Source organism: Scleropages formosus, chromosome 2 (assembly GCF_900964775.1).
Source record: "Scleropages formosus chromosome 2, fSclFor1.1, whole genome shotgun sequence".
In the NCBI taxonomy this organism is placed as follows: Eukaryota; Metazoa; Chordata; class Actinopteri; order Osteoglossiformes; family Osteoglossidae; genus Scleropages; species Scleropages formosus.
The window spans coordinates 17,208,172-17,334,949 of record NC_041807.1 but is presented as its reverse complement, the minus strand read 5'-3'; the positions used below and the strand labels follow the sequence as shown (position 1 = coordinate 17,334,949).

The 126,778-nt window shown below is 44.2% G+C and overlaps 3 protein-coding genes across 7 annotated transcripts; 2 read left to right on the top strand and 1 right to left on the bottom strand.

Moving 5' to 3' along the window:
- Positions 1–8,320: 8,320 nt before the first annotated feature.
- Positions 8,321–28,311, bottom strand: kdm5a (lysine demethylase 5A). 2 transcript variants are annotated; one of them, XM_018747485.2, is made up of 28 exons: positions 26,780–28,311; positions 25,403–25,480; positions 24,320–24,442; positions 23,950–24,120; positions 23,219–23,425; positions 21,923–22,001; positions 21,112–21,203; positions 20,737–20,895; positions 20,456–20,575; positions 20,204–20,362; positions 19,782–19,963; positions 19,435–19,597; positions 19,221–19,340; positions 18,920–19,114; positions 16,931–17,112; positions 16,541–16,665; positions 16,294–16,444; positions 15,798–15,912; positions 15,326–15,681; positions 15,014–15,152; positions 14,732–14,911; positions 14,083–14,238; positions 13,312–13,863; positions 13,075–13,203; positions 12,672–12,816; positions 12,281–12,501; positions 11,077–11,499; positions 8,321–9,217 (listed from the first exon to the last, which is right to left on the bottom strand). In XM_018747485.2, the coding sequence occupies exons 1-28, from the start codon at positions 26,924–26,926 to the stop codon at positions 8,972–8,974; spliced, it is 5,115 nt and encodes a 1,704-aa protein (XP_018603001.1). In that variant the 5' UTR covers positions 26,927–28,311; the 3' UTR covers positions 8,321–8,971. The 2 variants fall into 2 exon arrangements, with proteins under 2 accessions (XP_018603001.1, XP_018603002.1); XM_018747486.2 differs by lacking the exon at positions 23,219–23,425.
- Positions 28,312–29,186: 875 nt separating this feature from the next.
- trim24 (tripartite motif containing 24) lies at positions 29,187–40,924 on the top strand. Of its 2 annotated transcripts, none has more exons than XM_029259908.1 (18): positions 29,187–30,489; positions 31,666–31,784; positions 32,267–32,414; positions 32,532–32,664; positions 32,897–33,013; positions 33,123–33,237; positions 33,500–33,646; positions 33,796–33,910; positions 34,323–34,705; positions 35,119–35,241; positions 35,567–35,681; positions 36,100–36,160; positions 36,284–36,419; positions 36,540–36,778; positions 38,978–39,110; positions 39,246–39,320; positions 39,413–39,568; positions 39,750–40,924. In XM_029259908.1, exons 1-18 carry the CDS (start codon positions 30,177–30,179, stop codon positions 39,987–39,989), a joined length of 2,868 nt encoding a protein of 955 aa, XP_029115741.1. In that variant the 5' UTR covers positions 29,187–30,176; the 3' UTR covers positions 39,990–40,924. The 2 variants fall into 2 exon arrangements, with proteins under 2 accessions (XP_029115741.1, XP_029115739.1); XM_029259906.1 differs by having other exon boundaries at positions 32,264–32,414.
- Positions 40,925–44,476: 3,552 nt separating this feature from the next.
- Positions 44,477–72,857, top strand: LOC108931535 (fibulin-1-like). 3 transcript variants are annotated; one of them, XM_018747334.2, is made up of 17 exons: positions 44,477–44,658; positions 50,751–50,859; positions 52,975–53,107; positions 53,226–53,376; positions 53,763–53,828; positions 54,079–54,171; positions 54,672–54,809; positions 55,051–55,188; positions 55,737–55,880; positions 55,979–56,104; positions 56,528–56,653; positions 58,034–58,153; positions 58,814–58,945; positions 59,405–59,528; positions 65,209–65,330; positions 65,505–65,645; positions 71,840–72,857. In XM_018747334.2, exons 1-17 carry the CDS (start codon positions 44,601–44,603, stop codon positions 71,977–71,979), a joined length of 2,061 nt encoding a protein of 686 aa, XP_018602850.2. In that variant the 5' UTR covers positions 44,477–44,600; the 3' UTR covers positions 71,980–72,857. The 3 variants fall into 3 exon arrangements, with proteins under 3 accessions (XP_018602850.2, XP_018602849.2, XP_018602851.1); XM_018747333.2 differs by having other exon boundaries at positions 65,206–65,330; XM_018747335.2 differs by lacking the exons at positions 65,209–65,330; positions 65,505–65,645; positions 71,840–72,857 and adding an exon at positions 61,623–62,610.
- The last annotated feature ends 53,921 nt before the right edge of the window (positions 72,858–126,778 follow it).

Here is a 126,778-nt window from a genome sequence, read left to right as displayed (position 1 = left end):
TTTTACATTAACTCATTTAGCTGGCCCTTTTGTGCAAAGCAACTTACGATGTTAGGATACCCATTAATGCAGCTAAGCAATTTAGAGTAAGGACCTTGCTCAAGGGCACCGCCACTTGAAGTTAGAATCAACCCTACAACTTTTGCATCTAAACTCAGGAGCTCTAACCCCTACACTACCAACTGCTCTCAGCAGTTCCCCTGCTTGCACTTCAAGGTATGGTACCTATAAAAGGCAAAGCACTTTGAAACAATGTTTGTTGTGCAGATTTGGTTTGAATCATCTCAACTGCTCTTCGGCTTTCAGTCATCCTTAAGCCTTGCCTTGTCCAGGCACCACTGATATTTCCCCATTGAAATCTGTTATATCTACAATCCGTGAAACAACAAGGTCCGCACGAGGTTCATGGAACAGAGCACGTCAACTTTATTTTTACACTCTACATGCACAAACGCATGCTCCGATGCATCGGCGCTGCAGCATGTCTATAACATACACAACTTCCCTCCCCTTTTAGAACTATTCCCTTAAAATCAGCTGACCCCAATACGTTTCTTTTTTTTTTCTAAAGAAATGATCAAGGAACTCAAAATGCAAACAGAACCTACATAAATTCACTAGCCTCCTTATAAGCATCACCAGCTTCTCGTGGTCACAGGTCCAGTCGCTTGGGTGGTTTAGGAACCCTTGTTGAGCACTGCAGCACAGGAGGTGCCGACTCCCTGAAGACCTTTCTGGGGGGTTAGGGAAGGTTGAAGTCCCAGTGGGTGATGCCAGTTTTCATAGATCAGTTAGTTCTGGCACCAGCTGAGAAATATCTGGGGTATCTGGTGCAGTGAGTTGGGGATCCTCAGCAATAGGATCCTCCAGATCAACACTGTATTCCAGTTGGGTTTGGTTGGCGAAGCTGGTATCCCTTGAGCATATCTAGTCTACATGCTGACGCCACATCTCTTATCCGACTTGGACCACATACGAAACCAGCCCGGTAACATTTACTACAGTTCCAGGGACCCATTTCCTTCCCCTCCTGTAATTTTAAGTCAGCACCGCATCACCTACATGAAAAGATCGAACACCCCTGATTGGCACACGGCCTGATTTGAGATGCGCTTTCTGACGAATGTGGAATGCAGACATCCAGCAAGCAGAAAATGGATCTCCCAAACATAAAGACTGAAGGTGACAACTCGATGGCTGCATGAGGGGCAACTCTGTAACTCAGCAAGGCGCATGTGAGACCAACCTCCTTTAACCCCATACTTAAAGGTTTGTTTGAACCTTTCCGCTAGTCCATTCAATGATGGATGGTAAGGGGCTGATATAATTTGCTGCACTCCATTACGTTTCAGGAAACTCGAATTCGGCAGACACAAACTGGGGTCCGTTATCAGAGACTGACTGTTCAGGAAGACCATAGCGAGCAAATTAAGTTCTGGTTTCTTCCACAAGACAGGCAGCGGTGGTGGAAGGCATTCTGATCACCTCTGGCCACTTAGAAAACTCACCCACCACTACCATATACACGCTACCGTGAATTGGCCCTGCAAAATCCATGTGCACTCTTTGCCAAGGGGTATCCAGGTATTCCCATGGGTGCAAAGGAGCAAGACCCGGAGACAGTCTCCACTGCTGACACTGCTGTCCATACTCGGCCACCACACGTAGCTTCGGGCCAGGGCTTTTAACTTCACCACTCCCAAATGTCCACTATGTAAGATGTTGAACACTGCTTGTCAACAGGCAAGGGGCACTACTACTCTAACACCCCATAGCAGGCATCCATCATTTGTTGGCAGCTCGTGCTGTCTTTGGTAATATGGTTTCAGGGGACTATGCTGATCTAGCGCCAAGGTCCCGCCCTTCATTGTCGCCTGAAACACTTGACTGAGTATGGGGTCTCTCTGAGTGTGGAGCCTTATTTGCTTGACTTATAGGGGTAGAGGGTCAACCATTTCAACATGATACAAGTCAATGTCTTCTACACAGTCATTTAATGTCAATGGAAGATGGGACAACCCATCAGCGTTGCTGCTCTTCTCAGATTTACAGTAGACTATATCATAATGAAAGCCTCGTAGAAACAGTGCCCTTCTTTGGATCCTTGCAACAGCTTTAACTGGTACCACCCGATATGGATGGAACAGGGTGGTTAGTGGTTGATGGTCAGTCACAAATGTAAAGTGTCTACCTTCCAGATACTGTTGAAACTTACGTATTCCCCAAACTACGGCCAAACCTTTCTTGTCCACTATGGCATAATTTTTCTCCAGATCTGTGAGCACCCGGCACGTGAACGTTATGGGTTTCTTGTTACCATTGGGTATGAAGTGGGACAGTACAGTGCCTAAACCATAGGACGAGCTATCTACAGACAGACTGGAAACTGTGGATTGAAATGACATAACACCTGCTCTGAAGCCATCAATTCCTTGGCTTTGTTGGAAGCTTGTTGTTCTTGGTCATCCCACACAAATCGATTGTCTTTTCTCAATAAGTGGCTCAGGGGATATAAAATCTCTGACAGATTAGGCATAAACGATCTGTAGTAAGTGAGCATGCCACAAAAAGCTTATACTTGCTATGCATCTTTGGGAGGCAGAGCATCCAGCAACGCTCTCACCTTTTCTTTTGACTTAGGCAACCCTTCTTTGTCAATCACGTGTCCAAGATAGTGGACCTTGGGTGCTCCAAAAATATACTTATTCCCATTCAGTCTTAGTCCGTACTCCTGTAAGCGTCCCATTACTAGATGCAGGTTGGTCTAGTGTTCTGTTTCAGTCTGCCCCGTGATGGTTATATCGTTGAGGTAGCATTGTGTTTGGGGAATGTCTCTTAATATTTGCTCCATGGCCTGTTTCCATAGGATAGCGGTGGAGGCTACCCCAAAAACCAGATGCTTGTAGCGTTTCAGACCCAGGTGAGTATTCACAATTAACAAGTTCTTAAATTCTTCCTCCACCTCCATCTGTAAGTACGTTGATGCCAGGTCGAGTGTAGTGAACACCGTTCTCTCCGCTAGCTTCGCAAATATTTCTTCCATCTGTGGTAGCGGGTAGACTGGCATCTGTATCACCGGGTTAATTGTCACTGAAAAGTGTCCACACACCCTCACTTTACCATCTCGTTTCAATGGGGTCACAATAGGAGCAGCCCATTTGGAGGACTGGACAATTTCAATTACGTCGTCTGCCTCTAGCTTTAACAATGCCTGTTCAACCATAGGTCTTCTGGCGAATTAGATTGGCTGAGCTTTATGAAACTTGGGAACTGCTCTGCCTTTTAACTAACTTTGCTTTAAGGCCTTTTAATTGTCCCAGTTTCTTGTCAAATATCATTGGGTATTTCTGTACCATCTCTTGCAGCGGACTCTTATTCTTTACGTCATGATACGAGATGTTGCTCCTTTCTGACCGTTCAACTCTAGGATCAATGCCAAAAACTCTCTGGACTGCTTCCCAATCAGCCATCTTACATAACCATTCTCTTCCAACCAGTGGGGGTCCAGTTCCTTTAACTAGCTACAGATCTAGAACAAACAACTTCCTGAGTTCTTCGACCTGCACCTTAGCCTTCTGGACCACCTCCAACTTTTCACCAGAATAGACTGTCAGGGTCATCTTGGCCTTGCAAGCGGGGAGCCCAGGAAACGTCTGGTGAAACTGGGCTTGGTTTATAATGCTCACCCCGAAAGCAATTTCAGTCTTCATCTCCAAGAGTTTGTCCTCGACCTTCACCGTATGCATGAGTGGCTCAGCTGCTTTGTAATTACTCATTAGCTTTTGGATAGATTGGGGTGCTGGGTCCTCTAAATCACTAGCACTGCCATTATCTGAGTCATGCATGGTGTGCACTTGCCCCCTCTGGCTTGATATGGGTTTCTTCTCATGACACATGCTTGCCTTGTGGCCTCTCTGCTGGCAGGCATTACATATCTTATAGAAACAGGTTTGGGGAGCATGATTTGAACCTCCACAACAGTGGTATACCCTGGGTCGGTCCGACTTCCATTTACCCCATTGATCTGTTTCTGCGATCTACTGGGATCCATGTGATGCACCTCGGTGTTGAATGTGCCTGGTGTGTTGCTAACACCAACAGTCTTTGACAGCGCTAAAGCCTGGGCGTGTTTTTGGGCCACCACTGCAATCTCTACAGCCCTTCTTATTGCCAGTTCCTTTTCAGTTAGTAGCTTTCTCTGGATAGCTTCAGACTGGAGCCCACAAATGAACCTGTCTCTTAGTGCTTCATCTAGAAAAGTTTTAAACTCACATTTTTCTGCTAGACGACGTACCTTAGCTTCAAATTCTACTACACCCTCCTGTGGTTCCTGAGTTGCTGAGTAGAATCTAAAGCCTTCTGCAATGGTTAATAGAGCTGGTGATAAATGTTCCTTCAGTGACTTAATAATGGTAGAGTAGCTTTTGGCCGCTGGCTTTTCGGGAGCTAACAGCGTCCGCAGAAGCACATAGGCTTCAGCGCCTATTACTGCTAACAAGGTTTTTATTTTCGTCAATGCTATTTGCCATACAAAATTGGTCAAACCTGTCACAACAATCATCCCACGAAGCGTTCTTTTTATAAGCCTTGATCTGTCCAATAAAGACTGCCATCTTGATGTTCCTCACTGGACTGCTGTCAGTGTGCGTGGATGCTTTATTTGTCCGAACGCGGCTCATCAGAATTCCGTATCAACACAGCTGGACTGCCTCTGCATTTGGAGTCCCTTCCTACAGTGGGCATACCATCCTTGTCGCCAGTTGTTATATCCGCAATCCGTGAAACAACAAGGCCCACATGAGGTTCAGTGGAACAGAGCACGTCAACTTTATTTTTACACTACACGCACAAGCGCATGCACCGACGCATCGGCACTACAGCATGTCTACAACACACACAACAAAATCCATACCCAGTGGGGAAGGAATACACTGTAAAACTCAGGCTATCTGTTCCCAGCTTCAGCAGAAGAAAAGGATCCAGGACACATGGGAAGTAATCATCAGCTTTCAACTGCTAAAGGGATAACATCAACAAAGGTGTACATTCCTCATCACAGTGGTGCTGGGCTACTCGAAACATCACGTTTTCTCAAGGGTCGCTGATCAGAATCAGCCTGCTCAACCTCAGAGAATGACTGTCTCCCACCATTAAGCCCTCCAGGTCTCCGTTATAATAAGAATTGCGATAATTAGGAGCATGTGCGCAAAACGGGGAAGTTCCTGCAGAGCGTGGCATTGTGTTCTTGTCTCTGGCCCAGTGGGAGCATTTGCCTTTAAACCTAAGACAGCTTCCCAAACATTCTTTCTTTTCATTCCTTTGATGATGGAAGCCAAATTTTGGGAAAAAAAAAAACGTGAAAGTAGGCAGTTAAATCATAATTCCTATAACGTCCATAGGATACTGGCTATGAATGACAATATTGATTCAAAATGAGTTATTTTAGAGTATTAATGGTCATTCATGAGACATTAATTAGGAACAATGCCAAGGAGAGCCTTAGTCATATGTTCATATGTTCCATAACACCGTACCTTCAAAATTGCTCTGATTCGCCTTCTTCCATCCACATTTCCGGCCAATACTACAGCAATTTTGTCCGGTACAGGTTTTCAGCAAAACATTTTTATCGCAGTATGTGTGTACATGTTCCCTCAGTAGGCCACCAGCCTCTGAAACCTTGCTGATCATCTCATCATTGCCGAAGGACATTAAGCATCATTTTCTCTCTTGACATGAGCATGAATGCTTCTAAGGTGAGAGCTCCTTAGTTTGTTCTTCACAAACCCGACTGGAAATTTACTAAAAGTATTAAGACAATAATCCAAATGAAACTTAAAGTGTATACGAAAAAAATTTTGACTTATTTGAGAATAACTGTGGCTGTGAACTATGAAATAATAGAGCATTCATTTATTATTTCATATCTTTGTGTTTCCATCTGCAATTTTAAGAACACTGCACACCTGAAGTTGTCATTTTCTGCACTACGGTTCTGACATTCTCCAGAATACAACTTTAAAGCACAAAGGAACTGCATCCCGTGTTTTTCTTGTATTAATTTTTTGAAGATCTGCCATGTCTACTGTTCCCTGGTCGTGTTCTGTCTGAATCGAAAGGCTACGAAGGACATCAACAGCACCATGTGATTACAGAGATGGAATTAGACTTTATTAAAATTAAAATGACAGGATTCCCCCCTAAGAACAAACAAACCAAACCACTGCATAGATATCCACCGGTGTTGGAAAAAATTATTCTCTCTGCGCCATCTTATCACTGGATGGTACAACAAGCACTCAGAATTGCGCTCATAATTTTTCAGTGCACACCTGATGCACATCGCCTGTTTTTAACCCAAAATATATCCCTTATTTTGAAGCATTTTATTGCATGTTCAGTGTTTTTTTTTAATTCAATATTAATTTTTGTTTTTTCTTCATGTCAGTGTTACCCTCCATGTTTAACTTAGCCAGTGTGTAGGAAACCAGACATAAAAATGTGATAAAATTCATTCAACACATCATCAGTGACCATTCAGTTTATTGTACCAATGTAGGAGGGGCTATTCCTCAACCCCCTTTTGAAAATGTAGGTCTGGCTACGCGTGTTTCGGCTTCAAGCAGCTCAAGTACACGTGTGGATCCATCAGCTACGAAGGCACATGCTATGACATGGCTGCGTTAACGTTTCCTTCATTAACTTTGCTCAAGTCAAAATTCAGGTCTCCTGTTTTTTACATCAACTCACAGGTGAAGTTAACGTGTGCACTCATAGTGATGCCAAATTTTAATCTTTTGAACATGCAAAAAATTTCACATTTCACACCAATTCCTTTAGACTACTGAAAATCCTTAATAGGATCTTTCTTGTTCCCAAGAATACACACACACACACACACACACACACACACACACACACACATTGGCTGAAGCTGCTTGTCTCAAGCACGGTCGGGGTAAGCCGGAGCCTAAACTGGCAACAGAAGGCGTAAGTCTGGAGGGGGAGGGGGACACACACAGGACGGGGTCAAGAATATATCATGTGGCAAATACCACATGGTTGGACTCAATGTCCTGCTATTGAACAGGGCTACAGCCCTCTGATGAGAATCCTGGCTTTGTACTCTAGTGCTCTCAATTACACTTTGTGTAAATCTGTGTAATTTTTAATGTACTGAAGTATGCTTTTGTTTTATGTTCATTGGGTTTATTGGAAGCTCTTGTATTTCATTGTCAAAGCTTTTTCACTCAGTTGATTTACTTACAGTTTGGGATGGACCCAAGGTAATCTGTTCCATAGGTCACTCTTAGAAGAGCATGTTCTTCTTCTTACCAAATCCCTATTGTTTGAACTCAGCTAGCATTTTGTTTTTGGGTTTCTGTTGAATAAACACAGCTGTAAATTCTTTCACTGAAGGTTCTAGGATCACTTTTCAATTTAGAATAAGACTCAAAGGTTTACAACAGTAATTTCTCTCCTTAAATATGTATTAAAAAAAACAGGACAGCTCAACTGTTAAAATCAATAGAGCACATTGATATGTGGATTATTGCACAAAACATGCATTAACCAGACCTGGAAAAATCAGGAGAGCCATTCGATTTGTTTCAGTGTTCCTGTTACACCACCAGTACAGCTAAACTGCTCTTTCAGAGCAACAGGAACAGCTGATAGCATAGGGGTTTGAGCTGCTACCTTTGGACCCCCTAGGTTGCAGGTTTGAATGTTGCCTCTGCCTGCAATACCATTGAGCAAGGCACTTACCCTTAATTGCTCCAGTAAATTACCCAGCTGTACAAATAGGTAACTGTAGGTAGACTAACATTGCAAGTTGCTTTGGAGAAAAGCATGAGCTAAATGAATAAATATAAAGATCTAGACACAATCTAGTGCAATTTCCCTTAGGATGAACTTTTTATCTGACACAGAATCGAACGTAATCAGTGTCGCATTTTTGATGCAACATGGTATTAGATGAGCTGACAATATAAGGTGAAATTGAAAGTCGTTTCCCAGCATCTCATACTCCCCTATAACATAGAAATGCTTATTGTCCTACCATATAAGGAATTGGTCAAAGCAAAAAAAAAAAAAAAAAAAAAAAAAAAAAAAAAAAAAAAAAAAAACTTCCTGTCTGCGTAATGTTTCACATGGATTATTCAGTCAAGATGGAATATGTAATGGAATGCCTGCAGTCACTCAAGTTATGTTTTAGTGATTTATATCACTATATATGAGTTTGAGAAGTAGTTTTGTGCTGAGTGCCACCAAATGTGATTTTACAATCAAAAATCATCACTACATTCATTGTTTTGACTAGGAACAGTTTATTAAAGGTGATAAACAAAAAGAGACACATTCAGGTATTTCTCTGCCTAAAACCTATTTACATTATAAATATGTTCACTACATACAACCACTCTCCTAGTCCTACATACTGACTCATGGTGGAGTTGGACTAAGGGGCATGTAAAAAGCATTCCACTGGTTTTCATGGGATGACAGTGGGGCTGGCAGCACGTTCCTTGGAATTCAAAGAGTGGATTAACTCAAGAGTCAAGGGTTTTCTTGGTCCATTCTGTAACAGCGGCTGAGAGCATTCTTGTCCTGAAGTGGAGTTTCAGGCAAGCAGTCCAACAGATAGTGGTGCCACTTCAGCAGCCTTGAGGATTCCACTGCCATCAAGATAGGGATGTCTGTTTGCCTATAGAGGCAAAGGAGAAATGGGGCCAACCACCACACTCAGTCTGAAATGAAAATGTCAACACAGAAACCCACCGTGGGGGAAGACACGTGTTCACCGTCTGGCTATGCTTTCACTGGTCAAAGTCCTCTGCATTCATTGGCTGGTCCACCTCCAAGCTCCACAACCAGAAGATCCAGACTTGTGTTCAAACCCAGAGAGAAGCACTAGGCACGAAGCGGTGTGACTGTTTGGGGCTGGCTTTTACTTCTGGCATCTCTGCCGTTAACTGCTGTCTTGCAGATGAAGCTGGGAAGTAGCTGACAGTCCATGGAGGGTGAGAGGGGGTGGAGCTTGCCCAGATCCCTCAGCTCCTGCTTTTCCAGTTGGGGCTCCACCTCCACCCAGGGCCGCTTTGCGTGAGCAGGCTGAACAAATGTAGTCCTCGTTCTCTGCCATCTCGCAGGACACACCCACACACACCTGGTGGAACCACTCGTCGCATCCCCCGTCGCATTGCACCCAGTCCACCTGCAAGAAATGTGGGAAGTATTCAGATACATTGGTTGATAATTAAAGTCAAAACTTGATAAGTACAACTTTGTTCTCATTCTTTGGCTGCAAGGACAAATGACGCCATCGTGAACATTAAATTATGTAACTGATCAGGTCAGATATATTTGAAAATAAATGTAATCCTCAATTATGGATCCAGTAACAAAGTTAAAATGAAGCCAATTTGTATGCATTATATTCTTTTTGTTATTCAAAAAGAATCTAACATATCCATTGGAGGCATGACAAATGGAAAAGTACAAAAACCGTCAGCATTTGAACTATGTTCACTTTGTCTCTGTCTTCACTGGACAGTAGCATATTGTTCACAGAGATTTCCCTTCTCTAAAACTTGTGGCATCATTTTTATTGTAACTTATTAATATATACTAAACGGCTTGTTTAAATTTCAAATAAAAGCAAACTCAGCAGTAGGAATGTATCTTCAGACCTTTCAAGGTTCTTTGGAGTTAAAATAAGGCACAATATAGCCCAAAAATGGTTTATTGCAGTTCTGCAGAGTTCACCGAGTGTTACCCATCACCAATATGGGCTGTTGCATGTCCCTTCCCTGTCTTTTCATACTCGCTGAAACCCTTAGCTACTTGAACCAAAAATAAAGACATCAGCCAATTTAGAGGTAACATATTTCTTTCTAGAAACTTCTACAGGAAGCTGTACCCCCCCCTCCTCCCACAGATCAAAGGAAAGGAAAAGTATACAAGAGTACAGTATCTAATGGGATAAAACAAGATATAAAGATGAACACCATATTGTGAACGGTAAAGAACAATTTAAAGGAAATCATAACCCTAATATTCTAAAGAGTGAATAATACTGAAATTGCACAAATAAGACTCCAACACAGCCATGCCAATGTTGCACACACTTCACTACCTACTTAAGGAGAAGCAGTTAAGGGTAGCATTATTCCTCTCCCTCAACAGCTACGAAGGTTGGATAGCTGAGACAACAAAGATTTCTCATTAACACAGCAGCTTGTTATGCCAAAATTAATATGTTACCAACAACTCAAAAAGATTTTCCACTTTGTCAATCTGGAAAAAGGGAGGGAAAAAAAAAAAAAAAAAAAAGTTTTCACAAGTGATAATGTTAGTCATTGCCTTACAGTGGACTTCAGCTGAAAAGACATTTCTACAGTCTTTTGCACTGTGTATCTTTACCAAGGGTACCAATAATTCTGGAGGCCACTGTACATCTGTAGATAAACATATGCATGTTTTCTTTGCATATGTATTGTTTTTGTCACAGCATAGCAAGCATGGGCCACAGGTAAATGCAAAACTAACACTTTCTATAAACATGAACTGCAAAATGAAATGCTGATGTGATCTAATACTGGCAGAGAAATTTATATAACTTTACAACATTGTCTTCTGCTGTTTCAGAGATGAATTCCATGTATAAAATGGTGGCAAATATAAATCTTAATTGAAACAATTTCAACACAGCATGCAAGCAGCTGAAAGTCTGAGAAGAGGCCAACACAAGAAGAAAGAACTACCAGCTAGACTATCTGTACCAGTGGCATGGGCTGGGAAGCACCCAGTTTCACGTGGCTGACTCCAAATGACAAAGCTACTAATGCAACTGGCCTTTCTTGCTCTCAAAAACTCACTGCAGATTAGGACTCGAGTGGTTTTTCAGTAAGCTTCTTTCTATGCACATATTCTATTAATTTCAGAAACAGTCAGGATCATCTGCACTTTGCTGTTACTGTGAGTTCACTGATCAATACACAGGAAAATAGATGGTAGAATTAGTATTTAACTTCAGAGGCTGCCCTAAACCTCTCCCACCGGACGAGCTCTGACCTTGTCCTTGCATGGCCGCTGGCAGTTCTTGGCTGCGCACACCGCATTCTCATCATTGGAGTCCTCAGCGCCTGACCAGTCATACTTGGAGGGGATGTCCAGCACTTTCTTCTCCCTCTTCTTCTCCAGCACTTCCTTGGCAGCCTCCGCTTTGACAGCCGCCCTCTCCTTGCGCTTTCTCTCCTTCTCCTCCTTGGCCAATCGCTTGGCCAGCTGCTTCAGCTCTTTTGACTTATCTGGGCTGAGCTTCAGCTTCTTCCTCTTGGGTTTGCCATCAGCCTTTTTCAGCTCCTTGGACTTAGGCCGCGACTCACCCGTTGCTAGCAGCAGATGCTGCTCTGCCTTCTCCAACTTCCGCTTGCGCTTCTTCTCAGGATCCCTAGGTTTCAGCTTCACTGGTTTCTCCATGATTGCCTCCTCAGGCTGGAAGTCCACAGAGAGAAGAAAAAATAAAAACAATGATGCTGTCAGGGCTGCTAACCAACTTGGTGCTCATTACAAGTGACAGACCTATTATACTGCATCTCTCTAAAGCCTTTCAGGTTCTGTCAACAGCCATTACCATGTACAACTTTTGACTTCACTACAGTGTGAGTTGAGATGAATTTCAAGCAGGTCAAGTGCAAGCTATTCAGCTCCAGAGCTGTAAACTGTCTGATTCAGTCCAAACTCATTGAAACTGCTTTTCCAACACACTATTTGAATAGTCTGAGAAAAATGTGTTAATAAGCCAAGTTAATACGGGCGGCATGGTGGCACAGAGAGTAGCACTGCTGTCTCACAGCGCCTGGGTGGTGTGAGAGAATGTGGGTTCGATCCCCGCTCAATCTATGTGGAGTTTGCATGTTCTCCCCATGTCTGCGTGGGTTTCGTCCCGCAATCCAAAGACATGCTGTTCAGGTTCACCCAGAGTGTGTGAGTAACACAGAGAGTGTGTTTCACTGATGTATGGATGAGTGACTCATTGCAAGTAGTGTATCTAGCAGTGTAAGTCACATTGGTGAATATGGTGTGTGGGCTAGTAACACTACATGGTATCCAGTGTAAGTCACTTTGGAGAAAAGCTTCTGCTAAGCGAATAAATGTAAATGTAAGCAATCCAACTAAAGAAGAATAACGAGTTTAAAGGTGCTACATATTGCTGTTGTGGGGAGAGCTCAGCTATAAAGGTCATACACGCGACTGATGTTGTGGACATGCCCACCTCCATGACCTGCAGGAAGCGCTCCTCTGAGGGGGGGTGGGTCGCCTGCAGGATTCTCCAGATGTGCTGGGTTTCATCCAGGGACACTTCCAGCAGGTCGCCCACCATCATTAGCTCCTCCAGCTGGGCCTTGGCCGCAGGGGACAGCTCCAGCACTGGTGGCTCCAGGCTGCGGGGCACGAGGGGTGTCTTTCGCGGCTGCTTCCGGGGAGTGGTTGAGTCTGGTGTTTTTTGGGAGCCAAAAGGATGTAAGATTTAATTTAAAAGGAGGGGGGGGAAGAGAAGAAAGGGGGAAAAAAAAAAAAAAAAAAGAGTGGAACACCAAGTATAACCCATCCTGAGAACATCAAAAGCATCAATAAAAGCGCAAAAAAAAAAAAAACCGCCTTACTTTGAGTGCAGGTCTTTGAAGCAGAAGAATAGGCATGCTCTGCACAAAACGAGGGTGTGGCAGGCCACATGTGACTGACAACTTCTTCTGATTTAACCGGGATTTCTTCATCGCAAAAAAGGTATGGCTTCATGCTACCAGAGTCCTAAAACACACACCGACAAATGGTTTGGTCTCAGTTGCTGCTAAATCATCAAGGCAACAATTCCTCATGATTCACTAAGCATATACTTGCTGCTGTAGAAAAGCTGTGGTATGCACAAAATGGGAAAACCATAAACCAATTAATTAGCTGTTGTACAGACTTAAATGATTTTCTCCATTCAGAATCTTGCTGCAGGTTTTTTGTGATTTTGAATGTTCTCTATACCACAAACCACCAAAAACAAGCAATCTTAAATACCTTCATGTCATAGCCATATGTCTCCCGGATATCCTCATCAGAGTCAGTCTCCTCGTCATCGTACTCCACAGACTGCCGGGGCGAGGTGGACCTGCTAAACCCAGCCTGCTGGAAGGTCTGAATGTGGCCCTGAAGACCAGACACACATGAACTCCGAGAAAAAAATAGTCTATTTCCTAAAAGCACAAAGAGTTCAACTGGAACATGAAGAAGCATGTTTAGGTGGAGAATACCCACCTGTAGGTCAGGGTTGGCAGCTGCCTTCTGCAGCTCAGCATTGATGATCTTCTCCGTTTTCTCACGAGCTGCCTGCTCTACCATGCGCTGGCTCAGCACCGACAGCTTGGCCAGGGCAGACGACAGCTCATCGGTGGCCAGCGCCTGACGTGCGCGATCCTGCCAACTCATGGCCCTCTCTGTGAGGCACTGCAATGCCTCGCCCTCCGGTAACCTCACTGGCAGCTTCTGCAGAGACACCAGCAGCGACAGGATGGTCTCGAGGCGTGGCCGGCGTGAACGCTGGCACAGCGGACAAAGGAACTTGGCTTCCTTGCTTTGCCAGCCAAGGCCCTTCTTTTGGGAGCCCATCTTAGGCAGCGGCACACAGGCGCCATGAAACCAGTCTTTGCACAACTCGCACTGAAGCATAAAACCACTGGCCGTCTTGCGACACAGGCAGAACTTGACCTCCTCGATTCGATCTGCCATAGCCATCTTGGCCAAGTTGGCTGCTCGCAATGAGTGGATGGCCTCAATCTCTTTTTGCTCCTTGATCTTGAAGGCTGCCACCTAAAAAAGAACAGATGTAAAAACATCACCCAACAAATGGCATTCACACATGGCACTGAGACCTAAGCTAGTAGGTTAGGAATGGATGGGCACCATCGCACGGAGTAAGACTCATAGCAACCACTCGTGTGGTTTCCAAGACATTCCATGGCAGAGATGCTTTCCAACTGTGACTAGTCAGCTTAGCTTTCTTGGTGTTTAGCGATGTTCTGTTCTCACCACTGCTGCTGGGTCACGAGCCTCCTCCAGGCTCTCTTCCAGGTCACTCAGCCCTTCCAGCTCCAGACCACGGTCTTTTTCCAACAACTCCTTCACTCGCTTTCGCTTGCTCTTGCTGTTGCCATATACGCCAATGTCCACGCGGGGACTCAGAACCTAAGGGAAAAGGATAAGTCATTAAATTTAACTACTACTATTCATTGCTTTAGCAAAATGCATTCAACCACGGCCCATTGTGGGCAGCACGGTGGCACAGCGAGTAGCGCTGCTGTCTCACAGCGCCTGGATGGTGCGAGAGAACGTGGGTTCGACCCCCGCTCAGCCTGTGTGGAGTTTGCATGTTCTCCCTGTATCTGCGTGGGTTTACTCCGGGTGCTCCGGTTTCCTCCCACAGTCCAAAGACATGCTGTACAGGTTCCCCCATGGTGTGTAAGTCACACAGAGAGAGTGTTTCACTGATGTATGGATGAGTGACCCATTGTAAGTAGCGTCTCTAGCAGTATAAGTCACCTTGGGGAATAAGGTGTGTGGGCTAGTAACGCTACGTAGTATTCATTGTAAGCGGCTTTGGAGAAAAGCGTCTGCTAAGTGAATAAATGTGAATGTAAAATATTCCCCAGAAAGCTTCAAGGTCACAGTCACCGCTCACCTGTAGCAAGGTATAGGTGGAGTTCTTTTTGAGGAAGGTGCGAGCTGTCCTCTCCCGCCAGGCACGAGCAGAAGCCACTTGGGACTCAACCTGGGGCAGGGGGTCCAGACGCACAGGGATAGATCGCCCTCGGGCCAGCAGACTCTCAAGCTGCTCCAAGTAGGCGTAGGTACTGCCATTCTGAGGGAAGAGGCACAGTGAGAGAGAGCAAATGCTACTTTGTACTGCACAAAGAGGTGACGCATTGTGCATGTGTGCAAGAAAGGCTACTTCTTGGGTTACCTGGATGGCCTCCACCTTGGCTGTCCACTCCTTGGCTTTCTGCAAGGCATCCCTTAGTGCCAGTACATTGGGCAGGTATGCAGGGATGTTCCTTGCCTCCATCACAATGCTCTCCAAGGTGGTCATGCTGTGCCGGGGTCTGCAGAAACAAATAGCCCGAAACAGAAAAACAAACAATGACAGTAAATAACAGGTTAAGGTTCACAGTGCAACTTTTAAAAAAGTAAGAATCATGTGAGTAACAAGTTCAGCGGTGTGAATGCATATGGCTCAGGCCAGTCTGAGCACCTGACACATGTACCTATGCCTTACCTGGCCTGAAGGCAGGTACGGGCCTTGTCCTCCCAACGCTCAGACACCGTGAGGACCTCCTGCAGCTCAGCCATGGCCTTCTCCACAGCATGGTGGGGAGCCAGGCCTACGCCTGAGTCAATCAGCCTCTTCATGAGCTCCAGAGTGACGCGTTGCGGCTCACCCAGTGCCACCCGTACCTCGTCCAACCAGCGTGCCTGCTGCAGCTCTTGCTTGAGACGCGGTAGCTCGGGCAACTCCACGTCCAGGCCTGCGCCCAGGTCCAGCAGTGCCTGCAGCTTAGATGAGTCGGGGGTGACATCCGCCAAAGCTGCCTGAGCCCGCTCATGGAAGTCCTCCACATTTTCTAGTAGCTCCTAGAGCCAGGGAGTGAAGATGAGCGTAAGGAAAGGTGTTCAGAAATGCAACTTTGGACCCACTATCACAGCTTCGACTCCCAAGCCTGCCAAAGTCCACAGCTGACCCCACTCACTTTGGCTTGCTGTGCCTGGCTGATAATGCAAGGCAGGCGGAAGAGTTGATCCACAAAGGCCTTCAGCTCCTCCAGTGTGAGCTTGCTGCGGGCCCGGCTGCTCTCTGGGCGCTGCCTGTTTCAAAGACAGAACAAAAACTAGTGAGACCAGCACAGACTTTCTTCATTTGTATAGAAATGACACAGAGAAAGAAAAGCAGCCAGTAGGTGAACTTCTACATAGACTGAGTAGAACTGCCCGGAACAAACAGGAGTTCTTGCTAATAGATCAGTGTGTACATTCCAGTGCAAAGTATATGAGTATGTGTTTGTATGATATCTTGTGTCGATGTATATCACAAATTGAACACAAATGCATGTGTATGTATATATGAGTACAGCTAATAGTGAACCCCTCATCCACACCATATCACATTCTACTAACAAACCAACTGTGTCCCAGCTAAGTTTGTAAGCTAGGGACCAACTGTGTGTGCGCGCGCGAGAAAGCACATGCCTGTGCTTCTGCTTGTGGCTGAGCAGCAGCTGAGCCACAGAGGAGCATGTTTCTGCCTCCTTCACCATCTCCCTGAGGTGGCGGAACAGGTTGTTTTCTGGATATTTCCTGTCTTCCGCATCCTCCAGCAGCACCTTCAGTTCTATCAGGTCTGACACAGGTGCACGAGACATGACAGTGAAACACAATACCAGGAAACAAGACTTTTTCTCATCAATCTCCTACACTATGGCCACCAAATTTGTACCTTTCTTGTTCTTATGATCTGCAGACAATGCCTCAGTGACCCTCTTGGCCCAGGTGTCATAGGACTGTGCCCTCAACTTGACCCCATGCAACATGGCAGGGAACTCATCCATAGCATATCTGTACCTGTAAACCAAAGCACAATTGTACACAAGATCAGCCAGAGTGGATTTCTACCTGCTCCAGACAGCTGTACAGATGACAGAAATGGCCCAACAAGCCCAGTTCCAGGGAAGCTGAACACCTGTAGTGTCTCCCTTGTCATAATAAATGTTAATTTGGTTGAAATTATGCATAAATGAGACAATTACAAAATTTGACAGTTTGAAAGCTATGAAATGATGGGTGGGGGTGTGCTAAACACCAACCCCTATACTATACCCACACTGACCTGAGGCACTTGTTGGTCACAGGGCAGTCGCACAGCTCAGACACATGGTGCAGGCAGACAAGCCGCTCGGGGTTGCACGGGCATGTGAGCGCTGACAAGAAGCACGTGGTCTTACACTGGTGGCATTGTCGTTCATCATCTGGCACCAGCTCAAATACCTCCTGCTCCAAGGACAGAATGCCCTGCCGGGAGGGTGGAAACACACATCACTCACATTTGGAATATTGTTGCTCAGCAGGTAACCTAGTGGTTAGAGCCACTGCAATCAAAAGGTCCTGGGTTCAAATCCCAAACCTGCTGTAGTTCTGCTGATTAAGTTACTCACTCTCTAAGGCTCACTGAAGTTCACCGAAATTCACCAAGAACTGCACACTTGGATAGTTCATTGTAAACAGTTTTGTTTACAAATAAAACATTGTTAAGTCTGGGGAAAGTATCAGCTAAATGAACAGAACAAATAAAAATAAAATATAGTTGCTCAGCAAGTAATTTTATTTAAAGCAATTCAAATCAAGTATATCACTCATAAGTAGTATCGTCTCTAAGGATGAAAATGAGGAACCATAAAGTTATAAGCACCATCATCTATCTGTTGCTTTTGGAATGAAGGTTTCAGCAAAACCTTTGTGTGGTTTTCGTAAATGCAATATACAGTGCCCTCCAGTAATATTGGCACCCTTGGTAACTATGAGCAAAGAAGGCTGTGAAAAATTGTCTATTATTTAACGTTTTGATCTTTTGTTCCAAAATTCACAAAAATACTCTGTTCTCATGGATATCAAACAATTGCAAACACAGGTTTTTCCAGCAAAAAAAAAAAATCTTTGTTAAATATTCGTGCACCACAGTTATTGGCACCCTTTTAGTCAATACTTTGTGCTACCTCACTTTGCCAAGATAACAACTCTGAGTCTTCTCCTATAATGCCTGATGAGGTTGGAGAAAACATGGCAAGGGATCTGAGACCATTCCTCCATACTGAATCTCTCTAAATCCTTCAAATTTCAAGGTCAATGCTGGTGGACTCTCCTCTTCAGTTCACCCCACAGGTTTTCTATGGGGTTCAGGTCAAGGGACTGGTATGGCCATGGCAGGACCTTGATTTTGTGGTCAGTAAACCATTTTTGTGTTGATTTTGATGTATTTTTGGATCATTGTACTGCTGGAAGATTCAACCACGGCCCATTGTCAGGCAAACTGAAGTTGCTTGAGTTTGTTTTTGGATGAGAGTAGAGGCCTTTTTCTTAAACAACTTGTGGTGATGTAGCTGACGGACTGTACTTTTAGAGACTTTCTGACTGCAAGATGCAACTAACTTCTGCAATTCTCCACCTGTGATCCTTGGAGATTTTTTGGCTACTCGAACCATCCTCTTCACAGTGCGTGGAGACAATATAGGCACACGTCCTTTTCCAGGTTGATTCATAACATTTCCAGTTGACTCGAACTTCTTAATTATTGCCCTGATGGTGGAAAGGGGCATTCTCAATGCTTTTGCCATTTTCTTATAGCCACTTCCCATTTTCTGAAGCTCAACAACCTTTTTCCACACATCACAACCATATTCCTTGGTCTTACCCATTGTGATGACTGACTAAGGGAATTTGGCCTATATGTTACTTCATATTTATACCCCTGTAAAACAGGAAGTCATGGTTGAACAATTTCCTGTTCCTAGTCACCCAGGTGTACTAAAAAATGTAAAATATTTATGGGAGTATACTTCAAATATATTTTTCTTATATGAATTCACAGGGATGCCAATAATTGTGGCACACATATTTAACAATTTTTTTTTGTTGGATGAACCTCTGGTGTGTTTGCAATAGTTTGATATCCATGAGAGCAGAGTATTTTTGTGAATTTTTTTGAACAAAAGAGCAAAATGTTAAACAATAAAGAATTTTTCACAGCCTTCTTTGCTTGTATTTACTAAGGATGCCAATATTAGTGGAGGGCACTATATATAATCCAGTGTCCAGTCCTCACCATCTGCTGGACTGCCTGGCGCAGCCGGCTTTCCTCTTCCACCATCTCGCCCATCTCCCGAAACACGGCAGCCGCCAGCTCCACATCCAGACTCTCAGGATCTGCTGCCATCTTGCACAGTAGCTCCTCGTGGGAAAAGACGCAGTAGCGCTGCAGCCGACGGTAGTGAGCCACACACTGACGACCAATAGGCAACTGGAGCAAGTGGAAGGAGAACAGCACCTCTGAGTGGCGCTAAACAGCAGTGAACATTACACTGGGCATAAATATGAGACACAGACTCAAAAATTGGTGTACATACCCAGTCTGCAGTGCAGAAATTTACAGCCTCAGCAAAGTTATAACCCTGGTTGAAGCCGCTGTGATAGGCCCTTGGAAAGGTCACCACAAACTCCCCTGCACACTGATTGGTCCGGTATACCTGAGGGATAAAAGTCTGGACAGTGAGCAGCAAGTCAGGCCCCAAGCAAGTCAGAATCACAGGAAGCGTGTGAAAAAGCCCAGGGGAGACACACCGGAACACCATGCTCCATCAGCACATTAGGATTCATGATGGTGACCAACTGGTGCAACAAGTCAGGCTGAGAGTCAAAAAGCTCAGGGGCCAGTTTCTTCATGACATCCTCCAGTTTCTCAGCAGCATGAGCTGGAACCCCGTACCATGTTTTTGGTTCGCCCCTGGGGGGATAGCACAGTCGTTAACTGACAGACACACAGAGCATTCAAAAAAGATGACAACAGAAGATATAAAAGATACAGCTCATTCTGACTTACGGGCCTTACTCAAGGTACTAGCAGGAATCTGCCAGAAAAACAAAAACAATAACTTGTTTCAATAGTTTAAAGCTCTGGATGAACTCACCAATGGAGGAAGTTGATGGAGTAGCTCCAGTGATCCTCAATGTGCCAACAGAAAGAGGAGAAGCACATGCCCACGTACAGCCAGGGCACCTTCATGCCCGAGATGTCCACATTGATGTGGGTCAGTACTGACTGCTCCAGCACAGGCATGTTGTTGAGGTTCCAGCCTGAGTTGGCGTACTCCTGAAGGTTTCACAGAACACAGGCCCTGTTAAAGCTGTCTACATGAACTGTCTACATCCTGTAGTGCTACAGAAAATGGTATGAGTCAGTCACAGGAAGGAAATGGGGACCCAATGGAAACAGTCATCCCTAGGAAGCAGAACAACAGTTGTGCATGGAATGGAAAAACCCAATAGGAGAATCAATAAACGTAAAAAAAAAAAAAAAAAAAAAAAAATGGAAATATATATATATAATAACCTCCTCATCTGGTAGAAGCTTCCGTTTCCCGTCTCTCACAGGGAAGCCGCTGCCTACATCTTTAGAGCTAATGTCAGCCCCATACTCCACAATCACGTCCTCCTCAATGCTGCTCACCAGCCTCCAGAACTCCTTCTCCACCAGCTCTGTGGGAACCATCTGCAAAGAGAAACAGCCAGAGCTTAGTGAGCAGAGCACAGGCGTAAAAACTTCAGAAAAACAGCTCTCCTGCAGTATGACAGCTGGACGCACATGGACAGGCATGTTGAAGTAGTCAGATTTGAAATGGTCAGCCATTTCTCCAAAGCTCTGCAGTGTGTACTCCCGCACTGCCTGCTCGAATCCAAATGCCTCCCTCGGCTTACTGCACTCCTATAGTAGAACAGGGAGAGGGTCAAACAACAAATGCCACCAGCTTTTCTCAAAACACCAAACAATTATTCAGGAACAAGACAAAATACTGCTGGCTTTAGGCTTTGGGCCTAGATTAACAGACATCCTTCTCCTTGAACAAGATGCTGTTTTTACTGCACCTCTGCCACACACTTAGGGCAGCGCCAGTCCCCCTTGGGTACATCCTGCAGGGGTGGAACCAGGCAGAAGGTGTGGTAGCTGTCGTCACAACCATCACAGAGCAGGAGGCGGTCTTCTTCATCCCCACGTCCGCAAGCCAAGCAGATGTACAGGTCAATCTAATGAAAGGACAGGGATGAGAATAAAAATGTAGACATGTAGGCTGAAAGGCATACAAATTCAAAAGACTGGTGAAACATACACAGACTGCTATGAATTGTTCAGTTATCCCTCAGAACCAACTTGTAGACATGTTCTGAGTTGTCATTACTTCACAAGCCAAAGCAAATAATAAACCCCATAGTGCAACAACCAAAGCACTACAGGATACTCACAAAGTTGACCTCCAGCGTTTCTTTACGCTGTCGCATCTTGATGGCGAAAGCCTGGGCCTTGAGATGACGCTGCTTCCTGCTGAAACCGTCATCTTTGCGTTTGCGTGGAATAGAGTAAAAGCAGCAAGCAACCATCAGCATTACGTTAAATCCACACAACAGTTTGTCTCAATGTCAGAAGCACACCAACCTCCCAAACAAAATCTTGATCTTTTCTAATGTCCACTGCCTTTATCTGCAACACTAAAATTCACCTGCATACGTATGTGAACATACAATACCGATCAAAGGTCTGGACCCAGCTATTCACAAAGATTTTCCTGTATTTTTTTCATTATCTACATTTTAGAATAGACAAAACTATGAAATAGTATACGGAATAATGCAGTGACCCAAAAACGTGTTAAAACGATAACATTTTAAATTCTTCAAAGTAGCCACACTGGCTGCTTTTCCTTGATGGAGGGTCCAACACATCCCAAATCTCTACTGAGTTTAGGCTGGGTAACTTTTGCCTACTCTAAATTTCATTAAATGAAATATAAATGGTGGGGACTTGGGATATAGGGAGGGGCATAAATTTACAGAGGCATCAACTTCACTATCTACATTTGTCTTACAAATGACCTTTAGGCATTTAAGTATAAACTCAGATTAAAAATACTTCAAAATTTTGAAAAACACAATTACTCACTGAATGAGGTACAACCAAACTTTTGACTGGTACCACACATTTTATACATATGTGTGTGCGCGCGCACAGGCACACGCACGCACACGCACCTGCAAACCTAAGAAAAAAATGCCTTACCAGCTGGCACAATCTCCAGCCCCACCATCTTGGGGCTGCCACCAAAGATTTGCAGGGACTTAAGCTCTTTGTTGTCTCGCTAGAAGAACAAAAAAGCGCAGTTGACACAAACCATGAAAGTACATTTAAGGAGGTTACTAACGAGAAAACCAGACCACCCCCTGGTGTCAGAATAAGGAGAACACAGGTTCAGCCCAATGCCATGTCACAGAGGTGGCACAGAGGCAGCTACGGCTGGATCTCCAGGGTGCCGATAATTATTTACACTTAACAGGAATGTTTAAAACTTAGGAGCTTTTTTGGCAAAACATAAAAAATGAGTAGGATGTAAACACTTTGCCTAGTGTGTCCACTGAACCGTGCAGTTTATTTATTAACTTCTCATGTTTCTAGTTTCACTCTAAAATGTTTCTGAAATGCAATAAAGTAAAACAAAGTGCCATAATACTGAGAATTTTACCGCAGGTAATGTGGTAAGGATTATACCTGAAGAGACTTTGAAGTAAGTCTGATTAAAATTTAAACATCTAATAAGCAAGTAACTAAGTTACCTTGGACAAAAGAGTCAGCAAAGTTAATAGTACTATTAATAATGAACGTCCAATGAGAAAAGAACAAAGAGGTCTGAAGAAGAGGACCATTACATCCCAGGAAAAGATTAAACTTATTACAACAATGTCCTCAACTGGTACATAACTTAAGGTTTTGTCCTCAGTGTGACCCACTTTACATTTACATTTATTCACTTAGCAGACAGTTTTCTCCAAAGTGACTTCCAATGAATTCTATGTAGCATTATCAGCCCACATACCTTATTCACCAAGGTGACTTACACTGCTAGATACACTACTTACAAGGGGTTACTCATCCATACATCAGTGGAACACACACTCTGTCACTCGCACACTATGGGTGAACTTGAACAGCATGTCTGGACTGTGGGAGAAAACCGGAACACCCGAAGGAAACCCATGCAGATACAGGGAGAACATATGAACTCTACAGAGACTGAGCAGGGATCAAACCCATGTCCTCTCACACCACCCAGGCACTGTGAGACAGCAGTGCTACTTGCTGTGCCACCCATGCCAATTTGTCAGTTTCAGCTGAAAAACACACTTTTCTAGGTTCTGTCTTCTACTGCACTGGGTTACTAGCTCCTATTTCTTAAACGGTTCCAGATAAATTATGCCTCACATGAAGTTAAAGCGCTAAAGATGGCTCCCACTCACAGTCACCATTAGACTCATATTCATCTAGTCACTGCCCATTCTGCACCCCCCCCCAATCAATTACCTCCGCAGACTTGAGCCGGCGGGACCGCCTCTCCGGCTGAGGACGATCCTTACTCTGTGTTTTGTCGCACAGACTGTCCTCTCCCTCAGCCTCAGCATCCACCTCTTGGCCCACCTCTTCCTCTTCCTCCTCCCTTCTGCCATCCCTCTCCACAGCCTCATCGACCTCCTCTCCGTCCTCCCCCTCCTCGTACAACTTGTGGATGCCCTGAGACAATACGGTTGGGCCCACTTACCAAAAGTGTATAAATCAACACGACAAAGCAAAGCTAATGCACATGTGTTCAATATATGTGAGATACCATATAACGAAATCTTCCAGGACTACATTCAACAGCCATCTATGTGTCACACCACGTGTAGTAATTGTAGCAATGGCTGTAACCTCTGTTAGAGGAGAGCCATAATGACCATTACCGCTGCAAAGCAACACACGGGGGAGACGGAACAAGTGAGTCCTTGTTTCCCGCAGCACCACTAAAAATTAGGTGACAGGTTTGTTGATGTTACTGAACCAGCCAAGATACGCTTACAAGCACCATGTTAAAATGCTTGTAAAAGTTATTTGTAGCAAAATGAAAATCCTTTCATTATGACTGCTGCAAGGTCAGGCGTGTTTAAGGAAAAACATAACTTAAAACAAAACAGAGCTGCTCTTATGCATCTGAGCTCCCCTGTGAGCAATCGGACATTTGTAAGATGCGAGGTGACCCTTATGAGCGCTGGACTTACCGTGAGTGTGGCCCCCGACTGGAAGAGCTCATAGGGGTACAGGATTCTCTCGAAATGGGAGCGCAGCAGTGATCCAGTCCCTTTCCCCGGGGGGAAACCCATCCGGCTGGCGACCTTGGACCATCGCTTCTCCTTACACACCACATCGAAGCCACCTTCCTCGGACACAATCTGGAAAAGGTTTTTTCCTCCTTCGATTATACAAGCAAGTCTTGTAAGCACCACAAAGAATGTGAGTGAAGGCAATTGCAAGATTAGGACATGTGTGAAGTCTCGGAGGAAGAGACACCATACAGCACAACATCTGAAGTTGGAGTGCTGAGTTCTTAGCACTCTCCATGAGGGATGTTCTTGAAAGAGCTGGTGTCACCTTGCTGAGCAGGTAGAGGTCCAGGATCTTCCTCTCTACGTGCGGAAAGCGCAGCCAGGAACCCTGCAGCTCCCAGAACTTGGCGATTTCATCCAGGAAGTTCAGTTTGACCCGTGTCAATGCCTAGGATGGGAATGAAGACAGAATTTATTCGGAAGCAGTCCCCTCCACCCTTAGGTAGCGCTTTACCAGCATTACCAGAGGTCACTCTAGCCCCTATATCCCATCCCAAATACAACAGCAACCCAATAAGGGGTGTTAACCCAGCTATTGTGCAGAAGAATATTTCACTCCAAACACTGCTCTCCTGTCTACGCTAAAGTGCATTTGAGACTCATTCTACTAACTAAATGCCATAAATTGGGAATAGCTGTTATACTGTAAAAATACTTATGAATAGACAGCGTTTCCTCATCTTAAGAGGAATCAAGTCGTTCGAAGATACATTTTCTGTTCATTTTTTATTGCATTCTTCACTAGTCTATTTTCTAAGATATCTGATTGCAGCAATGTGGGCATCGCCTGCTTTCCTGTGCCCAGCCAGAAAATTTTACTGAAACATTCCCAAATAGGAGTGTGGGGCACACAAAATTCAACCAGTGTTTACAGATTGCATTTGGCCATCCATCATCAGTAACAAAAATATAAACACTGTGCATGTCTGTCGGATGAAAAGATCAACAACTGGCACTAAATAGGAGTGAATGAAGACCTTGCATCTTCAATTCGTTTTCAATGTTTTAACTAATGTAGGTCAAAGCTAATATTCGAATTAAGGGAACATTTTTTTAAAATGTCTTACAGCTATACCTGAGACTTATAGAACCTAACCTGTAAATAAATGGAGGAATGTCTCTACTAAGCTTTCTTTAACTGTGCTTAGGAGGAAGTGACTTTAGAGCTATAAACAAAACCAGATATGAAGACACTTCCAGTCCAAAGTGTGTTTAAGTTCAGGAGCCAGTTTATCTGTACATTCAATAAAATATGGTGGGGCTGTAAATGACACTGAAGACCTTCAATTTAACAGACTGCTGTATTGCCCATGTTAGCATGAGCCTCAGGGCCAAAACTGCAACATACCTCCAGCTCGTTCAGTCTCTGGACACGCGGAGTGAAGCGGAAATTTCGAACATCACAAGCGAAAGGTGGCTGCCAGTCCTGGCCCAGGAGCAAAGATATGTTTATTAAAAGTTAAACAAAATGAATCTTGCCATGTTAAGTGATTTCAATATGGCACAAGTTCAGACAGTCCACAACCTTGAAAAATTGAGACAAGAGCTCTACACAGAAAAGTCTAGGGTCAAAGAACTACACAAAGAAAGCTTGTTTTCTTCTCAACAATAAGCAGTCCATGGTTTATACAATGATTTTCTGATGAGCTAGAACAAAAAACAAAGAGTTGAGTGAAGACTAAGTTTAAAAAAAAAAATTTTTTTAAAAATTTAAAAAAACCTGTCTTTTGAAGGTGAAAGATGACGCTGCAGCCAAAATGTTTCAACCCAAATCCTAAATTGAAAAACAAGTTCCAAAAACAGTGGCAAACAAGTTCAAATCAGTTTTTTTCCCCCCTTAATAACACAATTTCTTTCCGCGACACAAAAAAATTAAAAGGGTGTGTCTAAGGTTGCCCAATCAATTTCCTGAACACAAAATGCTGCTATCTTATTTATTTAGTTGACACTTCTCCAAAGCAATTCACAATGTTAGATTTTGCATACCAAGTCTAAGCTACTTATTTACTCATTTATATAGCTGGATAATTTTTACTAGAGCAGAAGTTCTGCTTTGCTTAAGGGTACTACAGCACAAGGTGGGATTCAAACCCGGGTGCTTCAAGCGCAAGGTGACAAAGCGTGGTTATACAAATTTGGAAATCGAGCCTTTTATTAATAAAATCCTTTCACAATTAAATACCAGTATATGCAGACAATACTTTAACATTCTAATCTTGTGTGCCCCTCTGCCTGCCAAAATCTATGGGCCACTTTTAAACTACATCAATACTTTTAAAAGGAATAAGTCCAAGTACACACACACACACACACACTTTCTGAACCGCTTGTCCCATACGGGGTTGCGGGAAACTGGAGCCTACCCAGCAACTCAGGGCGTAAGGCCGGAAGGGGAGGGGACACACACAGGACGGGACGCCAGTACGTCGCAAGGCACCCCAAGCGGGACTCGAACCCCAGACCCACCGAAGAGCAGGACCTGGTCCAACCCACTGCCCCCCCCCCCAGTACATACAATCAGTTGAAAATCTCAAAGTTAACAATTGATGGACAAACACTAGACAAGCCATTTCCGAGATTAATTTCAGGTAAATGCTAAGAAAAAATCTGGGTCTGATATTTGACTTGAGTAAAGTCGGTGCATGAAAGGGGTCATAAAGGAGTGTAAGGGGTGAAAAGGAAGTTCTCCAGAAACCCTGTGAGCTGGTCCAGGTGGGGTATTTACCTCGGGAGGGCGGATTTTGCAGATGCCCGTTTTCTCGGCGATGGGTCGGATCTTGTTTATAAAGCCCAAAGGGTCAGAAAAATCCTCCCAGCTGGGCTCAAAGACCGGGCACTCCGGCGGGGGCACAAACTCAGCAAAGGCTGACATGATGAAGATGATGATGTGCTAAAATGTGTTTAATCCTCCTTCAAGGCTGTTTTTCATGCAGGAAAAAAAAAGATGTCCTTTGCATCTAACAAGTCATATCCATGACTAGCTAGCAAACAGCATAAACATGATCATTTTTTTGACCCTTATTTCTCCATATTTAGAAAGGGATTCCTATTCTGTTTTTTTTTTTTTTTTTTTGCTGTGAACACAAAACACCAAGCCCTGCTGCGTGTCCTTTGGACAAGGAGTCAAGTTACTCATGTACGGCCGTGGTCAAATAGAAAGTCATGAGTCCAGAAGAGTGAGGTGATTAAGTCGGTTTAACTGACGGAAACTCGGGTCCCACTTGGGTCGAATCCCACCGACGCCGCTGCAGTAACGACACGGAACGGATGAATCAAAAAGCGCTCTCGCGCGCAGGAACGACAACGGGACGCGTGGACAGACATGAAAACGAAAGAAAGTGTTTTGCGCTGTTTTGTTGCTTTTTCTTTTTCCCCTGGCCTGACTAAATAAGCACTCTCTGTCAGTGTTATAATTCTGCCGTTTCACGGAACAGTTTCCCGATGCCCTCTCCCCGGCGTCACTGGCGGCGGCACTCCGCGCGCGCGCAGCATTTACTCCTCTATATACCAGCGAGCACTTTTCTGGTGGTTTCTGCGCATTTCTCGCAGCGCGCGATTCAGAATTCTACTCTAGCACGTCGAGCCGTCCAGCGCTGCTGCTGCTGCTGCTGCTGCTGCTGCTCCACCTCCCAGGGCTGCGGCGGGACTCCGCATGACATCCACCGAGCTCATCCTCCGCCGACAGCAGCTCACCGCGGACACAATTCCCACGCACGAAAAAGACTGCGGACGTCAAAAGGGAAAGCAGAAGAGGAGCGGAAATGTTTCTGCCATCACTGATTACGGGGAATGTGGCCGAGGAGGGATTCCTGCGCTTCTGCTCGCTCCAACAAACGTGGGTTTTTCATTCTGCTCACACGGCCTGCAGTGCAAGAACTTCACAAACAGCACCTTTCTCTCCAAACCGCGGCCTCCTTCCCCCTCCGAGCGAATTATTTCAGCAGACAGTAAAACAAGCAGCGCGACGATGTAATTCTCCTGAGGCGCTGTATTGTTATTTTTCGTGTTTTAAATCCGTCTTCCTTTCTTTTACCGCTGCCGCACAACTTCCCGTTCGACAACAAAAGTATCCGTTCGCTTCCCAAGATCCGTGGCGATGAAGTAGTGCAATGAACGCCAGGGTTTATTAACCAGCTTCTGCGGAAATACTCGCATATCGCTAATAAATTGACATGCTTGAATATATGGCGACTTGCTGACGTACGATTTTAATACACAGTATATTCATCCGAAGGAATGTGTCGTTACGCGGATGGATATGAGCACAGGAGATGCACTAAGGTCACGGTATTAACTTCCGGGATTATGGCTGTACAGTATTTCTTTCCGGTAACATTGTTTGTCCTCAGACAAGATAAAACATATACTTTATCTGTTACTGATTAGTGAAAATTGTGCGAATAATACTAGCACTGCGCAAAACGGTGGGATTTCCCCCTACTTCTGGCCATGATTTGGTTACCTTGCCCTTTGTGATTCCTCGGAAATGGCTGGCAGTTGTGTATATTATTATTACTACTATTATTGTTGATGATAAATTATTATTACGAGAGGCCTAAACTCTGATGGGAAATGAAATCTTTCTCGGCAAACCAGCAATAAAATTACTCTTTGAATAAAGTTGGCCCTGACCTGTAAAACCTTCTCTGGACATTTTTAAAACATAATTTGTGCTATTTATTTAATTTCAAATTTTTATTTTTTTTTTTTACGATAACCCATAATTATGGTAATTTATGAGCAACATAGATCACGAAAATGTCATTTTTTGGATGGTCACGTACCACATTCTATCTAATTCTGTATCAACCTTTATTTTAATTTTTGTCGCTAATAAATTTGCTGAAGTGTAGCCTGCTCTATGCTGCATTACGCGTTTATTTCTCTCTGAACCAATGTAGTCAAATAATTTTTAATATACTAGACATTAACGTGCAGTTTTAAATAGCTAAGTCAACTGGAAGAAGGGAGAATAAATATTTCAATTTTGAATCATAACCATACAAAATCTGAAGTAAAAAAATTTTCATTAATAATCTGAAAGTGATTCAGTACGATTTTTTTCAAGACTACATCACTGCAACACTCGAGAAAATTATTTTGGACTGATAAAATCATTTGCATACAGAAAGAAAAAAAAGAAGTGAAAATGCAGTTAGAATAGAAGTGGTGTAGAGCCACGTCTCCATCCAAGAGTAAAACCGCACACACACACAATAAAAATGACCATGTTTTATTTGTGTGATGTTCCATCTTTGTGTTCAGAAACAATTAAAATGACACATGTTGTGCGTAAACGTTCCCTAGCAGTCAGATCCAGCAGACGGTTTAGTGTTTAGGGCTGTCGGGCTGTAATGTGACGGTTACGAGTTCGAATCCCAATCCTCCTGTACTACCCTGGTCAAGGAAGAACACCCTGCTGTATAAATAGTTTAAACGTATTAAAGTTGCAAAACATCATGAGTCACTTTCTAAAGGACTCAGCTAAATACAGCTCCTTAGGAACAATAATGAGTATCAGAAACAGGGACGGGCTTTCGCAAGCTAGGGGCAGCAGGGATACGACCCGAACCCTTCAGCTCAGTCTCGGTATGAAGCGGAGCCGCGCTCCTGTAGCTCAGTTTGTCCCCAGCCGGCACCGGTACCTCGGCTATCGCGGGGCACTTTGGGGAATATCAGCGTTCGGGGGGCTTCGAGCGAGCGGCCTGGGAATGGCTCGTGCGGGAGCGCAGTCTCTTTTCATTCCAGAGCACTAGCAGCCGAGCGCTCTTCCGACGTGTATTTGTGGCGCGTCGCAGAATTGCGCTTTCCGTCGTCGCTGAGGTGGCGCGTGCGGTGGGTTGTTCGATGCGCCGCCACTCCGCGCTCGCTCTGGGGAACTCACGCGCGAACGCGTTCAGTCCGGATGGTACGAACACAGAGCGAGCGCGCAGAGAGCGCCGCGATCCTGCGGTGATCCCGCTCCGAAGCCCGCGGAACCGAAGGGCACCCGCGGCTCCTACTTCTTCGAAGTCTTGTCCTCCTCCTCCTGAAGCCGCTTTGCGGGCAGCCGCGTCTTCTGCGCTCCCCCTCGATTAATAATAATAATAATAATAATAATAATAATACAGGAGGTGGGAAGAATGGAGGAGAGCGCGGAGAAGGCGGAGTCGGAGGACGCGGTGATCATCGTGGAGAACGAGGCGGAGAGCCTGCCCGTGCAGGAGGAGAGCGCCGCCCAGGAGAACAGCCTCAACCTGCTGGACACCTGCGCCGTCTGCAGCCTGGCCTTCCACAGCCGGGAGCCTCGGCTGCTGCCTTGCCTGCACTCCTTCTGCAGGAAGTGCCTGCCCGCGCCCACCAGGAGCCTCGTGCTGCCGGAGCAGTCGGCCAACCTGCACCCGCACGCGCATCCGCACGCGCACCCGCAGGCGGCGGACGACGCGGCCAACCCACGTGAGTGTCGTGCACTGGCCCCGATGTCCACCGATCCCAGTGGACACGGTGATAAATGCTGCGGGCATCTGTGAAGGACGTCATCTGTTCTTGGGAGGGTCGCTGATGGAGAGCCATGATAGAGGTCACAGGTCAGGGCCTCTGGAAATGGTGGGGGGGGGGGTAGGATGTGGTTGGACCACCGCTCTGGTTTGCGCTATGACAATGTGTCACATGTGAGTCACAGTCAGCATTGAGTGTGATGGTTCATTCATCTTCTTGAGCCGGATGTGGATCTCTGACCAGCTCCTCTTCTCCCCAAAACCCATCATTCCAAGGTCCTCCTGGAGTCTCCCATCTCAGGACACGATGACCGCTGTGGACATCTCATTTTTATTCTCTGCCACCCCAGGTGGCTTCATGGCTTCTTTTTTCCCCCAAAGCCATGATCTTAAGTTTGATTCCCCACCCTGTATGTGTTGATGTTTATGTGTATTTTCCCCTGCAGCTCAGAGCTCTGGGAGGGTTTCGGATGTCTTGCTTTAGTAAAATCTGAGCTTAGCTGACTTTAGGTTCAACTTGTTCTACAGGAATTTTCAGTTGCAGGAGTTAGTCCTAATTGCTAGGTCAGCTGGTTATGTCGCGGTCAAAGCTGCTGCCTTTGGATCTAAAGGTTGCAGGTTTGAATCCCACCTCCAGCTGTAGTACCCTTGAGCAAGGTACTTATCCTAAATTGCTCCAGTAAAATTACCCAGCTGTATAAACTGATAAATTGTTGTAGGTAGATCAACATTGTAAGTTGCTTTGGAGAAAAGTGTCAGATAAACATAATTAGATGTTGCTTTTAGTCAGTCGAGACTCAGTAGGAAGGAAAGGTTTCTAGGTATCAACTGTAGAGCGATTTGACACGTCAGAGGTGTCATTATGCCTTGACACCTTGCTGAAAGCATAGGTGTGTCTTTGAGGTACAGGCATTGTCTTGGCTCTTAAAGCCTAAGAACCAAGCCTTGGTTCTTAAATCTCCTTCTTCTTATTTCTCTCTGGTGAACTGGAATGATGAGACATGCCCTTTGCCCGCCAAACAGGGGTAATTCTTTTCACTATTTATGGAGAATTAACGAAAACTTTGAGAGTCGGTTTCCTCGTGTTTTGAAGCCCTGACAAACACTGTTCTTCCTTCCTTCCATCTGGTTCCAGTCAATGTGATCCGCTGCCCGGTGTGCAGACAGGAGTGCATGGAGGTGGACATCATGGAGAACTTTTTTGTGAAGGACTCGACCGAAGTTCCCACCAGCACAGTGGAGCGCACCAATCAGGTTTTTAATTGATTACTTTGCTTCACAACAGACAAAGTGGTGGTAATGTCTCACACACACACACACACACACACACTTTCTGAACCGCTTATCCCATACGGGGTCGCGGGGAGCTGGAGCCGAACCCGGCAACACAGGGCGTAAGGCTGGAGGGGGAAGGGACACACCCAGGACGGGACGCCAGTCCGTCGCAACGCACCCTAAGCCGGACTCGAACCCCAGACCCACCGGAGAGCAGGACCCGGTCCAACCCACTGCGCCACCGCGCCCCCCTGTGATAATGTCTATCGTTGGAAATCTTAGTCGTTGCGGATGAGATGCGGATGAAAGGGAAACATTGTAGATTGAGATGCTATTAATAATAAGTCGTTATTAGTGTCGCTCAGCCGTGGCGGCGCCGTCCTTAACAGGGCTCAGCAGCTTTTTGCATGCGGTTGCTGTGAGCAGAGTTGGTGCGACTGGGTGGTCTCTCGTTTCAGCAGCTGTGCATGAGCTGCAGTGACAACGCCGAGGCTACGGGGTTCTGCGTGGAATGTGTGGAATTTCTGTGTGTCACCTGCATCGGGGCCCACCAAAGGGTGAAGTTCACGAAGGACCACACCATTCGGCAGAAAGAGGAGGTGTCCCCAGGTACGGAACCTGTTCCCTCTGGGGATGAGAAGGTCGTCCGACCGAGGGGCCCTTTCGGTTGACTCTGGAGGACAGAGTGCGTCACCTGCTGAGACACGCCGTGTGGTTTCCTTACAGAAGCAGTGTGCGTGTCCAACCAGAAGCCGGTGTTCTGCGACATCCACAAGCAGGAGCCCTTGAAGCTGTTCTGCGAAACGTGCGACCGCCTAACCTGCAGAGATTGCCAGCTGTTAAAGCACAAGGACCACAAGTAAAACTGCGATCCACTCGTCCGTCTTAGAAATGACGACCGCCAACCCAGTAGGCTTTTGAAATTAAACACAACCAGGGGAAGAAAATGAGCTTGATCGGAAGTCGCATGCTTATTAATAAAGAATGTGATGCTGCCTGTAATCAGTTTTTTTGCTTTGTTTGTATATTTTTTATGTCTCTACCTGAATTGATGAAATGTCCTTTTAGCGCTTTTGTCCATGTGCTTGCAGTTACCAGTTCCTTGAAGATGCTTACAAGAACCACAGAGAGTACATGGAGAGTATGACTCTGCAGTTGCAGGAGAAGAAGAAGGCCATTGAAGACGTGTCCCATTCCATAAACAATGGGTGCAGTTACAATTTACTTGTCTCCTCCTCAAAAAGTACCTTTTGTACAGTTTCACATGGTTCTGTGTTGCTGTGCACATTATATTTTATATCTTTTTTTATTTTTTAGACTGCTGCAAGTGGATGAAAATCGCAAGTCTGTTCACAATGAAATCAAAAAATCCATTTGTGCTTTGATCCTGGAGATCAACAGAAAGGGAAAAATCTTAGTAAACCAGCTTGAGGTAAGTGTCACTTGGGATACTGTGAATTAATATTGGTTTTTCTCTAGAGAGCGTCATAGAAAGTTAGAAGACGCACTTGCAGGAGGACATTGTGCAGGACCTGGTCCGTCTCACATGTTGAAGATCGTCAATGTCAAATTGATAGCTTGGAGCGCGGACCTTCCCAGAGAACAAGTGTGAGGCCCAACTCTCCCAGTCCAGCTGGGGAAGATATTGCAGGTGTCAACCTTGTGCTGACTTTCGTAATCCTCTCCCCTTGCAGGCCCTAATGAAGGACCACGAGAGCGGTCTGAGGAAGCAGCAGGAGGACATCGGCTTCTTGTCCCGTCACCTGGATCACGTGATCAACTTCACCAAGTGGGCAACGGCCAGCAGCAGTGGTACCGCCCTCCTGTACTGCAAGAGATTGGTGAGGCTTCATTGGCAATGTAGAGCCGTTGAACCCCTTCTTGCGTATAAGACAACACGTTTTTTGTTCCAAATGGAAATTGTAATTGTGCAGAATGTGTGTGTCAAAATTATTTTGCAAAATTATTTATCACCTTTTTTCTGTTTCAGATATTGTTTCAAATCCAGAATCTTCTGCGTGCCAAATGCAATACTTCGTTTGTGCCCCAGAGCACTGTGCGCTTTCAGTGCCGTTCGGGATTCTGGGCCTCAAATGTGGATCTCGGTAAGGACGCCTTTGTCCGCGAAACTGACTGACTGGTATCACTCAGACTACATAGTCTCAGCAAACTTGGAAAAAAAAAACCTCTCAATGCTGCAGTTTCACGAGTCATATGACACGCGTGGAAAAAGGAACTGAAGAGTGACGCGCGTTTGGGCTGAATCACAGGGGCACGTCAAAGTTGGCCTGATAAAGAGAAATGCAGCCGGTGCAGAATTTTTTGAAGATAATACACTTTTAATACACATTTTGCATGCGAGGATTATCTTTCTTGCATTCTTTGTTCAAAATAAGAGCCACTGTCTTCTGCGTTTCGTCAAATGTGCAGTGCAGAGTTGGTTTTGCAACTCTGTTTTTCTAGGTCATCTGTTGCCTGGAGTGGTTTACAGCGAGATGCTCCCTCTTGTACCTGCAGGCTCTCTGGTGGTGGAGAGCGCCCCGGGCCGCCCCTATCAGCTTGGCCAACCGGGCCCGCGACCCGACGGCTCTCCCAATGGCTTCCCCGCCGGGCCTTCCCAACAGGCAGCTCAGCGCCTGGCTCCACACAGCACGCTGGCCCAGCTTCAGATGCAGGTGGAGAAGCTGGCCCAGCAGCCGAACAGGCAGCCAGCACCGCCATCCCACTGGTCCTGGTACCAGAACGTTCGCCTCCAGAGGCCGCCGCCGACCCAGAGGCCCTTGCAGGGAGGCTCCCCATCTCAGAGCCTGTCCGCCATGTCTCAGCAGGGCCGTCGCTTTGTCATCCCTCATCCAAACCCCCAGAGCCCCACTGCTCTGCAGAACCCAAGTTTCCCTCAGGTGGGTGTGTAACGGTCTTTGAGTGACGGGGCTCCTAACCGGCGCAGAAAATGAATGATGGCATCCTGAATTAAAGTGACAGGCCTCAGATTGGGCCTTGCGTGACCTTGCTTGTCATGTCAGTTTTAAATCATGTAAATACTCTACAAGACATTATCAAAATGTAGAATCTCAGATTGTGAAGGTTTACGGTTATGCATGTTGGTCGGATGAGAGAAAAAGTCACCCCCAAGACGCAATGCAACCAAGAGTAAATAAGCTGCTGTTCCGGCGGGGTAAAGATCTTCTGCCTTTTGTGTTTTTGAAAAAAGAACATTGAAGACGCGGATCCTGGGAAACAGAGACGGACCGAAGGAGACCAGCGTACCTGGGCATGTTATTGCACTGTTTGTGTCATTCTCGTATCTCTGTAGACTTTGAGAGGGATGGTGGGCAGCTCCAAGCCTATGGATGTCTTCCAGAACATGTCCCGGTTTTCCCAGAATTCCCCGCTGTCCAGTGTCAGCAGCCACAGCAGCCAGCACTCCCTGCAGCAGGTGAGCGATGTGATTCTCCGGGGAACTTTGCGCCGACGGAACACCGAGTTGTTTGTTGGGGAACTCGCACACGAATGCATTCAGTCCGGGTGGCACGAGCACGCAGAGTGCGCTGTGATTCTGCAGTGATCCCGCTCCGAAGTCCGGCGGAACCGAAGGGCACCCACAGCTCTTGCGGCTCCTGCTTGTCCCGTGCTCCACACGGACGTGTACTTGTTTATAGTGAAGCCTACAAATAAGCAAAGAGAGCTGAAGAATAAGTGGAAATGTATGTGGAAGAATGGTCACGTGTTCAGTCTGAGCTTTGGTATTTGTTGGATTCTAGTTGAACTTGATGGAGTCGGCATACCTGAACAAGCGGAGTGAAGAGAGTGGCTCCTTGTCAATGTTGAGACCCAACTTTTCGCAAAGCCTGCCTGCCTCTCCACCATACAGAAACGGTAAGAATCTGTAATTATCTGCGCAAGTCCATTGTTTAGTAGAAATAACTTATTTTGCAGTTAATTGCAAACCTTTATTACAAATTACATTTATTCGTTTAGCTGACGCTTTTTTCCAAAGCGTCTTAGAATGTTAAGCTACTCATTAATACAGCTGGGAGATTTTTAGCTGAGCAAGTTACCATAAATTGCTCAAGGGGACTACAGCTGTAGGTGGGATTTGAACCCACAATCTTGTGAGTCCAAAGGCAACAGCGCTAATCACTATGCTCCCAGCTGTCCCCATTATCACATAAAAATTATTTTAGAAAGGGTAATAATGGAAAGTATTAAAATATAGTACAGGTGTCTAAAGTTGATAGTGACTTTGTATGAAATGACAGTTTAGTTGATGAGAAGCATGTCTGCTTTTTCTCAGCTCAAGTTCGACAGGTTTCACCCCTCTCTACGACCACTACCTCCACTGAGGCAAAATCAAGGTAAGGATTTCTGCTTTGCCCGCACTCGTGTCTGCGTACCTCCTGAGGCTGGCCTTCGTTTATCGCCCTCTCCTCACACTCCCCCCTGTTCTTCTGTGTTCTCCGTTTTGCGCCGGCGTGAAGCTCTACAGTTTGGAAAGCCCCGGAGCCGCAGGCGAACGGACCCCTGGGGTCAGCAGCCAAGCGGAGACGGAGGTCATCGCCCGGCCCCGTCATTGTCATCAAGGATGAGCCCGAGGACGACGACGACGTTCACTTTGTAAGGAACGAGACGAAGGCTCCAGAAGATCTAGTGCTTCATCAGTTTCACACTGTGTGGTGTTGGTCCCTGGTTATTATTGCATCAATAACAACAATAATAATACACATCACACACCAGGTGCAGTCCAGTGTGAAGCCCAGTCTCCCTGACAGCACTGAGGATCGAGCTCCGGCGGCCTCGCAGGATGCCCCCTCCTCAGCCGAGCCAGCAGCAGGGAAGCCCCCAGAACCAGAGGAGGACCCCAACGAGGACTGGTGTGCCGTGTGCCAGAATGGAGGCGAGCTGCTCTGCTGTGACAAGTGCCCCAAAGTCTTCCATCTCTCTTGCCACATTCCCATGCTGCTCGGTTCCCCCAGGTGAGTGTGGCTCAAACTTGACTGGTGCAGAATATTGGGTTGGATTACTGGGGCTGCTGGTAGTGTAGTGGTTAGAAGTGCCACCAAAGGGTGCAGGTTCGAATCCCACCTTCAGCTGCAGTACCCTTGATCAAAGTACTTAAATTGCTCTAGTGAAATAATCATAAGTAACTTTACATTGTGTCAGATAAATGAATAAATGTCAGTGTACTGTATTAATAACCTGGCCTGGTGATGTTCAGAGTTGGGTTATACCATCTTTCCAGTTCTCACTGTCACTACCTAGTGCTGTGAAAGGAGTGGCACTATTACACCAGGGGATGCGAGTCAAAATGTGTCCACGTTTTGTACCTGTTAGTAGGCAAATTTGGAGTTGAGTTATTTATGAGAGGGTTGTGTGACAATGACAGCTTTCTGGAGATGTAGGACAAAAGATTTTTTCTTTACATTTTTGGTTCTAGTTCATTCCATGTTTTGACAGAATGAGGTCTTGGCTATCAGACTTTATAAAAGAACAAGGTCCTGTTTGAAATAGTTTTTCTTAAATTTCCTTTTTTTTTGCAGTTGAACACTGTCTGCAGTGGACAGAAACTTTTGTCTTTGCCATGTCTTGGTGAAAAGTAGGCATTTGGACCATTGGGATGTTAAAATTCTAGCATGATGTTGAGAATCCACAGCAAGGATTTTGCAACCGAAGGAGTTGTCATTGTACAGAGTTGACAAAATTCACTCGTTTTTCTCACGTCATCCAATGAGCAGCTGTTTTGCTTTACCTTGCTTATGGAAAGGTCTGTTTGTACTAATGAAATGGAAGTGTTTTTAATACATGATGCATTTATTGTTTAAATATAAAATCCAGTGGACTCAATGTCTTATGTTTGTGACATGGGCATTTGAAAATTTTTTTAAATTTATTTTTCTTGTTTTACAAGTGGGTGGCACGGTGGCACAGCAAGTAGCGCCGCTGTCTCACAGTGCCTGGGTGGTGCGAGAGAACATGGGTTCGATCCCCGCTCAGTCTGTGTGGAGTTTGCATGTTCTCCCTGTGTCTGTGTGGGTGTCCTCCAGGTGCTCTGGTTTCCCCCCACAGTCCAAAGACATGCTTCAGGTTCCCCCATAGTATGCGAGTGTCACGGAGTGAGTGTTTCCCTGATGCATGGATGAGTAACCCCTTGTAAGTAGTGTATCTAGTAGTGTAAGTCACCTTGGTGAATAAGGTGTGTGGACTAGTAACACTACATAATATCCGTTGTAAGTTGCTTTGGACAAAAGCGTCTGCTAAGTGAATAAATGTAAATATTGTGAAAAAACTACCCTACAAAGAATGCAGGAAGTGGGTTAAGAAGGGGCCCTTTGGATTTTGCTGATCGTTTTTATTCCTGAGTTTAATATTACATTTTACATTTATTCATTTAGCAGATGCTTTCCTCCAAAGTGACGTACGTCTCATAGAAAACACAATCAGGAGAAAGAGACATGGTAGCAGATGTGACTCTTAAGTACAGTTATTTTCCTTCACCATATGCCCCAACGTTCATCACACAAGTAGCTGCATAAAACTTTAGCAGAATATCGATGATTCCTAAACACCTTTCCAGTAGTGTTTTTTTTTTTTTTTTTGAGATTCTGACGCTTTCAACACTAAAGTTGTGATACGTGTTTGGAAGCCAGCCTTTACGTGGGGTGAGGGGGCATTTCTATGAAAATGGATAACAAGAAAAATTTCCATATCTAGTGGTCTAGTACAGGGCTATTTTTGGTTTTTCTGTTTACGAAATAATGTCCAACAAAATATAAGGAACACGGATGCATGCAAAATAATTTAAAAATCAATGTAAAACAGTTGATGACACACACACGCACACACGTCTACGACCGCTTGTCCCAAGTGGGGTCGCGGCGAACCAGAGCCTAACCCAGCAACACAAGGCAAAGGGCTGGAGGGGTAGGGGACAAACCCCAGACAGGATGCCAGTCCACCGCAAGGCACCCCACGCAGGACTCAAACCCCAGACCCACCACACAGTAAGCCCCGGCCAAACCTTGAGAATGTCTCCTGCACAAGTCTGCAGTGTGTAATGAAAAAGCGGATGAAGCGGCGCAAAAGTATGAGGGCACGTATAATTAATAATAATTTTTTTTAAGTTACAGCAGCAAATCTACTGCAGCGATGACTGTCACTGTTCTCTCTCTCTTCAGCGGAGAATGGTTCTGCTCTTTTTGTCGAGACTTAACCAACCCCGAGATGGAGTACGACTGCGACAAGAACACAGAGTCCAAAGCCTTGAAAGAGGACCCCGATTGCGAAGAGTTCTTACCTGTGGACAAACGGGTATGACGACTGATTTTAAACCCCAAAGGAGTTCTAGTAAAACGAGTCACTCATCAGTCAGAACCTAACTGTTCAGTTTGGTCTTGCTACAAATGCCAAATTTTGAACCGCTGCCTTCTTTTTCCGCTGGTTCAGAAATGCGAAAGACTCTTACTTCGCCTCTACTGCAACGAGCTCAGCGCTGACTTCCAGGAGCCTGTCTCGCCATCGGTGGGTGTGGCTCTTGCGAGATGATACCGGTGTTCCCTTCGTGATGCGACTCCTCCCACGTCGCTCATGTAGTGTTTCATGTCTCCCCGCAGATGGTTCCAGAGTATTACCAAGTCATTAAGACACCGATGGACCTGTCAATTGTGAAGAGCAAACTCGAAGCCAAGGAGAGCCCGAAGTATAAGAGTCCAAATGAGTTTGTAGCTGACGTCCGTCTCATCTTCAGGAACTGTGCTCAGTTTAACGAGGTTGGCTTTTATTTCTCTTAAGGGGAACCTTTACTCCATCCTCCTCTGTCCTGGTATTAAACTCCCCTTCATGTCTGGCCAGATCTAAGTTTACATGGACAGACGTTGAAGGAATTGAGGTAGTTCTTTTAATAAAACTTTTAATTTAGGTATCTTGTTCCCCCTTCCCATCATCCTATAGGCTGACACAGAAGTGGCAGCTGCTGGCATCAACCTTGAGAAGTACTTTGAAGAGCAGCTGAAGGCCCTGTATCCCGATCGGACGTTCCCTGAGATAAAGGCGGAGGATGCTGGAGACTCGTCTCCTACTGTGACCGCAGATGAGACGGTCCCGCCCTCCAAGAGGCCACGCCAAGCCTCTGAGTCCCAGGAGAACGGCAGCCTGGCGGATACACCCAAAGCGGAAGAGGCAGAGAAGTGACATCATCTACTCGACATGCAGAAATGGCCAGCAGTCTCCTCTAAGAAATACTGTGGCACAACACAAAATATTAGTTATTTTCTTCTCCCTCCAAATAGCAAAATATTGTATGTCTGTTCAGGAATGATTTGCACAATGCGAAACATGCAGGGTAAATAAAGAATGCAGCTTTTGGAGATCTCTCAGTGATCAGAAATGAGCATCTTGTAGATGTTTGTTATATTCCTAAGAGGTAATTTTTCTGCAATATTTCAGCAACGTCAGACTGCCTATCAAGTGCAGTACAGACAGCGCATCTATGGCTTTGAGGGTGCTCTCGTGTTGGAAGACGCTGGAGTATGGATGGGGTTTTCATTTCAAGGCACGTTGCAGGAAGTCCTGCGCTGACGGTAGCGTCGCAACACGGGAGCGTATGTCAGATCGGGCTTGCAGAACCTGACGTGAGATCCTTCTGCAGAAACTGCATGACACCTTCTACTTGCCATTTTCTGATAATTTGTGTTTTTGGAGCATTTGAAGACTTTCCCTCTTCTCCGAATGAATGGTGTTCTTCCGTTTAGTTTTTAACCTTATTCCTTTGTGACTCAGAACTGGCCATTTTATATTGTTAATTTATTTGCGCAAGTGTTATCATATAGTCATGTCTGTTCTCCGAAGACTTGTCAGTGTACTGTTACATCTGGTGTACAAGTTGTGCATTAGTCACTCCTTCGAGATAGACATCAGGTTTAGAGAAGTACCCGAGAATTTCATTAGTCAGATGCTCTGTTTTACCTTTTTCCAGAAAATGGAGTTGTAGGTTTAAAATTTACGTTTTCAATCTTAACTCTAAAAAAAATGTAAAACCATCTTGTGTTTAAAAAAAAAAAAAAAAATGTAGTTGCATGCAAGTTTACTTGCAGCTCTTTACAGGGTAAAAATAAACTGTTGACCCAGACTGAAGATGTATATTATTGCCATGACGACGATGATGTATTTAAGTCACCAACACTGTACAGTGTTGAGGGAAATCAAAACTATTTAAAAGGTACAAACCAATTCACGGTAGCTATTTATTGGTGCTTTTAAATATCTACCAGTCCCTTAGTCATATGTGATATTAATTATTTAGGTGCTTGGGTTTTCAGTATTATATTGAGACAGCAGGTGCTATAGTGATTGGAGTTGCTGTCGTTGAACTTAGTGGTAGTAGGTTCAAATCCCATCTCCTTCTGTAGTGCTTTTGATCAAGGTACTTCCAATTCTTCCAGTAAAAATGACCTACCTACATAAATGGATAATTGTAGGTAACTGGACATTCTAAATCACTGTGGAGAGAAATGTTGGGTAAATGTAAATATGCAAATATGAGGTTCTAGTGTTGCGCAGAAGAAGAAAAACTGATTTTGGACGAGGAAGGGCTTCTCCGTCAATGTTGTCAGGACTGTCAAAGTGGTGATACAGATGTTGTGTCAAGTGTGCCACTGACGCACAACTCTGATGTGCTGGGTCATGCCCTCAAAAGGAAGGCATTACCCCCGTTAGATTGTCACTGCTTGACGGTGACCTCTGTAGCTGGGATTTCTGTCACCAAAGTGCTTTGGGCCACTTCCCTCTTGGGATTTATGGTTTCTTCTGAAAACTTTAAAGGGGATGGGGTGGAGCCACGGAAGGGCTGTGCACTAATGTTGTAGAGAGGCAACAAAACAAGCTTCTTCTTACGTCTGTGTGGTGGTTTGGATCACTAGACTTTGAATCTGTTTTTCATTAGGAGGCAGGGGGTGCATCTGGTGGAGACACATGTGGTCGTCTGAGCCGAAAGTCCAAACCTCTGCGGAGCAACCGTGACACTGGAACCGCTTCTTTGTTTCCAAACAGTATGGTCACAGTTCAGCACCATCTCATTTCCCCTTCATTCTTTCCTCATCTCATATTTGGTCTGCAGTGGAAATTAGCAGGTTATAAATGATCCCCCTTTTTCTGCTTTGTATCTGGATTGTTTCTCAGTCTTTTCCCCTTAGACTGACTTTGTGTATTTACAGGGATGGGAAGTCCTTGGACAGCTGCCTGGCAGGCTGTGGTGGAGGAAGGACACACGGCTGTGATTAGAGTATCATTTTCTCTTGGCACAGACACTCGGCCTGGATCCATTTAGTTTTTTTTTTTTTAAAATATCAACAATGTAATAAAACCAGTATCTCTGTCAACCGTTTTTCCATGAGTGAAAAACACACTAATTAAATGTATGACATTTCTGTCTTACATTACAGTGTGGGACATATAAAAAAAATTACATTGCAAAAGTATTAACTGCTACATTAACTGACACAGTAAGGCGTTTTGCGCTTGTTTCATTAGCTATATGAGATTTGAACATACACCATTTATCTAAATGATGTTCTGGTCAGCTGGTTGTGTTATGTATGGTAAGTGTAGGAAAAAAAAAAAAAAACTGTGATGCAGAGTATGAAGGACTTTACCTGGAAAATATTTTGCACATTTCCAAAGTTGAACTGGACCCAACACTTGATTTCCCATGAGGAACTCTTCAGGGTCCAAAGCCTAGGAAAATTTTAGGACTCAGGAAGGACGGAAAAAAATAAGGAAAAAAAGTCCACTAGTAAGAAATTTAACAAACGCACTAGACAATTTGGAGTATCCCGCTCTCCCGAATCACATTTCTTTGTGGGAGGAAACCAGAGCACCCGGACTGAACTCGGGGGAAGATGGAAACGCCAGTCGCGCAGGGTGTGACTCACCATGCAGCGCTACCCGCTGAATTTCTAAAAGCTAAATTCTTAGCTGTTAAAAAGAAAAGGAAATGGTATACAAACAACACAAACGGAACAACAGAACAGTAATTTGAGGTCAAGACGGTATTACACTGCTTGGCATCACCATGAAAAACAACACAGAGTCGTCGTCGTCCCCCCAACATGAATTTTTTCAATCAAATTTATTTTTACAAATACGAAATTTTGCAAGTGAAAAAAAAGGTGACTGACAAAACAACATTCCTTATGTCTTCTTATCGGCATCGCGAGAACCAACGCTAAACCACGCATTAACTTTCACTTCGGCGGCGGAAAAAAAAGGCTCCCAAACCTGAGAACTAACCCTTAATCTTCCCCGGGTTTCCGAAATCAAGTTAAAAGTATTGGAACGAGCGAGCAATAGGGGGCGCGGCGGGTTTGGCCAGGTCCTGCTCTCTGGTGGGTCTGGGGTTCCAGTTCTACTTGGGGTGCCTTGCTATGGACTGGCGTCCCGTCCTGGGTGTGTCCCCTCCCCCTCCAGCCTTACGCCCTGAGTTGCTGGGTTAGGCTCCGGTTCGCCGTGACCCCACTCGGGACAAGCGGTTTCAGACGATGTGTGTGTGAAACGAGCAATGTTGTGTTTCCGCATTCCGCAACCACATGTATTAATTTACCTGACGCTTTTCTCCAAAGCGACTGACAGAGTGTGCGACACACAGTGACGCTGCAGGTAGTGCTGCTGTCTCACAGCGCCTGGGTGGTGCGAGAGGACGTGGGTTCGATCCCCGCTCAGTCTGTGTGGAGTTTGAACGTTCTCTCCGTGTCTGCGTGGGTTTCCTTCAGGTGCTCTGGTTTCCTCCCACAGTCCAGACATGCTGTTCAAGTTCACCCGTAATGTGTGAGTGACAAAGAGTGTGTTCCACTGATGTATGGATGAGTGACCCATTGTAAGTAGTTTATCTACCAGTGTAAGTCACTGCGGTGAATAAGGTGTGTGGGCTGGTAACACTACATAGTATCCATTGTAAGTTGCTTTGGAGAAAAGTGTCTGCTAAATATGTAAAGTTATGCTACTTACCATTTTTTGCAGATCTGTGTTTTTTTTTTTTTTTTCTGGAGCAGTAACCCTAGGGCGCTACAAACAAAGTCGTGGAATCAGGATTGCGACCAGCAACCTTCAAGTTACAAGGACATTTCTTCACCTATTATGCCACTTCTGTGTAACAAAATATATCACATTAACTCATTTAACTGACACTTTTGTGCAAAGCAACTTGTTAAGACACTTACAGTTACTGTATTTATCCACAGCTGGGTAATTTTACTGGAGCATAACTTAATAAGTCAGTGGTACTACAGTTGGAGGTGGGATTCAAACTGCAACCAGGTAGCAGCTGTAACCACTACACTACCAGCTGCCCATATTATTATTATTATTATTATTATCCATAGTGGACTCCTGCCTTTAAGTTTCCAGGTTCGAATCCCACCCTCGATCATGGTTTTTACCCACAATGCTCAGTAAGCGCGCCCTGCTGAATAAATGGGTAAAAATGATGATCAAATATAATCGGTCGCTTAGTTAGTTTGGAGAAAGATTGAAAGTGCTTGGTAATTGTTTGCTTACAATTAATAAAATGCGCACTTTAAACTGGATTTGTTTAAAGACGAACGCCACCCTCAAGAGAGTACGCAACCCCCCCCCCCCCCCTCCACCGTAACGCACGCCCCCCGAAGTGAAAGAGTCCGCGAGCCCGTTTCCAGGACAGTCATTGGGCGGTCACACCCCCGCACCGTGTCTCTCCTTCCGCGGGATCCGCTCCTCGAAAATACTCGCGTCAAGTTGTTGTCGCTCATCTGACGGCGCGCCGCGTTTGCGATGGAGCCCTGGATGATCGTGATCCTCTTGTCCGTGTGCGGTGTCCTCCACGGACAAGGTAAGAAAACTCCGCGAAACAGACGCGTACTAATAACTTTGCCACGCGATCCGCGCGCTCGCGGCTCGCCGCGGGACCGTTATGTGACCGATCGATCCGCGTCCCGCTTTTTGGGGGGAGAATGAATCGCTGCGAAGAGAAATAAGTTACTCTTCGCGGGGGGTGTTTCTGAAACGCGTGACATGACATGGCAGGAAAGTTGCGTTCATATTTATTCCTTCATAAAAAACGACATCATCACTGCGGCGCTTGGTTTGTTTTTACAAAAAAAAAAAATCCTCGTAGTCCCTAAAAGTGAAAACTGAACATGTTTAATAATGATTTACCTTGATGTAATACATTCCTCTGGGAGTTGAACTCCTTTGTTGTAGGCATGTTGCTTTTTACTCTACCGCTTTAGTTTGACGCTTGAGGAAACATTTTTTCTCATTAAAAAAAAAAAGAGAAAAAAAACAGTGTCATCACTTTGGGAGTTACCCTCGATAAACAAAACGATAAAATAAATTGATGTTCTTATAAATTAAACAGTGGGCTGAGAGATCACACACATTTGGCTACAATAATAAATCAGATGAAGTGTTCCTTCAGTATCCATTCATTAGGTTTTGGGGCATAGTTTACAAAATGCAGATTGAGGTCAAGAGTTCAAGTGAATTATGGCATTGCTGCAGATCTTAGTGTATGAATCATTTAGCAAAATTGTTTCTGGGTGATGAGTGGTCTTCTTAAAGTGTATGTAGATGTTCTCTTGTAGATACAGGCCCTAGAACACTTGAAAGTGTAAGCAGAGACTTAGCGTAGTTGTCCACCCTGCGTTACGCAATGCTGAGGATGTCTTGCGCAGTCTTGGTGTAAATCTGCACACGATCAGCCAAAGCCCTCCGTGTGCCGCTGACCTCGCTGAGCACACACTCTGTGTGAGCCATACTGGGACCACTGTGAGGATGAACGTGGTTGTCAAGCCAGCGAGAGACATCTCATTCCTGGAACTCGGCGCTCCAGCTCATGGTTTCTGGTGTAGAATAAGCTGATCGACAGGTTTCAACCGGCTTCTTCAGCGAGGTGCCTACCTTCATGTGCTTTGAACGGTGGGAGGAGCTGAGTAGGCATACACCTTTTTTAAAACCAGATTCCTCAGTCACAGTGCTGTGTCAGTCTGTCCGGTTGTTAAAATTGACTTTTTAGATTAGTGTTGGGGGTGCAGCGGGTTTGGCCGGGCCCTGCTCTCCGATGGGTCTGGGGTTCGAGTCCCGCTTGGGGTGCCTTGCGATGGACTGGCGTCCCGTCCTGGGTGTGTCCCCTCCCCCTCCAACCTTGCACCCTGGGTTGACGGGTTAGGCTCCGGCTAGCCGCGACCTCTCTCGTGACAAGCGGTTTCAGACAGTGTGTGTGTGTGAGATTAGGGTTGACCTCTATTCACCTAAACTGGTCTAATCCACTTTAGACTCCACTGACTGTCTTTGACCATAATGGAAAGAGTTCACCGAGATCTTCAGAATGTCTGTCAAAGTGTAACCTTTTTAATTTAATTTAATTTCATTTCATTTGGAGAGAAAAGCACAGAGTTTTCCTTTGCACTGGCTCCTGCATATTAAATTTCAGGGGTCTGCCTGCTCTTTTCCCCCCTTTTCTCTTTTCCCTGAAAACCCTGGAGCTCTGTGGTATTTTGGCAGGCATTCTGTGATAATGGCGTAGACTAAATTCTGAACAAAACATGGAAGCTGCCAAAGTAACAGGACCGGCGCAGGAGTTGTGCCTTTTTCTGCCATTCCTGTGAAATTAAAATTGCAGCATTTATGCCATCTTTAGTTTTTTATTCACCCTTAGCCCCCTACCTCAATTCCCCCCCCCCCCCCGTGCTTTATTTATAGGCTTCTCTTCTGTGATTTCAGTCAAAAAAATCTGTCCAAAAGGAGTTACTTCAGAACTGGGGGGCTGTGCTTTTAAAGGCTTGTAAAGCTCAATTTATTAAAAGTCCTGCTTTTCTTAGTGCCCAGGATTTTATTTCCTATTGCAGCATAGCACAAAGACTTTGTTCCTCCAGGCTGAAGCCATCATCATCACCACTACCATTGTCTCCACTCAAGTTCTGATGGAGGGCTTGTTTGTTATTTCTGGACTAGTGGTTCAGACATGATCATGCAGGAGACTTGGTAGTCTACAGGGAATCCAAGTCTGAGCTCTTCTAAGTACAACTCCCTGTGTCAGACATGGACTCCTTCTCTCTTGTTAACATTTACATTCCCGTATTACGTTGCTTTTCTTTTTAAAGCAGTATGTTCTCAGCTTTTCGCTCTCAAGTTTCAGCTTCTCGCTTTTTCACTTTTTGCAAGTCGCTGTGTAAAGATCCTTCTGTTTCCTTTTTGAAAGTCCTACCATTGAGTCCAAGGCCAGAGCCCGATTTACACCTTGTCCTTAGAAATAAACTGCTTCACCTCAAGTCCCCGGAATCTCAGTGGATCCTTTTCTCAGCAGCTGAGCTCCACCGTTATGAGTAATGATGTAAAAGAAGCCGTGGAAGAAAAAGAGGTTATTGTTCAACCTGCTGGCAGTTGTGCTTCAACGTGTTGGTAGATCTCAGAGACACAATACAGATAACACCATCTGGACACTTTGATCTCTGCTTAGACTCAATGCTATAGAAGAAGACTGTTTAACATTTGATACAGCATACAAGCCAGAGTAAACATGGTGATTGGACCCATTGTTGAGGATGGACATTGCTCACAGAGTTTGCAGAATTACAGCCACTAATCAGTAACAAACTAAGAGCAGCATCCAAAGATACTGTAGGTGGATTGTTTGCTCATGATAACCAATAAGTTGATCTGGTATTATTTGTTACCAACAAATAATTGTCCACTGCAGGGTCTTAGTAGTCAGGAACCTATCATGGAAACATAGGGTGCAAAGAAGGGTATGCCCTGGACAGGACGCCAGTCCATCACAAGACAATCACACACACACACACCAACACACTAAGGGCAATTTGAAGTTACTAATCCACCCAAAACACAAGTCTTTGGACTGTGAGAGGAAACCAGAGCACCTGGGGGAAGCCTGAGCAAACATGGGGAAAATATGCAAATTCCACAGGCTGAGCTGTATTTGAACCTGTCTCCTAACCCACAGCCCAGGCCCTCACTACCTGCTGCTCCATCACATCATGCTACATCAATATTATGGATGATGCAATAGTCCATTATTGGTAGTTTTTAGTTTTCACAAAATTTAAATAAACCTTTTCAATGTAGTATTTTACAAACATCTGTATGCTTTTGATCTAATAACACTGTCCAAGCAATAAATGTCCCAGGCTATCTGACATTTAATGTTTTTGGAGTTCAAACCTTTGTGGATAAAGAATATGCTTTAGACTTTTATGACCATACCTACTTATAAGTTTTAAGTACAATGTTTTTTTTCTTTAATTTACACCTGTTTTAAATTTTAAAAGTATTTATTTCAGACTTTTAGTTTTTGTATTCATATTATACTTTGTTTCAAATAAGTATACTGTAATGGTGCATGTCAGCAAATTCCAGTAGAACTGGGCCATACAGTCAATTAATTTCATGACAATTTTGCTTTCAACAAAGAAAATTAATTATGGGAGCAAGCGGGGTTCTATAATTTGTGTCCTCAGATGGACTAGCAAATTGCCAGTAATCCTTCACAAAGTACATTCCGTTATAGTTAAGCACTTTTTAAGTCCCAAAGAATTATTTTGTGTGAAAGCTGGTAAAACTATGTGCTTTTGTCAGCTGATGTTTATGAAGGCATAAAACTACAGGGGTCTTCTGCATTATTGGCATATTTATAACTGATTCCCCGAGCTACACTGCATGCATTCTAATCTTTGAGAAAATGACATTTTAAGTGGAAAACACGGCAAAGAATTAGCCGAAAAACTGAAATTCTTTTTAAGCAAGTTCCATCTGACAGCGAAGTGTGATCGCCATCGTTGTGTTACTCATGCCAGTCCGGACTGGGCGTTGGCTCCTGAATCCTCAATGTCCTCCACCCTGTTTGGGTTCCAGAGATGGTCTACTGTGATAGTGGCTCTGCCTTTGAGGCTGTGAGTCACGGCATTCAAACACACACACACACACACACACACACACACACACACACACACACACACACACACACACACACACACACACACACACACACACACTGTCTGAAACTGCTTGTCCCAGGCAGGGGTTGCAGCAAACTGGAGCCTAACCTGGTAACACAGGGCACAAGGCTGGAGGGGGAGAGGATGGGACACACCCAGGACGGGACGCCAGTCCACAGCAAGTCACCCCATGCAGGACTCGAACCCAAGACCCACCAGAGAGTGGGACCCAGTCAAACCTGCTGCGTCACCGCACCCCCTGCATACACAGACACACACTGCATATACAAAGTTGCGCATTCATGCACAAAATACACATAGAGATACAGTGTACACAGCATACATACACATAGATATACACATAAGTGTTTGTTATTATTTTATAATGTATATTTTATGATGTCTCAGTCTGCCAGGTACATATGGTTCTTTCAGGGTAGAGAAGCAGTGCAGTGATACGCCTCTATCAAGGTTTGTTGGGGGTTTTGAGATCCCAGCTATGGGAGATGCGCCATGTGGTGCCTGCTGCTTTGTGAATCTCAGCCTGGGAATATCCATCTGTTAGGCGCACAATAACCGACTGTATCAAACTCCCCAGTTCCCTCCTGTCGCTGCAGAGGCGGATATGAATCACTACACAAATCTGACTCTGTTTGTGTCTGCACGGATTTTTATAAGTTTGTGGGAACATTTTTAGGCGAGGGAGTGTTTGGGTGAAATCCCCAAATGTGATGTTATGTGATGTACATGTATGATTCCACTACGTGTGAAGACAAATCACCCAGACATATACAGTATACAAGCACACATATCGAATGACGCAAAAACATTTCTGTTACCATATATGGAACATCACTCACACACACACACACCACCAACACATGCTTACCATGCTGGTAATTTAAGACTCTGGTTATGGCCTACAAATACATCAATAGAACTGCTCCCAGTTATTTACAAGACTTGACCAACCACTACACCCCAACCAGACTGCAACGCTCTTCCACATCTGCCTGCTTGGTGGTCCCACGCACGAAAGGTAAAGCACGGAGGCTCTCGGTCCTGGCTCCGTTGTGGTGGAACGACCTCCCCCTCTCACTCAGAGCTGCTGAATCTTTGTCCACATTTAAAAAGGGTCTTAAAACTCATCTCTTCTGAACTCACTTCGTCCATGATCTCTTAGGTTCATGTAAGGTATAAATGTTCATGATAATGCTCGGATCAATCTTTTACACAGCTACTCTTGCAGTGTAACATAAATGTTTATATGTGTCTCAAAAAAAAACTACTAGGAAGGTGGATAGGAATCGTCGATATTCTGGTAAAGTTTTATCCAGCTGCTTATGTGATGTATGTCGATGCATATGGTGAAGGAAACGAACTAACTGTACTTAAGAATCATACATCTGCAACTAGATCTCTTTCAACTGATGTAATGCACACATTGTATTTTCTCTGAGATGTACGTCGCTTTGAAGAAAAGTGTCTGCTAAATGAATAAATGTAAATATAAATGTAACCATGCCACCCTAGTACATTCACCTAGTTAGCATTAACAAACACCCAGTTGCCATGACTCCCCTATGTAAGCTCCTGCTTGACAATGGAGACAGAGAAGGACCAGTTCTGATTTGTTTCTCCCAGACCCTTTGCCCAGTGTAAGAGTTGTACAATAAAGAACATTCAATCCAGAGGACATGAGTCAGAGTTCTTTTGTCCCACAAACCAGCACATTTGTTAAAATGATGTGTGATATACGTGTGTTTAATGTGCATGTGATGTATGTACAATGACATGTAAAATATGTGTATAATGATGTGCATATGCTGACATATGATGTGTTATGGTGATGCAAGATGTACGATATGCAATGCATGTATGGCGATTTACAGAGTGTGTGATGATGTACGATGTGTGTGTGTGTGTGACGATTTGCGGTGTGTGTGTGTTGTATGATGTCTGTGTACAGAGGCAGAGCAGACATCACTGGAGGAGTGCTGCAGGGATGGCAAGGAGCGAGGCCTTCAGGGGCAGGACTGCGCAGCCCTGCCACTCATTTCTGAGTTCAGCACCTGCAGGTGGGTGTCTTTCGAGGGGGTCTTATTTGCCTGCTCTGTTTAACGGCTGGTTTTTCATGTGGTAAAGTTCACCAAAGACAGGAAAGAACATCACACAGTTTCTCTCAATGAACCCTGGAGTCTCCCCGGCTGAAAAGGTTCTGTAACGTCTCCTTCCGCTGGCGCTACCAGTGTGGTAAATTGTGTACTGGAACAGCCCGAGTACAGCTCTTCATAATGTTTCTCTTCAGTCCTACATAAAATATTGCTTTCAGGACCTGCTGCAAGTGTGTGGGAGGACATCTAGCAGGACAGGTTGGAATTCTATTGTGGACATTTCTAAATGGTACCAGATGAAACACACACACACACATATTTTCAGAACCGCTTGTCCCATACAGGGACGTGGGGAACCGGAGCCTAACCCGGCAACACAGGGCGTAAGGCCGGAGGGGGAGGGGACACACCCAGGACGGGACGCCAGTCCGTCGCAAGGCACCCCAAGTGGTACTCGAACCCCAGACCCACCGGAGAGCAGGACCGTGGTCCAACCCATCACGCCCCCCTCCAGATGAAACAGAGATTATAAAATTTAATAACTCTAGCAAGGGCTCTGCAAGAGGCTGTGGGCTAAAAAGGAGTTCTTTATTACACTGTCTCCCCTTTCTTTGTAAATTTACTAGCAATCATAACTCAAGATACCACGCTATGATTACGGTATTATTATTTCACCGCTATTTCTAATTACATTTACATTTATTCATTTAGCAGATGCCTTTCTCCAAAGCGACGTACATCTCAGAGAATACAATTTGTGCATTACATTAGGAGAAAGAGACATAGTTGCAGGCATGTGATTCTTAAGTACAGTTAGTTTCCTTCACCATATGCAATGACGTTCATCACAAAAGTAGCTGCATAAAACTGTACCAGAATATTGCTGATTCCTAATCACCTTCCAAGTAGTTTTTTTTGAGATACATATAAACATTTACGTTACATTACATTCACGTTTACCTTATAAACATTTATGTTACATTACGTTAATTCTCTTATATGGTTGAGGTTTACAGTATAAAGAAGTAATAAGCACATTTAGGGTTGGGCTGGTTATTTTTATGGTGGCCATGAGATTGTGTGTGTGTGAGTGTGTTGGCGGTTGGGTGTGGGGTCTTGCTGCGAAGTCCCCTGAATTCTTAGGAAGTGAACCCATAATAAAACATGGCCAATGCAAGGAACAGCAGGAAAGCAGATACTATTCCAAGCCTATAAAAATGACCAAAAGAGAAAAGGCAAACACGATCGTGTCGTTGTCCCTAGAAGGCATGAAGATTTCTATGCCTGGCTGTTATGGGCAGATATTGGTCACGAGAAGGAGATTTTGGACAATATGTAATACTGTGCATTTTTAGGGTTCACCAATAACAGCCTTATGCAAAAAGGCACTATAGTTCTGGTTGGACGCAAGACGAGTTCCAGACCAGCTTGGAGTGACGTTGGTGTAGATGGGGAACCATTACATTTATTGAACAGTCGGCCTTGACCGTCACACCACAAGATATGCTTTGCTACGGCGCTTGACTAAATGAAAAACTTGACACGCTGTATCTCTGGAACATCTCTTTAAAGACTGTTGAGCACTGATTATCTGCTCTTTTGGTCTGACTTTCTATAAGGGTGGATTTGTCATGCTCTGATTTGTCTTTGCTGCATTCCATGTCTTCCTATGTACTTAGGTGTGTCGTTTCCAGGTGGCAGTCGGTGGTAAGCAGGACGATGACTATGGTGTGGAGTCAGTAATCTGTCATGCGCCAATTACAGTGTGGGACCAGAATTGAAGAGGGTAGAGACTGTAGTGGTAGCAATTAGAAAGGACCCCATAATCCATCATATAGCACTTTGTAGTCAGCCAAGCCAGGAGAGGCCTTGCCTGTCTAGTTGTCATACAAAAGAAAATTCCCCCTGAAATGAGACAGTCAGGATGGTTCCTTGCTCTGGAATTCTGGTTCTGCCACTAGTACAATCTTATACAAGGTTCGATCCAAGATTGGGGGTTTCCAATGATATTTTTGACTGCGTAGGCCTTTGTGGTTCCGCACTGCTCTTGACTCCTCCACTCTCTCCCCTCCCCGACAGGGTGGCCCAGGAGCAGTGCTGCTTGGCCGTTATGGAGAATGCGTCCTGCAACCAGGGTGTTGCTGTAGCCAGAGAGCAGAGGGCGTGCGATATGCTCTTCTCTGGAAGCATCTGTGAGCCCAAGACTGCCAAGGTAGGGGTGGTCAAAGATTCATAGTCATCAAAACCACTGTCGACTTCACCAAGCCTTCTTTCGAGATGTTTAGAGTTACTGTTGGGGCTGCTGACATCACCAGTCGTTTCTTCCGCAGACTTGTTGTCACTGTTGCCTGCTGGGCCGAGCGGCAATGGAGCAGGGTCTGAGCTGCGACCTGGACCTCTCCGTAGCCTATCAGTGCGGCCAGGTCTTCCAGACGTGCTGCTTGGAAGGTCTGCCTGAGGGAGATGCAAACAACACACAAGGTACCCTGGCTACAGGCCACACAGGGGCACTTTGCACGGCCGATCCCTTATTTGACATTCGTTTATACCTTGGTTCACATGCTGGCAGTATTTTGTGTTACTTTTGCAAGTGCTTTATTGTGTTTGCTGATGATGAGTCTGTTGTCTCAGGTCAACCATGGGTCATGCGTAGCTGTCCAGGATATGCAGTCAGGTTGAATTGGGTGGGATCCAGTGAGTCGGGTGCTGTTTAGTTCCTACAGATGGCCAGTGCTGACACCCTCTGACACAGCCGATTAGTAAAAGATGTGATAGAGGCCAAAGTAGCATGAAGGTACCCAAGTGCAGAGGTGAGTGAGGATGGCACCTGAAGTTTTGTGACACTCTGGCAATCTATTCCCCTGCAGCCCAGGCCAAAGAGGACAAGCAGTTCAATGACCTGGATGACCCCTCCCTAAATGACAAGTGCAGAGGTATGAAGACGTGTGGCTCAGGGCACCGCGACACCAGATGAATAAAATCTCTTTCTGCAGCTACTCAGTTTACCCAGTGATGTTAAGCATTTCAACTCCAGGATTTTATTTGCAGTCACTTACAATTATTTCCAAACGTTGACTCTAGTGAGGAATGTTGTCTTTAGATTTGAGGCAGAGGTTGGCACGGCTCATGTGTGTGCTGTGGCTGACGCACAGCAGCCTGGACAGTGTGTGCTGTGTTTGGCAGGTGGGGGACAGTGCTCGCATCATTGCCTTGGCAACGGCACCTGTGCCTGCTTCACAGGGTACAAACTCAAGCCAGATGGCCGCAACTGCGAAGGTGAGTTTTCTAATGAGGAGGCCACAGAGCAAGGTTACTTCCTGGGGATTATTATTTCAAATATTACTTTTAGCTGCTTAGCAGACTCTTTAAGCTAATATTTGTTTCTATAAATCATTTTTTTAGGTATCCAAGGCTATACAGCAGGAAACGAGGCCTAGACCTAGTTTTAAATGTATCCTAAGTATCCATATACTTTTATATTATTTAATATGAATTTATGAAAAAGAATCTTTCTCAAGGACACAGCACTTGGGACCCCCAGACATTAACAGGAACTTTTTTGGCAGTGTTCCTCTCTTTTCTGATTGGTTGCTCCATGCCCTTTTGGCACAGTGTTATTTGTCTCATATCTGGAGAACTACACTCTTGCTGAGTTAGTGGGGAAGGCTGTGCAGAACTGACATTTCCCAGAAGTCTCTGCTGGTGTGCAACATTTTAGCTGTCAGATTACCTGTGCGTCCATAAGATCTGAGAGTCCCGTCCATATCTCCATCCAGACATTAACGAATGCCTCCTGGGCTCTCACGACTGCCAACTGGGCGAGCGGTGCATCAACACCGCAGGCGCTTACAGGTGCCAACGTGAGATCAGCTGTGGCAGCGGCTATGAGCTGACGGACAGCAACACCTGCAAAGGTGAGCGACGGCGTCCCGACACTTCCCTTGGATGAATGAGAGTGGCCTCTGGAGGATAAACTCAGCATAGGAACTCTTTTCTGTCTCTTGAGAGGTTCGTTTATCAAAGGCATTAACACTTTATTATACCGCACAGCCCTAACCCTAACCTTGACTCGAATCCTTACCCTAACCCTAACCAAAACGCAGAAAATGTGCAATGCCTGAAACCAATGGCTTGATTATTTCCTACCTTTGGCAGACATTGACGAGTGTGAGACTGGAGCCCACAACTGCGGCCTAGAGTTTGTGTGCCAGAACACACCGGGGTCCTTCCAGTGTCAGCCTGGCCGGCAGTGTGGACCGGGTTTCATTGAGGATGCTCTGGGCAGCTGCATCGGTGAGCCAAACACACCATGAAAGGATTAAAATGTGGTTTTGAACACGGCTCTAGGGTACAACAGCAGAGCCTCTACTTGAATTTGAATGTTGACCCAGCAGTTTGCAAATTGCAAGTCTCTATCTTTACCGCCATGCTGATGTGAAGCTAAGGAAATATATGGCAACGCAGGGATGGAAAACAGGTCCCACATCACTATGTCTTTGTCTGAACCACTTGCCCCCCCGCACGGGATCGCGGGGAGCCAGAGCCTAACCCAGCAACACAGGGCGCAAGACTGGAGGGGGAGGGGTCGGGGACACACCCAGGACGGGATACCAGTCCATCACAAGGCACCCCAAGCGGGACTCGAACCCCAGACCCACCAGAGAGCAGGACCTGGTCCAACCCACTGCGCCACCACGCCCCCACTATGTCTTTGTATTTTTTTAATTTTATAATTGTATGTTTTATATATATTTTTTTTGGCGGTTCTGGTCAGTTGGTTCTGGCTTGCCTTCTGCTTCCCTGAGTGTGTGTAACCACCCCCAATCTGTCTTCCGTCCCAGATATCAATGAGTGCCTGAGCCACACGGGGGCATGTCCTGCAGGCCAGCTCTGTATAAACACAGTGGGTTCTTACATCTGCCAGAGGAACTCCCCGAGCTGTGGGCGGGGCTACCACCTGAATGAGGAGGGCACTCGCTGCGTGGGTATGGACCTCGCCACCTGTCCCCCACACATATGCCGTTCTCAACTCAGCTTGAAATACAAATATCTCTCTCTCCACTGACATTTCCCTGGTTTGCAGATGTGGACGAGTGCTTGGGGACGGATGGGGTCTGCGCCGGGCACGGCTGCGTCAACACGATCGGCTCATTTCGCTGCGAGTGCCGGACAGGATACATCTTCAACAGTATCAGCCGGACGTGTGAAGGTGGGCCTGTTTACCGTCTGTCTCCCTGTAGGTTTCATGTTTTTAACCAAGGCTTTGACTGATGTTAAAAAATTGAGTCTCGTAATCACAGAGCATTTCTCATGGACGAGAAATCCTAAAACGTTCTTGTTAATCTTGACCTTCTTGCAAAATAAGCGAATGCGGGGTTCGACAAAGGGGTGGTTGGCACTGCTGCCACCAGACAGAGCGGGATAATATTTTAACAAATCATAGCAATCGTTAAATCTTAACGGCAAAATCCATATCACAACGTAAATAAGCAGATTCTATAATTCTATTATTTTGGAAAGCAGTTTTAAAAACATAAAAATGAATATTCAGTTGTCATAACTTTTAAAACATGAATGCTGTTACAGTCGCTAATGTTTTTTTTTTTTTTTAAATTTGTTTAATATATTTTAGACATCAATGAGTGCAGGCATTACCCCGGACGCCTTTGTGCACACAAATGTGAAAACGTAGAAGGATCTTATCAGTGCAGCTGCGCCATGGGATTCAAACTGGCCACTGATGGGAGGAGCTGTGACGGTAAGATTTACTCTACGTGTGCATCACTAGTTCCTTTATCTATGACTAAGTGTTTCTGGAGTTTCCTTTTTTCTGTGCTGTTGTTCCAAGACAGTTGACACCTTAGTCTAAGGATGCTGAAAATATAACATTAATGCAAAGTAAAGGTGCTCACAAGGTAAATATCGAGATGATGATAATCCAGGATGTAATGCTGTGTTGCAGATGATACAGACTCATCTCCTAGAACTGGTTTAAACACAATCAGTTAACAAAAGAAAGTTCGTTAGTGTCTTCCTGCCAAAAGAAGTTTGTGGGACATTGGTTCATGAGAGTGACCAGGCAAGAGGAAGTATGGGGTGGACATAAGGAGGTCTTTTACATACACACTGTCTGAAACCGCTTGTCCTGAGTTGGGTCACGGCAAGCCGGAGCCTAACCCGGCAACACAGAGCGTAAGGCTGGAGGGGGAGGGAACACACCCAGGATGGGACACCAGTCCATCACAAGGCACCCCAAGCAGGACTCGAACCCCAGACCCACTGGAGAGCAGGACCTGGCCAAACCCGCTGCACCACCACACCCCCTGGAGATCTTGTATTTATATCATTTTTATTTTTCATTCAAAGGTAAAAACAGTGCAAACAAACAAGTAAACAAAGCATAAATCGGGAGTGTTGTGCAGGATTTGTTTCCATACCAATGCGAGCTGTGTAGTGCAAATGCTCCAGTCCTCCGATGACCTATTTCAATAGCACAGTCGTGCCTGGGCCACACCAGTCAGGTGTTGCAGATAATTTAGATAATTTGGAGGATTTATAGAAGCTAGATAGAGGATGTCAGATTTTGGAGAGAAAAAGCAATAGTCAGACATACAGAAAGACATATCACAGACCATGTTTGGTTTTGAGACCAGAAAGTTGAAAGAAGGAAGTGAGGTGTTTAGGCACAATCATCTGCCTAAAGCTGATAGCAGAGGCTGGGAAAGGTGATGGAAGGATCCAAGGAGCAAATGTTAAGAGAGAACATAAGAGGTCCCAGCACTGATCCCTGAGGCACACCTGTAGAGAGGACATGAAGAGAGGAGACAGAAAAAGACGAGTGGGAGAGGTACAACTTCTGCCAACCCAGCACCTTGCGGGCGATGCTGAAATCCTAAAGTGAGTAGAGAAGACAGTATTCAGCTATTCTGAAGGCATGATAGACAGGTCAAGAAGCATGAGGACTGATCAGAGAAGTGCAGACGGGAGAGAATTCAGATGGTTGTTTTGAAATATTGTGTTCAAATTTCACATAAGCATAAACACAATGACATTTTTTTTGCATGTCCCTGAGGGAGCATGGAATAAAACAAGAGGTGTCTGATACACAGGCTTTTTTTTTTTTTTAAATGTTGCACAGATGTGAATGAGTGTGAGAGTAACCCCTGCAACCAAGAGTGTGCCAACGTCTACGGTTCCTATCAGTGCTACTGTCGCCGTGGCTTCCAGCTCAGCGACATAGATGGGATCACGTGTGAAGGTAAGGGACACGTATGTAAACTGCAAAAAAAGGGAGCTTACTGTGTGTAGGGACCAAACAAACCCAGGACTGTGCCATGACACAATCGTCCTGTGAACCTTTCCTTATATTCCTTCTCCTATATCCTTCCTGTGGCAGTTATGAGCAGCACTGTCCCATAGGAGGGTGAGCAAATTGATATTCAGAACAGGTGGGAACTGCTGAAGGGTTGGATCAGTGTCTGCAATGTCACCATGGCCACACTGGGCCAACGAGAAGGAGTAATATTAATATCCTTCCATGGCTGTTGTGTACGAGACTGGTGTGATTTACAGTGGAAAGGTAGTAGATGGGAAGAAGCACGATAAACCTCTTGAACCCAAGTCTTTGCGTCTCATCATTTCTGCTTCCGAAGAACTGGGATTCACCACCACCTGAGCCCAGCACTATGTTCTTACCTTACCAGGAGATCATGCTCCAGCTGGATTAACTGGGCATTTGGATCGCTTTAGGGTCAAGGTCGCTGCATGTCAACTGACTTGCTTAAGTGCACATGAGATAAAGAGAGTTAAGAACGGACAGCCCTTGTGCCATAAGTTTGGTCACTTAACAGCTTCATGAGCGAGGTGGTGAATTTTACAGACGTCCCACTGTGTGCTTGTATCTCCTTCTTGCTCATAGACATCGATGAGTGTTCCCTCCCAGTTGGAGGTCACATCTGCTCGTACCACTGCAACAACACCCCAGGGAGCTTCCACTGCAGCTGCCCCCCTGAGGGGTACACCCTAGCCTCCAACGGCCGCAGCTGCCAGGGTGAGAGGTTGCACACCTATATTTAGCGACTTACGATGTTAAACTGCTTACAATTATTTACCCATTTATCCAGCTAAGTAATTTAGGGTAAGTACTTTGCTCAAGGCAGCACCAGTTGCTAGTGGAAATTGAACTTGCAACCTTTGGTTATAAAGGCAGAAGCTCTAAGCACCGTGCTACCAGCTGCCCCACTTCTTTGGATAATAATAATAATAATAATAATAATAATAATAATAAAAAAAAAAAAAAAAAAAAAAAAAAAAAAAAAGTAGGATTTCAACCACTTTTCCTTTTTTGTGTTAGTCTGTTTTTGCTGACTACTATGTCAAAGATTTAACAGCCAGTGGCACATCTGAACCACTGATGACTTGAACCCAGTTCTGTGCCAGCAGTGATGCATGCAGCAGCAGGGAGACTCCCATGAAAACTCTTTAAATCGTCCATGTCCCTTTGAGACAGACCTCGACGAGTGTGTCACCGGGGTCCACAACTGCTCGCAGACGGAGACCTGCTTCAATGTGCTGGGCGGGTTCCGCTGCTTGTCCTTCGAGTGTCCGCCCAGCTACCGCCGTGCAGGGGAATCGTAAGTACAGATGCGCTGGGAGACCCTCCTGGAGCTCACATGAGGCCCGGGCCTTTTCACATTGTGAGGTCCCCTGCGTTGTTTTGGAGGGAGATAAAAAATAATTTAATGTGAACAATGGCATCTAATTTTAATTTTAATTAATGCATGACAGAGGGGGTGCGGTGGCGCAGTGGGTTGGACCGCAGTCCTGCTCTCCGGTGGGTCTGGGGTTCAAGTCCCGCTTGGGGTGCCTTGCGGCGGACTGGCGTCCCGTCCTGGGTGTGTCCCCTTCCCCCTCCGGCCTTACGCCCTGTGTTGCCGGGTAGGCTCCGGTTCCCCGTGACCCCGTAAGGGACAAGCGGTTCTGAAAATGTGTGTGTGTGTGTAATGCATGACAGTGTAATGTTTTTTAGCTTTATCTTTAGGTGGTCTGGCTAAGGTGAGGCCCCCCTGTGAGGTGAGGCCCAGGTCACATAGCCCTGCTTCCCCCCTCTTGTAGGGCCTGTATGCTGGCCTGTCATTTTTTCCCAGCTGCCCCGGCCCATTGCTTCTGTACAGTGTATCTGCAGGTTTCTAGCTTAGGAACCCAGGGATGGAGCGCGGCCTCCGTCGCTGCACAGCGGCAACCAAGCCGAGCAAAAACTCGCAACGTGTTGCTTGCTGAGGAGCCTTATTATTGCACAGTTTATTTTACTTGGCTGCTTAGGACAATGTGCAATAAAAAAAGTCACAGCTGGTTATTTGCCCCAGGTGGAAGAGTTTAAGAATCTTGGGGTCTTGTTCATGAGTGAGAGGAGAACGGAGCGTGAGATCGGCCGCAGACTGGGAGCAGCGGCGGCAGTAATGCGGTCGCTGTACCGGATTGTAGTGGTAAAGGGCGAGCTGAGCCGTAAGGCGAAGCTCTCCATTTACCGGTCAATCTATGTCCCTACCCTCACCTATGATCAGGATATCTGGGTAATGACCGAAAGAATAAGATCGCGGATACAAGCGGCCGAAAGGAGTTTCCTCCGCAGGGTGTTGGGACTCACTCTCCGTGACAGGGTGAGGAGTTCGGACATTCGGGAGGAACTCGGAGTAGAGCCGTTACTCCTCCACATTGAGAGAAGCCAGTTGAGGTGGTTCGGGCATCTGATAAGGAAGCCCCCTGGGCGCCTCCCTTTGGAGGTATACCAGGCACGGCCAACTGGGACGAGGCCCAGAGGTTGACTCGGGACCTGCTAGAGGGATTATATCTCTCATATCTCTCATGTCAGTCCATCTCAGTGTAGCAACACATTCACTCACAACTGACCAGCTAATCCTCGAAGTCCTTGATGACGTATCGTAACGATGAAAGGGTAGCACATAGAGGATAGATTCAAGATCAGGAGCCAGGCTGCGGAGGAACGTGGTTAGGGTTAGGGTTAGCATTAGGGTTAGTGTTGGTGTCAGTGTTAGGGTTAGAAATAGGACTAACCCTAACCCTGACCTTAACCCTGGCCAACCGCTACTTTCGTGCCTGACTTGGTATGTCCTGCTTGATGACGTTCACCGAAAGAGCTTGCAGTTCAGTTTGGGATTGGGGGGGCCCTCTGAAGGGCTTGTCTGGATCTGCACATTTTTTCAGAAGAGGTGAGTGCTCTATTATACGTGCCAGAGCTTGATTTTGATAACTTCCGGTCTGGTGCCCAGAAGAACTGAGTGAATGAACCTGTCAGGATGCTGGACAGATGGACATTTTGGACCTTTGGTTTTTAAGCCTCACACATAGCTGCTCAGGTAGTGCTGCATTCCTGAGCTCCAGCGGCTGTAAGAGGAGTGTGAGTAAACCCTGGGAGAAGCTGTTTGGAGGCAAAAGCAGAAGCCGCCCGGGTGATGTGAGCCGTGATATTACCGCGGTCAGAGCGCCATAGAAAAAGATGGGGCGCCACTGTCCATTGCGGACCTTTTTCACTGGGAAAGTTGGGTGCTGAGGTCCTGGGGCGATGTAAACGCACAAAAAGCTCTCCTCTTTGCTGCCCCACCCCACCCTTGCCCACCATCTCGCTGCATGCCGGGCGCTGAACTGGCCTAACTCTCATTTCTCTCTCTGTTTGTCCCACTGTCCGTCCCGTCTCGTTCTCCTTGCAGTCATTGCGAACGCTTGCCTTGCGATCGCCGTAGCGATTGCCTCGCCTTGCCTGTGAGAATAACCCACTACAGCCTCACTTTCCCTACCCACATCCCCGCGCCCGCCGACATCTTCCGCATGGGCCCTTCCAACGCCGTGCCTGGAGACGACATCCAGCTCAACATCATCGGCGGCAATGAGGAGGGCTTCTTTGGCACCCAGAGGCTGGCCTCTGGGGGCATGGTCCAGGTGCAGCAGCCAATCACAGAGCCTGGGGACTTCCTGCTCACGGTGGAGATGAAGCTCCTGCGCTACGGGACCCTCAGCACCTACCTGGCCAAAATTTCTGTCTTCGTCACCCGTGATCCTAACGCCCCACTCGGCTTATCCCTGTACTAAAAACGCCACAAGAGATTCGCGATCCCTGTCTAGTGGTACTGATGTTTGCAAAGGAAAGGACATGCATTTTGCTCCAGGCAATCCCACTCCATCAGCTGTGCTTTGTTTCATTTTGAATTGTACATTGGCCATTAGGTGGCGCTGTGGTGAAGGATAAGTGACACACAACATTCACCTTAGTTCTGCTGTGTGTGTGTGTGTGTGTGTGTGTGTGTGTGTGTGCGCACGCAAGTACATGTTCAGTTTTCGCCTTCAGTGTTTCAAGCAGTGATTCATGGCAGGCAGCCTTTAACCATGCCATTAAAACATAGTTTCCTATTTACATGTATATTTACATACATTCCATTCTCTGCGTAAACCTTCACTCATTTTTTTTTTTTTCCCGAACGAAGATTACGAGTGCATATTTCTAACATATTGTAGAGGGAAATAGACAAATGTTTCCTTTGTTTTACTATTAAGAATTAATTTATTTGTATGCATAGGATTTAAGGTGGATTTAAGGTGGCAGGTCTAGATCGGTTTAGCCAAATGCTTTAATACTTCACAGCTCTTTATAATTTTTTTTTTTTTTTTGTTAAAAACAAAATAAAAAATGTTGAGAAAAAAGTAGCAGCTCTGATTTATTATAGCCTATGTGTAATTCTGTGAGCTGAATTAACGCTGGCGAGGTTCACTCGGTAGGTCCTGTTCCGGAATGCGAGAAGAGGAACACTGATTTGTGCTCCAGGCCTTCACACCGTGTCTTTAGTTGTCATGGAGCCTTAGCCGCTGCTGAAGTAAGAGTCCAGGATCCAGGGACACGTACATCACAAAAATGATGCAATGCTTAGTAGTCATGCTGGAAAACTGATGCTTCCTGTAATTTTTGTCATCCACCTACTTAATTCGGTAGCTCCGTGCTGTATTTTTCCTCACATATTCATATTTTTCACCATATTCTAATTGACAAAGTGACCTACAATGTTACCCATTTATGCAACCTCACAGATCTGTCTGGCAATAAATTATATCTTGTTTGAGTTCATTAATTGCCAGATTATTTCGCTAAAATTCTGTCCCATTTTGACCAAATACCAATCCGGGTTACACATCTCGCTCAAGGATACCAACAGTGAGGTTTTTTTAAGGGTACTAAACCAAAAAGCATCCAGTTACCACTCCACGTGTACATAGTGTGCACCCAAAAAACCTTACGTGGGTCGCATGGTTCACACTGACCCTTAGGTATGTAAAAGTACGGCGGCGGTGACATGGAAAGGAACTCCTGACAAGTGAAAGACCCCTGTTTTCAGTGCTGTGATGGAAACCCCTGGGACATGTGTACAAGAGAAATCGCCAGAAATGCTGTTAAGGCAGTCCTTGGACTGCGGCTTTTAATAATTATAACTTCACGTTGCCCCGTTGCCTCCAGAAGAATAAGGATGTACTTCTTTGGTGGGGATATCCTTAAAATAAAAACATGGTGGGTTGTTCTTTTTTTGACATTTTGACATCCTGAGTTATGGGGTTCTGGGTTCTGGACGGTGGTCCGTGCAATTTGCGGCGGGGCACCATCGCCACGAGGAAAATGAATGATGCCCTGCTGTGTTTGTGTTGGGGTGTTATCAACGTGTGGATCACGAAAGACTATTCTTAAAAAAAGAAAAAACGTCCCAGGAAAAGTACTCCCTGGTCAGGCAAAGAGCTCCCGTCCAAAGATGTGCTTCCTCTTTTACGCCGTTAAACGTTCTCAAGCGCGCCGTGCTCGGCTTCTGCGGGACGCGCGAGCTGTGCTTCGATGAAACGCGGCGATAGACGCTTCAAGAACAGACACGTGGCGACAATTAGCCGCCCGTTTGTTGGGCTGCTCTGATGTCATTCAGACGGGGTCGTTATTTTATTGTAAATTTGAGTCGCTCGGCCTTCGTTGCCTAAATCTCCAGAGTGGAATATCTGGTGTCCACGCATAAATAGAGGTATTATAGACTGAAGGAACATTTTGTGGCTTTGGCCGGTGGTGAATAAAAACTTGGAGAGACCAGCTAATTGCTAATTACCAGCCGCCCCCCTCACCCGGGCCCACATGGGCTTGAATTTATGTCCGGGACTTTGCTCTTTTATTCGAACGAGGCGTGCAGCGATGGGACTCCGATTCTGGCTTTTCTTGCATCCCACATGTGCAACAAAACAGCAGACGTAATCGAAAATCCCAGCGAGTGTCGATCAACATCTGCTCACTGGCAGTGCAACAAGTGTTTACCCACCTTCCAAAACCCTAGTATTTGTCTACATATAATCGCGTTCATTATAACTACCTGTCTCCAGTACCACGGTAGGCTGATGTTTCCTTTGGAATGAGCTAGGACGTGACTTGGGGAGGGGGTCCTGTCAGCACAGGCCTTGTTCAGTCAGTGAAATCATCTGATTCAAAAGCTGATTTATGGAAGGCGTGTTACATCACTTAATTATGCAAGCATAGCTGGAGAGATAGCTGATGACAGGCAGACCATAAAATTGCTGTGCTGAGTTGCATAGTGCTGTCGATCTAAGATCCGAGCTAAGATGAGCCTGGGCATTTTGTATTTAAATATGAATGTTTGTACCGAATCGTGCGGCGTCATAGCTGCGCACATTGATCCCTCTCGTGGCGTGAGGTCCGCGCTGGCTGTTCGCCGTCGAAGAGTGGTACCCACACACGGCGCTGCTCGACCGTGCAGATTGCGAAACAAAACGTTCCACAATATCTAGCAAATCAAGTCTGCAGAGAGTGGAGGGGTTTGACTGATTGTGCTTTTCGGAATTCGGGAGAATTTCAGAAATCGGTGCCTCGATAAATCTTCCCGACAAGATGATGGGCTGCGAAGCTGGGACGCTGAACAAATCCAAATATTTTCTTGTGCGGGCAGCGCACCGCAATCAGGCTGCAGTAGTATTTCTCTCCTCGAAGTGGGAATACCTAAACCCAGCACGGCGCTAAAACCTTTACGCAAATCCCTTGCACTGTGTCTTTTGGCCTTCTCTTTTATTGGCGTTCTTTGTCAAATATTGTTCATTTTGCTGTATCGTCCCTGCCTTACTTGTGTGCGTATCTCTGAGCGATACATTGGCCGTTTCCGTCAGCGTTGCTCTCAGTCCCGCTCCTTCTGCAGACACATCATCATTCGTAACATGGATTTTTTTATGAGGGGCTCATGGAATCTGCAAACCTGTTTCCTTCACCAGCAGACCCATCACTTGTGTCAAGTTCTGCCTGCCGAATGACGTGAGCTGCCTCACGGACCCGGTCCATTCCATCTCCCACATGGTCATCTCTTTGCCCACGATCAGGGACTTCAACAGACCAGAAGGTCAGAAATCCTCTTTGTCAGTCAGCATCTCCTCGCCTTTCACCTTGAGGTTCATCTCCCTTCTTTCTCACTTTCCCTGCCAGCTGGTTGTGTTCTAGAACATGTCACTGTATTCAAAATGTTATGTTGAGCAAAGATACCGTGTTCTGTTGCTGTGCTGCTCTGTTTCTCCAGAGATCGTCTTCCTGAGGACCGCCGCGCCGGCTCACTCCGCTCATTGGCCAAACCCCCACAACATCATTTTCGACATTCAGGGGGGCAACGTACAGAGCTCATTTGACATTGTGAAACGCTACGAGCGCGGTGCAGCCGTCGGTGAGTGGCCGGTGTGGCCGTGGGCAAATGGAGTGTCTATTAAGGTTCGAGGGGAGGTATGTGGCTGTAGGCGAGCAATGGTTTGGGGGGCACAGCCATTGGAAAGTGGTGCACATCCATTTTGGGTCATGAGGGGGTTTGGGCAGAAACACCAGGATCCTAATCTATGGTGAGCTTCAACACGCAGAGGCCGACACATGTTAACCCTACCAGCCTTGTTGAAAATAAAGTTGCCTTTAAGACAAAGGAGCAGTTTCCTAAGCAGATTTTACATAAGAAACTGATTTTTTTCCAAACCAAATGCATGTGGATCTCTGCGAGAGCTCGTCAAGGGGAAGAGAGACTTTCTGACAGCAGTACAGTACATCTGACAATGGCAGAAAAAGCTGTTTGTGCTATTTGTACCCAACTAGCAATATGTAGTTGTCAGTGTTTCTTTTTTTTTTCTTCTCCTCCTCTTTAATTTTTTTACATGCCTCCTCCCCTGGTGAACTGTTCCTGAGGTTTCCCTTTCCAGACCAACGAGAAGGGTTTAACCCACGAAATATTTGGAACTGTTTTCAGCTTTGGTGGGATCACACAGAATAATTTTGTTACTGACCTCCGTGTTTCTATGAAGAGTTTCAGCACAGGCTTTGCAGATGGCTGGGATTACACTCAAGCCATGTCCAGGTTTGCATGTGGCCCTGTATACATACCACATGCAAATATTATTTATGCAAAACACAGGTGTGTTGCAGGTCAAGAGTTGAAAGGCACCTTTCTACTCTTGAGTGCAGGAGCTTTGGTGTTGTGCGAGTGTGTATACTGTATGCAGGTGTATGCGAGTCTTCGGTCTGTGTGTGTGTGTGGTTGAAGTTGGAACATGAACAAACACACCAACAGACCCGGAATCTTGTCCCATTGCAGTGGGTGTAATATGAGTCATTGCAACATTCTGACTAGGTTATGAAAATGAAGGTGTGAGACAACCTGAGCCAAAAGGATCTGCTGGTCAAGGAGTGTGTTGGACCATACTGAGGTTGGCGTGATCACCTGTGGTCGGCAGAACAGGAAAGCGTGGGGCGCCACCTGGGCGCCAACCAACTGGATCAGAAGTTAATGAAGAGTAATTGCTTGTTGTGCTGTGTTATGATAACAATGCTACCTGTGGAAGTAGTTATTCATTTTAAAGGGATCTGGTGATATTCTAGCATAAATGGGTGTCAGTTTTTTTACAATTCACATGAATGGTAATTACATCCTACTATGAGAATAGAAATTACATTCAGAAGGCAGGGGAAGACAATATAGTTGTTTAAATGCTTAAAATGGAAATTATTAATTAATTTATTAATTGACCTTGGGGAGCGTGGTGGCGCAGTGGGTTGGACCGGGTCCTGCTCTCCGGTGGGCCTGGGGTTTGAGTCCCACTTGGGGTGCCTTGCGATGGACCAGTGTCCAATCCTGGGTGTGTCCCCTCCCCCTCCAGCCTTACACCCTGTGTTGCCAGGTTAGGTTCTGGCTCCCCGCAACCCTGTATGGGATAAGCGGTTCAGACAATGTGTGTGTGTAATTGACCTTGAGGTTGGCAAAAGTGGTATGTAAATATTTTATAATTAAAATCTCTGAATCATTAAGACAGCAAAATAGATACTTCTGTTGTCTCAAGAACATTTTCCTTTAGTCATAATTTGAAGACCTTTATTATGGACCAAATTAAATTAACCTGTGTCTTGGTGAAGCCAGGGGTGGCCAGCTAGAAGTGCACTTGTCCAGACCTGAGCCAAAAGACCACAAACCCACTCTGAGCAAACATGAATAATGGTTCCAGCACTTGGCACAACCCAGTTTTGCCTCTTTTGCCAAGTCATCTGTCACTGTCTCTATAAAGGGTTCCCTTTGCTTTCCTTCATCTGCATTATAGGGAGACACATCTAGGGCATCAGTACAAACACACTGGACCACACCACTTGTTCATAACCTTAGACTCGCAAAACTACCAGTTTCATTTTGTCTTCTTATAGTAAAAAAATCATGAAACACACAAAGGTTGCAGATTCAAATCCCACCCCTAGCTGTAGTGCCCTTAAGTAAAGCACACACACACACATTGTCTGAAACCGCTTGTCCCAAGTAGGGTTGCGGCAAGCTGGAGCCTAACCCGGCAACACAGGGCGTAAGGCTGGAGGGGGTGGGGACGCAACATCCAGAATGGGATGCCGGTCCGTCACAAGGCACCCCAGGCAGGACTCAAACCCCAGACCCACTAGAGAGCAGGACCCGGCCAAACCCGCTACACCACAGCACCCCCCCCCATCTTAAGTAAAGCACTAACCTTAAATTGCTCCAGTAAAATTACCTAGCTGTATAAATGGGTAAATAATTGTATGTAGATTAACAGTTTCAGTCACTTTGGAGAAAAGTGTCAGTGGAATAAATGTAATAGGTCTGATGATCTTGCATCCATCAACAGTCTTTGCACCAAAATGATATTCTTGGCCCTCCTTTCAGAAAACAGCTGATTGCCTACACCAGACTGTAAAAGGAGAGCAGTTGGTGGGATCTTTCTGTTGAAAATGTCATATTATGATCCTTTTTGCAGATCAGTTCAAGCGCAGAGTTCTGCAGGGAGCGGATGAATGTATAAATGTTCCTGTCGGCCGCTGTATACATAGGGAATAGGAAGACGTCGCTAGTGCCTTTCACCGAGAGCAACCAGACCAACACCACAGCCTAACCGCCACAAGCGACTGGGTGAAAAATACAGAGATAGAGGGACTGACACCCAATAAGGCAGAAACCCCCATTGGAAGCTAGTGTTTGAACAGGAAAATTATGCTAGGATTCTTCATATTGTGGTGCACAACACCCGGGGTTTGGATAGGATGAAGAAGAACACAGAGGTAGTGTTCATCATGAACAATTTATACAAACATCAGGGAAATAATGCTCTCAGGCTATAGACCCTCTTTCCTTCAGGACTTGTGCTTACAGCCAACCTTCCCAGCCTATTTCATATCCCCAGGCTCATTCCTAACATCTTGGCAAACACAGTCACCCCATCATTTCCCCCAGAAGTGCCCCCAGTGGTTACACATGCTATTTACGAGTTACCCACAATGCAACTATTTACACGAAACATCTTCCCACCTAAACACAGTAACGCGGATTGTTACAATATGTAATGTAGAGCAGGTGTGGTAAAATATCACATTCTGCTGATGTCATATCACTTAAAGTAATTCTGTATATAGTTGGCTATTTACACACATAAAAAAGATCACATGTGGTTAAAGTCATGTGAGCCTGAGGCCAGGTTTGTTAGGGCCATGCGTGACTGTTCATGCGATGAAGTTACGGACCAAATATTAATTCTGGTGCAGACTTTTGGTTGACGTTAATTTTGGTGCATGGTCATGTCGCACATTACGGGCATCAGATTAAGAGGAAAGGACTGTGTTCTCAGACCGCGTCTGTGCCACTTGTGGTCCCACCGCGGTATTTATTCGCAGAACGGAATAAATACTGAATGAATCATGAAAATCCTGCCAAGAATAAAAAAAACATGTCTGTTGAATGAATGTAAGAGAAATTCATTACAAATATAAGAAAAATACAAATGCGTTGATCAACACTGAAGTCCTTATCAGGAACTGTTGATAAATAACCCATAAATTAACCCATATTCTCTTGAGGAAAAAACTGACCCAGGAACAATCATTTGGACCCATGAGCGTCACCCATCCGACATTCAACATCTCACCGCAGCAGTAACAGCATCTTGGGGTTGTGTGTCAGCTCACTGCCTCACACACATCACACAGCACCCTGCTGCTCCTTTCTGCCCTGTGTGTTTCCTGTGTATTTCCAGAATAGCGGAACCTCATAGACCTCAGCAGTAACCAGTCCAGCATGTCTGGGCATGGTGGATTGCGTTATTATTCAGCACTGTGGCAGAGCCAGCGAACATTTCCATTTGTTTTGATGTTTGACCTGCTAATTTCTGACTTTACCATACACCCCAGGCAGCAGAAACCATAAAACCCAGACTGTGTTCTGTTTGCTTGTAACACTTCGGAATTGCAGCCATAGACGATGAGAATCGGCTGCTGGAATCCAGTCCATTTTCTTTTGTGGTGATGTCTTTGCTACCAACATGCATTTAAAGCTATTTTCTACTCACCGGCTGTTTTCTGGTGCTGTGCAATGATGGCCAGTAAGACGATGTACGGCTCTTGACTCAACGCGCTTGGAGGATAATGCTGGCTCAGACTTGATGTTAGATCCAGCAAGGAGGTGTCATTTGTTCCAACAGGGAGAGTGTGCGATTTTGACGGGGAAAAAGTACTGGATCTATGTCAGGGCCAGTTTTGGAAATGACTTTGAGATGTTCAGGTCAACCTAATTGTGTAATAAAATACTGTTGTAAAATAGAGTTATTATTGTAGTGCCCGTAGGCTCTTTGAATCTTTATCGTTCCATGAGATAGTGATCTGCAAACAGCTCTGAAAATCTGAGCCGTTTTGTTGCATTTGTATTTCTGGATAATGACCACAAGAGGTCTCTGTATAAGATTAATAATTCATTGGATTCAGTTTTCTCTCCAGGACCTTTTTGGCACTTTTGTTCTGCAGGCAAATCTGATGGCAGAAGCAGTGGATGCAGAAACAAGCTAAAAAAGACAAAGGAATATTTTGCTTTTCTGTGCGCAAAACTCGGCGTTGCCATGAATTCACCGAGCTGTGGAAGAAGGAAATTTGCCTTACTGCGTCCATCTTACTCCATTCCATTAAAAACGAAATGTATTCCTGGCAGTGCTGCGGGGCTTCTAAGCTCTCACAGATGGGTCCTTTTAATAGTGATCATAGCTTGGAACCAGTGAAACCTAGTTTTATTTCTCCGCTCTGGGTATTGCTACACAGCCTGAGGCTAAAAGCAAGTGGCATTGTGGGTAGCAGACCCCATCCCTCCGAAGCTGATGCTTATCGGTGCTATTTACAGTGTCGCTGCATTCATCTGTATGGAGCTCATTGTCAGCAATCTGCCAGTGGAGATGGGGACCAAATGTAAGGCCTACGTGACCGCATTGCGTGACTTGGGGGACTCCGGGCTTTAAACATGTGGTATTCATTTACCATCTGTGCACCATGGTAGTATCTGCTGGGAGGGGGCAAAAAGAGTTGCTCCTATACTGTATAAAGTGATTACCTTGAGAAAAGCCTCAGCCTCAGTTCCAATGACCGGGTGATCTGCTGAATCGGCAATGGAGGTCATCATCCCTCATAACTACATCGTTCACTGTTAACTTTTAGCATGGATGTCATGTTAAGCAACAAGTTGCGCCATTTACCAAGGCGTATCAGCATTTCATTTTGTTAAGCAAAAGCACATCTTAGTTTTGTGCAATTCTTCTCAGCCGCGGCAGTTCCCTGCACCCTGTGCGACAAGAGGAGGTGAGACAGAGGGAGGTGGTGGAAGGTTGTGGGAGGAGCCAGGCGGAGAGGGAGGGGTTGTGGAGGGTTGTGGGAGGAGCTAGAGAAGGAGGGGTGGTGATGGGTTGTGGGAGGAGCCAGGAGACAGAGAAGGAGGGGTGCTGGAGGGCTGTGGGAGGAGTCAGGAGACAGTTAAGTGATTCCTGACTGGACTCTGCCAACGGTTGTCCAAACAGGACCAAGCCAAAAGCCAGCACTCGACAGAGGAAGGGGTGCTGACAGCTTGTAGAAACACAAAATCCTCCCCCCTGTGCAATTGCATGTTCACTTTTCAAAAAAAGTCTTCCAAACAAATTCTTTGCATCTTTAGTAATTCTTGGTCATGTCTTTGACTTGTTGTCTCCCACGCATTCCGTGATGTTAAGTGTCTCTTGTCCTGTGGGACGGGTGGGAGTCCGGACACATCATATACTTGAAAAGCTGAAAATGTCTTCTTACTTCGAACCAGCATGAAAAAAGCAGCATTACTCGTAATACACGACAATCAGGTTTTTAATGTGCCGTCTATGATTGATTTGAAATTTCAGAGACCTTCGAGTAGGATTTCTGTAAAGCCTGGATCTTACTGACCAACCGCTTCTATTCTTTGTAAGGGAACTAACCTTGTCTATTTTGCTGTTATATAGATGGTGTCCTGAGGTACGTATGTATGTTTCCATTCAGCTCCCTATTTGCAGTGTTCCAGTGCCACCTTTGTCTTTGTTTTTTCTTTTGTCGCAGGAGTGGTCCGGCAGGTGAAGCCCATCACTGGCCCCTTGCAAACGGTCCTCAAGGTGGCCATGAATCATGTGACCTCAGGCGTCATCTCCCATCGCAACATCATCAACCTCCATATCTTTGTCTCTAAGTTCTGGTTCTGAACATAGAAAACCCTTTCTCAGCTCCCTTCTCAGTTTCCCACAGTCCTCTGTTCCATGTCAAGCCTGTCCATCGCAGACAGAAGACAGAAGTCAGGGGTGAGTTTGAACAGGATAGATGTGTTGGTGACAGTGACTGGGTCAATGTGCAGGTGCTCACAGCACTGGGAGTTTGCCTTGCCGGTGAAGCACATGGGAATCTTTGTCTTAAAGGGCACAAATGGAACAGTTCAATTCCAATTCAATTTGTTTTTATCGAGAGCTCTTCTCACACGTAACACAGAGCTCTCAACAAAGGATCAGGAGACATGATGGCAAACGAAAGGTCAACTAACCATTAAATTACTGCAAGATCTATATGAAGTATTAAAGCTATAAATAAGCCAACTCGCCACGGAGGAAAGGAAAAAAGAACTCCCAACTGAAAGGCAAGGGAGCAAAAAGAACTTCCAGGGGTCTAAGTGCCAGTGGCTGCCCATCCCTCCTGGGCATTTTAAATAAAAAATAAAAGCTTAAGCAAACTTACACAGCTATTTACTTTTTATTATTGACTATTAACTTATACAGTTATTGATAACACCAATGCAGTCAGAAAGAAGCTAATAAGAATCAATCTTATGCTTTGCTATGTTTTAGAACGGCACGTTTCTGTGACTCTGTATGACATGCTTCTCGCACCGTTAACACATGCCGCCACAATGTAAACATTTGGGAAAAGAGCAACGGACTCCTTGGTAAGGAGGACAGACAATGAGGCTGTTGTTGCTACTATGCTTTTACTGCACATAGTTCCAAAATGTGAAGGATGTTTGATGTAAATCCATATTCCTATAATAAGATTACAAGAACTATATGTGAAGTAATGAATTAATAAATAACTGTTGAATGTATTTGACACTTTTCATTGTCAAGGACTCTTTGTGAGTTGTGTCTCAGTTTATGAAAGTGCACAACCGCTAAATCAGGAACTGTTGGCGATCGCTTTTTGTTTTTTGGTGGTATGGGTCCCTGGTGGCATCTGTGGCATTCTGGTTGAGATGGAGTTTGAATGGGATCCAGTGGGAGTGAAGCAGAGGCTCGCACTGGTAAGACCATAACCAGGATGAACCCCGCTGTAGGGCCTGGAAGGGACGAGGCACGTGCAACAGCGAGTCCTGTGCTTGCTTGCCCTTTTTTTCCTGGCGGCCTACCCTGGCCCTCGACCGCAACACATGTTATAGGATACAAGTGAGTTCTTTTAATAAAATCAGGCTATGTCTTTTTTACTTTACAGACCACTGCTTCTCATTATGGAAAACACAAAAATGTTGCTTCCAGAGTGCTCCAGGATAATGTGTATTTTCTCCTCTCATGTATCGCAGTGTTTCCTCCAAAGAGAAATGCAGGTAAATCCGAGAGAATCAGTATTTTCACACACTGCTCTGCTGTACTAGTTAAAATGTGTCTTTATTATTCTTTCAAATGAACACAACTTACCGTGACCCAGCGTGGGCCTGCAGGTAAAGTAATGGTTCAGAACAAACTTAATATAACTGGAAGTTTGGTGTTTCAAGCCTCTTAAGGGGCTGAGCTCTAGCACAGAAGTATACCTTCCTGTAAATATATTAAAATAAGTCAAATTTTAATTTGCTTTGCACGTAAGAGTTGTAGCGGTACAAAAGGAGGTACAAGAGTGTGTGTGTGTGTGTGTGTGTGTGTGTGTGTGTGTGTGTGTGTGTGTGGGTGTGTGTGTGGGTGGGTGGGTCAGAATCGTGACGATCACATCATAGTGAATATGTGTGTTGGTACAAGAAAGGAGAGAGAAGAGGAAGGAATACGTGAAGGGGAGTCTGGTAGTGTTGTGTTGTGTCCTGATACCTCTAATAAACCAATAAATTTACATTTATTCATCTATCTGAAGCTTTTCTCCAAAATGAATACAATGCTAAGCTACTCAATTATTTACCCATTTATACAACTGAGTCATTTTTACTGGATAAATTTACAGAGAGTACCTTGCTCAAGAGTACTACAGCTGGAGGTGGGATTTCAATCGGCAACCTTTGAATCCAAAGGCATCTGCTGCCCCCGATATAATACTGTGAATGCCCTTAAATTCTAGAGGTTCACGTTCTGCTGTAGCACGTCCTCTACTGGCGAGCAAGAAGCAAAGATTTGTCACCTTACATTTATATTTACGTTCATTCATTAAGCTGATACTGTTGCCTTCCACTTGAAGGACAAACATTCGAATCTCACCTCCTGCAGTAATACCTCCGAGCAACTGCTTCAGTAAAAATTATCCAGCTGTATGAAAGGGTCCATAAGGTATCTAAAACCTGTGAGATGCACTAGAGAAAAGCAAGAGATAAATAAATGGATAAAAAATTTTCCACGTGACTTGAAATACACAGTTGTTCCCACATGACCATCAAAGGTCTTCTCTTTTTGCAGTTTTTAATATAAAATAAGTTATGTCGACAGGGGGTGCGGTGGCGCAGTGGGTTGGACTGCAGTCCTGCTCTCCGGTGGGTCTGGGGTTCGAGTCCCGCTTGGAGTACCTTGCGACGGACTGGCGTCCTGTCCTGGGTGTGTCCCCTCCCCCTCCAGCCTTGCGCCCTGTGTTACCGGGTAGGCTCCGTGACCCCGTATGGGACAAGTGACTCTGAAGATAAGTTATATCTTCTGTCAGTTCTAGTAGTACAGAAATGAATCCTGAGAGAAAAAAAATGACACCAGTATCATTTTTAAACATGCTACTAACAATAAGTTGTGAGACATACTGCTGTGTGACACAGCTGTGCCACAGGTACTGATGGCTTGCATCCACAGTAGTGCCCCCTGGCAGCCAGTCTTAGGACTTATCGACTATACTGCTTTTGTAACAGGGGGAGAATATCCTTGAAGGACTATGGTGGAAAAGGCAGATAAGAATGTAAGTCAGAGACCCAATCACCAAACTATCCGTCACAGAGTGATCTAATAATGTCAGATATACACCAAGAGAAATATCTTTTAGTATGATAGCCCATATAATACTATTGTACCCCTGCTTCTGAGGCCCTCTGAGCAAAAGATGTTTTTTTCCAGAAGTCCATTAGATGGCAGACACATACTGCACAAGCCTGCTGCTCCCTTATGCCCCATAACCAGCGTTTGTAAAAACAGTCACAGCTGGAGTCTAGTTAAGGAACCGTAGATTAGCAGGGCCATACCAGAACCTTCCACAATGCTTCCTAAGACGGTGATATGTCACTTCCAGTCCAGGTGCATCAGTGATAAGGAGAGTTCACGGGCCGTCTGGCCTTACTGCCTAGGCGATCAGCCAGGGAACCGTACCCTCGCCTAAAGGCCCGGGTGGCGATGGGAGCGTGACTGCCCATATCTTACAGTGATTGGACTGAACCGACTTGAACCGGGACCGAATAAAAACCCAAGCCAGAATATACAATGTATTCTGGAATACCCCAGGACTCATGAAAATTCAGCCGGGTTTCTTCATTTGTTGATGTTGGTGAAAGTACTGTGGCGCAAGGCATGCGTCAATCGGATAGGTCATAAAGGAAATGCGTCTGATCGCCGCAACTTTAATATCAGTGGCAGAGTAGATGGATGTCAGATGTAGCACATGCAGTGAAATGCAGCAAGTTACAGAGAGAGAAAGCATCTGAGACACATAGTGACAGTAGCGTTTGAAAACTGCCTTTGCTGTGGGAGGACACCGATCACTTTAATGTTGCTGCATTTCATTTTTCTGTTGTTTTTTTATTAGCTTCTGTGACACATTCAATATTTCCTTCATGTGAATGAAAAAGCACGTTGTTTATTTGAAGAAAATACGCTGCTTGCCCCACCAGCTGGGTGGTTTTGAAAAGCAGAAAAAAACATACTTATACGAAACAGCCTTTGTGCTGACAAACGGCCACGGATGTTCAAACGAAAGTAATACATTGACGCATTCAAGTGCTATACGAGCGCTATAAATTGTCCTGAGGTTTCTGTAGTTAAGCCGAACAACAGTGTGGAGTGATACGATCGTGTGGAGGTATGCGGTGCTAATCTGTGATGTGTTTAGTGTGGTGTCTTCGTGTGGAAGAGGCCACCTTATGGGGACTGTGATTCCCAATCAAATGAGTCGCACCAAAGATGACCCCGGTCGATCAGGTGCCAAGTGGTGCGTCAATGTGAACTTCCCGTCTCGCTCTCCGCCCCGTCCATCAGAAACTCATCGGCTGTGCTCCATTGTTGCCGCGGCTCCCCGAGGAGGGGGAGAGTAGCCTCACTGGTCAAGGTGATCACTCGGCTGCGCCGTTTTGTTTTACACATGTTGTGTAAGCGGTCCTGGGGTTCACTTGGCCCACCAGGTCGGTGTTTTGTCTTCGGCCTCATGTGCGCCCCACCACATAGCCCCGCTGAGGGCCAAGTGTACGGCCTCACGCTGCCTCATGCTCCCACGCGTCCATCGAGGGGGGATGAGTTACGGTGGAGTGAAGCCCCACTGCGCGCAGCATGGAAGCCAGTAGGTGTGTCGTGCTTTGGAATTGGGTTTCAGAGAACTGTTATGCACCAGTGTTTTGATTTATGCTGCCAGACAAAGTGTCGCTCTGAATCCTCATGGCAGCGGTCCTGAGCACTTCACACTTGTGATTAACGCATATCGTCAGTGACTCTGGATCCCATTGTTAGGTATTCTGTCATCTGGAGGACTGGGTGTTTTTTTCTCCTGCAGTAAGTACATTTAACCAGAGAAACTCGGAGATTAATCGTCGATCTGACAGTTTAATGGTTAACGCCGAGACAGATGTGGTTACAACACGCATGACGGCGATACACCCTGAGCGCTCCAGTCAAAATCCTTATTTGATCGTTTCGCTTTTTAATCTTTCTGTTGTGTCACCCTGTCTTTATTTCGGCAGCAAATGTTATCCGGCGGCTGGCGGATTCAGTTTTTCAGCATAAGAGCTGCTCTCAACAGTGATGTTTTGACCAAAAATGTTGCTATGTGTTACAACCAAAGGCAAAAAAAGGTGAAATATGCGGAGGCCATTGTTCCAAACCGCTGTCTCTGTGCATGCCCTAATTGGGGAGTTCAGATCGCTGGTGTTAACCGTGCCGAAAGAGCCCCGCCCCTTGCCCCACGCCCCCATACCACGAATGACACCACCGCGAAAGGGACAAAAAAGTCTGGCTTCGGCAGCAGTCACGAAACGCTCTTCCGCTCTTCTGCTCTTTCTCACATTAGCTTTGTAACGGAGCCGTTGCGCGGTCGGCTCCTAATTGCAAACGGTTACGCCTTTCTCGGCTTAACAGCGCGCTGAAAGGCACACACTGTCGCTGCATTATTAATGACTGCCACAGCTCCTAACCAGCAAACAATGAGACCGGCGGTCGCATGAGAGCAAACGTGGCCTGCCGTCACCGATAGCTGTTAATCCTCCGCTTTTTCTCTTTGAAAAGCCCGTTGCTTTTCTCCGACGCCAAAGTGCCAGCGCAACATCCGTCAAGGGCTGTTTTCGCTGCTCCGACCGTTCTGCGCACGGCGAGGCCGGTTAATCTTTAACTCTGGAGGCCAGCATTTGCTGCCCTTCTTGAAAGGACCATTGGGGATCGATAGCACTCCATCATCCGTTTTGCGCTGGAGTGTGCGGAGCTCGACCGCCAACCGGGTTTATTCAGTCCACACAAGGGCCGCATTCTTCCCCCCCACCCAGACCGCCACAACAAAGCCTTCCGCTTCAGGCACGCTGGTGATCTTCATAACAGACGGACAAATGTGTCACCAAGAGCACAACTGTTTGCTCATTTCCCAGAGAAGAAAGGACGGGTTTTAAAAAAATCCTAATAGAACCAAAGGGGAAAAAAACTGGCTCGACATAGTGCTGTTTATGTTAATCAACATCATGCAATGCCCCACTGTCTCAGCTTTATGAACACACCGAAAAGGCTTTTCAATGACCGCCCCCGTCTTTATATTTGCTATATATTCCGTCCTCACGCAGGATTCAACAGCAGCCTCTCAGTCCACGTCCGGTATGGACGCCTGACTGCTGTCAGCGTACAGATATTGGACAGATGCAGCTTGAATGTAAACAGGTTGAGTTTTTTACACTTTTGGAGGTTTAAATAGCCCCAAGGACCACAGGTTTGGGAGCTGGAAAGAAAAACAACAATAATGAATGAGGAACACAACCAGAAAAACCCCACGACCACTTGTTACTGTAAATGGGACCATCTGTCCGTCCCCATTAATACTGCAGCTAGGATCCGGATTTGAGTTCGGCAGCTTCTCGATCCTGGAACCCAGCCTGGGCCACGAGGTGGCGGCTGCAAGGCCATGGGTTCTCCCAGGTGTGTTGGAACCATCTGCGATGTCGATTAGAAACGCACTCTTGTTGTTTGCATTTTGTTTGCTCGAACCGGTGACTCTTTCAAATAAAGCACAGACTTTTTTTTGATCTGTCGAATTCCCCAACAGTGACACGCTTGCATAGCTTTTTGCTTTGTGGCTCCATCCCCCACGGAAAATCAAGCCTATAAACTACTGTACTTTTTTTTTTGTCTAGAGCCTAGAACTGGGGAGACTCCTGCCACAATTAGGAGCAGCCAGCATGTCTCAGTGACTGTATTTAGAAGAGAGACTTCAGGCCTGACTCCTTTCAAATTATTTATGTGACAAAAACAAAAGCGTGAAATGAAATAATTATGACAGATAAGCTAGACATGAGTAACTGTTATAAAGCTGCATTATGCTGGACAACATCATTCAGAGGACTAAAGGAAAAAGGACATATCTTTGTGGCTTTCGTGCCAGGAGACGCTGGTGAAACTGCTGCGAATGACATGCCCAATACAAGCTACACATGTAGTGTGTCTCTGGAGTACAGTGAAAATTAATGAACATTTTGACTTTCGCCAATAGTGATACAACGCACTGGGTTCTGGGTTTGACTCAGGTTCTTAATGCGTTAAGTTTATAAGCCATCTCCTCTCGTTCATAAAATCATTCGACAAATCTTCAGTAATTCATAAGATAACCTCATATCCATACTTAATAAAAGGTTACTGTGACTCTGTACTAGAAGCCTACTAAGAAGCCTACTAAGCTATGAACTATATATGAGCATTTTTGTGTCTTCAAAGTTTGGAATCCCACGATGCATTTCCCAGAGTAGGATGCGAGCCTCCGGTAATGTATATGATTCCCGGAACTTGAGAATGTGTAATTATTTGTTGAGAACATTACGCTGGAGAAGGTCATGAGCTGCTGATTCCCCCCACCCCCACCCTCAGTCCGCCACACCTCAAGCCCCACCACTGAACAACTCGGCGGAGGCCTTGGAGTGAGCAGGACCACACACGACATGCAGGCCCAGGCACGCTCAGACCCGTCCCCACTTCCCCGAGAAGTAACCAGGGGACGACCACGAGGGCAGCCCTGCCAGGAGGTCGTCTCGCCTAGACCGGCCTTCACGGGTACTGGCCATCTGCTAAAATGTCCCAGGAAAGGGGAAAGTTTGGCCTCGTGAGGAACACACACAGGGACTGTGCTGTTCCTCACTGGAGAAACTGACTCAATTCATTTATTTTGCACCTGAAAATGAATAAAAAATACACACAGCCCAAAATATGTTACATAAATGCTGAAGCCACTGTAAATAAAGCCCTTGCATTTTTTCCCGAGGGAGTCATTGAAGTGTTTCCCAACATATTTCTATGTGTGCATGCCTGACATAAGCTAGAGAGCTCACACCACCAATTCGAGGTCAAGTCAAATAATTTAATAGCACCTTCTATTTCAAAATGACCACAATGCCAAGTGGATGGGTTCAGCACTCAGTGCCAAAGGAGACATAGCTGGTTTTATTATTTTATTTTAATATTTATTTAATTTGGAGCATATGAGGTGTTGCATCAGTGGAAGAAGTAAAGGCTGGTACAAACATGGTGTTCCTGGTTGGCAAACGATAATTGGCCATCGCAGCTGGGAAGGCTAAATTTCCATCTCAAATGTGCCTGAGGCACTGAGGCTGTAGATTTGGAGACGTCTGTACATGCACATGACGGAGATGAATAACAAAGTATATTGTCCCATTAAGGCAAGATGTTGAAAGCTCTGAAGAAATTAAGTTTAAATGCAGGACAGCACTTCTGTGGCTTCTTTTATAGCAGTCTCAAATGTCCAGCAGTGAATGAAAAGCACACTTTCATGCTTGTGCTCTATTTCCTCAAGTTCCAAATTCAGAATATTACTTTGTGCCGTTGAACTCCACTTAACTTCTCTCTGTCCCATTTCTGAAAAGAGGAACTTGGTAAGTCAATAAATTGGGGACGGTTTTGGACAACTATCTGAGTCTCCGGTGAGATGGTTCCGGTGTCTCCAGTTGGTTATGAGACTAACCTAACTACAAGGCCTAACTTCTTCCATGTCCCTCCATCCTTACATAAACAGAAAAAAATCACATGTAAAATGACTAACAAAATGCTTTGGACAAGAGTATTTTAAGCAATGGCATCTAAATTTGAATTAAATTAAGTGTATATTACAGAATTCTATGAAAAGAAATGAGATTTCTTGTCCAAAAACATGCTTACCGTACGATGTTATGATGATCCAATTCAGTGTTTACAATCACCATCATCCTGGAGGGGTACAGGTCATGCTTGGTTGGGAGAATAGTGGTAAATAAGTGTTCAGTCGTTCTGCCAACAGGGCTTTCTCCGCCGCTTCAGCAGTCCTTCACAGTACATCCAACAAAATGCCTATTGGCTTTGAGGGAGGCAGAAGGACCACACAGCTTGATCGAAGCCCACGGAACGCAACAGCAGAATGCAGGCTTTAGTCTTTATCCCTTTCCGGCCTATGTTGTTATCCAGCTTTCAAACCTCTCCTCCTCAATGGATTCAGCAGTTAAAGGCAATTAAAAAAACTTCCACGCAGCAGCAGATGCAGCATTTCTCGGTAGTATGAGACCTGCTGGTCCACAACAGGCTGTTAGCATAGGGGAGCCTCTTTACTCAGCCTGCCGGTGAGGACCATAGCCCTCTAGTTGGTGCCTTCAAGACCTTGCCTTAGGGTTAGGTGGCTCAAGGTGGATCAAGTTCATACATGGATAGAAGTTTGTAAAGATATTTTTATCCCACCGTTTTCCTTCCTGGCAGAAGTATGCCATGCTGGCTAGCCGAAACTGGTGTATACACAACACTGCAAGGAGAGAGCTCTGAACATCAAGCAAGGGGAGAGGGAGGTAAACCATGGGTAATGAGTGAGCATAGAGACCAGCAACCCCACAACTGAAAGGACAGGACCGGAAAACAATCCCTTTGACTCTCAAAGAGAGCAGAAAAACAGGCAGCATGCTCTGGATACTGCGGCTTTTTCCCAGCCTTTCTTTGCCTCCCCCTCAAAGTGACAAATTCAAACTGCAACTGTCGTTGGGGTTTCGTCAAAAACAGGCCACACTCACACAAATCCGTCTCCTACTTCACCCTGCCCCAGCCAGGCTCTGGGGAATCTCACATTGGCCTGTTTTTCTACAGCTAATCCCATATTTTTGCGTGTGTCTCGGATGTGGCCACAATTTTTCAAATATAATCATGCAGGCTGTGATGGGAATGTCATTTCAAGAGACAGAAACCTTTAGACAACCCTTATGTCTTGAGGGAACCAGGCTCCTCCAACTGTATTTTGCTCCATGGCCTTGCTATTCTTGTTTTGAGTATTCTTGCTGAGTGCTTAAAAAACAAAACTGGCCTTTTCGTAGGTGATCACAATCTGATACATTGTTACTTCTTCATCTTAATGTGGTGTCCCTGATTTTTTGGCTCAAGGTAAAAACTGATTAACAGCTGAAATAGACTGGAAAAGGGCACAAAGAGTTTCTCAGATATTTCAGCCTTTTCGAACTTTCTTTCCAGCGAATCGTTGATGCAGGTTAAAATTTCTTTATTTTCTCTACGGTAGTTATTCATTTCTGCCTAGTATCTGTTTGTCATAAATAATAAATGGAGCCTAAATGCTGAATCTCTGTGTTTGTAAAAACATAACATTTACACCCACTCTTGGAAAGAGTGTCCTATTTATCTAGCCGCGGTTGTACTGTGAAAACATAGAACAGCTTACTGTACCATTTAAGCTGAACGATTCACCTTGCTGAGCCTACTCTAAATATTTACTATATCACCATTTTTTATTATGCAAACGTTTATTGTGTACGTGTTAGCAAAAATACCACCCAGCTCACTATTTCAGCGTGTAAGGAAACCAATTAACAGATTCGCAACAACTTATTCCACTCTTTGTCAGTTGGTAATAATATTTTTGCATGACATTGTTTTTTCAATATTCCAAATTTGTGAAGTCTCCACTGAACAGTGACATAACCAAAGCGTTGGTTGACACCCCGCACAGCCAGAGATCTCGCTCAGGGTCATGGCGTGAGTCATCTTTTATTCTTTCTTTCCCTCAATGTTAAAATTTTTATGAAATTCAAAAGAACCTGGTGATAGAGCTTATTTTGAACTTTGACCCAAATGGAACTGGTTTTCTGACTGTGGTGCAGATCCTCTGAGCACAGAGCAGGTTGGTGGTCTGTTTAGTCCTTCATGTCTTTCTCAGTCCTACGAGAAGTGAGGGGGGGTTAAGACAACGTGCCGTTATGCAGCCTCCTCAGCAAAAACAAACCATTTCCTGGAGGAACAGACCTAAAAATGCAACAAAGCCCATAAACCTCAGACTTTTTTAGGGGGAAGTTTCCTTCGCCATCAGGCCATAGACAACAGACATGGTGTTCCACCCTAGAGGAGGAAAGATTTCCAATGGCCTCCCCATGGACCATGTCTGAGTGTCAAATATGTTTGCCACAAACCATACGAAATGACCCCCCGTTTTGTTTCAGGCTCTCATCGCTCCTTGCAACATAGCCATATCTTCAGGTGTAGTTTGGACTAAGGAAAGTTAATTAAGTGCCATTTCTTCATTGAATCTTTAGTCCCCTAAAGGTCAAATTAGCAAGTGCCAACAATGCCGATTGCACTGGTGAACGTGGGCCTCTGTGTTCCGACAGCGCCATGACATTCTCCTCCATTTGCTCAGCGCGTTACATAACACACCTGACTGCACACTGAAGAGTTTCTTTGTTGACGAATGTGACAGAGTAGAAGAGTAATAATATTTACATTACTGGGCTCTTCAGCAGTAGGGTGTGGTGGCATGGTGGCACAGCGGGTTTGGCTGGGGGTTGCTCTCTGGTAGGTCTGGGATTTGAGTCCTGCTTGGGGTGCCTTGCTATGGACTGGCATCCCGCCCTGGGTGTATCTCCTTCCCATCCAGCCTTACGCCCTCTGTTGCTGGGTTAGGCTCCAGCTCGCCCCGACCCTGCTTGGGACAGGCAGTTGTAGACTGTGTGTGTGTGTGTGTGTGTGTGTGTGTGTGTGTGTGTGTGTGTGTGTGTGTGTGTGTATGTGTGTGAAACCTTGTTGGTTTTCTTCTGTGGTCAAAACCGATGTCGCTGTAGTTATGAAGTCATTAAGCACACTGTGAATTTAGTAGTAGATTAAAATGTTTTTATGTTACAGTTGTGTGTACACACTTCTAAAAACACACACCTGATTGACAGCATCAAATTAATTTTTTTTTCTTCATTTTTTCAAGGCCCTTTTCTTCTGTTTAATTTTTGATGGTTGATATGTTTACGGAAGAGGATTTTACGTAGGCACATATAATACTTTGAGTGAAATGCCGAGACGGAAATGGACTATAGGACCCTTCCAATATAAAACATATCCTCCAGGCCACCGAGGATAACTACTGGATCAGGCATGCTTCCTTGAGGTTTACCCAAATCTCAGCAATGTTCTGGATGGCATTACTCAAGAGGAATAGACAGGAAAGAAGAGTTAAACCTTGTCAGGGACATGAGGAGGAATTTAAAGAGGAGGAAGACACAAAATGGAAAGCCTCAAGGATGAGAATGAGAGATGACAAAGCTTCCATAATCCATCAGCGCGATCAGCGGCCAGTTGAGGGGCTTCCTGTAGGGTACACTCATCCCACCAGTAATGCAATATGACACAATACATCAACAACAACAACAAAAAACAGGCCTCCGGAATGCAAGATTTATGTTGGTGTTTTCTTGCAGTGCAACATGATAGGCTATCCTATTTCCATATTTTGTTAAATTTGAACAAAGCATAACACTCTAATTTTTAAATAGTACAGCTACAGTTTAAAAGAAACTCGGAAATACTGCTAATAATCAATTACAGTATACAGTTTACTATAAGTCCTAATGTTGACTACTGTAGCAGTCTCTGATTTTTCCCTTTATTACTAAAACAGAAGGAACATCAGTACAAATATTGTAAAACCCAAAACTGCAAGCAAAAATCCATGAAAACTCAAAATAGTTATGTAGAAAAGCATAAATGCCAAAGGCACCCAAATAATTATATATTCTATACACACTAACCAATAAATTCATTTAATAGCTGACATGTTTTTGTTTTTAATAGTCACATAAATAGTACAGTATAGTAACACTAGTACGTGGAGTTAAGACTTTGGAATTTTTTAATACCTAATTAAAGACAAGGCAGTGTGCTCAGACTGAGACACAAAATAGAGATGAGGTACTAGAGTCAGACCCAGTCTTGTTCCATTGCTGGTCTGACACCCTCATGTACAGTACAGTATGTGACAGCACTTCACTTTGTCATATACATGTGCTTTTAGTTTCCTAGGGTTCTGACTGATGTTCTTGGGGATAAACAATTAGAAGAGGTAAACCCAGAGAACAGTGTAGCTTTCCGGGTCTTTCCGTCCCCAACAGGGTGTCAAGTTCTCATGAAGAAAGAAACAGAAAAATGTGATTCCATCCTCTGGTAACAAAAAAGTCCATCTGTATATCTTCTGGCTTACAGTTAGCTAGTAAACACTACAGTTCAGCCATGACCATGAACTATATTTGTAAACCTGGAGAATTCAGTTTGGCGCCACGAAATATGGAGAAAATTCCATAGAGCACGCAGAAATTTGAGGACTCCCAAACAGACAATGGGTGTTTCAGTTTCATTCACCATTTACATTTACATTTACATTTATTCATTTAGCAGACACTTTTGTCCAAAGTGACATACATCTCAGCAAAAGTACAATTTATGCATTACATTGAGAGAAGGAGACATAGCTGCAGACATGAAAGTCTCAAGCAAACCTAATTTGTTCCCTACCGCTTGCTGCACCGAGATTCATCGTTCAAGTAGGTGCATAAGACACAGACAAATCCTGATACCCACACCATTTTTTTTTTTTTATTAAATATAAGATACAGAAATGAGCAGTACAATGCCAGAGTAATGGCTGAATAAAGGTTGTATCTGGGGATGCCTCTGGAGTTATGATGCATGAACAGTTACACCATAGATGATCTGAAGAGATCTTGAGCAAAGTGGATCTGGAAAAGGTGGGTTTTCAGACCCTTCTTGAAACAGACAGAGTTTCCGCAGTTCTGAGTGACAGGGGAAGGTCATTCCACCACAACGGACCCAGAACCGAGAACCTCCGAGCTTTGTCTTTCATGTGCGGGACCACCAAGCGAGCAGAAGTAGATGAGCGAAGGGGCCTGGCTGGGGTGTACCGGTTGATCAAGTCCTGTAAATAGCCGGGAGCAGTTCTATTGATGCATTTGTAGACAATAACCAGGGTTTTGAATTTGATACGTGCAGCTATAGGAAGTCGGTGCAGAGAGATGAGTAGAGGAGATACATGGGAGCGCTTTGGCAAATCAAACACAACTCATGCAGCAGCATTCTGTAGAAGCTGCATAGGTTTGATGGCATTAGCAGGAAGGCCACACAGGAGAGAGTTGCAGTAGTCCAGACGGGAAGTCACCATGGCCTGGACAAGTAGTTGGGCGGAGTCAGTAGTGAGGTAGGGACGGATCCTACGAATATTATGCAGGATGTATCTGCAGGACCGGGTTGTGGCTTCAATATGTTGAGAGAATGACAGACTTGCATTAATCGTAACGCTCAGACTTTTAGCAAAGGAGCTAGGTGAAATGAGTTAGTTGTTTAGTTTGATCGAGAGGTCATGACAGGAGGACAGGCCAGCTGGGAGGTAAAGAATCTCTGTTTTGGAGAGGTTGAGTTGGAGGTGGTGATCATACATCCACCAGCATGTCTTGCCTTATGTTTTACAATAACATTTCTTATTGTAATTCTAAGGGACTGTGTTAGTTTAGATGTGGACAGCTCCAGTCCTCACACATTAAGAATTACCTTTTAATTATTCAAGAAATTATTTACAGATCTGGTGTACTGACATCCCATTTAAATAATATGGAATAGGGCTTTCTGCTGGTGGACTTCCCTCTGCCATTGAGAGCTTAGTCTTTTGACTTTAGTCTTGGTCAGCATTTGCTGTCCTTCAATAAGATGAAGCAGTTTTAACACTTGATTCTTACATAACTGAATTGTCGGTACAAATTGAACACATCTGATACCCTTTGCTATAAGCACTTCTAAAGTACATTGAATGCAGTCCATACCTATTTGAGGACTTGTCTGCAGTCAGTCAATCCTGCACATACCCAGAATGCCTCTGACATGTAGTGTTATGGCATTCCAGCCCTGTTAGCTGCCAGTTCTAGAATCTTCTCCCTCACTGAGAGTTCTCCCTTGCAAGCCCTCATCGTGATATACAGATGTAGGAACTTTGTTTCACTTTTGATTATTTTAAATGTGCTTCTAATTTAGGAATGAGAACAGCAAGTGGAGGTCCTCCCAGAGCCATGGGAATAGAATGTCAGAACCTCAAATCCTAGCAAATTATGGCTGCACCACGGCCAGTGTTCAGTATTATTCCTTAAGATATTACCTTGAGAAAAAAGTTGGGTTTTGAGCACTGGTGGTGGTGGTGGTGTTCCAGATCTCATTAATGTTTTCATGTTCAGTCTCCCAGAGTATAATGGGGTCAAGAAGAAAGGAGAACACCATCTCTAAGAGCACCAAGCTAACAGCATGTATTATTCAGTTAGGTGCAACTTACAGCTATTTACCCATTTATACAGCTGGGTAAGTTTACTAGAGCAATTTTTATGGGAAGTACCATATTCCAGGGGACTATATTAGTAGGTGGGAATCGAACTGGCAACCTTTGGGTCCAAAGACACTGGCTATGAAGGTAAGTGTGCTGCTGAGGAAATTCAAGACCGGAAAGTGTGCCACCAAAGAGATGTTTTTAAAACATTAACCCCCCCACAGCCCCCCTTGGTCTGACCACCACCAACCTTGTGAAACACGTCCCACATTCCTCCACAACTCAGAAGCACTGGGAAGATGAAAGTTTCCCCCACCTGCCCTGCACACACGGCAATCCTGGGCACGCCGCACTCTAATCCAAAACAACATCCCTGCCTGTCAACACCATGCTCTCTCACCGCAGCTTTGGGAGGGGCTGAACACTTGAGGCTTCAGTCTGGCACAGGTATGTGCGCTGAAAGGTATTATAATTTATCTTTTGGTCTTGCATCACCCCCCCCCCCCCCCCCCTCCACCCAGTTAATGTGTTTTTCCATCCCGTCCACCATTCCCTCTCCCTTTACCCTCTTGGATCACTTGAGAGAAAGTTTCCTTATTGGCAAGATGAGATGGAACACTATCAGTGCCATTTGGACTTGTTCCCAAACTTGTGATCTGCTTCAATATCTGACTGACCTGCAGCTGATTGTGGTGTTTCCTCTCTATTTTTACACTTTGCCTGTTTATCTTCAGCCAGCTTCCAGCCCTGGATATTGTTTTCTCCTTTTTCATTTCTTCATGCCTTCTCTGCTTAAGGATAATTTGTTTCTACTGCAGCTATATTTCCTATCTGTCAATGACTTTGGTAAAGGCTGGTTCCCGGCCAAAGTCTTCGACTCATTAATTCTTTTCTTTTCTTGTTGAGAATAGCGTGACAATGGATTGGTGTTGTGTCTCCAGTTAAACTTTTACATCTGCATTAATACCGTGTCAGAGACACTTAGACTGCTAAAGTTGAGATATTTTGCAAAGGCACGGCAGTGTGAAGCCATAGATCAGATAAAAGGGGACGTGTCCGTTAAACTGCCCAATTGGAAAATCCTTAGAAATGTACTAGTTAACCCTGTGTCAGTTCTATTTTGCGGCTTGACAATGACCATGCATCAGTTTTGTCTACTCAACTTGCAGTGTCTCAGTGGAGCCCCTGTCGAATTTCACACCCTACTGCGATGTTAGCATCTCTCCCTCTCTCTCTCTCGCTGGCACCGGCAGAGGGGCTCATACTAGCAGCCATCACTGGGGCACAATGTGTGAAAAACAAAAGGGAGCAGAATACTGGCCCAAAGCCAGTCTGGGTATGTGGGTCCAGATTGACTATAAAACTAACCATTCACTAAAAATTCTCTGCACGGCTCTTGCGTAACCAGCTCATTCAGTTTTCCCCTCTCACCATTCACCATCGTGGAAACACTCAGTATGCTTTCTCTGTTGATTTTATTCTCTGGACTTCACTTCACTGACTTCGCTGTGTTGCTCGGCTCATTGAGATGCACAAAACCGAACCAAGGCTTTAATTGATGGTTTCTGCCGTACAGTATATATTCAAATGTTGTGTGACTCTCATTGCTGTCCTTGGTTTCCCAGGATTGTTGCCTTTGAAAATTGCTGTGAACATCTTGAGCAGCAATGTGTGTCAGTGATGTGTGGCATTAAAAGGACGACACGTATTGTGGAATCGAATCCTCATTGCCGTCACATCCCACGTCCAGACAGCGCACGCTGATGGAAGTCCCGGTAACCCACCCAGCCTCACCCTCGCTTTTTCTAAAGATGTAAAGCACATGAATAAACAAACAGCAGAGTAGGAAACCACAGCAGCCGTGCCAGAGCTGTGCTCTCTGACCCCTGGGGCTGTTCGTGAGGTGAGAGTTCAACTTTTTTTAGAACTCTGGATATAAGATGAAAATAGGGTGAAAGCCTGCAATTTCAGTTACCCCTTCCCGTGTGTGCGTATGACCACACTAAGTCACTCCTTTCTTCGTCATGTAAGTGTCCTTTTTCAGCTGTTACCTTCCACCCTGTTGGTGCTCGTACGATTGCCCCTTAAAAAACAACGCTTGGTCTGTATTCCTGAGGTCAGAGAAGCCGCAGTGTTTCATCCTACACTGACTGTGTCTGTTCTTTTCTTGACTTTTCAACTCTTCGCTCTTACTCTGACTCACATTTTAACCACTATCCTCTCAATTGCCGTGATGGCCAGTACAAATGTGAATTCTAAAGAACTAAATCAGTTAAAATATCTTGCTGACACTATTTGCTTCATTCGGAAATGCAAAGCAAATAGTAATGCGTGATGTTGCAGGGATGTTTTTTGGGGCAGTTTGCTTACATGCAGCTCAGAGCAGGAGCTTTTGCATTTATACGCTGACAAGCGCAATCAGACCCTCATTAGCCGTAACTGCCAACTATGACTGTCCAAATAAAGTGATTTATTTTCCACTTGAAAATTGAAAGGGAGAAACAGACACAATCACTTTCTTAAATACAGAAGTTTACTAAAGAAATTATAACAGTATGAGTATGTTGTTAGAATTAGATCTTCTGGGATTTTTTTTTGGAAACCTACAGAAAAATTCCATTTCCCACTATTCATAGTTTAGTCTGTGATATATTGTATAGAACAACGAAACAGTAAAAAATAGACCTAATAAGAGAATATGATCAATTACTGACCACACGATGTAAATATAAACACAGAGTGTACAGCTGTGTATCGTGTTCACTGTGCTGGCGTGTCGAGTTACTCTGCAGTCAAGGCCAACATTTGGCATGACTGAAGACCATATGTGTTGCGAAATCACCCAGAAACCACCAGTTAGGTCGTGCTTGGGCAATGCATTGAGAGTTGGTTGGAGGAATAGGGTCCTTTTGTTCTCCCGTGTGTTTTAGCTGTGGGTCAACCTTGTTCCAATGTGTGGAATCATCCCCAGCTACTTCAGCAGAAGTGGTCAGCCCACATTGTCAGACAGGCATTCTGAATGATGAGAATTTAACCTCTATAAGCTTGAATTATTTTATTTTTTTTTTTTGTAAGAGCTGCTGGAAATGGATTTGATAACGGAAATCAAGCTGGCTGTTATGGTTTCAGTTGTGTAACACTCCCAGGAGAAAAAATACAAAGTTGGCATATGCAGCACCCATCTATTCCCAAAGTATTTGAGTTGGCTCTAGGTGATGGTGTTCAGTGATTTTGTATTTCTGTGGTAAATTGTGTGAGGGCAGAGGACAGAATTACTTTTCACTGTAAGAAAGTTTTGCAAGACTTGAACAGTGAAAAAAGTATATTTTAAAATGTATCCATTGTTACAAAACTGATCATCTTTTTTGCATTTTTTCACAGCTGTTTTTATACTATTCTGTCCAATTATCAACAGAACAGATGAAAACTGCAACAAAGAGACAGAAATTCAAATTCAAATTTTATTTGTCACATACACAACCATACACATTACGGAAATAGTGTACTGAGAAAATGCAAATACATACAGGTACATAAGGTGAAGACTCTAACAGTCTTTGGTAATATGTAAGTCATGCTACGCCAGCCCATTGTGAGTTCTGCTTAAACTGGAACCAGGAAATCAATTGCAGAAGTTGTGCACTCCAACAATAAAATTTCATACTTGGTGAATAAGCCCCATCCAACTTTGTAGTTTGAGAGAACTTGAAAGCTTAAGAATGGTGGCAAGGCATGCGCTGCAGCCTGCACCTCTAAGGTTGTGCTGTTGTAAAAAATTGTCATGGGATGCTTTTAATAATAAAATGTTGGTTTTAGCGTTGAAAATAATGTTAGCAAGCACAACTCTACCGCCTATAGAATGCATGTTAAGCGGTACACATTTGATAACAGAATCATCAAGGCTTGTTTTGTGTTGTCTTAAGATTAAAATAGTAGCGTATGAATCTCTGCATGTCCATGCATATAATACATGGACTGTCTGAATTCAGCGATTTATGACTGAACTGAGACAGTATTGTTCCTCAACAGTAAAAATTTTGATGTTAGTGGTATGGTTAAGGACTGGATTATGACTGTAACTGAGGGTGTCCCATCAATGGTATTCTGGGCCACTTCAAATGCAGGACTATATTTCGTCTAAGATTTAATTTTACCGGACTGTGGCTAAGGCAATGCTATATACTGTCATGCTGTTGACAATAAATAGTAAGAGATATTCAGATTAATGGAAGCACTCTTTTGTTCACACTAAAGAAGAAGTAAACTTTATTCACCCATTCCCTTTCAAGTTTTGAATTCTCCCTTTAGCAACAACAGATTTCATGTAGTAATGCAATACCTTTTTATTTTTCAAGAATGCTAAAGTCCAGAATATGATCAATGCCCCTGAAAGACAATGCCGTAACTCTAATGTAAGACAACACTGAAACCATTTTGCTAAAAAAACCATCCTAGCAATATTACTAAAACCATATTACTAAAACCAGTGCTAACAAAAAATAGGTGTACGATTGAAATTGAAAGCAAAAAACAAAGAAAGAGAAGGAACATGATTAAACGCAATCTATGGAAACAAATCTGCGACCAAAAGTGCCAGAAACTGTTCCCACCCCCAAGAAACCCATGGACCACAGTGTGAGCTCTTGGTGTGGATTGAAAACCGCTTCAGCTTTCTCCTGCATCTTACTATCTTGAAATGTTGAAAATCAACCATGAATAAACTTTGACTTTTGCATTTTGTAAATCATCATTTCTACCAACAGAAAATTGCTAGATAATTACCAAAAAGAGATGGATGCCCTTTTAGCTATTGGCAGTGCCACCTGTGATTATCAATTAATACACACATTTTCGGAACCGCTCGTCCCATACGGGGTCACGGGGAACCGGAGCCTACCCGGCAACACAGGGCGTAAGGCCGGAGGGGGAGGGGACACACCCAGGACGGAACGCCAGTCCTCTGCAAGGCACCCCAAGAGGGACTCGAACCCCAGACCCACCAGAGAGCAGGACCCGGTCCATACTCCACAGTAATTTTTTTTTTTTCGTCCCAGAAGCATTGTACTTTACCCTGTTCTGCTCAAGGCAATGGAATCAAACTGGTTATGGTTAAAACCCTGTCCAGTCTTAACCAGAGATATGGAGGTCTTCAGCAGCAAGACCCTAATGGCCACCTCTCACCTGTTGAACATTCGGCTCAATTCCCTTCCTATCATTCAGAATTAGAAAACATTTGATTAGGTGGCCTGATGCATGGATGATTGTCCTGACTGTAACACGATGGTGACCAGAAAGTTTTATCTAACTGTTGGAAGCACTACCTATTCCAGTGTGCCTCAATATGCCTTACATTAACCCTTTTGATTTCCTGTTTAATGAATTACTTATTTTTCTTTAAAATGATGCAAAGAATCCTGGCAACTATACCACAGAAGAAACACAAGAGGGCTCCCTCTCCTGAGTTTTAGAAATCTCTTCGCACATCGATATCTTGTTTCCTAATCAGGACTATGCTTAAAAGACACTAGCTGGAGAAACACATTGTGGAGTCTAGTTTCTTTGCTTTTCAAAACAGCATTCTGAAGATCCACTCCTGGTGTGAGTAACCTTGTGTTTCTGGATTCTTGTTTGTGCTCTTATTTATGTGTTTTGTGTACCTTCCTTATTGTAAATTTGTTCCATACCTGGATTCACCTTCAACTGCTTTGTCGACATTATCATATAAGACACAGTTTTCATTGAACTGAGTTAGAATTTATAAGGACTGTTGTTTCAAGTCAGAGTTCATTCCTGGAAAACCATAACACACTCATGCAGCATTTTACAGATGTGAAATAACGGTGGTGAGTTCTCCAGGATGGTGCCAGCACTCCACCAGTCCTAACCCCAAGACTGGTATAACTAGACCTACCTCCCTCTTCATGGGAACTATGACAACTATGGAACCCCAGAATGGTATGATAGGTTGCCAAACTAGTGCAAAGTACCTTACTACAATCTTCACTCTTTTTTCCCTAACTAATCATCATTGTTCAGCACAATATCTTCAAAAGTGGCTTTCATGATTTCCCTATGCTTGGGTAGAGCTGAAGAGTGCTCTGTAAAATCAGCATAGAGCAATCATCATGTCTATGAACCAGTTAACTACTGTGTGCCAGTTTCAGAAGTGGTTTTCCATTCTAGGGAAAGAATTGTGGTTATAGATCAGATATTTATCAGGGAAGAATAGAAAGTTTTTTTTTTTGCATGTCTAAGGCATTGACTCTACTTAATTACTGTCAGTTGGAATGTGTAATAGTTCTGTTACATTGGACTAGTCCACCAAAGTGGAGGATGCGTCCACTCAGTCCCAGAAAATAAAGCTATAGAAGAGTATATAGCAGAGGTATTATAGTTGGATATTATTTAGCCATTTATCTCAGCAGCAGTCACCTTAGACCATGCATAGATTGTTTTGGATGAAATCCAGTCTCAGTTATATTTCCCTGTGCCCTACATTTGATCTGATCTGGAACAAACTATCTGACTAAGAATATTTTTCACATTATATCCGAAGAGTGCATAAAATTTGATCAAGATTGGAGAATGAGTGGAAAACCAACTTGCTTGACACTGGGTCTGTATGAGTACCTTGTTATGCCTTTTGGATTAACTAATGCATCTTCTGTATTTTTTGCCTTTCTGGTTGAGGTTTTGAGTAATATGATTATTCATTATTCTTTGACAACATCTTGATTTTCTCTAAATATGAACATTTTCTCTGGACAGAATGTGCCCTATGGTGTTTAAAATAACACTAACTCTTTGTTAGGGGTGAAAAATGTTTATTTTACCAATCAGAGTTTTTGTGGATTGGGTGCAAATGGAGGTGGAAATAGGTTCTTGAAAGATACAGGCTGTGACATCTTACATTTCCATTTACATTTACACTTATTCACTTAGCAGACACTTTTCTCCAAAGTGACTTACAATGGATACTATGTAGTGTTACTAGGCCACACACCTTACTCACCGAGGTGACTTACACTGCTAGATACACTACTTACAATGGGTCACTCATCCATACATCAAGACATCTCATCCAAACATCTTGGCTATAACCCCAAACCTTAAAAGAGATGGAGCCTTTTTAATTTGCTTTGATACTTTTTATAGGTGTTTCATTAATAGTTTCACATTCACAATAGCTCCTATATCTCAGTTAATCCATTGTGCTATACAGTAGCTTTTGTAGTCATCATCTGCACTGGGGTTGTTAATAAAAATACCTCTTCATACCTGCTCCTACACAGATGCATCCCTGTCTCTTAGACCGATTTAAGATAGATGTTAATGCACTGGAAGTGAAGTAGGCAGAGCATAATAGAAATATACCTTAATTACACCTAGTTGCCAAAAATAGAGTGTTGGGTACACTGATTTCACAGATGGCAAACTCACAAACACAGGTTTTAATGTTCTTGTTGAAGCTATTTACAAGGCCAGATATCACAGCACAATGTGCAAGGGCTATCCAACTACTATCTTCTTATGAAACCCTCACCTCTCTGCATTTCTCTCTCCTTACTTTGTACTTAGGACCACCTTATATGTCACACACTCCACCCCCTTTTAGACTATATCATATTTAAAACTAAATTATATATCTTGGCTATACAAACACAAAATAACATAAAATACACATTGAAAGACACCATGAATGTAGACATTATTTTGACACATATAACATATCCAAAAACAGATACATTAATATACATTTCATACGCCCAATTGCTCTCAACACTTTTGAACATATTTGAACACTCCTGCCATGATGGCATATTTCCCAAGGCACTTCCCATGATGCCCTATATATCTACTTCAAACCCAGTCATCTGTTTGGCCGTGAGGAGACAGCATCTAATAGGCCAAAATAGCAGTTTGCAGAAGCTGCAGAAACAACCAAAAGTACGTGACAAATGTACAATGAGAGATCAGGCCCAGGCCAAATCTGCTGCACCACCACGCCCCCCTTGCTAAAGGGGCACACACACACACAAACTGGCTGAAGCCGCTTGTCCCAAAAGGGGTTAGGGCAAGCCGGAGTCCAACCCAGCAACACAGGGCATAAGGCTGGAGAGGGAGGGGACATATCCAAGACGGGACGCCAGTCTGTCACAAGGCACCCCAAGAGGGACTTGAACCCCAGACCAGCCAGAGAGCAGGACCCAGCCCACTGTGCCACGGCGGCCCCCAGCTAAAAAATCAGTAGAAAACACACACACACATTTTCTGAACCGCTTGTCCCATATGGGGTCGCGGGGAACCGGAGCCTACCCGGCAACTCAGGGCATAAGGCCGAAGGGGGAGGGGACACACCCAGGAGGGGACGCCAGTCCGCCGCAAGGCACCCCAAGTGGGACTTGAACCCCAGACCCACCAGAGAGGAGGACCCAGTCCAACCCACTGCGCCACCGCACCCCCCTCAGTAGAAACAATTCTTCATAAAAGAATGATTTAATAAAATTTGGGAAAACTTGGATAACATTAAAAGAACTTATTGTAGGTCTTCATTTGAACCCTTTTTTTCTTGATGTTAAACAAATCTTAATGGATCTCATGCATGGGATTCATAGCATTTTTTGTTTAATATTCTTTTATATAGGGGGTGCGGTGGCGCAGTGGGTTGGACCACAGTCCTGCTGTCCGGTGGGTCTGGGGTTCGAGTCCCGCTTGGGGTACCTTGTGACGGACTGGCGTCCCATCCTGGGTGTGTCCCCTCCCCCTCTGGCCTTACGCCCTGTGTTACCGGGTAGGCTCCGGTTCCCCCGTGACCCCGTATGGGACAAGCGGCTCTGAAAATGTGTGTGTGTGTGTGTGTGTGTGTGTGTGTGTGTGTGTGTGTGTGTGTGTGTATTCTTTTATATTGAGATATAGACATGTTCAAATATACTACTGTGTTTTATTAATGGAGGGCACAGTGGCACAGCAGGACCCTGCTCTCTGACAGGTCTAGGGTTAGAGTCCTGCTTAGGGTGCCTTGCAATGGACTGGCATCCCATCCTGGGTGTGTCCTCTCCCCCTCTAGCTTTATGTCCTGTGTTTCCAGGTTAGGCTCTGGCTCACCACAACCCCAATTAGATCAAGGCTTCTGCCAGTGTGTGTGTTTTATTAGTTTTAATAATGGCAGTTCTGATAATCATATTGTCTGGTGAACTAGGAGTAATATTTCTTGTTCCGTTTCAGGTTTGGAGTGATTTTTTTGGGTTTCCTCAGATATCCAATGCCCCATGACAGCGCATGCGCGCACACACACACACACACACACACACACACACACACACACACACACACACACACACACACACACACATTTTCTGAACCGCTCGTCCCATACGGGGTCACGGGGAACCGGAGCCTACCCGGCAACACAGGGCGTAAGGCCGGAGGGGGAGGGGACACCCCCAGGATGGGACGCCAGTCCGTCACAAGGCACCCCAAGCAGGAATCGAACCCCAGACCCACCGGAGAGCAGGACCCGGTCCAATCCACTGCACCACCACACCCCCTATCCCATGACAACAGAAATTTGTCTAATGGGGCTATTCACAAAAGTAATTTGCCCCATTATGTGAGGAATTGGTCTATTAGTTCAAGGAACATGGATGCTTGCTTAAATAAGAATTGCTCCCACAAATTAAGGATACATTACTTTACAATATTTCTCTTTAACAGAACAATCGTTAACAATTTTTTTTTTTTCACCTACTGGGCAATTAATGTTTTGATTCTGCTTAAAACTACTGATATTAATTATCAGTTTGAATACAACCCTTCTGTGAAATGAAATACTGTGGAATTTCAGTGATTTATACGCCCTCGGATGTGTGTTTGGTAGGTCATGCTCTCCCACTACTAGCCAGGACACTCTGGAGCACTGGTCTGCCGCTTCACACAGGAAGCTGTTTCAGCAGCTTTTATCAAGCCACTGGTCCCAAGAGTCTTGCCTTCTGTGGTCTGGTGTTGGGCAAGGACATCCCACACGACTAGCTGTTATGCCTGGCTTGCTCACCCTATATTTGACTTCTGTTCTGGGTTTTTTTTTGCCGACATTAATACATATCTTCAACAGCCTTGGGGACCCCGTGAGGCAATTATTCATATCTGCTGGACATGTCAGTTACGATTTGTGGTGAACAGGCACACTTTAACACTCAGCAAGACAGGATCATAAATGGTTCCATCAACCCCAACAGACACTGCAAACTTCCTTGCTTCCTAAACAGTGTGGGCTGTATTCCAGTAAAAGCCGAACATTCGTGCTTTGATTATCCTGCAGTATGGCTGCATACATCCTCAGATCCCCATGCTAGGGGTCTTCTGAGGTTATGGGGCATGCTGTGATGATGAATATCTTTGGTGTTATTATTGAAGACATTGTTACTAAAAGCTGATTCAGTATTGCTTCTTCCTTATTTATGCACAGGTTTTGCAGAGGACACAATTGTGAATATATACAAAATATATTTTAATAGTGTTTTAGTTTAGCTTTGAGACACCAAAGACACTTCATTATATTTCACTAGAATATCTTACACAACAACCAGTGCGTGCACTCTCAGGATACCATGTCTCCCGGCTCTTTTCAGTCCTCGCAGATTTAGATGAAACCATATCATCTCATCTCATCTCACTTTACTTGAGGCTTTTTTGAGGGTTTTTTCCAAATGTGGTCTTGTAGCCTTGATTGGTTTTATCCTCAGTATGTAGACTCAACCGACTGCCAGTGCTTACCAAGTACTGCATTTGGATGCATCAGTTGTGAAGAATGTGACATTTTTGAAGAGGAAATGAAAAGTCCTCAAACCACTGCGGCAGATGAAGCAGTCTGGGTCAAAACCATTCCTGTCACCCCCATAACCCCCACCCTCTTGAGAATATTGCTGCGTTGAATTTAACATGGGGGCAAGAACTGTGCCAGTTGATCTTTTTGTTGGGGATGAGCCATTAATCTGTGTTTGTGTCCCACCAATGGTGCTTCCTGGCCCGTTCAGGAAATTGTCACCGGTGGTTGCCTTTGGACATGGGTCACATGTGTGCCAGCCAAGTTGCTGTTGACAGAGAGGAAGTGGGGTGAGGAGATCACAGTTGTATGCACCTAGGGGCCCCAAAAGAGGCCTGTGTTCAGGAAGAACTAGGACTTCTAGTTCCGTTTTGTACAATTTTTTCCATCATTTGTTTTATATTATTTTATTTAACAGCGAATGGAAACACGGTCAGGAATTAGAAGTTGTCTCAGTGGATCATTAAACCACTTTTGATGTGCAGAATCGGAAATAAAGTTAGACTACTGGCAGCTGAGAAGACAGAAAACTGCCCTACTGTGGATTTTACACTGAAATAATTATATTTTCACAAAACTGTAACGATCATTGCAGTATATGTTCAGTTTTAACTTTAAATCTACATCTTTGCTTGCCAGTGGAGGAAGTTTTACCTTTTTTCTCTCTTTTTAAATCTTACAACACATGAAAGATGACCACATCGTACAGAAAATAACAATAAAAATGAGGCGTCTTTTGTATCATGCACTACCTTTGTCAATCTCTTCACACATTCTTTGAATTAATCTAAAGTTTTTTGTCCAACTGCAGTCAGAATTGAACAAAGTGACCAAAGAAGAAAGGAATGTGCCCGACTTCCCAAGTGTCCTACTGCATGTTTTTTGTCATAGACCCCATCTCTCTACAGGCATGTGGGTGTGACACAATCCTGAAATGCTGTACTGAGAAGGCATGGCTCTGGAATGTGCTCAGGGACGCTGTTGTGTCAGTGAGTGAATCTGGACTGCTCTGACTCAGAAGCACTGCTCTAGAAGAACACAAACAGTTTTTGAGTGTCTTTTGCCCATGTATTGACCATGCACCATACTTACACCTCCAAAACCCTAAGCACTATATAGCATTGAAACCTCTGATGTGTGCACTTTAAATTGTACCTCGAACCCTCGTAGCATCCTCTGGAACAAGGAGTATGCTATACAATATTGAACACATGTGTGGATCTTGCCACTGCCAGAATGAAAGCAGAATCCACATCACACCACCATGTCCCAGTCTATTGGGCCATTTATTAGGGGCCAAAAACACAAGCCCGAGAAAACTGTTCCCTCGTGGTTACCATGGCTGCAGGGGGCCCACAGCCACCACCGTCCCATCGTCACTCATCCCATCTGCTCCGCTTTGCAGGGCAAAAGGGACAACAAAGGGAAGAAATGCATCAGTTTTCCCATTTTTTTTCTGTTCCTTGTGTTCATGAAACAGGATAATCCATCATTCTTTCCCCATGAGGTATATACACAGATGCATGCACACACACACAAACATTCACTGCTCAGTGGTGCGACGAGGAATTTTTACCTTTAGCGATGAGGTTGCCACATACCTCAATATGTCCAGGCATGACTGGGTGCTGGCTGTCGGCAGGTGCTGAGATGAGGGGGAGAAAAGCCTGTCTACTGCTTGCTGTCTGAGAGCTTCTTCTCAAAAAGGTCGCAAGGCCACAAGGTCATCATCTGAGCCAGCAAATAAAAGCTCAATAGTCAGAAGCTGTGATACAAAAACATCCTGAGAGACCAAATTATAGAAATGTATTTGGATTGCCATTTGAAAAGACATTCATGCTGCTTTCTGGTGTTTAAATTGGAAATGCTCAAGAATTGCTCAAGGCTGTATGGCTTTAGATTGTAATTACAAAATAAGGATGTTGTAGACAGGTCAAAAAGTGATAAACACATATAGAGAATGCTTAGATTGTTGCCGTTTAAGTGCTACTGATTTAGCCAGGGGGACTGGTCATTTAGTTCTATTGGTCATTTTTAAGGGTCATTTTTGAAGTCTCCAGACATGAGAATGTGTAGAAGTAGGCCACAATAATTCAGGTTCGGTAAATAGATTGGTTCTTTCTTTTACAGGGCAGTGGTGCCTGAGTTTGCAGCTGTAACCAAGCCTCAGGGAAGTATCCGTGTGACACATGTACACTAGATGTCAGTGTTGTGTCTGGCTCCTTGGCATGGTGTACTCCTTGACATTGTGCCTGAGGTCAGTGGCAACAGATACTCGACTGGCTCTTGCATAAAACGTCCTTAAATAAACCATATTTTTACTCATTCACAAAATTTATTAATACTTTTAACTTCTTTAGAATGTCATCCACTATTGCGCAAGCTGGTGTCAGACTTCCATTCATTACCACATATCCTTGGCTTTCCCCACTCATGTCACTTCAGCACAGTTAGAGGAATTTAAGTATTATGATCTTATTGTGACAAATTGATGCTCAGACTCCATTGAGAATAAGGGCCTAATACAAAAACAGTAAAACACGTCAGACGTTGGGGGTAAAAAATATTAACAATAGTACATGCTGAATTTCTACAGAAAACTTGGACTGAGTAAATTTGGGGGGGCACTTCCGCATGCTACCCCCTGTTGACTTCTGTGGTCTAATTAATAGCAATAATCAGGCTTCTTTCAATAGATATTTTAATTCTGTTGGTGCAGCTGGTAAATTTGTGGTTAGAGCTACTGCCTTTGGACAGCTGTAGTACCCTTGAGCAAGGTACTTACCATAAGTTACTGCAGTAAAAATTACCCAGCTGTATAGATGGGTAAGTAATTGTAAGTAGCTCAGCATTAAGCCATTTTGGAGAAAGAGTCAGCTAAATGAAGGAATATAATGTAATTTTGCTACCTTTTAAACTTGAAGAGCATTACCCTTTTACTACACAAGTACATGATAACGGCAACCTCTATGGAACCAAAGTGTGGTCATGTGGACCAGCTCTCACAACTGCCTCCTCTGTCCACAAAGCATAGTCTTTTTGCAAGAGGTTTCCCGCAGAATGCCAAAAATTCACTCAGGGAGAGAGAAAGTTTGCCTGACCTCCCACATTTTCAGATCTGAGTGAAGACCTTCTCTGGAGCAACGATCCTGGGAGGTGGACATCTGGTTCATTCTGGCCAGGGCCAGACAGCACATTCAAAGGACATTATTTCTTAGGATGTGGTTAGCATTTTTTTCCTTCTTACATCAGCTGTACTTTTTCCCAGCAATTAGGCACATGATAGATCTGCGTGTCATTGTACTCATCTGTAAGTGTATGTGTGTGTCTCAAGTTTGAGTGGACACTGGGGTTTCTCTGTTTAGTTGCATTTACTTGCTTTGGTCACCATAGGTATTATTCCTGATCGTTCAAGTGTTACAGTTTGGGCCCTGCTACCATAGCTTTGACGTTGGTACTTTTTAGGAATGTCGAGTAGAAAAGTTGTAAATCACTCTGGACAAAAGTGCTTGGTAAACAACGGAATAAAAAAATAAAGAATATATGCTACCAGATGCTTGAGGAAGAAGGTCTGTACAAACCAGTCTGTGGCCAAGGTAGCACTGACATGTTACCACAGCAACAGTAAACTGCTTCATGGTGGACTCTTAATTTTAGGCAGGAGTTATTGGTTGTGCAGTGGTGTGCATCGGAGGAAACTGCTAAATGATGGATGGGATGGTCTTAGGCAGCCATGATTGTATTTGACAAGAAAGAGAAATGATCAAAGATTAGAAATGATTTTTATTACTTTGTTTGTTAAATTGTATTTTGTGGTTTGTTAGGGCGCACGTTCACCTAAACAGTTCTGTGTCCCGTAGAGTAGAGTGGGTGAGACTCCGTCAGTTGATTAATCGCGACTGTTTACTGGTTTGTTTTGGTCGCCATTGTTGGAGTAGTTTCAATTTCGATTAGGAATCTCAGCTGACAGGAAGTAGCCTGGTTTAAATAGCAGCTGGTGACCCATAGCGGCAGCAGTTGCGGCAGCCTCTTGGTGCGAAGACTCGGGGTGCAAAGACAAGGGACTCTACCTGTGGGAGTCCACGAGGAAGGCCACCGACATTGTGTGCCGCGAGGGATGTTGCGTCAACCATGTTGACCATCAAAGTTGTCTACGGCAACCGAGCCGTGCGACGTCGACACCACCGGACACCTGGACGCTTCCGCTGCTACAGTAACCTGGTTTATCCTCGTCTGTCAAACCCTCCATCCTGCTTTGATATCTCCATGGGACTCTGGAACTGCCAGTCTGTGGTGAGAAAGGCTGACTTCATACCAGCCTACGCCTCCCATCTCTCACTGGACCTCCTGGCCCTAACTGAAACCTGGATCACTCCAGACAACACAGTCACACCTGCAGCTCTCTCCACTAACTACTCCTTCTCTCACACCCCTCGTCCCTCCGGCAGAGGTGGAGGCACAGGCCTGCTCATCTCAACCCGGTGGGAGTATTCTGTTCTCCCTCTCCACCTGCACGATCTGTCTTCCTTTGAATGGCATGCTGTCTCTATCACTGCCCCAATCACTCTTGTTGTGGTTGTTCTTTATTGCTTTCCTGGCCCTCTCATCTGCTTCTTGGATGACCTTGACATCTTGTTGAGCTCTCTCCCAGTTGGCAACACTCCGTTGATTCTCCTGGGTGACTTCAACCTGCATGTCAACGACATTCATGCAAGCGGCCTTCTGTTGCTCCTACAGTCCTTCGATCTCTCTCTGTCCCAATCCCCTGCTACTTACAAAGCAGGCAATAGTCTTGACCTTGTTTTTTCCCATAACCGTGGCTGTCCTGTCCTCTCTGTTACTCCGCTGCTTGTCTCTGATCACTTCTTCATTTCCTTTCAACCCTGCCTCACCACTAATTCCTCACCTTTTTCTGCACCCATTGTCACCTTCTGCTGCAATTTAAAACCTCTCTCATCTTCCTGCTTTGCCTCTGCCATGCTGTCCGCTCTCCCTTCTGTTTGACAATTCTCGGATATATCAACAGACGATGCCACTAACATTTTCCTCTCTGTCATATCTTCTACCGTTGACTGTCTCTCTCCACTATCTTCTGGACCAGTACACCCCAGTGCCACCCCATGGCTGACTGATACATTACATGCTAACAGGACCAAACTCTGGGCTGCAGAGCAAAGATGGCAGAAATCCAAGACTCACTCGGACCTGAATGCCAACAAATTACTCTTAGCTACTTTTCACTCTGCTGTCTTTTCAGCTAAAACTACCTTCAACCACAACAAAATAAAGTCTGCAACTAAAAAACCACACAAACTCTTTGCCGCCTCCTCCTCCTTCTTCTTTCATAGCTGATGACTTTGCTTTGTTTTTCAGAGACATAGTCAAAGCAATCACTGAAAAGTTCTCAGCATCACACTGCCCGGTTCGTGCTGGAGCTCCCTATGAAGCTATGCTCTCCAAATTCAAGCCACAAAATCTCCGACCTTCTGATATCACGCAGAGCCACCACCTGCTCTCTTCATCCAGTCCCATCATCACTCCTATAGAACAACTCCCTGCAACTCTCCACCTTCATATCTAAGATCATCAACTCCTTGCTCTCCCCTGGCTGTTTCCCAGCTGCCTTCAAAACTGCTCTCATTTCACCTCTGTTGAAGAAGCCCTCCCTGGATCCCAATTCGGTCCAAAATACAGACCAGTCTCCCTCCTCTCCTTCCTGTCTAAAACTCTAGAGCAAGTGGCCTATCAATTATCAATCAACTATCTGATTTCCTCACCCGGAACCATCTCCTCGATGGATATCAGTCTGGTTTTAAAGTTGGTCACTCCATTGAGATGGTGCTTCTGGCGGTGTCTGATGCTCTCCAAGCCGCTAGAGCCGCCTCCCTCTCCTTGGTCCTCATCCTCCTCAATCTGTCTGCAGCATTCAACACTTTTAACCACAGGATTCTACTCTCCTCTCTTAGTCAGCTTGGGATCAAAGGAGCGGCACTAAGATGGTTTGAGTCCTACCTGTCATGATCAATCGATCAAACTGGACAACTCACTCATTTTGCCTACCTCATCGGCTAAGAGTCTGAGAGTGACAACTGACTGAAGTTTATCTTTCTCTCAGCACATCAAAGCCACAACCCGGACCTGCAGATACATCCTGCATAATATTCACAGGATCTGTCCTTACCTCACAACTGACCCTGCCCAAATACTTGTCCAAGCCATGGTGACATCCCGTCTGGACTACTGCAACTCTCTCCTGTGTGGCCTTCCTGCTACTGCCATTAGACCTATACAGCTGATACCAAATGCTGCTGCTCGATTTGCGTCTGATTTGCCAAAGCGGTCGCATGTATCTCCTCTACTCGTTTCTCTGCACTGGCTTCCTATAACTGCCCAGATCAAATTCAAGACTCTGGTTATTGCCTACAAATGCATCAACAGAACTGCTCCCGGCTATTTACAAGTCTTGATCAACCGCTACACCCCAACCAGGCAGCTTCCTTCGATTACTTCTACTCACTTGGTGGTCCCGCGCATGAAAAGTAAAGCCCCGAGGTTCTCAGTTCCGGCTCCGTTGTGGTGGAAGGACTTCCCCCTCTCACTCAGAACTGCAGAAACTCTGCCTACATTCAAGAAAGGTCTGAACACTCACCTTTTCCGGACTCACTTTGCCTAAGATCTCTCCAGCTCATGTATGGTGTAAATGTTCATGCACCGTAACTTCATGAGCATCCCCAGATAAACCTTTACACAACCGCTACTCCTCTATTGTATGCAAATGTTTGTGTACCTTTTAAAAAAATTTTTGTAGGAAGGTTATCAGGATTCATCTATTTTGTCTTTTATGCACCTACTCGAGAAATGAACATTGGTGCTTCAAGTGGAAAGAAATAAACTAGGTTTACTTAAGAATCACATGTCTGCAACTATGTCTCTTTCTTCTAATCTAATGCACAAATTGTATTTTCGCTGAGATGTACGTCGCTTTGGAGAAAAGCGTCTGCTAAATGAATAAATGTAAAATGTAAATGTAAATGATCGTACTACATTGATCTTACAGGACACAACTGAGGGCAGAATTCTGTTTATAACTCAGTTTGTGCATAAATATTCACTTTTACCTTTATTAAAGTCACAGTCAGTAACAGATTAATACTAACGATTTACCTTGAATTTGTAAAAAGTTCTGTAACAGTCTTGTATATGCTGTAATAACACAGTTTTTTGACTATGTGTTTTAATATATTAATTTCAAACTACACTAATGGGGTTTGTGAAAAAACTGGGGAAATAAGTTTTACCAGAATCAGATCTCTGCCTGCCTCAACTTTCCACTCATAGATAACTTACAAAAAACTTGTAGTAAACCTGCCAGCAGTCAAACAGACTCTTAGGCAAACTATGAACTAAGCATTTGCTGAAATGTACAGTCACAATGTAATACTTTGAACGATACGCTGTCTCCATAAACTGTTGACTGATTCATTCCATAAGCATGTACTACATGGCTCATCTTGTTATCCAACACCAGGACTCATAAGTATAAGACACAAGTTGAATTAAGTGGGTCCCACACACTTATTCTGTTTGAGGACATTTTAATGAAGCCTACTGGCTGGTTGTGTAAACACAAGTTGCAATCATGCCAGACCATGCACAAATTGCACATTTATTTCCTTGACACTTTATTTATTCATTTTTACAGCTGGCTATTTTTTTACTAGCGCAATTTAGGATAAGTAGCTCACCCAAGGGTACTGTAGAAGTAGGCAAGATCTGAACCAGCAACCTTCAAATGAATAGGCAACAGTACTAATTAATACGCTCTCAGCTATCCCAAAGCAGATTAGTGAGTAAAATGGTTTTTAAATTAAATTCACTGCTGGTGTTAACCTTTTTATTAATTAAATAAGTTTAAAAAAATGTGTTATTTGTTCACTCACCCTTTATCTAATTTTAGATTTTGGTTGAAAACCAGAAAGATCTTAAAATATCAAGTGTGAAAATATTTCCCTGATTGGGAAAATCAGGAGGGGCTGAATATTTTCCACAGCATTGGAAACTGCAGAAAATGTATTTTTGAAGGCTCAATACTTGCAGCATTCGTGGAATGAGGAGCTAGTTGACTTCAGTTTCTTGTCATTTGGGACATGTTAAGGCATAATTTGTTCTCAACATATTGCGTTCATGTCCACAGCTACTGGACTGAGAACACTTTCAACAGGTGACACAGCTTCAAGATGCAGTCTGAACATGCTTGAGCTGGCTCAGTTATTTTGGGAGCCTTCCTTTTGTATGTGTTAGAGGGATTACAGCAGCAGGTCTATTTAGAAGAAAACGAGATTGTCAACACATTCTCACCCCATGTGTCTCCAGCAACTACTTCATTGTTAAAGTTTGCTCTCGACTCATCCACCTTTTCCTCCTCCATGACCTTCTCGCACTGCATACATTGGAGATGCATGTGTTACTGTATCATGGGCTGCACAAAGCGTTGACTGTATGAGTCTGATTTTCACCACAGGAATATACAGTAGCCAGTATGCCCTTGATCAAAGTTAATGAAATCTCATTTTACTGTTTTTATTTAATCATAGGTCTGCTTGCACCTGTTTCAGTTACCTTTTTAATTACAACTCCCAATTGCACTGGGGGATTCATTCAATGATTCATTAACTTTATATCAAACCACCATTGGCGGTATTATCAATGCTGGTGATAATAAAACCTGCCATCACATAGCAATGTGGGCCCAGTAGCTGGCACCTGGTCTGATGTGCCTGTATTAAGTCTGGCTCTTGGATCTATAGGCTCCATCCTGACGCAGCTCCATTTTGGAAGCCAAAATTTTAAATGTCATCTCTACAGACGAGCTGTTGCACCCAAAGAGGTCCAGCCCCGGTGGGCCAGGCAAATGTGACCAGGACTGTGGTCCAGTGCTTAGGAGCATTTGGGGGTGGCCTCAAGGCTGAACTGTCTGTGGTGTTTGTTTGAAAATATGCTGTCATGAACTATTCAATCCACTACTGCTTCTGCCTCTAGGATGCAGCTATACTACCTGTCCCTAGCAGCCAAGGCAGGGTTCAAATATTTCAGTTATGCATATAGAGCTAGGTTAAGGGGGACAGGGGGAATTTTGAGAGATATAATTACAGAAACATTCTCCCCAGAGTAAAGACTGATCTGTTGAACTGAGGCACTGGACTTTATAACATGTAAATCAAATTGAGAATCAAGGATCATATTTTTGCATGGGCACATGTTCAATTTGTCAGTGGGAGAGCTCTGAGATTACTGAGGGCTTTGCTGTGAAGTACATTTATTTTAACCTCTGTTTGTCCAAATAAACAAGCAGTTACTATCAAAATATTTCTTTTACGCAGCATTTAATGCCAGGACGTTGGGTGTCGGGAAATAGTGTATGTCTAGCTAACTGGACAGACAAACGCAATAATTTCTAAAGAAACAGCTATAGATAAGACAATGATAACGCAATCTGCCTACAAATGTAGCCAACTCTGTAGGGAAACTGTCAGACAAATTGCTATGCCGTGACTCATTGACAGCTGTGGGTTTCTCTGCGTGGGGTTGGGGGTGGAGTCTAGTCTAAGGCTCTTCATTATTCATGGCATGAATTCTGTTCATGAGTTCAAATAAGTGACAAACAGCATTGTTGCTCTTTTGTGATTAAATTATGAGCCGATGGTTGTTCTCTAGCCCCATGGAATGTCATGCTCTGGATTTCTTCTGTGATACTTGTCCATAACTGTCCACAGACTGGACACTGAAAAGGAAATCTCCCAAGGCTTAGCTGTCTGGATCACTTAGGTGAAATTGGTCTTTCCTGTTTGAAGAGGTAATCCATGCTTGTTAGACATCATATGGGTGGTATTATGAGGCCTACCATAATACTGAAACTAGAATGGCCTTCAGCAGATCCACATGGGCCACCCAGTGTTAACACAAAAGGGATGAGGCATCCTAGTTAGTCAGACCCTCCTATAAACGACTGAGGTGGCAGGGATCATCCTGCAATACATTTCAAGGAAACACGTCTGTGTCTGTGGTCTTAACTCTGGGCGATGGTGGTGCAGTGTTTCCCATGAATGACAGGACCGAACGGAGGCCAACTCCATAGAATGAGCCTGTAGGCTGACTCAGCGGGCTAGACTCTATCACTGCCAGCGTGGGTGCAGATGAGCAGAGGAACTGACTGTCCTTCTGAAGGACTGGATCTGATGGGCATCTCTGTGATTCAAAGAGAAAAGCCTAGCTGCAGGAGAGCAAGCCCCACCACTTAGCAATCTGAGAGAAATTCAGGGATTAGTTCTGCATTTCAGCTGTTTCGTAATCTATTATGACACACTGTTCTTTGGCGGGTGAATCTTCTGGATGTTTTGGGCAATGGTAATTTATGGCACACACTAAATCTCCCAGTCTTTAATGCTTGCAGTAGATGGAGGGGGGTATTTAGGTAGGTTGTCTTCCTGTGGACTCAACCAATGCCTGAGCCTTCACAACTTTAATACAGGGCTCATCTGTGTCTGCCTATATAGATTAATGCTGCCACTACTGTCTCCTAAATTGCCCAGTTTTAATAAATGACAGCATCTAAAAGGTTTTGGACAGATTGCATACATTCAGCTGTTTGATCAAGGAGCTCCAGTGCTAGAATTTAAGTTTGCGCTTGTGTAAGTGAACCTCTTGTTCTTAGAAAATTTCCAGCCATAGCAACTCCTGGTGTGCCAAGGGCACGATAAAAGTACAAACTATTTACAAGAAAGCTTGCTGAAACCCCCTCACTATGAAAACACAGATAGTTTATGTCTTCCCTTTAGTATGTGGCATAAGAAAAATCCAGATAAAGGTCTTGCAATGGCACACTGTAAAGTGTTTGGCTTACACTGTGAACTCTGAGCAAGCCCCTCCATTTCTTAAAACATGTCAAGTCAGCATTTCCAAGTATTTGTTTATTAACCTTGAACATCTGTATTATCAGTCAGATTATGATGCACTGAAATTGCAGGATCAAAGGAGCAAATGGACCATTCAGAACCCAATATGAGAACACGTTTCTTTGTTGTGTTATACTTCTTCTGTGTTCTTGTTGCTGTTTTGAAGTGGTTTCTAAATTGGCTCAGCGTTTGCATTATGAGAAGTATTGTCATCTTGGCTTGCTTGTGTTCTCCACTTGCACACTACGGATATTTTTCTCTTTCGATTGCGCCGCATTCACTCACAGCGAGACCACTGACTGCTTGCATGACTCTTTTGATTCTGTATACTGCAACTGAGTCAGTTCACTATGTGTTTTCATGCGGTTTGCAAAATTTGTGTTTTTGTAATATTTAAGGTACATTCAAAGAAATCTGGTTGAGTTATATTTTTAAATATTATAATTATCTTACTTTTTATTATTTTTTTTAATCTAGCTGTCATTTGTTTTAAAGTTTAGATAATTTCTTCTCTTTGTGTATTTTTTTTTTTACTTTACACATTGAGCAGTAATTATAACCTTCCCTACATAATCATGATTTTATTTTAGCAAAATAAAAACAAATAAACCCAAAGTGTTGCAAAGTATTAGCCCCTTACAAGGCCAATGGAATGCTTTCCAAACACTTGTGGTAAGAATGAAAGAAGCAGATGTAGATTTAATTGCTTATGCCATTGGCTTGACCTATTTCTGTTAGAAACTTGATTTTCTTGCTTGGGAAGTTCCAACATAATTGTTTGTTTAAATGACTGAGAAAAATCCGCGTCAAGGGATATTAATGAAGTGGAGAAATGATGTGATACTTATTGCTCAGTCATTAGTGCTTTTTATATTCACACTTTCCCATCCTGTTACTCCCAGATTACTTCAGGAATAACTTCATGGTCCAATGAATGTATAATGAGCACTGTGGGTGCAAAGTGGTTGGATGGGTGGTGGATATTGTGATCTGGTGTTGTGTGTGGTTTAGTGACTGCTGGTTCATTATGTAGCCCGAAAACATCTGGCCTCCTAACTTAAGCATCTTAAAGCACACAAGCTGCTAAGCTGCATTTACATTTATCAGCAGTTTATTCAGCATTTATCAACCCGACATTGAAAGAAAATGGTGGGTTATTTTTATCTTACCTTAGTTTGTTCAAAGTTACTAAATTCTAAAACTGCAGAAAAGTAATCGTGATGCTAAGGAAAATACTTTGTAATGTTTAACCAGCACATTATTTCAACTGAAAGAAGCAAAGGTTATCGTGTGACTGCAATTTAGCAATATTTTAAAGAGCAGTTTCTTTTTTCTCTCACCCCCCCCCCCCCCTCCACTCACTGTCCATTACTTCCTCCTGTTCAAGTCTTAAAAGATTTTCTGTTATTTCCTGTCTCCAGGTTTAGCTTCCGAAGTGCTAAAAGTGTTGATAAAAAAAAAAACTTGACTGAAAACCTTCAGTTTTCTGGGCTTTGCACCTAGTGGAATGTGTTGGTATTTGAAATAAAAGGTGAGTTTTTAGTACAATTTATTTTAGGCATTGTCATCTGTTATTTAAAGAGTCAGTTATGTGCAAAGTTTGTGTAAAAATAAAAATTTAAACACCTTTAATCGCAAGTTAAACATACCGATGTTTGCACAGAATTTCTCATGTGTTGCCTGTTCAACTGCCCTATTGCATTCGCTCTTTATCTTGACTGCAACAATCAAGCTCATGAAACCAATGGGGTAACCATAGAAACGAGAGGTCAGCCAGGAGCAGGCTTTGCTATACAATGAAAAGTGTTGCCGGGATTAGAGACTCCAGAAACTTGTTTAATTTCACCTCTGTGGGTTGTGGAGCCAGAGGCTAACGAGAATATTAGCTTCCACTCATCTGGAGCCTTTGTAATGGATTCATTCAGCTGGCTGGAGGCTATCTGGCTATGTTAACAAGATGGCTCATGTAATATTCATTATCCTCTTAATGGGTCCAACGCTACTGCTGACAGTTAATCAGCCAGTAGCGTAAGGGTTAAAACGCAAAACTCTACGAATGTGTTTTATACATCCTGTGTCTGCAAACCATAACAACGTGCTCTTTAGAGTCCATTCATTAGATACTAATCATAATCTTCTAGAAATGTAATTTTTCATTTATCCTTCAAAATTTATGCAGATTGTTGATACATGGTACTAGACACGTACAGATGAGAGAAAGAGAATGAAAATAATGAAAAAGAGAATGAAAAATTGATATTCAGCACAGGGGAGTTTTTTTTTTTAACCTGCTCATCTTACAATCCCCGAGTTAGAGGGCAGATATTTCCCCAATCTTTCTATACACCTGAAAGAAAATTTTGTATTTGCCTCCACTGTAAAGAATTATTTTTGTAAGGGACAATGGAAAATCTTTATGACTGTGCAAGGTGTGGGGGTCTTTTTTTTGAAACCTTGGCATTGTTGTAATTTGAGTATCTGGGGCTTACACTTGGCAATTTTTTTGTACCAAAGCTTACTTTGGCAGCTGGTAAATTCGTGGATACAGCTACTGCTTTTGGACACACAGGTTGCGGGTTTGAATCCCACCTCCAGCTGCAGTACCCTTGAGCAAGGTACTTTACCCTAAGTTACTGCAGTAAAAATTACCCAGCTGTATAAAAGGGTAAGTAACTGTAGGTATCTTAACATTGTGGAGAAAAGCATCAGCTAAATGAATAAATGCGAACAGCTGTTTGTTGTTATTTAAGAAACTTTTAAAAATAAGATGAAAGACAAACCATGCATTTTCTCAATGGTGTCATGTCATATTGCACCCCCCCCCCAATACTCAGTGCAATGTTCCCCAAGCTCCTATGCTAATTAGCTCACTGATCTCTTCCCTAAGCAGGGGCCCTCTGTTCCCCCTTACCATCAGCGGTTGGAATTCCCGTCAGTGCGCTCGGGGCAGTTTCCTGCTCCCCTGCGAGCACAGCCCGGACATCATGACAAGCATTCTCTACTCATGCCCAGTCATGAAACGCTTCCAGACCTCCATCCAAGCTTGCCACATGATTCACTCCAAGAACACAGTCTAAAAGACTGCTTCATCAGTTGATCCTTCCGCTAAACAAACATCCTAATGTTCTCTTTTTGTGCCTTCTCAGCTCTGGCTGTTGGACATCTAATCCATTGCAAACGACTGTTTACAAGTCTTTGTTGGAAAAGGGTCAGCAAAACAAGGCAAAGAGTGGTTGTTGATTTATTGTCTGGAATGGTGTAAGTACAATATTTGTTGAGTGAAAAAATAACGATAAAAACGCTCTAACAAAGGATGATTCTTCTGTATTGTTATGAACTCAAAATCTCAGCTGCAAAGTTAATTGTCTGTAATTGTCTGTAAAACATGAAAAGCAAATGAATAAATATATAAATTAAAAAAACTGAAGGACAACATATGCATTCTAATGATCTCCATGAAAACAGATGCCCATTTTTCACTAAAAAGGACTAGGAAACTGAGAAATGGCTTCATCCCTTTTGTCAGAGTACAAAGACATGCGTGGCATGTCCGGCTTCATTATCTGAAAAAACTTTACACATCTGTTGTTATAATTGTTATGCAAAGCCACATTTTAACAGCATTATGCCTTTCTTCAACAATAAAAGCAACTGAGCTCTTGAATGAAATGTTCAGTGACTTTCTATTTGTTCTCGTTTCTGCAGATGTTACTTGTTTTTTTTTAGTCATCCATCACCGGCTTGTGCTCTCATCCATACTGCAGATTTTTTGTTGATGTTAATTTGCTTTGTTCCTTAAGCATAAAAACTTTTAATCCTCTCATTAATTTATCACTGGGAATAGCTGTCAAGCCTCATCTGCTTGTCACCTTATGCTCAAGCACAGACAAGTTATATCTAAGCAGTTAACTCACTTATTCACTCACTACCTAGAAAATTTTAAAGAACCAGGTCTATAAACACCTTTAAAATAATTAGAATTAATGAATAGTAATGATGCTTAGAATGGTGCTAAATTTATTATAGAGAAGATATTTTCCTTTTCTTGGCATAGGTTTCATAGAGTTGGATGTGCAAGGGTTAAGTCACGCAAGGCCATGTGAGACTGAAGTTCCTCGGAGGAGGCAAAGAACACCCAGCAAAGACCCCCCTCCCACCCGATTCCTTCACCACTCTGGAGTAGACACTTCTTCACCTCCGGCCCCTCCAGCTGAGCCACGGGTGGACACAAAAAAACAGCGGCGCATAATCCATACAATAAAAACGGGGAAATGAATAGGTTTTGTACAGAGCAGAAAGGGGGTAATGCTCTGTGTTTTCTAAATGGGGAAAATGTAGGGCCTTTCAGAGTGAAAACACGCTGATGACTGTATTGTCGAGTGGCTTTTGATTCAGCCGTGAGGTTTAATCCTCCCCTGAACACAACAGCTCCCCTGTCTTCCTCCAAAGAGACTTCTATAACACATAGAGGAGAGGAGGGATTAATCCTGAACCCCACTGGCTATTAATGAAAGCGAGGCAAGTGGTGGCCTTGTCCTCCCATGCTTTAGCAGTTGTACCCCTTCCTCATAGAAAACCAGGGTCAGTTTGTTGCTTCGAAACAATGTCTGGAGGCTGCTGAATAAAACCTTCCACTATGCAAGTTTTTTTTCTATCACATTTAGTGTTTTCCCATTGTTTCCTCTTCTTCATCCCCAGAAAGCAATTAGGGCTGGTGGATCTCAATAAAGGTTGAGTGAGGCTCAGGTGGACCTTCGGTCCTTTCTCATGAGCAGCAGCAAGCTCAGGTTTCATGCCCAGGTTTATATAGCCGGGACACATACACCTCCAAAATGTGGAAGTTTATCAAAGTTAAATTGTAACACCTACCTCACCATGTCATTTTTCAGTGTTTTTTTAGTTTTCATGTGATTTTTTAGAACTGTTTTATATGGTTTTGATTTTTTTTAATCATATTTTTGATATGGGTGATATAAATGTCAGAAAGTTCTAGAACTGAAAGTGACAGAAAGCATGGTGCTTGATAATAAGAACTTGAACGAAGATGCAAAAGTTTCCAAAAATATAAAAGGGTGTTTATTATTAATAGTCCTATTTGTAAAAAAAACAAATAGTCACTGAGCTGAATATTTAATAGCAATGAACAATAATAGAGTCTATGTTTTTATTTGATAATAAGGCCTATTTTGCAGCCTAAAAAGGGTTTCAGGAGACCGGAGATCTTTAGGTTTGTTAGCAGGTGTGTGTTTACACACAAAGCCTTTCTGTGTGACTGTGACCAGAGACCCTAGCGTCTGGTTACCATGGCCACCATTTCCACTCCCCACCCCTGCCCCCGAGTTTATCAACGAGGGCTTTTCAGCAGCCTGGGAAAGAGGAGAATGAGAAGGGAGAACAGATACCCCACCTTATCACCCCCTTAGCTCAATTTGCCATGCTATGCCTGTGCAGGTAGAAAGCCATGTCCCACCTCGTTTCATTATCTCACACACCATTTTGCATTTCCAGCACGTACACTGCTGTTTCTGCAGGGACACAGGCACAGGACCACGCCATGGTCACATCTTGCTTTTCTTGTATCCAGCCCTTGATTTGTCTTGTACAATAGTGCAAGTGATGCCTGTATACATTGCATTTAACAAAAAGGTCAATAAAGACTTTAACAAGTTGCTGAAGTTGCTGCATATATTTTCATTAAGCCACTTTTAAAGGTCCATATGTAGGGTTTCAACTGAGGACAACATGTCTTTCCCATATGGGCTATTTACTCTAAAAATACAGTACTATTTTCTAAGCTGTGTGGTGATTAGACTTTTCCTTTTTCCGTGTCACTCCTGCCTGTGACATTCAGAGAACCAGAAAAAGGACGAGGTGCCCAGTATTTTCACCACGCGCATATCAGGAAAAATCGTTACTCTGTGGGACATCATTTAAAAAAAAAGAGGGGAAAACCCCGGTTCGGTGAGTCTTCCCTCTATATTGGGTGTTGCGGTGGTGTTTACAATGTTGGGCCAGCAGCCTGAATGATAACCTCGTCAGGCGGTTCAGTGTATCCCTGCCCAACTAATAGTTTCCAAGCCAAGGCACAAGCGGTGGGAGACATTTCCTGTGGCGGACTGGCTGGGCGGGTGCTCCGCCACACTATACCTTACCACGGCATAATGCAGCACTTGCTGCGACCGCTCCCTACTCCTTTCCCACGTCAGCTAGAACCACGCTGCATTTCGGAGCCACTGCGCTTCACTACAACTTGCCCAAATGCAAATTTCTTCTTATGTATCAGGTCACTCTCTTGGATATTATTGCCTGTGATGATGAATTGAAACACATCATTAGGGCAGCAGGTAGCATAACGGTAAAGGTCACGAACTGGCAACCTAAATGTTGTTTTTAAGCTGCACTCACTGTTGTTGCTGTAAATGCCCTTCATCGAGGAAATACAGCAGTAACAAGGGCCAGGAAATTACCCATTTGTGTAGAACTGTAAACTGTAAAATATCTGCAGATAAACGCATGTGCTAAACACCAAAATGTCATTAGTAGTTCTAATAAGGTAGGCTGAAAAGACCGTTGCAAAACCGTTCTGAGAAAATTTCTAAATCATCAGATTTCAGTGAATCTAAGTCAGACCTAAAAGGTAATTCTTCTTCTTCTTCTTCTTCTTCTTATTATTATTATTATTATTTGCTATGCTGTTGTATTCAGCATCACAGTTAACTGTAGTCACCATCAACAGTTACTGTACTGATCTCAGCTTTTGTGTGCTTTTTGAGAACAAAAACAGGTTCATATTAGAAGTTGAGGCAACTTTTTTGGTTTATAAAACACTTTAAAGGTGATGACTGAGGGACAATAACAGCGCCACAGGAAGGATAATAACACTGAGTATAGTACAGTGGCTAACACAAACTTTTAAATTTAACATAAAATTTTTTGATGTTTAGCTGGTACTTCAGTAGTTCAGATTAGGTAGCATCTTCACGTTTTTTTTTTTATAGTGGCAGCTACATTGCAAGGCAAACTTCATGATCACTGCATTATCCTCTGTGCCCTGTTTTGCAACAAAAAATGGAATGTTGGCTGTTCAATACCCAGAAGGTCCTACTTGCGTGAGATATTTCATATTTCTTCACCGTGGACCAATGACTTGTTTCAAGCTCTCCTTTGTGTCTCTCTGTCTTTTTTTGAGGGCTTCATAGGTGCAGCAATCTTAGAACGCAAGACCACAACCAAAAACCTTGGAGGCTGCTATGTGATTTAGTTTGTGGTGAGACAGTTATATTTACTGTAGTATTGGGCAATGGTACTTTACAGATTGTATGTGTTGGAGTGGTCTGTGATTCAGTGTGGTGAGAAACCTTGTGGCCTAGCGATGTTTAAAGATTTTCATCGCATGCAGGATTTTGACACTTTACAGGAGTTTCTGTGGCCAAAAAATGTTGAACAGGAACTGCCTGCCAGATCATCTCATGAAAGCTTATGACTTTTAGATGAAATTTAAAATGGTAAACACTCTCATGTCAAGCTTAACTGAAAAGGCAGTGGGTTTACTACTAACTCAATGCACTGCCAAAATAGACAGAAAATCTGGAAAAAAAAAAAAAAACAAATGATGACTGCAACACTGTTTCCAGTTTAAAGAGATCCTACTGATTTTCCAACATTTACAGTTCACCCAAAAGCACAGTGGGTAATGCAAGTGCTTCTTTCTCTTAGGACGTGGGTGTGATTGTGGGTTCAAATCAAGGTCAGTTAGTGTGGTGCTTTCTTATTCTTTCCATGTTTTCATGGGTTTGCACCCACAGTGCAAATATGTGCGTTTCAGTTGAATAGCTGACTGTAAATTACCATGGGTATGAATGAGAGAGGGAGTCCTGCTTGGTATCCTACCTCACACCCTGTGTTTCTTGGTTAGGCTCTGGAGCACCACAGATCCACATTTGAGTAATGGTTATTGATAATGGATGGATATTCCAGGAGTTGCCAGGAATTTGTTTAGGTTTACGAAGCAGCACAAATTCACAGTGAAAACACACTGATCGACAGCTCCCCAGTTTGCCTCCTTTTGTCTCACTTTCCCTCCAACTCAAAGTCAAGCCTGTACAGCTGTTGCATGCAGCTCTTTGGCCTGCTACTAAAGAAAAATCTGCCACGCATCGCGTGAGACCCAGTCATCATACGACATTGTCTGTGGCAATGGCTGTCATTGCTGCCCTAATTAAAATTCAAATGAAAGCATAAACAACAAGCAAAAGCCCACAAAAAATCCAACACCACCTCCCGTGGCTGTCCCAAGTTGAGGAAAAAAAACTAAATGCAATAATAATTTCAAGATTTGTTTCCCTGGCTAGAAAGACCCTGCTGTGAATTTAAAAGAAATCCAGTTCACTGACTTCTCAATTTATAAACACAACTTGGACTAGAAGATATGGTGCAATTTCATCAACATCATTATCATCATTACTCCTTAAACCTTGAATGTCATGGAGACAGCATTGATGACTTTCTTACAATCTCCCTCAATCACTTTCGATCCAGTGCTGTTCTCTAGAATGTTTCAAAGAACAAATATGTGCATTAGTGGATTCCGTCTTCGCATTTTTTCTTTGGTCTGCTCAACCTTTTTTCTCCTGGCACAGTGCCTTGGAAGATGATCTTTGCAAGATTTACATTTACATTTACATTTATTCATTTACATTTACATTTATTCACTCAGCAGACGCTTTTCTCCAAAGCGACTTACAATGGATACTATGTAGTGTTACTAGCCCACACACCTTATGCACCAAGGTGACTTACACTGCTAGATACACTACTTACAAGGGGCTACTCATCCATGCATCAGTGAAACACACTCTCTCTGTGCCACTCAAAGCGATGTACATCTCAGCAAGAGTACAATTTATGCATTACATTAAAAGAAGGAGACACAGCTGCAGACATGTGACTATCAAGTAAACCTAGTTTGTTACCTACCACTTGCTGCACCGATGTTCGTCGTTCAAGTAGGTGCATCAGACACAGGATAGACAAATCCTGATACCCTCCTACCATTTTTTTTTCTTTTTTAATATTATAAGATACACAAACAAGCAAATAGAATGCTGGAGTAGTGGTTGAATAAAGGCTCATCTGGGGATGATCATGAAGTTACGGTGCATGAACATTTACATCATACATGAGCTGGAGAGATCTTAGGCGAAGTGAGTCCGGAAAAAATGAGTTTTCAGACCCTTCTTGAATATAGACAGAGTTTCCGCAGTTCTTAGTGAGAGGGGAAGGTCAATCCACCACAACGGAGCCAGAACCAAGAACCTCCGTGCTTTACCTTTTGTGCGCAGGACCACCAAGCGAGCAGAAGTAGATGAGCGAAGGGGTCTGGCTGGGGTGTAGCAGTTGATCAAGTCCTGTAAATAGCCGGGAGCAGTTCTATTGATGCATTTGTAGACAATAACCAGGGTCTTAAATTTGATTCAGGCAGCAATAGGAAGCCAGTGCAGAGAAATGAGTAGAGGAGATATGTGGGAACCCTTTGGCAAATCAAACACAACTTGTGCAACAGCATTCTGTATCAGCTGCAGAGGTCTGATGGCAGTAGCTGGAAAGCCACACAGGAGAGAGTTGCAGTAGTCCAGACGGGAAGTCACCATGGCTTGGACAAGTAGTTGGCCAGAGTCAAATGTGAGGTAGGGACAGATCCTATGAATATTATGCAGGCTGTATCTGCAGGACTGGGTTGTGGCTTTGATGTGCTGAGAGAAAGACAGACTTCTGTCAATCGTTACTCCCAAACTCTTAGCCAAGGAGGTAGGTAAAATTAGTGAGTTGTCCAGTTTGATCAATAGATCGTGACAGGAGGAGGTAAAGAATCTCTGTTTTGGAGAGGCTGAGTTGGAGGTGGTGAAGAGTGTCTGACAGGCAGGCAGCAATGCTTGCGGAGATGTCTGATGTACCAGGTAATAAGGAGAGGAAGAGCTGGGTATCATCAGCACAGCAGTGGTATTTGAATCCATGGGAGGCTATGACCGGACTGAGGGAGGAGGTACAGATCGAGAAAAGAAGAGGACCCAGTACCAAGCCCTGCGGGACACTGGTTGAGAGAAGCAGAGAAGAAGAATGAGAGCTCCGTCAGACCACTTGATAGGATCTGTCAAATAGGTAGGACTCAAACCATCTTAGTGCCGCACCTTTGATCCCAAGCTGGTTAAGAGAGGACAGTAGAATCCGATGGCTGACAGTGTTGAATGCTACAGACAGATCGAGGAGGATGAGGACCAAGGAGAGGGAGGCTGCTCTAGCCGACTGGAGAGCATCAGACACCACCAGAAGGGCCGTCTCAGTAGAGTGACCAACTCTGAAACTAGACTGATATCCATCGAGGAGATGGTTCCGGGTGAAGAAATCTGATGGTTGATCACAGGCCACCCTCTCTAAGATTTTAGAGAGAAAGAAGAGGAGAGAGGCTGCTCTGTAATTTTCAACCAGATTGGGATCCAGGGAACGTTTTTTTAACAGAGGTGAAATTAGAGCGATTTTGAAGGCAGCTGAGAAACAGCCAGAGGAGAGTGAGGAGTTGATCTTAGAGATGATGGTGGAGAGTTGGGGAAAAATGTTCTGTAGGAGAGACGATGGGATCGGATCAAGCGAGCAGGCAGTGGCCCTGTGCAATATCAGGATGTGCAGAGATTTCAGATTCAGAGAGCGGCTTGAATTTGGAGAGGACTGCTTCGCAAGGAGGTCCAGCACTAACGAGGCAGGTTGATGCTGAGAACTTGTCAATATCATTTGACATTGTAATATACCAGTAAAACCTAAGCTTCTGAGCCTTGACCATAGATGGGAGATCTTCAAAGAGGCCAATGGCTTTGTTGACTTTATTGTTTACTTCTTAAATGCTGCACTATCTTGACTGAAAGCCTTCCTCTTCTTAATCATGTTGTAATCTATGTTGCTCTGGTGTTTTCTGTTTCGGCTGTAGCATGTCCATCTTTCATGTGCTTTCTGAGGCCCAAATGTGTTTGCAAGCATGAAATCATTGCAGCCGGCAAAGTTGAGGAATCTGAGTGTCATAATTTACCTGTTATTGGGAGAGTTGTGGGGGCAGGAGTACTTATTTCTTGTGCAGATCTTCTTGACCTCCCCACTGGACCTGTCAGCTGTACACAACTGTAATTGATTTTTCTCATAACTCAGTCACATTTAGCTCTGAAATGACAATCAGTCATTCAGTTCTTCAGTTTGATCCTCAATTTTTTCATTTTAATGTTTTACTTTGTTTCATTTTATTAGCCTGAAATTCAAAACAATTATGGCAATTTAAAAATACAGATTTTTTTTTTTTACAAGCTCATATTCCACCATGAGTGTTGAGTGATTTAACTTATAAACATATGCAAATTTTCGTACTTTTTACCACTTTCAGCTTTTTTATTTTCACTTTTTGTCTCCATGGTAACCATATTTATTCCTACTGGAAGTATTAAAATCACCAACACCAGATTTGAGCTGTAAACAGATTGCAAGCAAATGGAATGAGGGTGGTCAGACACTCCAGGGGTTTTTGTGCACTCTACCCAATGAGGGAAATCTGTGTATTGAATATAAACTTGCAAACTCAGAAAAATAAGCCAGCCACCATTGAAGGAGTTCATGTTTCAGATGGCAATATATCACAGCAGATTTGTAAATTGATGTTTTAAGATATTTCTTTCTCAAGTAAATGAGAAAATAAAGGAAGAGACTGATTGCATGCATCGACTTCTACTGCTATTGAGTGACCACTTTGAACAACCACTTTGAATTGCCAGATATTGCTTGGGCAGACCATTTATGAATGGTTAACAGTTCCTGTCTTTAATTGGGCCCAGGATGCCCTATCACTCATTACAAACCCTGGGATCAAGACTGGCAACTTGCTATTCTCCAGGTAACACATGCGACATGTGAGTTCATATAGAGTCAGATGAACCATGTAAATGTATCACCCAACCATATTATTCCACACAACCAACTAGAACAAATAATGTGGTTGCCAGTAAAATGAGGGTTGAGCTGCAGAGATATTATTCTCATAAGATTTGTGACTCATTGTCAGAGTTGCTTCCCGATAATGTTCTCATCACAAAAAGAATCCTGCTGCTCTTAAGTCCACAAGGTCTTGAGAATATGTGGAGGTAGAGATTACACATAAGCAAATATCAGTAATCATCATCTTGACACCACCTGCTTTTCAGAAAAACAACAGCAGAGGTGAAAATAATTATGAGAGTATTGCAGGATCAACTGTTATGTGACCAGTGTTCAGCACTGAGGACTGGGCAAATTTAAGATATATAACTCGAATAGAAAGCAGAGATATCAGGAAGGTAATGACTTCTTTGTCCCTTCTTAAGAAATCCAAGTTCTCAGAATTTTAATGAAGGAAACTATTGTACAACTATATCTGGAATATTATATTGTTTTACCAGAAGCGATCCATGTTCCCCACAGTGTATCGCTAAGGGGGTAGTGTTAGAAAGGGAAACATGAAGCCCTGGAATTGATACATCAGGACTATCTAGATCTTTTAAAGTTAACCATCTCCTCGGTGGATATCAGTCTGGATTCAGAGTTGGTTACTCCACCAAGACAGCACTCCTGGCAGTGTCTGATGCTCTTTAGTCAGCTAGAGTGGTCTCTCTCTCCTCGACCTCATCCTCCTCGACCTGTCTGCAGTGTCAACCACCTCTCTTGGTCAGCTTGGCATCAAAAGAACAGCACTAAAATTGTTTGAGTCCTACCTATTTGACAGATCCTATTAACCTGTTTGGCCGGGCTCCTGTTCTTCTCCTCTGCCTCTCTTAGCTGGTGTTCTGCAGAACTCAGTACTGGGACCTCTGTTCTTCTCAGTCTACACCTCTTTCCTTGACCCAGTCATTGCTTCCCAGCATTCAACTGCCACAGCTACACCAAAGATATCCAGCTCTTCCTGTCATTTCTACCTGGAAGATCAGCCATTTCTATGTTCATCACCTTCTTGCCTGTCAGACATCTCTGCATGGATATCTAATCACCACCTACAACTCAACCTCTCCAAAACAGAGATCCTACACCTCCTAGCAGGCCTGTCTTCTTGTTGTGAACTCGCTATCAAGCTGGACAACTCACTGTTTTTGCCTATCTCCTCAACTAAGAGTCTAGGAGTGATTATTGATTCGAGTCTATTGTGGCTTGCAGCACCGTGGACTTGGATGGGGCAAAGAAGGACGCAGAGACAATGTTCATTACAAACAATTTATTTGAACACTGGCACCAGGGAAATAATGCTCTCGGTCAGAGGATCCCATTTCCACCAGGACCTGCACCTTCAGCCAGCCTTCCCAGCCTGCTTAACACCCCCAGGCTCTCCTCCCACACACTGGTAGGCACACTCACCCCATCATTTTTCCCCTAAGTGTCCCCAGTGGTTGCACACCCACATTTAACATTATTCCCCACAATGCAACTATTTACATAACACACACACACACACACACACACACACACACACACACACACACACACACACACACACACATTTTCAGAACCACTTGTCCCATACAGGGTCACAGGGAACCAGAGCCTACCCGGTAACACAGGGCGTAAGGCCAAAGGGGACATAACCAGGACGGGACGCCAGTCCGCCACAAGGCACTCCAAGCAGGACTCAAACCCCAGACCCACCGGAGAGCAGGGCTGTGGTCCAACCCACTGCACCACTGCACCACCGCACCCCTCTTTACATAAAACATCTCCCACCTAAATACCAGTAATGCAGCTTGTTACACTATCTTTCTCTCAGCACATCGAAGCCACAACCTGGACCTGCAGATATATCCTGCATAACATCTGCATGATCTATCCTTACCTCACAACTGCCTCTGCGCAACTACTTGTCCAAGCCATGGTGACAACCCGTCTGGACTACTGCTACTCTCTCCTATCTGGCTTTCCAGCTACTGCCATCAGACCTCTGCAGCTGCTACAGAATGCTGCTGCACGAGTTGTGTTTGATTTGCCGAAGCGTTCACACGTCCCTCCTCTACTCGTTTCTCTGCACTGGCTTTTCGTTGCTACCTGGATCAAATTTAAGACCCTGGTTATGGCCTACAAATGCATAACTGCTCCAAGCTATCTACAAGACTTGATCATCTGCTACACCCAAACCAGACTGCTACACTCCTGCACAGCTGCCCACCTGGTGGTCCTATGCACAAAAGGTAAAGTACGGAGGTTCGCGGTTCTGGCTCCGTTGTGGTGGAACGATCTCCCCCTCTCACTCAGAACTGCTGAATCTCTGTCCACATTTAAAAAGGGTCTTAAAACTCACCTCTTCCAGACTCATCACCCATGATCTCTTAAGTTCATGTAATTTGGAAATGATCATACAATATAACTTTGAGATCATGCCTGTTAAACAATGGATATACCATCACGCAGCGACTCCTGTAATGTAATGTAAATGCTTATATATAAATTTTTAAAAAATTATTACTAGGAACGTCATTAGCAATCGTCGATATTCTGGTAAAATTTTATGCTGCTACTCGTCTGATGTACATTGGTTCATGATGGAAAGAAACAAACAAATTGTACTTCAGAATCACACGTCTGCATCTAAGTCTCTCTTTTGTCATGGTTTCCCACACGGAAGAGAGGCGTTGGACCCAATCGCAGGTGCTCAGGGTTTTTATTCAAGGGGCAGTGAAATCTCGTGGTCAAAAAACAGGCAAAGGGTTACCGAGGAGCAAACGAGGTTACAGGGAGAATCCAAGAGTCGAAGTCCGAGAAACAAACCGTGTGTCAGGGAAACTGGGGAGATCATGACGAGAAGGCAGACAGGCAAGGAAACAGGGAACACGGAGGGGGTCAAGGAAAACAGGTTCTAACTCAGTTGTCAAGGCAAGCTGAACTAAGGTTTGGTTGTGTCCAGAGCAGCCCTTTATACTCGCGTTCCTTGATCAGCTGCAGGTGTCACTGGTTGTGTGGAAGCGGGGGTTTGACATCTTCCTGCTAATGTAATGTACACATTGTATTTTGTATGAGATGTACGTTGCTTTGGAGAAAAGCGTCTGCTAAATGAATAGATATAAATGTCAATGTAAATGGAAGTGGTGCCTGTGAAAGACTCTAACGTGTAGAATGTAGCCTGTTAAGAACCATTGCATGCAAGCACATCAGATTTCAAACTTGAGCAAAACATTGCAGATCTGACCAGTTTTCTTATTCTGTGCAGTCTAGTCTAATCCCTTTCTGTTTACATACCTGCATTTTATTTTCCTCAGTCATTAGTTGTTTGGTATGGTTGAAGTTGCATTCCCTAGTGGTAGACTTGTTTTCAACAAGGATGTCAATGATGAAAGGATACATGGACCATGGTGAAGCACTGACTCTCTGGCTCCTCCTTGGTCCTAAAATCAGATATTATTGTGGTATGACCTGAATTGGTATGTGCTACAGGTAGAAACTACAATACAAAGAATGAAACAAAGGCACAGGGCAAGGTTTCATCCCCTGTAACATCAGACTGATGTACTTTTAAGATGGTGATTTAAGATTGGAGTGCAAAACATCTTGCAGTTGTCTCTTGATTGTATATTTTAGTGCTAGATCATGCCTTCGTGCCTAGATCACACAATCCAGGCCACTTGACTTAACGCAGTCTGACGACTTTCGTTTTCCACGAACGAGGCCATTACCATGAGTATCAGCAGGATTAGGCTCTCATCTCAATAGCTGACATTGGTCTTACCTTCCACCATGGCTTGCTTGAAGCATAAGAAGTTTCTGGATTCATGTCGGTTAACTGCATGACAACGTTTGTTTTGGTACTGTATCTAGCCTGTAATTTTAGAGATTTATGCCTGTCTCATGCCCTATAATTAATGATATTTCTAATATTTAAGTGCATAGATATATAAAAGTTTAATTGCCCTACATATCAGCAGAACAGCAGCTGCTGGTACATAAGCCTCTAACTGGAAACACAAGTCTGTTTCCATAGTGACAGCTTTACCCACTCACCATTTCTTGCTTTTGTGATCTTGCCAGATCTTGTTCACTGGAAAAAGAATGGGAGTGTGATTTTTCATAAAAGGAGTCAAAGAATTTGTTGTCAAAAGAAATCAATAAAGGACTGTTTCAAGTACTGAATTAATTAATTATTAGTAATTTCAATTAGCAATGTAAATGTAATCACCTTTTAATTACCTTCCCCCCATGTAGTACATATTAGTTAACTGGATATTGCAAGTTTTGAACTTCTGTTTCTTGAACCTGTTATATGACTACCTTCTAACTGTTCTTTTATAGTGTCTTTTAGTTTGCAGTAACAAATACACTAACAAGTAAATCAATTTTGGTTCCCACTATGAAAACAACCCTTCATTGTCCACTGTTGGCCCATGTGTCCATATCCTGAAATATTGCTTTTCTATCTGTAAGTTACCTGAAGCAACCAACTCTTAAAAAATTGTAGGCAAGATTCCTAGTTTCATATGTACTTTAATATACATTATTTTCTGAAATGTTCAGCCTATTACCAGTTTTCTGTCCCACTTGTTCAGAATGATCTCCTTGACGATTAGTCTAGACTCAAGAGTGGCCATTCCACAAAGATTACCCTCCTTACAGTGCCAGATACTCTCTGCTAAAGCGGGCTTCCTTTCCTCAGTCTTTATTCTACTCAGTCCCTTTGAAGCATTTGACACTGTCAACCACCAGATCCTGCTTTCCTCTCTTTAAAAGCTTGCACTGAAAGGAAAAATATTGAAATGTTTTGAATCTTCCTGATCAAGTAGGTCTTATGTGGTAGTATTGGTGGGGCACCCTGTCTTCCTATTGATCTGTCTCAGGTGGTATTCCTCAGGGCTTGCTGCTGGGCCCCTTACTCTTCTCCCTCTGTACCTCTACCCCTGATTCTGTCATTGCCTGTAGTGCATTCTCATATCACTGCTATATTGACGATATTCAGCTCCTCCCGTGGCTACAGGCATATCCTCTCATATTGCTATTTGCCTAATGGATATCTCAGCTTCGATGACTGATCACCATGTACAAAACACTCTCTCCAGGGCTGAGATCTTTCACCTCCCAGCAGGTCTTTCCACCTCTCAGGAACTCATCATTAAATTGGACAATTGTTTATTTCATCCACTTCACTGGTCAAAAGCCTGGGAATAAAAATCACCTGAGGTCTCTGTTTCTCCCAACCCATCAAAACCTTAACCTGGTCCTGCAGATACATCCTTATCTCACAACACTTTCCACGCAGCTTCTGGTCCAGGCCATAACGATATCCCACCTGGACTATTGCAACTCACTACTGTGTAGTCTTCCAGCCTCCACCATCAAGCCTCTCCCTTTAGCTGATACAGAATGCAGTCAAATGAGTTTTGTTTGACTTGCAAAATTATTTCCATGTATCTCTCATCCTCATCTTTCTCCACTGACTTCCTGTGGCTGCCTGTATCAGGTTAAAGACTGTGATTTTTATGTTGCTCTAGTTTCAAGGTTATAACGAATTTATTCTCCGATACTTAGAAGATCTGATTGCTTACTACACCCTTGGTAGACTGCTATGCCTCTTCACCTTTGATAAAATCAAAAGCCTGAAGTGTCTCCATTTTGACTTCCACGTGACAACATAACAGAGGATTTGACATCTGCTGATCAACACCCAGAGGAAAACAGCATTTACAAGTAAACATAACATTTTGATGAATGAAGAAAAGGTTATGGCATGGGGGTTTCATTTTGCATGGTCACTGAATAAAAGCATTGCCAAGCTATGCTAGTGACAGATAAATGTCTGGTAGGGCCATATCCTTTTGGTGATCTTGTGACCGGAACCACACCTTGGTTGCAACAGCATGTGGTCGTCTGGTGCTCACAACCGCGCCTGAGACTGGGGCAGACTGACATTTTTGGAATGGGCCACAGCCAGCTCAGTGCTTAATGAGAGAAGCTGCATGGTCAGACTAGCCCAATGGT

Bases quoted from the DNA above. Each gene is read 5' to 3' on its own strand.
- kdm5a (XM_018747485.2), bottom strand. From the start codon at position 26,926: ATGTCAGCCTTTGCTGAGTTTGTGCCCCCGCCGGAGTGCCCGGTCTTT. The intron at 25,481-26,779 runs GTAAATACCCCA...CTCCTGGGCCAG, and splicing joins GCAAAATCCGCCCTCCCGAG to GACTGGCAGCCACCTTTCGC. The intron at 23,426-23,949 runs GTAAGTCCAGCG...GTATTGTCTCAG, and splicing joins AGTCGGGGGCCACACTCACG to GGCATCCACAAGTTGTACGA.
- trim24 (XM_029259906.1), top strand. From the start codon at position 30,177: ATGGAGGAGAGCGCGGAGAAGGCGGAGTCGGAGGACGCGGTGATCATC. The intron at 30,490-31,665 runs GTGAGTGTCGTG...ATCTGGTTCCAG, and splicing joins GGACGACGCGGCCAACCCAC to TCAATGTGATCCGCTGCCCG. The intron at 36,779-38,977 runs GTGAGTGTGGCT...CTCTCTCTTCAG, and splicing joins ATGCTGCTCGGTTCCCCCAG to CGGAGAATGGTTCTGCTCTT.
- LOC108931535 (XM_018747333.2), top strand. From the start codon at position 44,601: ATGGAGCCCTGGATGATCGTGATCCTCTTGTCCGTGTGCGGTGTCCTC. The intron at 55,189-55,736 runs GTGAGCCAAACA...CTTCCGTCCCAG, and splicing joins TGCTCTGGGCAGCTGCATCG to ATATCAATGAGTGCCTGAGC. The intron at 65,646-71,839 runs GTGAGTGGCCGG...CTTTTGTCGCAG, and splicing joins CGAGCGCGGTGCAGCCGTCG to GAGTGGTCCGGCAGGTGAAG.